At 44.0% G+C, this 144,179-nt stretch overlaps 3 protein-coding genes across 4 annotated transcripts; all 3 read right to left on the reverse strand.

Moving 5' to 3' along the window:
• Positions 1-491: 491 nt before the first annotated feature.
• On the reverse strand, positions 492-50,245 carry Stxbp3 (syntaxin binding protein 3). Its single transcript, XM_057794055.1, has 19 exons — positions 50,113-50,245; positions 37,479-37,528; positions 36,915-36,996; positions 35,810-35,886; positions 31,561-31,639; positions 30,874-30,974; positions 26,669-26,823; positions 23,208-23,298; positions 20,144-20,268; positions 16,052-16,147; positions 15,871-15,928; positions 11,745-11,810; positions 10,627-10,707; positions 9,111-9,249; positions 8,269-8,375; positions 6,715-6,807; positions 4,720-4,805; positions 1,975-2,126; positions 492-1,166 (listed from the first exon to the last, which is right to left on the reverse strand). Exons 1-19 carry the CDS (start codon positions 50,159-50,161, stop codon positions 1,072-1,074), a joined length of 1,782 nt encoding a protein of 593 aa, XP_057650038.1. The 5' UTR covers positions 50,162-50,245; the 3' UTR covers positions 492-1,071.
• Positions 50,246-61,609: 11,364 nt separating this feature from the next.
• Fndc7 (fibronectin type III domain containing 7) lies at positions 61,610-96,236 on the reverse strand. Of its 2 annotated transcripts, XM_057794126.1 has the most exons (12): positions 96,174-96,236; positions 95,670-95,688; positions 88,336-88,590; positions 86,571-86,831; positions 82,781-83,038; positions 77,836-78,090; positions 76,293-76,550; positions 74,507-74,761; positions 72,346-72,600; positions 67,503-67,763; positions 63,811-63,840; positions 61,610-61,653 (listed from the first exon to the last, which is right to left on the reverse strand). In XM_057794126.1, the coding sequence occupies exons 1-12, from the start codon at positions 96,234-96,236 to the stop codon at positions 61,610-61,612; spliced, it is 2,214 nt and encodes a 737-aa protein (XP_057650109.1). The 2 variants fall into 2 exon arrangements, with proteins under 2 accessions (XP_057650109.1, XP_057650110.1); XM_057794127.1 differs by lacking the exon at positions 82,781-83,038.
• Positions 96,237-112,603: 16,367 nt separating this feature from the next.
• Prpf38b (pre-mRNA processing factor 38B) lies at positions 112,604-122,077 on the reverse strand. The gene is made up of 6 exons (XM_057793505.1): positions 121,525-122,077; positions 118,382-118,450; positions 117,971-118,122; positions 117,828-117,888; positions 115,026-115,249; positions 112,604-114,571 (listed from the first exon to the last, which is right to left on the reverse strand). Exons 1-6 carry the CDS (start codon positions 121,798-121,800, stop codon positions 113,728-113,730), a joined length of 1,626 nt encoding a protein of 541 aa, XP_057649488.1. The 5' UTR covers positions 121,801-122,077; the 3' UTR covers positions 112,604-113,727.
• Between the last annotated feature and the right edge of the window lie 22,102 nt (positions 122,078-144,179).

Genomic DNA, 144,179 nt, shown 5'->3' on the forward strand with positions numbered 1-144,179 from the left:
CCGACTTTCTGTTAGATCAGCGGATAGAGGGGGTGGGGGATCATGATCCAGTCTGAGCTCTGTTACTCTAGAGAACCTCGACTAAAACAGTTATAAAGCGGTAGAGCACTTACCGTGTCTGATCCCCAGCCCTGATCCCTGGCCTAAGCACACATGCTGGGCTACAAAAACAGTAGCTATTTGCATTATGGAAATGTTTATGCAAGTTGGCAGACAGTGCAGCATTACTTATAAAAACAAAACTCTGAACAGGAGCAATTCAAAGTTAGAACGCTCCACAGTCAAGCAGAGATCTGAAAAAGATGCGCCCTTATGGAACACACACCTGCAAACCTATCTGCATCATCGAGCTTCACACAGACAATATATTGGTTTTGAAAATCATTAGGTATTGAGTTGATGGAAGTATCACAGGCTCTTCTTTTTCTTCTTTCTGGCTCCAATTCAGAGTCAAAAAAGAGAAAAAACTCAGAAAATTTTGATAACTATACATTTATTTTCTTAGAATGTTCATGATTATTTTTGGTTTCTAACTTGAGCATCATGATCTCAAACCTATAAAACTGTGTTCTTTAGGAGTATCTTGCAGGTAATATACACAGTAAAATCATATTAATAATTGGAATTATTTTATACATTAAAAATTATTTCAGTTTTAAGAAACTGCACTTAGAGGAAATAATTCTATCATACATATATTTACAGTTTTTAGTTTTATAATCTCTTCATTCAAAATTATCTTGCCCCAAAATACTGTATTTCAGCGTAAGTATCCAGTAAGTGATTAGTATGTATATGGGTGGCTGTAAAAGCCACCCATATCTCTAACAGATTCTGCTCCAGAGGTGAAAACTTCCCGGTTAGAAAGCACTTAAATGTTGTATCTTGTACAAAGCAGCAAGAGTATTTAAATTATGAGAAATGGTAAATTCAATAATACATAAAGTCCCTTAAGAATACACTTGAAAAGCACATTATTCCATAAAATATTTACATTGTTTAAATTATAACAGCAACATCTTCTGTTTTAGTTGAACATATTAACAAAACCCTTAAACAGTAATAAAAAAGCTACTCTTCCTTAAGAAAAGAAACTTTGTCCTTTGATTTATTCAGCATTTTTATATCATCCAGCAGTTTTCTGGGTGTTAAAATATGTGTAGAACCTGGTGGAAGAAATTGTAAATTTTCAGAATTAGAAAAACTTCTTTGGCTTAAAATCCTGTCCTCCCATACACCAAAGCCTGGTGCGTTTGAACAACACCTCCTCAGGGTTTTTACAGAAACCGCACCGACCTTGTCCCTGAGCATGCTCAGCGACTCTTCAGAAACGTCCCCTCCCATCTTAGTGTTTGTCTGATTTGTGCTACAGACTGGTGTCCAGAAAAGAGAAAACCGGGGATTCCCCGCCCTCGGCACAGAACTGTAGCAGCCGTTGTCTGCGGGCAGAGAAGCACGGCACACAGCCCTGCAGCGCTCTGGGCTAGGAGACTTTACCTATGAGTGGCTTCACTGGAAAAAATTCTAATTGACTTCACTATTAGTGTGTATGCACGCAGTCACATGTGTGCCGTGGCACAGCGTGGAGGCCAGAGGATGACTCTCAGGAGAGTGTTCTCTCCCAACACCATGGGCTCTGGGCCTGGAGGCTGCCGGACTCGCATGGCAAGCATTTTTTATCCATTGCTAGCCCAGGCTGGTTTTCAAACTCAGTTCCACACAGGCCTCATGTTAGATCCATATATGTGAAAACCAACACTTCTGAAGTAAAAATGCATTAATATGTCACAAAAGTACTTAATGACCACAGCAAATAATATCAGAAGACACAGTTTTAAAGGAGCAAGCTCAAGCCTCTAAAAACAGGATATTTAAAATAAAATTATCAAAATACCAACTAGGAAGAAAAAACTTCAGGAATTTTACAAAACATTGCCTTAAACATTTAAGAAACAGAAAAGACAGAAGTCTTACCAATAATAACCTCACAGGATTTATGTGCCTGAGAAACTTCATAAGCACAGCGCATCTCAGAGTATGTAATTCCTCCAATCACAAAAATAATCAGTCTGGACCCATTTTTCCGGTCCAGCTCTAAATAGTTGGTTCTGGGTTTCTGGCGAGCACTAGAAAGTAAAAAATAAAACAAACACATTATAACCATTCTCAAACTTACCTTTGGGACCAGCTGTCTTGATCTTAATGAAGTAAGGAATCAGGGTACAATTTCACCACAGTAGGCAAAGGCAACCTGCCTCACTCCGGATTTTAATTTGAATAAATCACTTACAGTTTTACTTGGGAGAATAAGACAGTAGGACAGAGAACTCAAGGCTGGCCTAGGAGATGGATGGATATATATAGATACATAACACCTTAATTCCAAAACCTAAAGTAAAACCCACTAAGTCTAGCTCAGCATTTTTACTTATAAGGCTAATGTTATTTTATTTTAATGTTTAAAATATTTTTAAATTTTCAATTTGTGTGCATGGCTGTTTTGCCTTCATGTAAGTCTGTGCACCACATGTGTGCAGAGAAGGGCACTGGATCCCCTGGAACTGGAGTTACAGACAGTTGTGAACTGTCATGCTGGGAATTGAACCTGGATCCTTTGGAAGAGAAGCCAGAGCTTCTAACCTCTGAGCCATCCTTCCAGCTTCCTCTTTTATTTAATATGAGAACCTATTATCCCTGAAAAATCTATGTGCTGAAATTTTTAGGAAATCAGGGGTGAAACCCTGCAGAGTGAGATGTGAAGACAAGAAGGGGGAGGACCTAGGGGTACAGGGACAGCCACTGCTGGGATTCCACAACAGGATGATGGCCAAACACTGTTTGGACGCAAGCAAGGACAGCTGCGATGTCCATCACATCAGTCAGAAGTGGAACAGGAGTGTCCCGAGGAAACAAAAATTGAAAAAATAATAGCAAAACAAAACCCAAGGACATGCTCTGCAGACTGTGCTAGCTAACTGCTCATCTGCTCACACGCAGGGAGACTCAAGACCATCTGGGAAAAGATGGGAAGGAAAAAAGCTGGCCTGAGAGCTGGCCATGGGAGAGCGTATTCTTCAGGCCTTGGTGTGACCGACGGGGGACGGAAGGCACATACCTGAAGTAATGACAATGTCTGCCCAGACAACTGCTGATCACTAAATTACACAGACAGAAACAACCGCTAAAATCAAGCTGAAAATAAACAAACTCAAAAGGCCTATGCGACCACACAGCAAGAGAGAACAAGTCTACAGTGTAAGTCTACACAATCATACCAAAAGGGGCTGGAGAGAGGCTCCAACGGTGGGTATTACTCTCACAGGATTTGAGTTCTGTTCACAGCTACCTGTGACTCCAGCCCCAGGAGATGGACCCAAAATATCTGGGCTGTGTGGACATTTGCACACACTTTCCCAAATATACTCATAATTAAAATAAATCTTCAAAAGGTCACCACAGAAAGCAACTCAGGAGTTGCTCTACATTCTCTGAAAGGTCCATTTTCAATAAAGGGTAGTGAACACGCAAAGACACAATGTGGTGTGGTCCGTACTCTGGCAGAAAGTGCGTTTAGTAAAAGCAGAGGTTGTACTGAGCAAAGTCTTCGAGGCAGAGTATATATACATCATATCTACGCCTGTCTGAATGTAAGACTGCAAAGATGTCGTTCACTAGTGCAGGCTCAGCAGAAATGACGCGAGAGCTGACTGGCAGTGACTTTGCCATGATGCGCTCGCCCAGCCTAGGTTTCACCTTCAGCACCACAGAACAAATGTCAGAAGCTGAAACTGCAGAGACCCAATGGCAAATGCAGACATGCCGCACAATGAAATGCAGTCAACAGACGTGCAGAGAGTAGCCCTGACCCTCAAAGGAACTAAAGCTGAACGGGGAGACAACCGCAGAACCAGGGGAAAGCAGAGCTCCAGCGGCTCCAGGACAACGCCCGTCTTCAGAGTGAGAGAGAGAGAGAGAGAGAGAAAGGGATCGCTCAAAAATACAGCACCGAAAACCCCCAAACTTGATAAAGACGAAAGAAACACAACAAACCCCCAGGTAGAATAAGTAAGAGAGAACTGCATGTCAACATAACACAGTTAAATTGAAAGCAGCCAAATATCAAGAGAAAAGCCTACACGGGCCATGAGACGGCTCCTTAGGTAAAGCGGCTTGCTTGCTGCCAGGCCTGATGGCTTGAGTTCAGTTTTCAGAACCCACGTGGTAGCGGGGAGAACTTTCTCCTAAGTTGTCTTTTGACTTCTGCACAAGTGCTGTGTCATTTCTGCATCCACATACAGTAGTAAAAATACCCAAACCCAAAGGCCTGCAAAGCAGAATTCAGTAAGTTACATAGGAAGAAATATAGTTAAAAAAGAATAGACATACAGGTAAGTGACTAAACTCAGAAGACAAGAAAAATAGGAGAATAAATCAGAGCACAAAACAGGAGGGAGTGAGAGAGGGAGGGAGGGAGGGAGGGAGGGAGGGAGGGAGGGAACTATGCTATAAAAGGAGGCAGATGTGTGGGGAGGTGCCAGTTTCATGAAAGTATTCTGTATTATAATTTATGCTTTCCCGAATTCATCTGATTAGGTTATAGTTGAAGAAAACTACCTTTTACATTACTACATGCTTCAGAGAGAACACTGTGCAGCATCTTCAATCACTGTCTGTAGCCTCCTAGCACAAACATTTTAGTGACTTTGTTTATAGGTTTACCTCACGGCTCCAGAGCCATTCCACACTGCTGGGCACCGGGAACAATATGGCCATTCTTTGGAATCCAATCTATTATCAATGGCATCCTAGGAAGAAAACCATTAACCATCAAGAAAAAGTAGTACCAGAAATTTGTTCTGTATACAGCTCTAATGAGCATTAAAGGTGCACAGCCCTTCTTTACACCCGTAAGTCTTGCAGTAAAAATCAATATACTGGGGCTGGAGAGACGGCTCAGTGGGAAAGTGCACTTACTGCTCTTCTGGGGACTGAAATTTAGCACCCACATCAGCTCATACTGCCTGTAACTCTAGCTCCAGGGATCCCATGCCTCTGGTTTCCATGGACACCTGCACTCGCACGCACATACCCAAACATATACATACACAATTAAATTAATAAAAGTAAACTTAAAAATGAATGTCTAGTTTACTCACATAATAAACCAACACACACTTCAGATCTGCCTTTCTTTACTGGGGGTCTGCAGTGGTCTGAGAACCTGTCAGCTCCAGGGATACTGGAGTTCCCAAGTGGCATGCAGGCCACTGTCCCTCATGGCAGTACCTCTGAAACAGAACGCACAGACCTAACCCCGAGACACTGAGGACAATCCAATGGCTGTGGAATGGGTTCCTGTTGACTGGGTTTTAAAAAAAAACTCCCCCTTTTCTCAGTGCTACATTTTATGATATGCTATGTCTATGTTTGGATTACATACACAGTATGAGTGCTTTATTAATACAGCAGTATATATTTGGTCAATTAACAAGTTCATGCTCATATTTTAGAATTTATTATTTGCTTTACAGATGATGGCAAAGAAAAGTGGACCCAGAAGGACAAAACAATTCAAGGGGATTTTAATAAGACTGCTAGAGAGCCGGGCGGTGGTGGCACATGCCTTTAATCCCAGTGCTTGGAAGGCAAAGGCAGGAGGATCTCTGTGAGTTCGAGGCCAGCCTGGGCTACAGAGTGAGTTCCAGGACAGGCTCCAAAGCTACACAGCAAAACCCTGTCTCACAACAAAAGCAACAAAACAAACAAACAAGACTGCCAAAGAGGAAGAAATCATGTTTTAAGTTAGGAGAAACCCTAGAAGCCGTAGACAGCCACAGAGCCAATGTGCAGTTCCTGGATTTAGCATGAAAACCTTGTTAAAGAGTTAGAGCATGGACAATTATACAGAAACTGTTCCTGGATAATCACTGTTGGGGTAGAAGGCAACTTACACCGCAGAAGACAAAGTCCAAGTTCCCTACACTTTTCGGATGTCTTCATGCATTTACAAGTGACGTGATATTAGTTTTGAAAAGCAGAATAATAGTAAGAGCATTAGCACTGAAAGGAAAGTAGAAATTAGAGCTATAATTAGTCAAAGGAAAGCTGGAAGAATGTTTTTTTATTGAGCTCCTAAGGCAATTTTAAAATTAGTTTATAATTCCTATAAATTAATATTTTCTAAGAGCAAACAGCACTAAAAAAGCAATCCACCTGATGACTCTAACAACAAACTACAGTTTAATCACATACTTTTCAGTTTTTTGCTTTTTGTTTCGAGATAAGGTTTCTCTGTTTAGTCCTGGCTGTCCTTGAACTCAGAGATCTGCCTGCCTCTGCCTCCTGAGTGCTGGGATTAAAGGCACATGCCACCACTGCCCAGCTTAACATTTACTAAGTAATATCGAAATGTCATTGTGTCCAACTGTCATTCAAATTAATTTATGCTACATAGTTATTTAAAAGAACAGCAATGTTTTTCAAGAAATGTGTGTGTTCATTTTTTTAAAAAATTTACAGATAGATGAATTTTCCTGAGGACCCTAAGACTTCAAAAGCTTCTCTGCCTATGAAATCCCAGTAGATAGACTTTCTTCTGTGACCCTCCAAGCACTCCAGACACCCCTGCATGTCAGCTATACTCACAATGACAGTAAACAAGAGTAAGGCATAGCCACAGGCGGTGCTCAGATTAGTGGGAAGCTGTGATCTTACCTCCATGATGTCCTTGATGAAGGGTGTCCACCGGGAGAGCTGGAAGGTCTCTTCTGCAGACCGGTCTTTTCTTACTGGCTTGGCTTGCTGGGACTAACAGAATTAAAGGGACAGATCATTTTAGAACGTCACTTACATTTTCTAAAGAAGGTTTAATTACCAGCAACTCTGCATTCCATTTAACAGGAAAACCGCCTACAAAAAGAAAAAAAAAAAAAGAGAAAGAAAGAAAGGAAGGAAGGAAGGAAGGAAGGAAGGAAGGAAGGAAGGAAGGAAGGAAGAAAGAAAAGAAATCACACCAACTTGGCGCATGTGAGGTCACTTAACAGTATCTGTACCTTCGCAGTAAATTTGAGTGTCATAAAGGGTTAATTTACATAAAAGTATCATAAAACTTGGTGGGAAAGAGTGAAATGGAGAGCTTTCAAATTTGACTCTGAGCCTTATTTTTGCTTATGTATCATTTATTTGTAGTACTGCAGACTGAACCAAAGGCCTCAGGTATACTAGCCGAGTGCCACACCACCGAGCTGCGTGCCCAGTCTAAGCCTAAACTGTTTCCGGAGGATGTGATTTCTCTCGGTGCTACTGGCACAGGTGAATCAACAGAGAGAAAGGTATTTAGAAAAGAACATCAGGGGTGGGTGCGCAGCTCAGGTGGCCAGAGCGCTCGCCTAGTAGTTCACAGCACCACATACGCCAGTGTGGTAGACACAACTGTAACCCAGCGCTAGAAAGGTAGAGACAGGCGTTTAAGGTTATCCTTAAACATAGCAAGTTTGAGACCAGCCTGGACTACATGAGACCTTGACACAGAAGATGAAAACAAAAACAAAAATCCCAACTGCTTACTTAATAATCAAATTCTATAAGATGAAGTCAAGAATGTCTATAAGATTCCCATCCAAAAAAACAGTTAATGTAGGACCTTATGGTGCAATGGCAGTGTGCCTAAGTCCAAAAGTAGTTCATGCATGCAGACACACACAGAGACACATGGGGAACCTCCTTCAGCCAATGGCCTTTGAATATTTATTTATTTATTTATTTATTAATTATACAATATTCTGTCTGTGTGTATGCCTGAAGGCCAGAAGAGGGCACCAGACCTCTTTACAGATGGTTGTGAGCCACCATGTGGTTGCTGGGAATTGAACTCAGGACCTTTGGAAGAGCAGGCAATGTTCTTAACCGCTGAGCCATCTCTCCAGCCCGCCAATGGCCTTTGAAAGGCTGGACCAGGTTGCTCTCTCTCTCTCTCTCTCTCTCTCTCTAAAGGCTGGACCAGGTTGCTCTCTCTCTCTCTCTCTCTCTCTCTCTCTCTCTCTCTCTCTCTCTCTCTCTCCTCTCACAACTGGATGCTGGATTCTGTTCCTGTTTCCCATTGTAATTGGTGCGTCCCCTCTTAAATAAAGAACCCCTTATTGTACCCTATCCGGAGCTAGTGTGGGATTACTTTAGTCACATTTCCCTTCATCTGGTGCGCTCCCCTTCAGACACACAGACACACGCGTGCGCAAGCGTGTGCACACACTTCCGCGCACACTCCCTTACCGGGGGAACGATGGGAACGCCAAGGTGACTCCAGTTCCGAATCATGTCACTGTCGTCTTCTATCTTCACATTGTGGATCAGTCTGTCCAAATTTTCTTCAGTCGTTCCTTAAGGAAGGGAAAGCAGAGTGCACAGTCAGATAACTGCTACCATAAAAAAAAAAAAAAACACAAAAAAACAAAAACAAACTCATGTCCCTTCTAGTCTTCCTAGTCTTCTCTCAGCTTCCTATCTTCTTTTCAGTCACCTTAACTAGCATTTACTTCCGGGTTTCCTAAGATTCCCGATTCCCTTACGACGGCGAGTAACAAACTATTGTAGCCGGGCGGTGGTGGCGCACGCCTTTAAGCCTTTAATTCCAGCACTCGGGAGGCAGAGGCAGGTGGATCTCTGTGAGTTCGAGACCAGCCTGGTCTACAAGAGCTAGTTCCAGGACAGGCTCCAAAACCACAGAGAAACCCTGTCTCGAAAAAACCAAAAAAAAAAAAAAAAAAAAATGTGTTAGGGGCTAAGGAGATGGCTCAGTGGGTAAAGGTGCTCGAGAGGCTTGCTGCTAAGACTGACAACCTGGGTTTGGTCCCTGGAACCCACGTGGTAGAGGAGAAAACAGGACTTCAAAATGTACCCAACCTGCAAGACCACAGAGTAGATACCACGTAAGTAATGGTCAGTACTGGTGGGTGCTAAAACCTGGATATAAAATAATCTCTAGTCATAGGCCATGACATTACGATCCCCACCACACACACAGAAATAATATACAGTAGGTAAATGTACAAAGAATCTAAGTGATTTCCGAGCGACTATGTTAACAGAGTCACAGAGGTGACAGGCGTCGTTACCGTTGATACCGAAGATGTAGAGCAGGACTGCGCGGATCTTGTCGCAGTTGTCGTGGTTTTTGTTGAGCAGCACTGGGAGGAGCACCAGCATGGAGTCCTTCACCCGCTGCCCCTCTGCATCTGTTCCCAGTGCCAGGTCCTGAAGGACAGTAAAATGAAGACAGTGCTCCACTATCCAAATTTACCTTCTGGTCAAAAGTATCTATCATTAGTTGTGGAACCCTGATGACGTAATACAGGAAATGTGAACGTTAGCTGCAAACTATTCATCACACAAAACACAGATGGCCATAAAGCAAATCAGAGGAGAAGACAGTCATGACAGCCCGAGCTGGGCACTGCGGCAGCCACCACAAATGAGGGTGAGAGCACTTCTGATGTGCTTGTCTAGTCATGATGTGCTCTGGGCGCCAACAATGGATTTCTGAACACGTGTGAAAGAACAGAAAATATCTCATTAACAGTTTTTATATTAATTACATGCTGTAACAATAAAACAAACATATTAGGTTAAGTAAAATTCATTACCAAATTTAACTCCTTTTTTCCTTTATAATGTGGCTACCAGAATAGTTAACAGTGCAAACAACGCGCATTCAACTTCTGTTAACGTGATGCTCTGCACAGCTTAGGAACTGTGTATGCATAGACTGCTGCAGGATAGAGTCTTGCACTGAACTCTGAGAGAGCCTTGAAAAGATGCTCCAGTAATTTAAAGCACTCCACAACGCACACTGCAAGACCACAGAGCAGGAGGACCGACTTGTCAATGTTGGGTCTACGGTTTGGACCTGGAAAGGCCCCAAAGGGCCATGTGGTAAGGATTTTGTCCTCTGGTGCTTCTGAGAGGTGGAGGGAATAAAGAGCAGGGAGCTAAAGGAGGTCATCAGGTCTCTGGGTTGTGCCTTTGAAGGGGACAGTAGAACTGCCTATCTATCTCTGTCCATCTCTTGGCTTCTTTGTACCACACATCTCTGCTATAATGTGCCACACACCCAAAACCAGTGAAGTGAATTGATCATAAAACTGTAAATCTTGCCGGGTGGTGGTTTCGCAAGCCTTTAATCCCAGCACTGGGTGGGGGGGGGGGGGGAGAGGCAGATCTCTGTGAGTTTGAGGTCAGCCTGGTCTACAAGAGCTAGTTCCAGGACAGGCCCCAAAGCTACAGAGAAACCCTGTCTCATAAAACAAAAAGCAAAACAAACAAACAAACAAAAGAACAAAACCCTGTAAATATCAAGTATTCTCAACCAAGTGTGCCCCAACATCTAAAACAAACACAACCAAGCAAAACCGTGAGCTAAAATAAGTTTATCATTTCAGGTATTTGTTAAAGTGACACAAAGCTGAGTAAGGAAGCAGGGAACCGGGCATCAATACTGCCTAGGGCAGTCTCTGTCTAAGACTCTGTGACTGTGTGGAGCTCAGCCGCGGCACAGAGTGGAGGCCACATGCTGGCTTACACAGCTGCTCTGGAACTCTACCACAGAAGCGGGTGTCCTGGCCCTGCACATACCTGCTCAGTTTTGCAGAGCTTCTCGATATTCAGCTTAAACTTATTCATGCAATCTTCAGCCAAGTTAAGATGGACAACTTGCTGAAAAACAGAGGAAAGTAATTATTTATAACATTTTAATTACTTTTTGTGTAACTGATATTCAACTTCATTTTAAAAATATGTCTATGGGTTTTTTGCCTGCAGACAGCAAAAACAACATAGTGCTGAATCTGCATGGAGTCTGTAGAGTAACAACAACTTGGATAAGGGGGAAAGTCAACTCCTGAAGAAGAACAACAAAAGGTTTCTTTTAAACTGGATAGTGGTGGTGCACGCCTTTAATCCCAGCACTCGGGAGACAGGCGGTGGATCTCTGTGACTTCGAGGACAACCTGGCCTACAGAGTCAGAGAAACCCTGACTCAAATAAAACAAAACAAAAGGTTTCTTTTACATTATTGGTTCTCAACTGGGCTCCAAGCTTATAAAAATGTGCAAAGATAGCTATCCTAGGAAAGGCTGGGCTAGCTGAGGCTGTGGCTTACACTTACAGTACCAGCAATCTCGAGGATGAGGCCAGAGGACTGCCTCATGTCTGACACAAGCCTGAGTTAGGGGAGTTCCAGTTCAGTGGGAACTAGATAGAATGAGTCTTAACCCAGCTCTGCCAAAGATGGATGGACCAGTGGATAAACGGACAGATAGATGGAAGGAGAGATGGAGGAGTGGAGGGAAAAGAATGGAAAGAAAGCAAGTAAGTTTGTCTGGATTTAAATGATTTTAAATCTAATTTGTTACTATTAATTTAAGGAAATGCATGGGTTGGTGCCCAACACAGGAAACAAACAAAACAGCCACTAGATAATCTCATACAGACTTTTTCTTTGAGGTCAAGAAATATTAAAATTATTCTGTTCAGCTGTTTAAGACAATTTTTTTTTTTTTAAAGATTTACAAAATACAGATGACGTAGCTAGAAAAGTCAGAGGCTAGTGTGGTTAATTGGGAATTTCTCAGCCCTACAGGAAAGACTGGGAGGACAACTACCAGCAACTAACTATTCCAGGGCACGGCTAAGCCCAACCACAGAAGCAGACAAGCAGTCAAAGGCAGAGCCTCACACAGGCCTTTGCTTACCTTCGTCATCTGTTTTCGGAAGTGGGGCATCTTTTTCATCAGCTGGGTAAGAGCACTAAGTGATGTCTAGGAAAAACAAACAAACAAACAAACACAACAAAAGACAAATAAACTTAAGCAAGCCCATGACTCAGTGACTCCACATTATAGCTTCCAATCCAGAGCTTTTAAGTCCTAATAAACCCAGCTAATTTAATAAATGAGCTAAGTTTTAAAATAACGTTGAGACCTCTGACTCTGTCACACTCTTCCCTGTGGACAGATGAAACAGTCCTTCTGGGCAGCGGACAACCAGCGAGATGGCGGAAGCAGAGCAGGTGATCATTGAGATCAGCCTCCTGTCCCCAGGCACAGTTACTGAGGGCTACCTAGGCCGGCTTCCGAAGCTAAGAGGTATAGAGAGGAAGGAACCAACGGAAATATAACCATGTGCGGTGGGTGTCCTTAGCCCCTATACTGCTCAAGGATCCAGCAGAGAAAACTAACATGGGTGGTTAAGCCCAGACAGAGATTTCAGAAGAGTCTCAGTGCTAAGGAAATGGTAGCATTCTCTGATACAGACAAAACAAAAAGATTTAAGTAAACACTGCAGACATCTAGACCACATCTCAAATAACCAAATCTAAAACCAAAAGAAAGAGGTAAAAAGCTATTTCAAATCCCTTGGGATTTAGCTAATGCTGAGAAGGAAATAACTCTAAATAGACCCAGTAGGAGAGAAGTTAAAAGTTAATACTCCAAATGTCCAACTCAAGGACCTAGAAAAAAGTTAAAACAAAATTGAAAGACATTAAAACTGTGTATAAATAAACTAAATCTAAAACTAGCTGATACAGAGCCAGCAACATGTCAGCAGGTAAACTGCTGGCTGTAAGGGCCTGACGATCTGGTTTGGTCCCAGAACCCACAGGACGATGGAAGGAGAAGAGACTTCACTAAGGTCGTCTGGCCTCCACCTGCGCACCACGGCACCCATGCACCAACACGGACATCAAACACACAGTAACAGACAAAATGAACCTATAGCAGAGAAAAATCAATAAAGTCAAAATACGTGTATTTGCACTACTAGGGCTTGAATACAGGCAATCATTTATGTTAGACAGGCATTCGCCCACTAAGCTATATCCATGGCTCTTTGAAATATTAAAGATATTAAATGTAGGAGCATTAAAAATCGTGAGAAAAACAAATCAGTAGGCCGGGCGGTAGCGCATGCCTTTAATCCCAGCACTTGGGAGGCAGAGGCAGACGGATCACTGTGAGTTCGAGGTCAGCCTGGTCTACAAGAGCTAGTTCCAGGACAGGAACCAAAAAGCTACGGAGAAACCCTGCCTCAAAAAAATCCAAAAGAAACAAACAAACAAACAAACAAAAAACAAATCAGTAATCAAGATTAATAACCGGAACATTAGCATGGCTTCTATTCATACTGAGAGGCTAAGAAAAGAGTTTAAAAGTTAAGGATAGTAGACAAATTCTTTGAAAAATAGTCTTTCTAAACTAACACAAGCAAAAATTTGGTAAAGGCACACATACAATGTTTGTGTTCTATATAATATATATGCACATATATATATATATTCTAACGAATTTACATTAATTATAACTAAAGACTTCTTTGTGAAGGACACTCTATCCTCAATGGTGAATTCAAATCACAACAGAGCAATTAAGTTACACAATTCCTTTCAGGGTAAAATGAGAGAGTCACAACCCATTTTATAAGATTAACATTAACATAATTTTTATATGAAAATTGCACAAGACTGTTACAAAAGAGTCATGTTACAGGAAATACTTCTCATAGACAGGAAACAAGCAAACCAAGTGCTCAGCAGACAGAATCCACCAGCACTCAGAACAGGGCATCATGACCAAGTGGAGTTCATTTTAGAAAGACAGCTCGTTTAACATCAGAAAAAGAGTGAATATAATTCATTATGTTAATAGAATAATGCAGAAAGAAGCCGGGTGTGGTAGTGGAGACTTTTAATCTCAGCAGTCAGGAAGCAGAGGCAGGTGGATCTCTGTGAGTTCAAGGCCAGCCTGGTCTACAAGAGCTAGTTCCAGGACAGACAGGGCTATTCGGGGAAACCGACTCAAAAAACAAAACAAACAAACAAAATCTAATCTTTAAACTAAGTATTAGGATTAAGGAAGTAAGTTGATTACAGGGTCACTGGACCCATAGTAAAAATTTACAAAATCACCTATATTTTATATGCTAACAAAATAGAATCTTAAAACTAATGCTATTTATAAAAATGCCAAAAAGAAAATGTGCAGTAACATTAGCGTGACAATAACATGGGAATGTGTACACATGAACAGCCAGCTAGCACACATTATCATCTGTGCACTCACTTGTGTACTATACTTCAATACCAAAAACCTGGCAGAGCGGCATAGGACTTTAATCTCAGCACTCGGGAGCATGGTGTGGGAAGTCCTTATGTCTATGTGTTGCTTTTATTGGTTAATGAATAAATCTATTTCAGCCAGTGGCTTAGCAGAGTAGAGCTAGGTGGGGAAAACTAAACTGAATGCTGGGAGAAAGAAGGCGAAGTCAGTGAGAAGCCATGTAGCCACACCTGGGACAGAACCCTCTACTGGAGCCCGCCGAAACTTTACCAGTAGGCCATGACCTTGTGGTGATACACAGATTAATGGTGATGGGTTGTTTAGGATGTAAGAGCAAGCTGGAAATATGCTTAAGCTTTTGGCCAAACAGTATTGCAAATAATATGGTTTTTATCTGATTATTTTGGAGCTGAGCAGCCGAAAACGAACTAGTGGCCTCTGCCTACAACAGGTGCAGACTGAGCTCTCTGAGTTCATGGGCAGCCTTGTCTACAAACCAGCAAGGGCAACATAGTGAGATTCTTACAAAACCAAACCCCTCATCTATGTGCTGATGAAAATGACTAACTGGCCTTTAAATACTAAATTTTAATGGCAGTAGCACAGATAAAACTGAGGTAACAGGCACACAAGTGTTTCTCTGTTTCTCTCTGTGTTAGAATAGCCCCAAATAGAAAGTTACAGTAATTCTCATCCTTTTCCTTTCAACTTTGTTTGTAATTTTCCTTTGCAGGCCGACAAGGCAGCTGAGCAGGTAAAAGCACTTGCTGTGCAAGCCTGACAGCCGGAGCTTGAGTCCTGGGACCATGTAAAGCTGGGAGAGAAATCAACTCCCAAAAGTTGTGACCACTACATCACACACATCACACATTACATACATCACACACACACCACATACACACATCACATGCACATATCACACACTACACACACCACACACCACACACATACATCACACACTACACACACCACATACACACATATCACACACTATAACACCCCCCCAGACATGCATCACACACACCAAACACGTATCACATACACACACCATACACATCACACACAGATACACAGACATACACACCACACACATATCACACTACATATACACACTACATAAACACACACCACACGAACACATCACACACACCACACAAAATACACATCACTCACACACCACATACATATACATTATACACTGCACATACACCACACACGCAACACCCCACACATGCATACACTCTACATAGGCACATATTACACACCACACACCCCCCCATGCATACACACCACACACACATATTATGCACCCCCCCACATCCACACCACACACAAACACATTGCACACACACACACACACACAGGCACAGACAGATACACATCACACACACAATTATTAAGTGACAGCTGGGCGGTGGTGGCGCACACCTTTAATCCCAGTATTCGGGAGGCAGAGGCAGGCGGATCTCTGTGAGTTCGAGACCAGCCTGGTCTACAGAGCTAGTTCCAGGACAGGTTCCAAAGCCACAGAGAAACCCTGTCTCGAAAAACCAAAAAAAAAAAAAAAAAAAAGAAAAAAAGAAAAAAACAATTATTAAGTGACCCGTGCAGTACACAGCTGCAATCTTAGCACCTGAGTGATGGAGCAGGACCTCCTGTTCAAGGTCATGCTCAGCTAAGCGGTAAGTTTACCATCAGTCTGAGGTTCAGCCTCATGAGACTTTGTCTTTAAAGTCAAAATGCACCTTTGCTATTATCTTACCTTCCCCTCTGTAGCTTTCTTTGTTGATGAAATTTCCTTCATAAGTTTTGGAATTTCCCTGTCAGATAAATGAGAAAAATTTCTAAGTTAGTTCTTTACAAAACTCTTTTAAAGTTATAAAATATACTTTAATAATTTAGTACCTAAAACTACAGAACAAAGTTAGAACAGGCTCACATACTCCAACACAAGAGCGATGTGCCGGTGCCGGACCCGGACCCACAGGTCATCGTCTTCTTCGAGAACTGCCTCCTTGTCCTTCCCGTCGGTTCTGTACCTAAACAGGCCGGGGAGAACATTTTCAGAATCTCTTCCTCAGAAAGTAGAAAAAACATTTTTCTAAGCAACAGTACTGAAAAGTAGACTCATTCTGTTACTTAAGGGGGTCAAAACCTAAAGCAGGTTAGAACCCTTCTATTAGAAATTTAGGAAAAACATCTTTTTCATCTCAAATATTAGGTTTATAGTCTTGGCAGAATACCATCTTACAAAGCGAAAATTCAGCATCCCACAGTGAGCTTTAAGAACAGAAGCAGCTAGGTGGACTGGCACTTGGAAGGCAGAGTTAGAAGGACCGGAGTCAAGGTCACCCCAGCAACAGTGTTCAGGGCCAGCCTGGGTCACAGGAAACCCGGTCTCAAATACAAAGACTACAAAGACCAATCAAGCAGCAAAGCTGAATACCAAGCAGCTGCGTCTTTGATCACTTAACATCACGATATGCTAGCGGTCCACAGCGCAGTCATCACGTCTGTCCCTCAAGAGCCATCGCGCTAGTTAGCCTGCTCAGAGTGTTTGTGTAAAATCACAAACACAGCATCTGCAGCTTCTCCTAACCAAGCCTAAAGTCAGATCTCCTTTAAAGAATAGGAAGAAGTGAGAAAACTAATATGGCTGTAAAAATATTGTGACAGCTTTACCAAGTTCTACTGGAGTAAGAGCAATTCAGGAGGTTCACGGGACCATGATATTGGCTTTAAAAAAACTGAGTTCCTCAACGTAATTTCCTTTTTTAATGCAGATACCCTTTTCCTTGTGGAGGTAGGAAAGACTCAGCTGTCCTTGGAAATGTCAATTTCCTCGGGCAGATGGGGACTACACAGTATTTTCTTAGTTCTGAACTATGGACAATGCATGATGATTTCTGTTATATAAATGCAGTAGTTTCTATAACCCCAAAATTATAGGCTTCATTTACAAAACAATGTGGTCTAAGATACCCAAAGATAAATGGCTGTGTTTAATTACAAGGCTAACCTAAGGATGAAAGTCCTTTGTTATGCAAAATACCAGTGTGTACTTATGTAATACCTTTGCCATTTAAGTGGCTTATAAGCAAACCAGTAGTGTGAGGGCAACACTCTAGACACAACAGCCCATTAGAGTACATTTACAGTCTCTAGATGGAAAGTACAGTCTGAATAAGCAGAAAAATTGCTGATTCCAGCAAAACCTGTGATGGAGGGCAGGCAGGGTGACACATGCCTTTAATGCCAGCACTTGGTAGACAGAGGCACTTGGACCTCTGAGAGTTCAAGGCGACCAGCCAGGAGTACGTAGTGAGACCTTGGGAGGATGTGATGGAGACTGGCAGGGAGGGGAGTCCCTCTACAGTGTGTTGAACATAGGGGTGAAGAGCAGGCAATCAAATCAAATAAAACGGGGGGACACAGGTGATGTGTGGCGTGGGGACTGCTGTACCTACTTTTCCTCTTTCTCTGAGGATAATGGGAAGCCATTTAAAGGTTCTGAGTGAAGTGAGGCGTGCTGACCTGACTCTTACTAATATTCTTTCCCCTGAGTTGGGAAAAGCTGACGGGGGCGGGGCCCGAAGACAGAAGCAGAGCATGAGAGGTCAGTGAGAAGTCTGAGGAAGACAGCGAGGGGGAGATCAGAGGGCTAACATCGTGAGCTTCAGGCTGAGTCTGGTGTCATAAGCAAGCTGGAAAATTGGGTCTTTAAAATGTAGTTATGAAGATTTACTATTGAATTGAGTGTTTGTGAACTTGATTGGCCATGACTGAAATTTGGGCCTGAGAAAGTAGCTATGAGATAGGAGCTGTATTTACTATGGGGAGCACTGCACTTTCCAGGGGGCTACCAGCAACTCAGGTGTGGACATACACACTGAAGATGCTCACCAGACACTACAAATGAAGATATTCACTAGGGAGTTGATGTGAATCTGAAGTTAAAGCAGAAGGCTCAGTTGAGCCAATCACAGACAAACCTTGAGATAGATTAATGTGCTTCCAAAAGTATATAAACAGAGTCCACAAACTGAGCACTAGAACATTCCAACCCTAGGAAGCAGGGATTAAGAAGGAACCAGTGAGACCAGACTTTTGGATTTAGCGACAGAGGGGTAGAGTTTCTGGGCTGGCTCAGTGGATGAACATACTCGCAGCAGAAACATGACAGGCTGAATTTTGGGTTCAACCACTGGGACCCATGAAGAAAGGATAGAACCCACTCTGCATAACTGTCCTCAGAACTCCACATGCATGCTGAGGCATGTGTGTACTTGTGCTTGTGTGCTCGCGCGTATGCGCATGTACGCGAGCACACACACACACACACACACACACACAGAGCAAATACTACAATACTATTTTCAATAAGAAGTCATGCCCCATGTAAAGACCGTCGGAGCACGGGAAGTTTATACTCTCACATCAGTCTTCTCTCAACTTCTGGGGCTTGGAGAAAGAGGGTACCGCTGTCTTTGTGAAAACTGCCTTCCTTCCCCCAAGCAATTAAACCTGCCTTCGTTTGCCAGCAAATCTGGAGAGAGCACATTTTAATACTAGGTCAGGACTCTCTAAACTTCTGGCAAGTCTAGAACAAAATTCTCTATTGCCTGATACCAGATTCTTTTCAAATCTACTGAACAATGCAGCTTGGTGACCTATAGGGTAACAGGAGTGTAGATAACGGCTCTGTTGATTTCCTGGCTGATATCGACACAAACAAGACAGAAAAAAAAAAAATCAGGATTTAAATGGAATGCAAATAAAAACACAATAGAAAATACACAATTTAAGAAATATTGCAAAGTATCATAATTATCAAAAGTTGCATTATTTTAATAAAACTACTACTAATTATTTTTGTGGTATATGAATTTAATGTACGGCCCCATACACACTAGGCAAGTGCTCTACAACTAAGTCCTCTTTTTATTCATTTATTTAAAGGAAGGAAAAAATTTTTTTGAGTTAAGGGCCTACTACACTGCCTAGGCTAGCCTTGAACTTGTGACTTTCCTGCATAAACCTCCGTAAGCCACCCAAGCAGCTGGAATTATAGGTCTGAACCACTGCATCCAGCTCTACTAAATTAATATAAACAAAATTTCATAAAACCAATACGTAGTTTTACTGTTGTGTTCAAGTAGTAAACCTGTCTGGCTTTAAACCTGGCATGTACCCCAGGTTGGCATCAAATTCATGATTTTTCTGCTAAATGTTTACAAATGCTGGAAACATCCAGCAAATCTTGTCTGAAAAATTACTACTTGGATTTAGAGATCATGGTATCATAAAGCACTGTGTTTGTATACGTGTAACCTGATGAGAAGTAAAATGGCTTCTTGAGAAAGGCTGTCTCATGTCACTCACTTGTCCTAGTATCCTTGCTTAGAGATTACATCAGTAACTATGGAAACAGCAAAACTGTGCCCATTCTCAGCAGCGTTATACTGGGTTTTGGGTATTCTTAAAATAAATTATATAGACAAAACACTTTTGGGTATATGATTTAGAATTAACACAGCCTAATCATTTTCAATATAACACACATGAAATATAATAACGGGAAGCTGGAGAGATGACTCAGCAGTTAGGAGCACTGGCTGCTCTCCCAGAGGGCCTGGGCTCAATTCCCAGCACCCACATGGCAGCTCACCATTGTCTGTAACTCCAGATACAGGGATCCAACACCCTCACACAGACATACATGTAGGCGAAACATCAAGTACACAAAATAAAAATAAATTAAAAAATATGATAATAATGGGCCTGACATTACTCTGAATGAGTGAAAACCCCTATCAACTTGTTGAATAGCACCTCTACTGCAGGACAGGTAAGGAGCAAATCCACTTAAAAGCTCTGAAGCAAGCTGCCCATTAGCTTATAAAGAGAACATCTTGTCAGGTTACAGTTTCAGGAGAGGGAGAGAGAGAGGTCTCTGTATGAACAGGTTGCAGGTCTTTCAGATTTCATTAGGTAGTCTGTCTACAGCCCTTTAAAGCCCTTCAAGTTATACTTGCTTGTATGTATCATTCTCAATTGGTAGTAGATCATATGCCATTGCCTGAAAGGTCAGTTCATGCAGGACAGTGGACACAGGATCAAAGCCACGGTCAATTATTAAGAGCTGGGAATGAGTTTTACCCTAGAATAACAAGATAAAAGTATCTTAAGAAATTTCAGTATCTTTATGTGAACACATTTTTAATATTTAAAACTTTTAATAATAACTTTGGTATTTAATAAAAGATTAATCCTGTTCCTCAACAAAAACACACAATAAAACAAAACAAATGAATGTCCTAAGATGTGAAATTATATTACAACAAACAAAAGCATGAGTGCACAGTAGGGAAAGACAAGGCTATGCAACTAACATTTTCATAATCAGATTGAGGCTATATACATGAATTTAATACTCCTTAATTTTCTTTGAAGAAGTAACATCTACCTTTCCCTAAATACTCCTTCTTCCTTTTCTCTCTCTCTCTAGGACGGGATCTCACCATCCTTCCTCAGTTTCCCCCGTGCTGCGCCTACAGACACACACTACTACAACACCTGGCCAAAGTTAGCTCTCGTGCATTCAGTTCTACAAATAATAAGACTGACATAAACTGTGAACAGCAGCTACTACTTGAGTTCTTTGTGTTAGATATTTGCTAGTCAAGAAAGGCATATTTTATTTCACAGAGATACCACCTCACAGTTCTTATGGCGCCCTTGAGACAGACATTATCATATCTACATGACAAAGAGGCCATTAAAGTTCAGCGTTAAATCAGCTATTTTAAGAGTAGAGATTACATTAGCCAGGCAGTGGTGGCACATGCCTTTAATTCCAGCTCTTGGAAGGCAGAGGCAGGTGGATCTCTGTGAGTTCCAGGCAAGCCTGGTCTAAAAGTGAGTTCCAGGGCAGCCAGGACTACACAGAGAAATCCTGTCTTGAAAAAAAAAAAGCAAAAACAAAACAAAAAAGTAGAGATTATATTAATGACAACCAAGACTATAAATCATAATAAAAAACTCTGTTAACATTAATTCAAAAACAATATCAACCACTAAACAGCAGATGAGGAGCAGTGTTGGAAATTCCACTGCTAACGCTTGAATCTTCTCCAGTTCTTTCTTTGGAGAGGGTGAGGGATGTGGTAGTGAGAACCAAACCCAGGCTTTCATGCTAGGCAGGTGCTCTACCACTAAGCTATTGTTCACTTTTGATGTTGAGCTCACTTTGTAGGCAGGCCCTGAACTTTGATCTTCCTCGGTCTCCAGAGTAACTAGGATTACAGCCCTGTGGTACCAATCCTGGTTCGTACTCCACTCTTAGAAGTAGCTAACTCTTTAGCTTATTAGTCAAAGACCTAAGAAGAGGTAACTAACTACAATTTAGACAACATTTCCTATGCATTTGCACAGAGCAGACAGGAAAATCATGTAGCTAGACTTGGAAATGCGTCTGAATGACCGCCCCTCCTGATAGAGGTGAAGCAGTGAGGTACAGCGAGAAAGAGAATACTGTGGAACCAGATACGGGGTTGAGTTCAGCTGCGATAGGTTTCTTGTTGTATGACCTCGGTTAAGTTTCTCAACCTTTCTTATGTTAGTATTCACTTGGTAAAAATTATATAAAATGGCAGGATCTCTCCCTTGGGAGATTGTTGTGAAGGTTAAATGTATTTACAATGAAATACAACATACATGAGCTGAGAGCCTGCAGAGACACAAACGGAAAGGCAATCCTGGGCGTTTATAGAAATATTTGAAAGACCATGGTATCACTTGGCTTGATGAATTAGGAAAGGTTTCAAAACAAGGTAAGCCTCATGGGTGCTTGAATAAAAGAAGGTGCCACCTGAAGGATGCGCAGTTTTCCAGGAGAGAGAATAAAAAGAGAGGGAGAGAGGGAGCGAGCATCTGCCTTTTTCCCACTGAACCTCTATGGGACTAAAGAGACAGCCACTATACTTCCTTGTCTTAACAAACACTTTAGCACTGCCTGCCATGGTTACTAAGCCCCTCCACCTCTGCAGACTCACAGCTCTCACTAGACCTCTATGCCCAGAGTCACTAACTCTTCAAGTACCCAGCAAAACTTCTAAATTGACATCTTCCATTCATGTTTAACACTGAATTTTATCCTTCTATGTCTGCACCCAAAGAATTCTGTTACTCTTGCAATAAGATATTACTACCTTTATTATGCTTTAGTCATTCTTGAAGCTCAGGGCGTCCTCCTGCAGGATACCTTCTAAGCCAGGTTTAGAGTAAGATAAGTCCCCGCCTGTGTTGCCACTGTATTCTGTGCATTCCTCTCAAGCCGCCCACTGTACAGCATGGGCAATCAGCGTCCTTGGCCTTCTCCTCTTCTGACTAGGGCAGTTCCTGCCTTTATGCTCTAGCTATTGTGTGGCTTCCCAGCCTCTGATACCACTTGTCCATCTCCTTCCTCAAGCTCTTCCTTCTCTAGCCACGCCTATATGCTGGCATTCCCCAGGTTCCAACTTTAGGCTTTGATTACATTACCTTATTTTTAGCAGACAATAACAAAGGTTGCTATGTATTCCTCTTACATGTACAAAATATTTAAATGTTACCTCATCTAATTTTCATAGCAACCAAGCAAGGCACACATTATCTCATTCACTTCAGAGTTGAGAAACAACTCGAGATTGCAGAGCTAGTAATAGCAGGAATCCCAGCCTTTATTATTAACTCAGTAGAAGGCATTTCTAAAGACTTCATACAATTAACTCATTTAATCCTTTCATTAGCTTAAAAATAGGCATTATTAGTTCCACTTTATAGAGACAAAAATTTAAAGATGGATGCCTTAATTAACATAATTATTCATTAAATGGCAGAGCCAAGATATGGACACACTGCTGACTTCAAAGCCTCCCTCAAGACAGAACTGTCAGACCACACGATCTACTAAAGTTTCCGCTAAGAACTCTCAAGTCAGAACTGAAGATCTATCTTAGTGATCCCCACATCAATACTAGAAAACTTATGAGCACAGGCTGCTCTGGTTAGGGAAGCAGCAGAGCTTCCGCAGAGCCACTGCCTGCTGTTCACAGTTACCTTTATCAGGCCTTTCTCGTCCATCTTGTAGTACTCTTCAAGTTTTTTTTCAACCATTTGTGCAAGCTTACTGGCATTATCTAGAGGTTTACTAGAAATGGAAAAAAAAAACGTTTTAACAATTATCTTTCAGGACATACTTTACAATATTATAAAGGTAAATTCTAAAAGAAGACTTTACAACTTTGTTTATAAAATGCAAACATTTACAGACATAGAAAACTATCAAACATGTCACATATGCCATAGCCTTAGCATATGCTTCAGAAATTTTAATATGAAGAAATAAAATATTAAATATAAAGTTGCCATTCCTGTATCCCTCCCTCTATCACTACACTGGATTCTATATACTCATTTCCCTAAAAGTGGAGGGACACTGAAATCATTCTCGATACACAGAAAGAAAACACTTAGCACATTTCTCCACGTTACACATTTCTCTAGGTGCACTGCATATGAAGGTAAGAATCTTGGGTCATAGGGTATATGCATTCTAAACGTTACCAAACTGCTTTCCAAAAGCCAGGTGGTGGTGGCACACGCCTTTAATCCCAGTACTTGGAAGGCAAAGGCAGACAGATCTCTGTGAGTTCGAGACCAGCCTGGTCTATAAAGCGAGTTCCAGAACAGGCCCCAAAAGCTACAGAGAAACCCTTTCTCAAAAAACAAACAACAACAACAACAAATCAAAAAACAAAACAAAAAAAAAACAAAAAAATAAATAAAAACCCAAACTGCTTTCCAAAAGAAGTGACAATTCTCTCCCAGCAGCACGTGCCGTTTCCTCACATATTCTTTTACTGTTTTCTAAGATAGCTACAGATTAAAACCTTGTATCCTCTGTGGGTAGAGATACGGCTGGGTGTTCTTGCAGGGAGCCTGGTTTTTGTTCCTAGAGCGCATATGAGGCTCTAACTGCAGTTCCTCTTCTGGCCTCTAGGGCAACTGTGCACATGTGGTGCACATAAATTCATGCAGGCACAAACACATTTATATAAACAAAAATAAATAAATATTTAATAATAAAAATGCAAGAATGGTAGCATCATACTTTAAATTGTAACTTCATGATTAGTGGTATTAGTATATTTTCTAAACCTATAAGAAAAATGTTGGAAAATGCTCTTCAGCTAGCACACTAACCTGCAAAATGGGGAAGGGCTCTCATATGATGCTTTTAAAGGTGTTTATGATGCTTTTAAAGGTGTTTAAGAATCTTTTGGTTTTAAAAGTAAAGGCACAAAGAGTGATTTTTATATTTTTGCTGAAAATGTTTTCTTAAAAAAGTCATTTTATGCCGGGCGATAGTGGCGCACGCCTTTAATCCCAGCACTTGGGAGGCAGAGGCAGGCGGATCTCTGTGAGTTCGAGACCAGCCTGGTCTACAGAGCTAGTTCCAGGACAGGCTCCAAAGCCATAGAGAAACCCTGTCTCGAAAAACCAAAAAAAAAAAAAAAAAAAAAAGTCATTTTATTTTAGAATTTACCTTAAAAGTTTCTATAGCATAAAGGAATATTCTGTTAAAGAACAGGTAGAATTTGTGTATTTATGATGTGTGTGTGTCTGTGGAGGCCAGAGGGGACAGGGTCTCTCACTGAACCTGGAACTCACCCTCTCAGCTAGACTGGCGTAGGAGACATGTGACCAGCCTCTGTGTGACTGCTGGGGTCTGAACTCAGGCCCCTGTGCTTGCACAACTAGTAGTTTGCCAGTGCAGCCGTCTCCCAGCCCCAGAAATTTTAGAGCTAATCAAAGCATATCTGTAACCAAACTATTACATTATAAATGGGTTATGCTTACTCACTTTTCTGAGTCTAACCAACCATCAACAGTAGAAGCTTAAAAGACACTAAACTCCAGCAAGAGGCAAACCACTTAGCTCAGTTCCACTAAGTCCAGATTATCATTAGCATAGTACTTACAGTTTTCCTTACTCCCAAGGTAAAAAGCTTGTTTGGTGATGTCTGAGTTAAAGAGATTTATTATACTGCTCTACTAATTAACAGGAGATTTTACTGTTTTCTACATTCATTTATTTGTGGAGTCTAGCATGGAGCAGCGCAGGTATAGAGGTCAGAGGACAGCTCGTGATAATCGATTCCCTTCTTCCTCCAGAGAGGCCCTGTGGCTCAAACTCAGTATCAGACCCTTGGTAGCAAGCCCTTTACCTGCTGAGTCATCTTGTCAGCTACCAACAGCAGATTTTAAAATGCCTACATTAAGAGTGATGAAGCATGCAGCAATGCATAAATGTGCAATTAAACAGTTTACCAGTCAACTGGACAGATGCCACTGTTGAGACACAGAACCTGCTCAGGAAGGTTCACAGAACACTCACTGCTATGAGCAGTGGACTGGAGGCACCGCCTTTCTTAGGAATTTACAGATGAACGCCTTTTATTCTAGCAACTCCATGAGAAGGCCATTGCCATCACTCCCATTTTATAATTATACATTCTAAGACCAGACTAAACACAGCCAGCAGCAGAGGCAGGATTATAACCCAAGTGACCAACAGCACACATAGCGGTGTCTCTTAGAAAGTAACATTGAACAAAACACTATGAAACAGACAAAATCCCTATGACCTCATCTATAGCAGTTCAAAATCAGGCAAAGCTAAGCCGCACCTCAAAAGTGAGCAGCAGCCGGGCGATGGTGGCGCACGCCTTTAATCCCAGCACTCGGGAGGCAGAGGCAGGCGGATCTCTGTGAGTTCGAGACCAGCCTGGTCTACAGAGCTAGTTCCAGGACAGGCTCCAAAGCCACAGAGAAACCCTGTCTCGAAAAACCAAAAAAAAAAAAAAAAAAAAAAAAAAAAAAAAAAAGTGAGCAGCAGTTTGCTCTGGGGAGGGAGAGGGAAGGTGGCCAGGAGGAACTGGGGGACTATGGGATACTGCGGAGCTGTTCTTCACATGAAGGTCGAGTGGCTACTGTCCATACTGGAATGAACTCACAAACCTGATACAGAAAATGAATGCACTTTACACTAAACTTTGTTTTTATAAAGAAAAAAGTAAATAAAGGTATGTAGTATAAAAGTTGAACTTTGCCTCTTTTAAAAAATTCTAAAATGTATTTAAAATGCCCACTGGGATCAAACACTAAAAGTGCTTAGGTACTGTAACAAGTGTTCGGATAACATAGCCATTTAAATCTGGTGTAAATGTAATAATAGAATATTAAATGCCAAGATTACAGTCAACAAGACAACACTTGAAGCAGTCCTTAAACTGATCAAACAAAGCTTTCTATAAGTAAACGAAAGCAAACTTCAGTTCTGAGGTTCCGCTACAGAGGCTGTTACTCTGTGAGCTGAAGCCTAAACTCTCGATTTTCTTTATGCAGAGCCTGGAGACCATACAAGGGAGTTCTACTCTGCAAAGAGATAAAAAACACAGAGCTACGGTGCTTTAGGCCTCATCACAAGCGAACAACATGCACACTCCGCACCTTACCTCTTATACCTCACTCCAGGGTTCTCATCCAGAGTGGCACACACTGTCACTATCTGCTCAGCCATCGCCTCCATGACCGCTTCCTTCCTGCTGGCGTTACTAGGGTCTGGACTATAACAGTAATAGAACGCGTCTGGTACGTCAAGAGTATAAACCTAAGGGAGGTCAGAAAAATTAGACTGTCAATCTAGAGCCTTGACTCTGCTGATCCCAAAGAAACCAGAGCTGTGGCTGGGATGCGGCAGGACGAGCGCTCGCAGGCCGACTCCTGACGGCTCTCACTACCTCAGCTCTACCCTTCACCTCGTCCGTCCGTCCGCCCCCGTTTACTGCCTCACGCCTTCAATTCGTTTCAAACACAGATTGTACTGACTGCGTTTACAACCTGTGCAACACAAAAAGGAGCCTGAAGGAGGAAGTACCAAACTGAAAATATCTAATGCCTGGCAGAAAGAAAATTAAGAAATCTTAACCTAGTTCAGAATAATCCAGAAATTTCTTTAATTGTTTAGCTTAGAATCACATCCTTAAAAGATTTTCTTCCCCAAATCATAAGTCACTGTGAAAGATAAGACCTAACACAAATACAATGAAATCTCAGATGCACTGATTCACTCAGCTATCAAAGAACCGGGCTTGCAGCCATTAGAGCGTTATTTGAGGGACAGGCAGAGAGGAGTTGAGAGTTCAGTAACCTAAGTTTGGGGTTTTCAAAAATAGTGACAGTAATCCCTCTCACTTAGATAAGGCATTGGGTATAGGAACGGATAGGAAGCAAATATAGGTTATATAACAAGTTATGAATAAACTTCCTTGCTTTTCCTTTCAAAGTCATTTACTCTCTGAACATAACCAACTACCAATAGCAGCAGCCTGACCATAGGCCTGTGCCTATGCCAACCCAGCAGCCTGACCAGAGCCTGACCTGTGCCAACCCAGGGTCTCTGCTCTCAAAGGCTCAGCTGCTGTGTTAATTACCAACCAACAAGCACTCCGCACATGAACTGTCACCGCAGAGCACACCGTCCCACTGGGGCAGGTAGTGGTTCTTGTTAGAAATGTTACTACCCCGTATCTGTGCCTAAAAGACTGCTCCCCATGGCAGCTGCTCCCAACCTTTGGGGGGGGGGCGTTGAAGACCCTTTCACAAGGGTTGCCTATGACCACTGGAAAACACAGGTATCTAGATTACTTCTCATAACAGTAGCAAAATTACACTTACGTGGCAAAAATAATGCTGTGGTTACCACAACGAGAACTGTATTAAAGGGTTGCAGCATTAGGGAGATTGAGAACACTGCCCTATAGGAACGTATTTCCCACCCACTGATGTCTTAACTACGGAATGTTAGTAGAACAGACACGTATCATGCACAATGCTCTAAGAACCACTTGTGTGTGTGTGTGTGTGCGCGCACACACACAAGTGTCATGGGGTAGGGAGGCTTAAATGCTTGTCTGGAATGTTCAAGGCCCTGAACTTGATCCCCAACACCTACCAAAACCAAACAAATCCCCAACAACAAAAATGGCCATCAAGAGTAACAAAAGCAATTGTTTGGCTCCAACATTTTTTTGTTGTTGTTGTTATTGTTGTTTTCGAGACAGGGTTTCTCTGTAGCTTTGGAGCCTGTCCTGGAACTAGCTCTTATAGTCCAGGCTGGCCTCGAACTCACAGAGATTTGCTTGCCTCTGCCTCCCGAGTGCTGGGATTAAAAGTGTGCGCTACCACCACCCAGCGGCTCCAACATTTTTTTCTTTTCCTGGCTTTATCTCCATTGTTTTCTTCAGCTTAGGTCTCAGGATACAAAAGATGTTAAATAAAACCCCAGCCAATCACAATGACTTCACATTGATGTCCAAGACCCCACTTTTCCTTAAAGACTTGAGGATTGGGCCAAAGCTTCCTCATCCATACTATCCTGAGGATGCTGTAGCCTCCTGCAGTCTACACTCGTGGCCAGCTTACGGAAAGACCTATCTACTATACCTACACTCCCTGTGACCCAGATTCCTGCTTGTCCCCACCTATTTCTGCTTCTGCATTTTTGCATTTAGGTCATTCTTACCCCCTAGAATGTGCCTCTTAATTGCTACCATGAAAAACTGTATTCATTTTTCAAATGTTTCCCTAGTCTCCTTGTAAACACTCCTGTTGTGGCTGACTGTGACATGTGTCCTTCCTTACTTTACAGTGACGACTGCAGTCACTGGGAAGCACAGTTAGACAAGCCCATCCAAGACATTTTCAGCTTCCCATGTGCTTAAAGCATAGTCATGGGACTAAATTTTAGCAAATACAGTATAAATGAAGGTTCTTATTTTATTCTGTCTCTCTACTTATTATATACCCTCTGTTATCCTGCTTTCCCAAATAAGAATATAATAATTTTATAGTCATCTGGCTCATGAAGGGAATACCTAAGAGAATAGGCTCCTGACAGTTCTGTAGACTGTGTAAATGTTATAATGCCCATTTCCTGACTTTTTATACAGAAAGAAGTACATTTTCACACTGTTTTGGCCACTGAAAGCTTGTATTTTCCTACTTTACTCAGTTGAACCTAATCCTAATTGATACAACTTTTTTTTTTTTTTTGGTTTTTCGAGACAGGGTTTCTCTGTGGTTTTGGAGCCTGTCCTGGAACTAGCTCTTGTAGACCAGGCTGGTCTCGAACTCACAGAGATCCACCTGCCTCTGCCTCCCAAGTGCTGGGATTAAAGGCGTGCGCCGCCCGGCTTGATACAACTTTTGAAAACTCTATCTCTGTCATTGTTCTCGAATGAGACTAAACTAGCTATTACACTCATCACTTCACAGAACTGCCTTGAATCTAGCCATCTCTAGTTGGGATAGTCTCACTTGTGGACCAGGCTGGCCTTGGGATCCTATTGCCATTGCCTCCCTAGTTCTGGTATCTGAGGCATGCGCTATGACACCTGCCCTGAAATAACATTATGATTACATCTCAGATGAGCCTCTGCTCCTAGCTTAGAGCATTTAGCAGTACGTCACACATGTATTTCCAATATGTTTTTAGTCTCATCACAATTTTTCCATAGCAATTAAACTTATTAGGTAAAGCCAGGCACGGTACTGGGCATTTCTAATCCTACTACTTATTAGGTACAATCAGACACTACCTCAAAATAATTTTTGTAAGTAAATTCTCATAAGGTGTATAACAAGGAAGTAAATTAGGAGAGGACCTTAACGATCATATTTCACAGACTGGTAGTAAACTCCCTCAGGGGACTTCTTTCTATACACAGATATTTTCTGCCATAAGCCATCAACTTAAGTCACGTTGCTATAAAATTCCTTCCTGCAAACACAGCAACTATAGGATTTGAAAGAATTCTGGGGCTAAAACTATTTATTATCTTCCTCTAGATAATCTAAAATCTAAACAGAAAACTGAGTAGAACAACTATCTATTGTAACTTGGGGTAAGTTTTTAACCTCTTAAATTTCAAGCCTTTAAAATGGGTACAGAAAGCCAGGCATGGCAGCGCACGCCTTTAATCCCAGCACTCAGGAGGCAGAGGTGGGTCACTCTCTGAGTTCCTGGCCATCCTGGTCAAGACAGCTTTGGCTACATAGTGAGGCCTTGTCTTAAAACAAACAAACAAACAAACAAACAAACAAAAAAACAAAAAAAATGAGACAAAACATGGGAATAGAAGTATCTACAGAACTGGTGAAAAGCTGAAATTACTAAATTTATGTAAAGCAACCAAGAAAATGATCTGACGGAGCAAATAAATGCTCTATTGGTGACTACTATTCCATCACTACCGTCATTAACAAGCTTGTTAACTGTGTCAAATACAAAACAAATAAACAGTCTTTATTTCACAGTTATATGTATCAAATATTTATTTAAAACTTTTGTTTAAATATCATAAAGGATTACAAAAGCTAAAGAAAAATCTCTGAATTTCATAATCTAATGACTGGTGATGAAACTTAACAGACATGGCATGTGAGACCAGATAAGAAATTTAAGCCCCTCTTTTCATTATTAATGTTGTATTCCAATTTTTGTTCATATTTCTTCATTTATTTGTAGATTAGCCACAACATTTACCAACACCAAATAAATACATCAAACACTCTCAGATCACGATTTAGCAACAAGCTTATAAAACTAATTCTGAAAGTCTATTATGAGCAAAAATTAAAAAATAAAAATTACCAGTACCTGAGACTCATGTGGAATAAAGGAAATGTTTATTTCTTTACATCTTCTTATTGACTTGGAGCAAGATGCCTTAATCTTGTTAAAGAGGCTGTCAGGGCAAACTGGGGGGGAAGCACAAGTCCATAAACGTTTTGAATAAACCATCCTAACATGCAATCATATTCTTACGCATAGCAGCTGGATTTTACAGAGCAGACTACCCCACAGACAGACAGTCAACACAAGGGACGACACAGACGGGGAGTAACAGGCTTCTTTTGTTGTTGTTTTCAAGACAGGGTTTCTCTGTGTAGCCCTGGCTGTCCTGGAACTCGCTCTGTAGATCTCGAACTCAGAGATCCTCCTGCCCCTGCCTCCCAAGTGTTGAGATTAAAGGCATGCGCCAGCACCGCCCAGTTTCCGACTTCTTGTTTACATACAGTTACATAACAGAACATATAAAACATAAATGTCTCGGGATTTCTGTCCTCTCTTCCACTTTCCAGGTATATATATATAAAATGGGAAAAATATGGTAGATTTTTTTCTCCCATAAAATATGCCAAACAAATATTTTCTTTGGTACCTTCCAACAGGCTGCTTTCTGCTAATTGGAATAGATTAAGATTCCTAACGCTCATACACCGTAAGTAAAAAGCAGAGACTCTAAGGCCAACAGGACGTTGAACGATGAGGTAAGGCACTTACAGTCAGTGAAGTACAGATACGCGGCTTTATATTTGTTCTCAGACTTACTTCCAAAATCTCGCAAGAAACAATCTACAGACTTAAAAAGAAGTGAGATGTTAACACATATTTTATTAAATACTGATTTCAATATGCTAGCTTTGAAGTAAGCAAGTTTATTATATCTCAATAAAATAACCCCTTACTGGCTAAAAGTCTAACCTACGAATGGATTTTTAAAGCTAACCACTTCTCCAGTCAGTGTCAGCTAAGACCACAGAATAAGGTCACACGCGAGAAGGTAACGTGAATACATGGATGGTGTTATGGGCAAAGAGGCTGTCTAGGACACACACAACAGATGGTAAGATTATTGGATGACAACAGATCAAGGAGCTGAGAAGCCAAGGTACTGGCAGTACCATCTGACAGTGAGATCACCAAGACTGGTCACTGAGGAAGTGTTGAAAAACTCAAACTGCTGAGACCGCGAGTGCGGTGGGCACCTCAGGGAAGAAGGAACGGGATGCCGTATGTGACAGACTGAGAAAGAGAGAGAGATAAGCGGGGCTGGAGAGACTGCTTTTGTAGAGCACCTGAGTAGAGCTCCCAGCTGTCCTCACCCCCAGTGCCAGGGTATTTGATGCCTTTTTCTGGATCTGCAGGCACCCATGAACACATGTGGTATGTAGACATACATGCAGGCAAAAGATACATGCATGTAAAATAAAAGTAAATTTAAAAGATGTATTTATTTTATATCCTGAAGGCAGTTTCTTTTTTTTTCTTTTTTTCTTTTTTTTGGTTTTTCGAGACAGGGTTTCTCTGTAGCTTTGGAGTCTGTCCTGGAACTAGCTCTTGTAGACCAGGCTGGTCTCGAACTCACAGAGATCCGCCTGCCTCTGCCTCCCGAGTGCTGGGATTAAAGGCGTTCGCCACCACCGCCCAGCCATGAAGGCAGTTTCTCATCCCTCCCCGCCACCTCCCTTCTGCCCCATCCCCAATCCACTTCTCCTTCCTTTCTGTTCAGAAAAGGTCAGGCCTCGCATGGATATCAACAAAACATGGCATATCAAGTTGTAGTAAGACTAAGCACCTCCCCTCGTGTTAAGGCTGGGGAAGGTGACCCAGTATTAGTAGGGTCCCAAAATCCAGCAAAGGAGTCAGAACGGCCCCTGCTCCCACTGTTAGCTTTGTTTATCTGCTCCTTGAAAATTATAGACCAACAGGAGCTTTGTAAACCACACATTTTGCAAAGAAACTACCATTTTTATTATTAAATTCTTTTAAAAAATGTTAATGATTTGAATGGGAAAATGAAAACAACAGTTAATGCTCTTCTCTCCCTTCCACCTGACGCCTCTTCTCTTGTAACACTACACAGATCTAAGTCTCTAATGATTACCTTTTCCTTTGCCTTACAGGTATCCATTTTGATCTTAGAGACCACTAATTCAAATTTCTGGAGAGAACCCTTCCCTTCCATCAGCTGTCTCTCCACGCTGAACAAACTCTTCAAGCACTGATGTCCCTAGCTGGATGTTCTCTTCATCTCACTGGACCTCCTCAGGTATGTGGCTGGATGCTTTCCTTATCAGTCACACAGGAATTAGGCTCAACTCTGGGACAATCCTAAATACAGCCACTCCCATAGGAGCAGGAAGGCAAAGAAATTTCCTTCCCAAGGGCAAACCACCAAAGCCAAGTACACAAACTACTAAGGCCCTCCTGGCACCAGCTGACCTCCCCTAGCCTCTTCTCCAGCCAACCTCCTGGAACCTGTCTATGATTCTCATCTGGGAACCCTGACCCTGGTCTCCGGCTCTCCCAGCCCCAGGAAGCAAACTTCACAATTTTCACAGTGCTCCCAAAGACTCCAAAGCCTCACTCACCTGCCCATAGGGCTCAGGCCACCCATTCAAGGTGAGAAGAGATGCTGAGTTGGTTGTGGGTAGTACTAGAGCCATGTCAGGTCCTGCCTTCTCTAAACTGCTACTTTACTGAATATGTAATTGTTCATTCTTTTGTCAGTGAACATTAAAAATGAATTTCCAAGTCATTAAATCTATATAAATCTTATTTTTAATGACCACATGGTCTTTTATACTACAATTTATCAATTATCAGAATTTAATCAATTTATTTCTATCATCTTAATTAAATGATTACATTTATTTCTTACTGAATATTTAAAAAATATTTTTTAAAAACTTCTTGAAAATGGCGAACCCAGTTTCTTATACAGATAGTCTTACTTTCAGTATAAGAGTCTATGTTAAGGCCAGGCAGTGGTGGCGCACGCTTTTAATCCCAGCACTTGGGAGGCAGAGGCAGGCGGATCTCTGTGAGTTCGAGACCAGCCTGGTCTACAAGAGCTAGTTCCAGGACAGGCTCCAAAACCACAGAGAAACCCTGTCTCGAAAAACCAAAAAAAAAAAAAAAAAAAAAAAAAAAAAAAGTCTATGTTAAGAGCCGGGCGGTGGTGGTGCACACCTTTAATCCCAGCACTCAGGAGGCAGAGGCAGGCGGATCTCTGTGAGTTCGAATCCAGCCTGGCCTACAAGAGCTAGTTCCAGGACAGGCTCCAAAGCTACAGAGGAAACCTTGTCTCGAAAAACCGAAAGAGTATATGCTGTTTTGCTTCATTTACCGTAGATAGCTAGAATAACTAAGAGTGAGAGAGTGCAGGAGCACACACACAATCCTTGTGATGATTTGCTAGGTTAAAAGCAGTATGCGCTTCTTCTTCTTTTCTAAGGCAGGGTCTTACTGTGAAGCCCTGCTTGGCCTAGCACTTGCTATATAGACCAGGTAGGCCTCAAATTCAGAGATCCATCTCCTCCTGCATTCCACTTCTGGAATTAAAGGCATGAGCCACACACTCTGCTAAACATGGTGTTTTTAGGTTGCATTTTTTTTCCAGTCATAATTTTTTTTCTTGTTGTACTATATTACTTCATGGGTAAACTATAAATTATCATTTTAAAAACCCACTGTGTTCCTAGCAGCCAATATGCAGATTATTTTTGTGCATTGTTTTTCTGTTCGCTGACTTCTCTAAGAAGTTAGAAGTGGGGTGAAAAAAAGTGCTGGAAAAATGCCTTCTCAGACATTACAAAGAGCTGGGCACGGTGGCTTATGCCTGTAATCCTAGCATTTAGGAGGTTGAACCAGGAGTCTATGAGTTTGAGACCAGCCTGAAGTCACTTTAAATAGTGACTTCCAGGCTGGTCTAAAACACATAGTGAGAACTTGTCTCAAAAAAAATTAAAATAAATAAATAAATAAATAACCAAGACAATATTGCATGGAAAAGAAACATGAATCCAATTCTATACTTCAAGTTTGGCTCAAGAGGCAAGTCAAGTCATATTCGTCAAAAGAAAAACTGAAGAAATTTCTTTGACATAAAACACACATATACAAAAAAAAACACACATATACACACATAGATCTCTATATAAACATGTACACTACAGGAAAATCAGTAAGATAAAGACGTTGCTCAAGGATGGGGAGGTGGCTCAAGACGCTAAGAGTGCTTACAGTTCTTCATGAGGACCCAGCACCACAGGGGAGGGGAGGGGCTTAGAATGGCCTGTAACTCCAGTTCCAGGGATCTGGTGCACTTTTCTGGCTTTCATGGGCACCAAGCACATGCATGATGCACATATGCACATGTAGGCAAAACACTCATACACATAAAATATAGATACGCCTTTTTAAAATTATCTTTTAAAAGACTTATTTGTCTACATTTCCATCTCTTCCAAAATTAAGGGTCAATAAAGAGCTATGTGAATCTCAAACGCTGTAAAGAAACTACCATTTTATAGCATTAACTCTGTTTTTATATATGATAGGAGAAAGGAAATCTTTCCTTACATTTCTACTAGGAGGAATACAAATAAAACATAGTACAGAAAACTTTCATAAATAAAGCAGTTAATAGAAATAATCTTCTAATAGGCATATTTACTACTCAGAGAAGAAACTGATCATTGTTTGAGTGCCACTATTAAGGGCTGGGGGCTGGAGAGGGGCTCAGCAGTGACGCTCGCCTGAAGTCCCCGTTACAGGGAATCTAAGACTCCCTTCCCGCCTCCGTGGGTACCTGCACACGTGTGCACACGTAAGAAAGCAGAAACACTACCATGCATACAAAATAAAAATCAATTAACAAAGTCTTAAGTTCAAGGTTTATAGCATCTTGCATGTGTGAAAGCACACCCCAGCCCCAAACCTCACTCTCAGGACTGAAAATACTCACCTTTGATGTCGGAGAGATAAAATAAAGAGCTTTCATTTGTCTGACAGGTTCACGATTCTTATAAATATTCTCTACAACTGATAACAAAAAAAGTCATTTGATAGAACCAAAGTTTAAAATATTTTAAAATAAACTTCATTGTATTTTACATTTATAATAATAATAAACACATTTTTATATATTGGACCTTTTTTCATGAATAAATCCTTTAAAAAAAAATAAAAGGTATCTTCTTTTCTTTGAGACTGTCCGTGGCATTGTGTCAGCACCGAGGGACAGAGTAGACCTTTTACAGGTGGGCACCAGAGTACTGAACAAGCATCAATGTGCCAGAAGAAACAAGAAATGCATCAAAAAGTAAAATAAATTCTTGTCTCAGTGTGGTGGCTCAGAAGTAAAGGAACCTACTGCTAAGGCTGATGTCCTAAGTTGGTTCCCAGGAGACAGGAAGAACTGACACCAGCAGATGGTCCTGCTCTCTCCTACTAACATTGGATGGACAATAAGAAACAACGGTCTATAAAAGAATCAAAGCCCCCACAGTGCAGTTAGCTCTGCAGTTCCATAGTACTCTATGTATTTATCAAATGGGTCTCACTCTCGTTTCTACCAGAGCAGCCTCTAGGAATTTAAACAAGTTACATGGCTTCATTAATTCTCAGGGCCAGTGAGATGACTCAGCAAGTAAAGGCACCTACTGCCAAGTCTGACTGATGTCCTAAGTTCAGTCCCCAGAACTCCACGGTCGACAGAAAGAACTGACTCTTGAAGGTTGTCCTGTGACCGCCACATGTACAACACACACTTGACAAAATGTGATGAAATTTAAAAGTAAAAATTTTTATTTCTTTTAAAAGAACATGCTAGTGTAATAGCAAATGCAAATTGAATATGCAATAGGTAACCAATCACTTTATTCATAAATATCAAAACATAAATACTATATATTCAGGATTTCTGAGGAATACTGGACCGACCTCCACATCTCACAACTGAGGGCTGACATGTCTGCTACGGCTAGAGCTCTAAGAACGGAAACATACCATCCTCGGAAGGAGTATCACTGGCCCAAAGCCAAAGTCTTCAGGAGCAGGGCAACACTTACCAGTTACCCCTTCTTCTAGAAGGTCTGTCATTTTGCAACACGACGACAGAAGCTTGGTGGTAAACTCGTCTAAGAGCATTATCTTAAAACAAAGCAAGAGAGAGCATAAGCAGCTGCTGTCAAGAATAACAATTAACAAACAGGATTTTAGTAATTCCTCTTCAGCTGCATAATTTGGTGGTTTACTTTCTCAATACACATACATGTAAATATTACATACAAGTAAGGAAATAGAAATATTTCTATTTCGAAGCAGCACTTGTTCATTTTAAATATATCTAATATTTACATCAAATTTTCCAAAACTGTAATTGTCATTTACAGAATTATTGCCAAGAAGTACTGCTCAGACATTTAGTATCTGCGACTACAGTACGATGTGTCACCATCCCCAGCCTCTGGACAAGGACACAAGGAAATGTTAGGCAATTTGTCCAAGGTGCCACAGCTTGGAGGCAATGAAGTCTGAAAGTGACATTGTAGGCCTATGACCTTATGGGAACACCCTAAGTACAATATTACGAAGCCCGCCCTCCACAGAAGAGCAAATCACACAGCTCCTACCTTCCATTCGCCTTCTTTCCGGCAGTCATCCAACACTGCTGTTTTTATCTCTGTTAAGAAAAAAAAAAGGTTTGAAATCTACAGCAACAATTAGAATGTAGGACTGTGTTAAAGGTTCAAAACGGCTGAGAACAGCTGCAACCTGGAATGTGTGGAGGAGCTACATAAACACTGCAGAGTAAGCTCTAGGTAAAAATACCACACATTCAACACCTAACCTGCAGATTTAAACTGTGATAGATTCTCAAACATGTGCATGAACATGTCCAGAAAATAGTTCTGAAACTATTATCTGACTTAGGTTTTCCTTCTTTCTTAAATCTTAAGAAAAAAAAAATAACCCATAGGAAGATTCTTCACTGGCTCAAGACAAATCTGCATACGTGTTTTTCATCCTCATTTACTTTCCTGTTAAAGAATACATGCAGGCTGGGGCTGGGAAGATAGCTCAGTGGTTAAGAACACCTGGATGCAGAGGACCTGGGTTGGGTTGCAGCACCCATATCAGAAAGCTCATCATCACCTGTAACTTCAGTTTCAGGGCATCTGACATCTTTCAAGGACAATCTTGGAACCAATTCCCCTCCAGTCTCTACCTCCCAAATGTTTGGATTATAGGCACACACCACCATGCATCTTTTTTCTTTTTTTAATTGTTTTTTTTTTTTGTTTTGTTTTTGTTTTTTGTTTTTCGAGACAGGGTTTCTCTGTGGTTTTGGGGCCTGTCCTGGAACTAGCTCTTGTAGACCAGGCTGGTCTCGAACTCACAGAGATCCGCCTGCCTCTGCCTCCCGAGTGCTGGGATTAAAGGCGTGAGCCACCACTGCCCGGCTTGTTTTTTTTTTTTAAATTGATATTTATTGAGCTCTACATTTTTCTCTGCTCCCCTCCCTGCCTCTCCCCTCCCCCTTTCAACCCTCCACCAAGGTCCCCATGCTCCCAATTTACTCAGGAGATCTTGTCTTTTTATACTTTCTACTTCCCATGTAGATTACATCTATGTAAGTCTCTCTTAGTGTCCACATTGTTGTTTAGGTTCTCTGGGATTGTGGTTTGTAGGCTGGCTTTCTTTGCTTTATGTTTAAAAACCACCTATGAGTGAGTACATGTGTGTAGTACTCCATTGTGTAAATGTACCACATTTTTCTTATCTATTCTTCTATCAAGGGACATTTAGGTTGTTTCCAGGTTCTGGCTATGACAAACAAAGCTGCTATGAACATTGTTGAGCACATGTCCTTGTGGCATGATTGAGCATCCTTTGGATATATACCCAAAAGTGGTATTATTGGGTCTTGAGAAAGGTTGCTTCCTAATTTTCTGAGATTGCCACACTGACATCCAAAGGGGCTGTACCAGCTTGCATTCCCACCAGCAATGCAGAAGTGTTCCTTTTTCCCCACAACCTCTCCAGTATAAGTTGTCATCAGTGTTTTTGATCTTGGCCATTCTTACAGGTGTAAGATGGAATCTCAGGGTTGTTTTGATTTGCATTTCTCTGATGACTAAGGATGTTGAACATTTTCTTGTGTCTTTCAGCCATTTTAGATTCATCTGTTGAGAGTTCTCTGTTTAGGTCTGTACTCTATTTTTTGATTGGATTATGGTGATCTTTTAGTGTCCAATTTCTTGAGTTCTTTGTATATTTTGGAGATCAGACCTCTGTCTGATGTGGGGTTTGTGAAGATCTTTTCCCATTCTGTAGGCTGTCATTTTGTCTTGTTGACCATGTCTTTTGCTTTACAGAAGCTTTTCAGTTTCAGGAGATCCCATTTATTAATTGTTTATCTCAGTGTCTGTGCTGCTGGGGTTATATTTAGGAAGTGGTTCCCTGTGCCAATGCGTTCAAGTGTACTTCCCACTTTCTCTTCTATAAGGTTCAGTGTAGCTGGCTTTATGTTGAGGTTTTTGATCCATTTGGACTTGAGTTTTGTGCATGGTGATAGATATGGGTATATTTTCACTTTTCTACATGTTGATATCCAGTTATGCCAGCACCACTTGTTAGATATGCTTTCTTTTTTCCATTTGATATTTTTTGCTTCTTTATCAAATATCAGGTGTTTAAAGATGTACCACCATACATCTTAATTTGTTTAAACTTTCCTATTCTTTTAAAGATTTATTTGTACATCGGCGTTTGTTTTGCCTTCATCTACATCTGTGTGACACTGTTGAATCTCCTGGAAGGGAATTACAGACAGCTGTGAGCTGCTGTGTGGGTGCTGGGAATCAAACCCAGGTCCTTTGGAAGAGCAGTCAGTGCTCTTCACCACTGAGCTATCTCTCCGGGCCCCTAAACTTTCCTATTTTTAAATTAATATGTCTTCAGTAAATACTTTTTGGAAGTTTACCACCGAGTTTTTGATACCATGTTTTTCTAAAGAAAGACAATTCTAACACTCTAATGAATATGCGTTACTGTGACATAATAAAAAAATATCTGGGGGGGGGCTGGGGAGATGAGTGGTTAAGAGCAAGTATTGCTCCTGTGGAGGACTAGAGTTTAGTTCCCAGCACCACACTGGGTGGCTCATATCCACCTGTAACTTGAGCCCTCCTCTACCCTCCACAGACTATGCTTCTGTATACATACCCATATAAACATAAACATAATTAAAAGTAAAAATACATCTTTCAAAAAAATATGTTCTTTCTAGTTCCTGTTATAAATCTAAAAATCCTTGAAACTTCTTATGTGACAGATAATCTATGGCAGGCTGGAGACCTGACTCTTTTAGTTTCAGCAAGCAGCAGTCTTCACCAGAAGACCAAACTATGACTTCTAAGGAGACAACAGGGGCTAGAGATTGCGTTCAATGACCAGTAAGGCCTACACAATGAAACTCCCATAACCCACCCACTTTCTGAGTCACTGAACGCAGTCATGTGTAGCAATGGAGACACGCCCGGCTCACAGGGAAGGAAGCCCCTTCTGGACCTCCACCTACAGACTTCAGCTGGCTGTGGATTTGTATGCTTTAGAAAAACAATAAAGAACAACCGAACAACAAAAACCCTGGTAACAGGAAGTAGTTTACAGGAGTTAGAAGGCCCGAGTTACTGAACCTGAGAGGGAAGGCAGAGTCTAGGAAGCCCCAACTGAACACCCATGCCAGGCAGTGTGGGAAGCTGCTTGCTATTGTCATTTGAACTGGGGCAGTCTTATGGGTCTGAATCCTTAACCGTGCCAAAGCTGGCCCTAAGTCGAGTCAGAATTGAACTGAATGGCAGGATACCCCATCAGCGTGTGAAGAGCTGGAGAACTAGTTAGTGAGAAGGAAAATAACATATTTGCTGTTAGAAGTGTTCTGAGAAAAAGCAGTATTCAAAAGTTGTGCTCTAGGGCTGGAGAGATGGCTTAGTGGGTAAAAATGCTTGTCCAGCAAGTCGGACCATCTGAGCTTGATCCCAGACTCCATGACAGAATGAGAGAACCAACTCCTTTAAGTTATCATCCGACCTCCACTGGCACACTGCGGCCTGCGCGAGCCCGCACTACCTTACACACACCCCACATGGATTTTACAACCTTTGATCTGATTTTGTAATCAGGAAGATTTTTGAAGGATTACGAAACATCAGCCAAAAGTTGAGTGTGGAGGAGGCATGGTGCCCAAACCCCCAGTAACAGGAGGACAAAGGCAGAAGAATTCAAGATTATCATCAGTTACATATAGGTGGAGGCCAGTTGGGCTCCACAAAATCCATCTCAAACCAAACCCAAACAAAGCAAAACCAGTGGAGGCCAAGGAGTGCGGGCTGTGCAAGGATTCACATGGGAAATCAGCTGTGCGCAAGTGTCTGCACCCAAGCTGGGAATGGGGTGGGGAGCGGACGAAGGAGCTCCCAGAGCTCACTAGCCAGCCAAGGTGAACGATGAGCTCCAGGTTCAGGGAGAGACTAAGGTGGAGAGCCACAGAGGAGCACACCTGCTGCCAACCTCTGGGCTCTATCCATCACCAGGTATATATACTAACCCCCGCCCCCCTCAAAATAAAAAGATCTAGGTAGATTATGTTATAGAGAAATAACAATAAAAAACTCTGAAGTATTTAACTGTAATTAAACCAGAAAGCAAGAGTTTCTATGGCACACGCCAGGCAAACATGAAGGCTATTTTAAGGCAAAGCTCAGACACTGAGACTCCTTCACTGCATATACCGCAAGCTGAGCACGAAAGACAATGCAGGTCCCAACAGTTATACTACTCTTTAAGAAACAAATGCTGCTGGAGCAGGGGGCATGTCACTAGTTTCCGAACCTTATACCTGTACTGCCCTCCCTAGACGACAGGAGCTAGGACATGTGACCAGGAGCCCTGGAAACAGAGCTACCAGTAGCCAGGCACAGTGGTTCGTACTTGGAAAATTCTGGCACATGGGAGGATGAGCAGGGCTGCTGTGAGCTCCAAGTCTTCCTGTGCTACAGAAAAAATCAGGAGATACAAAATAACATGAAAGAGAGGGCTGGGACGTGGCTCAGTGGCAGAAGACAAGCATCTGTGAAGCTTGGGTTCCATCCCTGGCGCCTCCAAAACAAGAGAAACAGAGAAAGACTTTAAAGCTTAACGGAGGGGAATACAAAATATCCTATGAATTCCTTTTCTCTACCTTATTAATTCTTATATTAAATACTTTTGATTATGTCAGGTCAAGTAAATTACAATTAATTTCATCTATTTCTATTATTTTTTAATGTGGCTACCACAAAATTTTAAGCTACATCACCTAGCTCACATTATAGTTTCACTGTATAGAAAGCACAGCCCGAGATGCTATAGACAGCTCCACGGTCAGTGTCGTGAGCTGTGGACGGAGAGAATGGGAGCACGGATAAGAAGTGGCAGGTCCCAGGTAACAGACGCTGAGAGCAGAGGCTAAGGAACCCTCAGCAGCTAGTACTAGAGAACTTAAGTACTGCCTTCATACGCCAAAACAGTGAAAAGCATCCCATCTTTCCTTCAGCAACTAACCATGGCCCCGAGACTGAATCCTCGTGCTCTGCCTGGTCCACACTCACCCTCAGAGATTATGCTCCCTGCTGAAGTTTCAGTCATCAGTCAGCCCATCGGTTCTCAACAATCGCACGGACCGCTTTCCTGGACTTCATTCAATCACACACAATAGGTTTAAGCACTTACACACCTAAGGAGACAGTCTTCCACGAGAACTGCTCTAGACTTCAGGCTGTTGTTTTATTGACATTTTCTTAGTCACAGCCTTTGGTTATTTTCTCCTCCCCCACATTCAATCAGCAGGAATTATGGCTTGTCCTCTGGCAACTGGCCACTGCCATCAGCACCACCCTGACTTCGAACACCTTCACTGAGCTGGGGCAATAGTCTCCTAGCTGGCTTGGCTGTTTTCTCCCTCCAATCCCTTTGTCTTCCTTTTTCACACTCCTGCTAGTCACCTTCCTGAAACATAACCCACGGTTATAACAATATCTACCCCAAAAAGTCCTGAAACGCTCACCTGCCCACTGAGGAAAATCTAAATCTGACATTCAAGACACTCCACTGCCTGGCTTCTATCTACCCTCTAGGCTCAGCCTCCATTAGCCCAGCCACTATCCTAACAGTGACCCACGAAAACCAAGTCCCACCTGCTCTCTCTTGGGTCCTCTAGGTACAAAGGAATCTGTGACAGCTGCAGAGAGCAAGGGCGGCAACAGTGAAGGCAGAGCGCAAGGACACGGGCCGCGCGTGCACAGGACCTTAAGGCACAAAGGGGTTTCTGAGAACATGACGACAATGTATCAGAAACAGGAAATAACCTACGGATAGCTAGAATTTTAAAAGAATGACATTTAAAACCTAAGCAATGCGGAAATCATAAACAAGGGAATAAAAGTGAAAAAACCTGCCCCTTCTAAAAGATCTCTATTTCAGCTGGGAAGAGGTAACTAGTTTCTAATTGCTCTGCCTCATCTTAACCCACGGCTTCAGGACCACTCGGGCTGTGACCTGAGCCCTGATCTTTAGTCCAGCTCCTTTATCTAAGATCTGCAGACCTTTACATTTGCAAAGCATACCAGAGGCCTAACCCAGCACAGAAAATCACTGTTCTGTAACTCAGAACTGTTTTCCCCCACAGACTCACCCCTCCCTTCTCTTCATCAGTAAACAGCGTCACTACCTAGTCTCCTGGCCCGGAATGTCAGTTAGATGGCTCTAGCTCCTAGCTCACTACTGTTCTCATCCATCTTCCTCAGCACCTTCTCACAATTCCAACAACATGACCTAACCACAGCCCTACTGGGTGCTACTCTGATTAACTTCTCATGCATTATTCCTCTCCTTTTATAACTTTGTCCTGGTTTGAAAAATCAAATTATCACAAAAAAGATTCGGCATATACATATTATTCTGTTATTATCCTCTGTGATAAAGATGCATCATGGTTAGTTGTCATATAAATAACGAACAAAGATAACTTATTCTTTTTCTAACATCAGTAACTTTTTAAGTGACTAAAAAGAATACTGACATATCTCACTTATTCTCTTATGCACCAGGGTGCTATATTTTCCCAATTTTTTTGGTACTATACTATTGCCTTAGGATCTTTAAATGGGGCTAGTGAGACGCCTTAGCGGTTAAGAATGCATACTGCTCTTCTGAGGACCCATGTTCAGTAGTTCCTAGCACCTACGTGGAGGTTTATAACCATCTGTAACTCCAGTTCCAGGAAACCCAGCACCTTCTTCTCACCTCCGCAGGCACCGGGCAAACACGCAGTGAACTTATATGTATGCAGGCAAAACACACACATACTTAAAAATAAATGTTAAAAAAAGAACTGTAAGTATGGGTGGGTCAGATGCTCAGCGAGTAAGGACACCTGTGACCTGAGTGCAATCCCTGGGACCCACACGTCCGGCAGGGACCTCCACACATGTGCCACAGTGTATACACAGGCGTACATGCATGTACAGAAAACATTTTAAAATCTAATTTAAAAATCCTTTGAGAAAAGAAATTTTAAGTTTGCGTGTATATTATCACTTTTACTATGAAAAGGTTCATGGTGGGATTGCTGAAATCACACAGTACTGTCTTCTGTCTCATTAAACTGTCACTAGCCGCTTTCTCAACAGGCTGTAATTAATCATGCCCCCACCAGCAAGCTTTCCAATTGCTATATGGCATCAATCACCTGATTCTGCCAATGTGATGGGTTAAAGGGGGTATCTGGTCTTAATTTGGATTTCTCCAAGTCAAAAGCAGACTATGTCATCTGTAGGTTGCTTCTTTTTATTTCCTCTGCTCATTTTTCTATTGGACCATTATTTTATTCATCAATACAGTAAGTCTAGTTGATAATTTCTTCAATCTTATATATTTAATTCAAAGAGTATATGAAACTAGAACCTATGAAAACAAAGACTACTACAAGAACTAAATACAAAGGCAGGGCCCGGATGTAACCCAGTGGCAGAGTCCTTGCTTGCCACACACACACACTCTAGTGCAGTTTGAAGGATTCTCTCTCTCTCTCTTTTTTTTTTTTTTTTTTTTTTTGGTTTTTCGAGACAGGGTTTCTTTCTGGTTTTGGAGCCTGTCCTGGAACTAGCTTTTGTAGACCAGGCTGGTCTTGAACTCACAGAGATCCGCCTGCCTCTGTAAACATGAGTGTCAAGAGGGAAACAGACTATATTATAAATTACTGGATGATAACAAAAGTCAGATGGTGTTCACTGGGGGGTAGGGGAGGGGCTACCTTCTCCTGAATGCTTAGAGACATTCTACAGATTGACTTAGGTGGGAGTTACATGAGCAAAAACTTACCTAATTGTACACTTAACATTAGTATAGCTTATTACACTTAGTTAAAATTTAAAGGCCATTTCCCCTCAGAAATAGGAACAAGAAATGGCTTCCTTTTGGCAATAACAGACGGCAAAATGCCACTGTCGGCTGTTTGCGAAGAAGGGGAAGTCATCTTCAATGATTCTCCATTACCCAGAGCATACCTAACCATTCAACAACTGGCTCCAACCTACCTTTTGTTCCACATGCCCCCAACCTTTGTAACAAATGCCTTGCACTTTGTGTGGTGTCTGGAAGAACTCATGTGGGTGTGTGCACACGTGCAAGGAGGCTGGAGGTCAGCAGAGCCTTCCTCCGTCACTCTCAGCCTGATCCTCTGACTCAGGGTCTCTCACTGAACATGGTCATCAATACAACTAGACTAGCTGACGACACTGCCGTGCCCAATTTTTACGTGAGTGCTGGGTGTTCAAACTCAGGTCCTCGTGCTTGTGAGGTAGGCGCCTATCAACTGAACCATCACCTCACGCCCTCATCTTTTTAAAGAGTTTTAAGGTAGTTCCTAATGGCTGATTCTGTCTCGTGTTTTAGGTCCGAGAAATGTCACCTCGTCAGATCAACTTTTCCTGATGCACCTATTTCGTGCAGCCTCTCTCCCTGTGCGTCACAAACTGAGATAATCATGTTCACCCCGAGTTTTCCTCTTCATGTCCTGTTAATCCCCACTTTAACAAAAGCTTTAAGAGCACTGGGAACTTTCTCACAGGAATTCAATGCTGCATTAATGGGGGTCTTTGAGTTAGGGAACAAGGGAAAATTTAAGAAAGTGTGTCATTTATTTAAAACAAAAATACACACTACCCACCACATTCTGCTGGGGATGTTAAAAGCTTACAGGGGGCTGGTGAGCGGGTCAGAGGACTGTTAAAAGCTTACAGCCTAGGCACTTGGTAAAGGGCCTACCCAAAGCATGAGGACCTGAGTGTAGATCCACTGAGCACACACAAAAGTCAGGCATGGTGAGCACATCTGTAAGCTCGTTCTGGAGAGGCAGAAACAGGATCCTCAGAGATTACCAGTCAGCCTAGCCGAGGAAGCTCCAGGTCCAGTGAGACTTTGTCTCCTAAGGTAGAGAGCATTAGATGGAGACATCTGACATAGACCTCTGGCCTCTGCAAGCATGCACATGGGCACTGGAATTTGCATAGGCACACGTGCACATGCGCACGCACACACACAAACTTAAAGGGCTGTAAGACAAAAAAAAAAAGTGAATCTACCCTGTGAAAGCTTTTCAAGAGACTCCTAACTGCAAATGGTTGCTCATGCCTGCAACCTCAGCATTCACTAGGCAGGAGGGCTACTGCAAATTCCAGGCCAGCCTGGGCTACAGAGAGAGACCTGCCTGGAAATAAAACAAAAGGAAAAGACAAAAAGCAAAGCAAAGTAAAACAGAAGGGGCTCCCCTTAGGCAGTTGTGGGAAGGGTAAACTAAAGCAAAGGAAGGTGGGGAAAAATAAAAGCCACTAATGGAAGTAGAAGCCCATCTGAAGTAAGACTCGGAGGCTAAAATGTGAATATAAAGAATAAGGGAAAGGGAACAAAAGGGCCACCAAGATAAGACAGGAAGATAAAATAATGCAATGAGAAGAAACAGTATGGCCACGGGGGAAATCAATATTGTTAACACAAGGGGGACTGGAGCTAGGGAAGAGTCTATAGTGGAACGAGCTAGGGAAGAGTCTATAGGGGACTGAGCTAGGGAAGAGTCTATAGTGACTGAGCTAGGGAAGAGTCTATAGTGACTGAGCTAGGGAAGAGTCTATAGTGACTGAGCTAGGGAAGAGTCTATAGTGACTGAGCTAGTAAAGAGTCTATAGTGATAGTGACTGAGCTAGGGAAGAGTCTATAGTGACTGAGCTAGTAAAGAGTCTATAGTGACTGAGCTAGGGAAGAGGCTATAGTGGAATGAGCTAGGGAAGAGTCTATAGTGGACTGAACTAGGGAAGAGGCTATAGTGACTGAGCTAGGGAAGAGTCTACAGTGGACTGAGCTAGGGAAGAGGCTATAGTGGGTTGGGATGAACATTAGGCAACTGGGAGCCTCTACGGGTCTTCAAGTCAGCATTAGTAAAAGAAACTACTTTGGCAAGTATTTGCTGGATGGACGGGAAAGAAAGAAAATCAAGAACTCTGAAGCTTGGTTAAGAGGCTAAAGCAATAGACTGTGTATAAAATAAGATCCTAAACTAAAGTTTAAATATGATAGAAGCCACAGCTGTGTCAAACATTAACCCTGACTATAGTCAAAAGACCTAGGCATAAATCTCAGGTGTAGATTTTACCTATTATTTGAGACAAGGTCTCAAAGTTCAGACTGGCTTCAAACTCGCTCTACGGGTGAACTGATACATACCTCTACCTCTAAGTGTTAGGATTTCAGGCATGTGCCACTATGCCTGACTCCTGGGTCTAGATTTAACAGCTCTTGTCAGACTCATTGTAATAGCGTTAGCAAGATATAAACTGCAAACTACAGAATTGACTCACTCAAAAGTGTACACCCTACCGGTTTTTAGCATGCTCATAGTCATGCATCCATTACTGCATGACCAACAAGTGTTGTGAGAACATTTATACTACTCTAAAAGGAAACCTCATTCCTTGGAGTTGGAATATGTGTAGTTCAGCCAGCAGACTGCTCACCTAGTAAAAGGCCTTGAGTTCAATCTCCAGTATTGTATAAAACCAGTTAGGGTGGGATTTACCCATAATGCTAGCACTCCGTAGGAGAAGGCAGGAAAATCAGAAGTTTAAGGTCATCCATAGCTACAAAGTTGAGATTGAGGCCAGCCTAGGGGACATGAGAACATGTTTCAAAAACAAAACGAAACCCTGTGCGGTGGCACACACCTTTAACTTCAGAGCTCAGGATACAGAGGCAAGTGGAGCTCTATGAGTTCAAGGCCAGCCCAGACTACACAGTGAGCTCCAGGACAGCCAGGGACACACAGTGAAAACCTGTTTCAAACAACTAAAACCAAAGCAAAAGAATAATTGTAACAAAAGCCAACACAGAACCCCATCCCTATAATCTCATCTCTCCAGACTGGAACACATTAGTCTCCTTCCTGTCTCGTTAGAGTTGCTTGTCCTGGACATTTTTCACATGAATGGTGTCATGCCACGTGTTCCTTCGTGACTGGCTCTTTACTTAGCATGTTTCCAAGATGCAATAGCATAAAATATATCAGCACTTTACTTATATTTATTGGAAAAAGATATGCATCTGTTTATGCATCCATGCATCAGCCTGTAGAAATGTGAGTTATTTTCATTTTTTAGCTATTTCTCCAGCCCCTCAATATATATACATGCTTTGTGCAGTAAACACTGGGTTATTATTATCTTGTCTTTTGGTTTTATTTCTAGTTACACAAGTTTAAGAGAATATTTTACAGCCTCACATCTTTTTCTTCCCATACAGCCTGTCTGTACTGTTACCCCAAGTTAACATTAAGAGGGAAACTCTGTCATCTTCTAGTCCCCTCTCACACTACTGACATTGGTATTACTAGTACTATGGTATTTTTTTTCTCATAAGCCCTGATGTAACAGACCATTATAACTCAGAAATAATTTATACAACCCAATTTTCGAAAATGCCACCCATTTTTGTTTGAGAGTCAATACAGACAAGCTGCCTTAGTTCTCTCCTTACACTACATGGGTCCCAGGGTATCCAATTCAGGTTCTCTGGCTTGGCAGCAAACACCTCTCTTTACCCACTAAGCCACCTCACTGGTTCCCAAACTAAATGTTTAAAGGATAATGTTGTCTTTCACAAAATCTCTTTATATACTTACTTAGCAGTTCTAGAAGGTAAACACTATAAAACAGTATATGCCTGTACTTACTATGTTGGATTTTAATTTTTATACCGACTTCTATAAGACAGAATTCTGTTAACTAATTTCTATTCTGTTTCTTGCTCACCAAGGTGGAGTAAGAAACACTAATAAGACGTTACTCCTTTTCCACTACTAAACTATAATTACTTCGAACCCAGAGATGCCAAACAAGGAAGGTCCTTCCGGTTTGAGGCTTTCATTTCTCCTCTAACCTGGCAGGCCTAGGTTTGGTGTAATTTTAATAAAAGCTGTGGTTGATGCGGCAGAAAACCAGGAACCAACAAGTAGACCATTTAAAACCGTGAAAGAGCAGACTATGCAGCGAGCTGACGCTAGACAGACTTGAGCAGTCCAATGGTCCTGTCTCAAGAACTTTTGTTGTAGCTGTTGTTTAGCAAGCCGTGTTCTCTAGGAACAGTAGCAGAAGGCTCTCTTGAACAGCAACGTCTACACTTTTTAAAGGACAAGACACTGAAAAGCGTGGCAGTACAACCCTTGATGCTAACAGGAATGTGGACACTAAGGGGCCTCTGAAAACACAAGGACGAGGGCAGGATAGAGAAGCACAGAGGTCAGATTGTGTCGGGAGGAGAGACGTCCCAGCCTGGTGGGGCGAGGGGGGAGTGGAGTGGAAACACTGTCCCCGGACAGCGCAGGGACCGGGAGGGAAAGGCGGCCCGAGTCGCCGAGGGTGGGGCTTCGCCGGTGAGCCTCACCCGGGTAAGCCGAAGCCAAGGCCGGGGAGAAGGCCGAGTGTGGTCAACCCGCCCATCCCTGGTGCTGGCACGAAATCCGACTCGCTGGGCAAGCCGGAAGGCGTCCTTCCAGGGACCTGGTCCCAAAGCAACAAGTTGCCCGTGCGGCTCCCGGAGAGGCTGCAGCGGGAACGCAAGACCCGGTGCGGCGGACCCGCGGCCTTCCAGTCTCAGCCCTGACCCCTCCGCACTCACTTCGCCACACGACGCTCTTCAGCCCCCGCTCCGTCACTGGTGGCGCCATCTTCCTCAAGTGGAGCCGCAGTCAACGCCTGCCACTCGCAACCTACTTCGGCCCTGGAACCTGCGCTCGGGGGCGGGCCCTTCCCCTCGCGGCGGGAAGGCTCCGCCCCCTCCGCGGACCGCGCCCTCTGGCGACGTCACCTGCGTCAACACGGGCGTGCCCAGGCTGCGCCGGCACTGAGGCTGCGCAGTGTGGGCGGACGTCTGTGAGCAGGCTGGCGCCCCCTGGCGGAAATCAAAATTCAGTATCCAACCAACTAGGCATCAGAAAACAAAAGGGTGTGAACTTACACGATTTATGCAATTATGAGTTTATGTATATGTTTTTTTTGTATTTTAAAATTATATTATCTGTATGTATGTGTGCACACGTGTACATGCCCAGGCTCGCTCGTGAAGGTTAGTCAGAAGAGCTCATCTTCCACAGTGTGGGTCTTGGGACTCTGTTGTCCTGGGGAAACAGGTATTTCTTTGCACATACCTAGGCGCAAGCCACGCATCAGTCTGAAACGCTCTGAAGTTTTGCTCAGTGTCTAGGTAGCCAGACATGAGAGGAAGTGAGTCCCGAGATCTTATGTAACAAGGGCATGGTATGTTGCAAGGCAGTTAGCCTGTTTGGGACCATTGTCTTTGGCAAGCAGATTGTTCCATCAGGCAAGATCCACCATCCACTGCGACTCTCCTGAGCCCCCAACGATCTAGTCAGAACGTGACTAGATGTCTTCTGGATCGTACTCAGGAACATCTTTATCGAAGCAGAATGGGGACTGAGGAACAGCAGATAATTCCAGGGTGCCCTGGACTTTGGGTTCCCCCAGAGCAGCCTTTTTGGTGACTTGATCTGCATAGTTGTTACCTTGAATTTGGGGCACTTTGGTCTTTTTGATATCCTTGCCAGTTCAGTTGGCAGACAGATGCAACTGGACAATTTCATGCTTATTTTTAATAGTCTTTCCCTCTGTTTATCTGTCCATGAGCATAAGCTGTGGCAAATCTGCTGTCTGTGTAGATGTTCACCTTTTTTTCCAAACCATCTTCTTTTTTTAATTTGTATTTATGTATTATGGATGTAGTATTATGTCTCCAGGCCAGAAGAGAGCACCAGATCTCATCATAGATAGATGTGAGCCATCGTGTGGTTGCTGGATATTGAACTCAGGACCTCTGGAACAGCAGCCAGTGCTCTTAACCTCTGAATCATCTCTCCATCCCGCTTCAGCCCACCTCAAAGCCTGTGTCCGAGAAATTATTTCTGTTCTCTGGGCAGATGTGCCCCTGCACAAGGTTTGTACCCAAATGACCTCCTTCTGACCTGTCACCACCGCCATTCCCAAATACCTGTTTCCTTCTTGAATGAAGCTGCTGCTATCCATGTAGAGATTACATCTCTGGTGATAAGAAGAACATCTGTCAGGTTGGGATGCAAACCTTGGATGAGTCTAGCATCTCTAGTGAGTCACAGATGGCCTCCTCAGAGTCGTCTGTGGTCCAGCAGCAGGGTGGCAAGATTGATGGACAAGGATTAATCAAAAATCAATCTGTCCTTATCTAAAAGAAGGGTTTGGTACGGAGTCAGACAGGCATTAGAAACCCACAGATTGGTGGCATCTCCCGCAGGACTTCCATGGCATGTGGGGCTGTTATATTTAGAAACAAGTGAACTTGTCAGCTTCTCTTACAAGAATCACAGTGGCTGCCATGGCTCTTAAACAAGGGAGGCATCCAGAGGCTGCAGGATCCGGTCTCTTTGAGATGTAAGCTATTATCCTTTTAGACCCAGGATCTAATCAGTACCCTTTCTTTCATGGGTGTAAAGATGAAAGGGCTTGGAGACATCAGGAAGAGTTAAATCAGGAGCCTGTACAAGTTTATTAAAGGCCTGTTCATGTTTCTCAGTCCACCCCCAAAGGGGTGTTATCCCTGGCAAAGTACAGGGGTTTGGCAATTTTAGCAAACCCAGGTATCCAAAGACAGCAATATCCAACAGCTCCCAGAAACTCCCTAATGTTTTTTGGTGGTTGGAGCTGGGATTTGCATTATGGCCTCTATACGGCCCGGGGAAATGGAGTCTTTTCCTTTCTCTCAGTTCATATCCCAAGTAGGTAACCTGGAATGAGCAACTTTGGACTTACTTTTTAGAAACTCTACAGCCTAATTGGGCTAGAGTTTCCAAAAGGCCTTGGGTGGCTCTCAAATAGTCCTTCTCATCTCTAACAGTCAATAGTAAATCAGTCCCATATTGAAACAAAGTTACCTCAGGGTACTTAATACAAAAGAGACTTAATTCCTGGTTGAATGCTTCATCAAAGGAGGTGAGAGAGGTTTTGGATCCTTGAGGCAGTCTGGTCCAGATTATCTGCCCCAATATCTTGAGTTTAGGGACGACCAGTTCAAATGTGAAGATGGGCTGACTTAATTTTGACAGGGGGATGAAGAAGAATGCATCTTTTAAGTCCGATACAGTGTAAATGTTATCCTCTGGTTGTAATAGATTGGGCAAACTATGGGGATTTGTAATAGTCAGGCAAATGATTTCTACCCATTTTTTCACTTCCCTTAAGTCTTATACTCATGTAGTCTTTAGTTCCAAGCTTTTGGACATGAAAGTAGGGGTATTCTAGACTGAATGGCAAGGAGTAAGTATGCCTATCTCAAGAAGGCACCCGGTGCAAACCTTAATCCCCTTCACTGGCTTCTGAACTGATGGGGTATCGCCTGACTCAAAAGGGAATAGCTTCAGGTGTTAGTTGCACTATAAGAAGCAGCACATGTTTGACCAAGCCAGGAGGACTGTCCTCTGCCCAAACTGTAGGAATTTCCTGAACCAACAACATTTTCCATTCCCCTTCCAGAGAATGGATTGGATTTTGAAGGAGTAGATATTTCTTTGGTGGATCAAAGAAAATTCCAAATATAAATGGCACCCAATGTGGGGCCCAAATTTCTGCTTAGGGCCAGGGCAAGATGTATTCAATATAATTTGGGTGGCTGGGTTTACTAAGGGAAACATTCACTACCTCCTAGGCTATCTGAGAATCAAAGTGCCATCAAGGGGCCAGTTAACTTTGAATGTGGGTCATTCAGTTTCACAGGATGTTGGGAGGTAGTTCATAGTGATGGGATAATCATAATCTCCCTTGACTCTGGGGGGGGATAAAGTTTGCTATAATTCTTTAGAACACAGGCTAGGGGGATTTTGGACTTGCTAGTTATTACCCAGACTGTCCATCTGTTCAGTTACTCCAAGTCTAAGATAAATCAATTAACACAGGATAGAGAAAGAACATAAGACTGAGACAGAAAAAAAAAAAAAAAGACTGAGACAGTAAAATGAGGCCGAAGATAAGTCGTACAAACACAAGACAAACAAGACACAAAACCAGACCAAGAACCTCAGGTGGTCAGCGTGATGTCCTGCTTTTTGTTCTGGATGGAAGAGTACTGGGCCTTGCCATACCCTCCTCATTCTAGATCTGGATCTTAGCAGAGCCAAATGTCACAGAAAATTACTATGTCTTATCAAGGGAGACCTCCGTTGATGCTTGCTGCTTTACTCAGCATGGTAGTTCACTCTGGTAGTCCTAGAAACCAAAAGCATGCCTTGGAGCCTTGGAACTTCTCAAGGTGTACACCTCCTGAGGTGGCCCCTCAACTCTGGGGTCCTGGAGTGAAAGTCTGACTTTAGAATTTGGGTGGGAGCTGGGCCGTGGTGGCGCACGCTTTTAATCCCAGCACTAGGGAGGCAGAGGCAGGTGGATCTTCATGAGTTCAAGGCCAGCCTGGTCTACAGAGCTAGTTCCAGGACATCCAGAGCTATTACACAGAGAAACCCTGTCTCAAAAACAAAAACAAAAACAAAAACAAAAAAAAACCAAAAAAAAAAAAGAAAGAAAGAAAGAAAAAAATAATTTGGGTGGGTGGCCTTATCTCACTGGGGCTTCCAGAAAACGGTCATTCTCTGGGTGAGAATAGGCCCACTAGCATAATTTTTGAGCCATATTGGAAGTAAACTTTGTTTTATTTGGGTGTACCAGAAAGTTGGCCGGCAATTGTTTCCTAAGCCGGGTTAGAGAGAGAAGTGTGGAGTGTACGTTTCTCAGGGCCCTTTTAAGGAGTAAAATCACAAGTAGTTGCACAGCAGGTTTGTAGGCAATAGGGCAGTTAGGATGTACAGAAAATCTCAAACACAAGAAACAGCCATCACCATGTGGTCACTAGTTACAACGGTTAGGGTGTTCTCAAAAACAAGGCAAGGTCTTGGGTCAGGTTCCAGGAAACAGAAATTCAGCTCTTAGAGTAAATGGAAACTTGTTTAACAATACGACAAAATGGCTCCTGTTTTCAAAATGGAGTGAGGCAGCTCCTCAGCCTCCTGTAGTCATCAAAAGAGGTTTGGAACATTGAATGCTTTAAAACCAGATATGGTGACCCAAATCTGCAATCTTAGTACCTGGAAGATGGAAGCTGGGAGATGAGGAGGCCAAGGTCAACCTTGGCTACATACCCAGCTCAGGCTAACCACGAGAGCTAACGTTCTAATTGCTGTGCCTAAGAGATCCATGAAATAAAAATGTCTCTGACCCATATGCCCCTTTCCCAAGGACAGATACTTCCTGAAATGCTGGAGGCTTTTGTTTATGGGGCAATAACAAGCCCCACGTGTTTTCATTTCCCTAAAAGAGTTTGGTCCAACTACAATGGATGTGCTTGGTCATGTGTAGGCGGGAGATACATAGGCAGGATGTAAGCTTTCTCCTGATTGGACCCGATGAGAAATGTGGTGAATTGTGGGGTTTGCCTTTTTAAGCCCTGCAAACCATGACTAGGAGCCATTTTCTGGAAACCCAGAGATGGACCTAGCCAGAGAGTCCATCAACCTGGCCAGTATTTAATTAAAGCTTGCCTCAAATTTGGCTTTAAATTGTGGTAGTGATCTTATTCTCAACCAGTGGGATTAACACAACCAAGAGCAGAGATCATCGTCCCGACACTGCCCTAAAAAAGTGAATGCCTTAGGAACAGAAAGAAAATCACCAAGAAAACAATCGTCTGTTACTTAACAAGTTTGTGCAAAAAAATGCATGGAGATTATCGATGTTTTTAAGACCTAAAATTATTGTCAAAAACTGATGAACAGGAACTGACTTGAGCTCATACCAAGATAACTTAGGCAGCAGCCTACTTGAGGACCAGTCTCGGGATCGGAAAGCAAAGCACTTAATCAGCTCAGTTACTGAGCGCCCTGGCAACCATTTTTACACTGGCAGACATAAGCATTCCTACAGGAGTTTGCAAAGAGCCCATAGTTTCAAAGATTCACACTGGTCACACAGTGAAATGTTTAGTAAGTGCTATTCCTAATAATGTCTAAATTGGACTGAGTACTTAGTGTGCACCACATATCAGACAGAGTGGATTGTCTCCTTTATCCTCAAGCGTCCACAGAAAGGAGAAGGCTGACTTGATGCTGCGCGTGACCAAGGTTTCACGGCAAGTGCTGCACGGGGGAAAGGATCAGCCTGCGCTACCCAGAACACAGAGTGGACGGGCCATTTGAGGTTTTTGTGGCAATGGAAGCTGGAGCCTTAAGCCTCCTCTTATTGGATTTGGTCGCTCACAGTTTTTAATATATGCACCATCTTTCCCACTCCCTTCTCAAATTTAAATCAAGTGCTGCTTAGCAGGTATAGTAGGGTGGAGCCCAACCCTAAGAAACACCCTCATTGAGCAGGTCTCTCTGGGGCTGCTTACCCTGGGTAGGGGTCAAGCAGAGGAAGTGGGGCAGTGAGATATCTCCATGTGGGACCCTTCAAAAGCCTAGGTGTCAGGAAGTGACACAAAATGCCCTTCAGAGCTGGAAATACTGTCACAGGAGCTGTGGTTATGACATGTGTCCCTCAAGGCCCAGGGACAGTGCAGAGTCCCTGGTGCACACATACACAAATTCACAATGTGCAAATTCTAGCTCTGATTCTTTTTTCTTTCCATGATATTTACTGAGCTCTACATTTTTCTCTGCTCCCCTCCCTGCCTCTCCCCTCCCCCCTTCAACCCTCCCCCAAGGTCCCCATGCTCCCAATTTACTCAGGAGATCTTGTCTTTTTATACTTTCTACTTCCCATGTAGATTATTATCTATGTAAGTCTTTCTTAGTGTCCTCATTGTTGTCTAAGTTCTCTGGGACTGCGGTTTCTAGGCTGCTAGCTCTGATTCTTACTAGCAGTGCGGACTCAAACCAGTTGCATTGTACCTGTGTGTGATACATTATCTTTGTGTGTGGGGGAGCATATGTGTGCAGAAGCCAGAGAACAATGTCAGGTGCCTTCCTCAGTTACTTCTCTGCCTTTGATTTTTGAGGTAGGATCTCGCTAAACCTTGAATGGAAAGTATTGGCTCAGGATCCCCAAGACCAAGTTCTCAGCATGAAGGTTTATTTGCCCCAGAGAGACAGAGGACAGGGATAAGGAATGAAGACAGAAGAAGACAGAAGAAGAGGGAGAAGGGGAAGGGAACACAGGAAAGGGAGCAGGGGTATTTGTCCCGAGGGACAAAGGACTGCCTCTGGATAGAGTGGAGACAGACTTGGCAGGAACACCGCAGTTTATGAAGGTACAAGGGCAAACTCTGTGTTAGAATGAGGTATTCAGTTTGAATTGGGCGTGTTAATTAGGTCAGCCAAGGGGAGCTTTTGATTGCTGCGTCTCAATAATTTGATAGCTGGACCTTGGTAGTCAACTTCAGAAGGAGGCATTGGCCCAAAACAGGAATAGATTTGGGGGCCTAGCTTCAGGGATGTAATCTAATGGTTTTTTAGCAAGGTAAAGAGAATTGGGGGAGAAGGGCAAGGCCTGCCAGAGCCACACGCTCGAGTGGGCTGAGTCCCTTCAAGCCTGTAGCTCACCTATTTGGAACAGCCAGGCTGGTGAGCAAGTCTCAGTGATCCTCCTGTTTCTGCCTCTCAGGACTGGGATTACAGGCACATACCACCATAGCCGACTTTTGCCCAGCTTTTGATCCAAACTCAGGTCCTATGTTCACTCACAAATACTTTACCAACTGAGCTATCTCCTCAGCTCATGAATACACATCTAAAACCTTACAAACCCCAGCAAAATTAAAATCTTTACTACTGGTTTACAAGTGAGAGAAGTGAGGCTGAAGAAGGGTAAGCACATCATGTAAGATCTCTGGATGAAAAAAATAAAAATAAAATAATTAAAAAATTAAAAAAAAAAAGATCTCTGGATGAAGCCGAGCAGTGGTGGCGCACACCATTAATCCTGGTACTCGGGAGGGAGAGGCAGGCCTGCAGATTCCCGGTCAGTCTGGTCTACAAGAGTTAGTTCCAGGACAGGCTCCCAGCTACACAGAGAAACACTGTCTCGAAAAATAAAATAAAACAAAACAAAACATCTCCGGATGAGCTAGGACTGTCTAGCTTCAAGATCATAACCGCCTCTTCTCTTGCATCCTATCGGCTGTCCTCCCACGTTCCCTGGTTTTGCATAATCTCCCTGAGCCGTTTCTCCAGGTCTCCTCTAGTTGGCTCTCTTACACAGATCAAAAAGTGTGTTTGTATTTCTCAAATATGACACAGCCGAATGAAGGCAAAACTCACCGACACTGGCCAGAGATGAAAAGCTCATAGGCCATAAAGCCGTTGAACGGATAAAATAGCTTGAGTTTCAGGCAGTGGAGTTAGAGCAGGTTTGAGCCCATTTCCCTTTATCCGGTGCTGGTCTTTCTCTCCAGCAAATGATGAAGTTATCATAATAATCGGGTGAAAGACTTTGCACAAATAAAATATTGATGTGCAGATGTAAGCACCTGCACTCCTGATGTGACCCCTGGAGGTGTCTGCACCAGTGAACTGTGTGAACACGGATGAGTGTCTTGTCTTTTCTGGGCCTCTTTTCTCTATCTGTGGAAAGAGGACGAGGTTCTTATTTAGCTTGTGGGGTCCTTGTGGAAGCGAAATGAATATGCAGAAAGCTCTTAGCGGTGTGTGGTCTGTGCATCATACAGACTAAGTAAATTAGGTAAACACTCAGTTGGCCCCCGTCCAGTGTGGACCACATTGCCTTTTGTGGAATTCTGGCCAGTGCATCTTAGCCTCAGACACATAACTCAGTGGATGTGGCCGTTTTCTTGCGCTGATCTTGGAAGACAGAGATCCTGCCCTTCCATCAGGTTTATCAGTTTCTCTTCCAGTCAGCCACAGACCTGATGCGGAGGTGCCATTCTGAAGGGTACATTGTTGTCAACTGAGTGTACCACATAGTCTCACATGGGTGCTAGCCCCACAGTCCAGAATAGGCTTACCCACCAGGACACGGACCTCCTCTGAACACTGCGGGTCTCACGCGTGTTTCCTCACAGGCACGGGTCTCCATGGGTTGTGTCCAATCACTGAAATCTGACTTCAAGAAACTCACCTAGGCAAGAACAGAAAGTCTCCCAAACTCTGACACGACAGAAGTGCTTGGTGAGCATGAGACAGACAAACCCAACAACTATTTTGGGGCCTGATCCCATACCTAATTAATTCAAGTCTCTAGAGTGACAGCTGGGACTCTATGATTGCTGCTGCAGCACTGGTATTCAAAAAGGAGAAAGGAGACATGTGGAATGGAACAAGGGAGGACAATGGGGGCTGAACGTGAGCTAAGTCTAATATACATGTAACGTTTTCATAATGATGCTTATGTTGTTCCTTAACAAAAACTAATTAATTAAAATACGTGAATAAATTTTTGTTTTTGTTTTGTCATAGGTGTTGCTACACAGTTCTGGCTGTCCTGGAACTCACTATGTAGTCAAGGCTGTCCTGGAAGTCTCTTTGTAACCCTGACTGTCCTGGTTCTAACAGAAATCCACCTGTCTCTGCCTCCTAAGAGCCAGGATAAAAAGTGTACACCACCATGCCCAGTTAAAAATGATTTTTGATTTTTGAGACAGGGTCTAACTATCTAGCTCTTGCTGGCCTGGAACCCCCTATGTAGACCAGGCTAGCCTTGACCTCACAGAGATCCACTTACCTCTGCTTCCTGAGTGCTAGCCTTACAGGTGTGCACTATCTTGGCTGGCAAAAGCATTTTTTTTTTAAGTGAACAAAACTCAGCTCTTCCATCTGTGCACTTGAAACCTTAAACTCCACCTTTAGGACTGGCTTCTCTTTATCTAGGGGCTCCTGGGGCCCCACCTTCACCTCTGGAGCGTTGGCTATCAGTAGATCCTACGAGAGGAGGGTACTGTTTTTAGTTGTGTATCGTCTGCTGAGCCCACCACACCCAGACAAATAACACCCAACCCAGAGTCATGCAGGCGGCACTGGCAAATCTTGGTGGGTCACTAAACAAAACAGACAGACATGAACACGATAAAGATTTTGTGGAGAAGTGGGGAGAGTGGACAGGGATGGTTGGGAAAAGTATACGTGTGTGAAATTATAAAATAATAATAATAATAATAATAATAATGGGCTAGAGAGACAGCTCTTGGTGAACAGCACTTGTTGTTCTTGTAGAGGACCTGGGTTCAGTTCCCAGTACTCGTATGGCAGCTCACGACCACCACTCCAGTTCCAAGGGATCTGATGCCATCTTCTGGCCTCCACAGGCATACACGTGATACACATACATCCAGGCAAAACATTCATACACATAAAATAAAAATAAATCTTTTAAAGATTGGATATCTATTATAAAGATCTCTTTATCAGCGACACGTCTTGCATCTGATTTATCGACATATTTCTGTATGTGTGCCAAGCTGACCTTGAACTCATGATCCTCCTGCCTCAGATTGCTAAGTGTTGAGATTACCAGCATGTGCACTCATATTTGGCTTTCTGGTCGGTCTTACAAATATCATCCTCTCTGTTGGACTTTGATTGGTTTCCTTGTAAAGGAGATATAGGAAGGGAACTTGCTCCTTCCTCCTTGCCCACCTGGTGCCTAACTCCATGCTCCAGTTTTTTGGGTAGACTTTTAGAGTTGCTTCCAAGCATATACATTCTTGACTCCAGAGTCATGCTTTTAAATTTTTTTTTAATTTATTTTATAAGTGTGGGTATTTTTCCTGCATGTGTGTCTGAGCCTCACTTACGAGCCCAGCACTCTCAGAGACCAGTGGAGGGTATGGACCACGACCACCGCTGACCAACAGTGAGAGACAGCTGTGAGCTACCAGGAGTGAGGACTGGGAGTGGAACCCAGGTCCTCTACAAGGGCAGCCTGTTCTCTTAACCACTGAGCCATTTCTTTGGACCCTCCAGCCACTCCTCTGAGGAGTAAGCGCCACAGCCGCGTGCGCTCACGTGACACAAATCTTATTCACACTACTCTAAAATTAGCGTTCTGGCGTTAGACAGACACACACTGTTCCAGATGCAACAGATTTATGTTACCTAGCGCTGTTTTTCCTGCCCAGACCCGGAAAGAAGCCATTACAAGGTGAGGGGAGTGCAGAGAACAGGCGACAAGATCGCTGAGCCCCGGAGAAGCTGTGTGTGCCAGTCTACCATGGTCTGAGACTCTGCCCTTGGCCACCGCTCCACCTGACGTCTTCGCTCCCTCCTGATGGCGATCTTTTCAGTCACGGGCCTACAGTTCTGCTTTCCCGAGGCTCTGGCAGATGGCTGCTCACGTGCCGCTCTGACTCGATGAAATCAGCAGGCAGCTCAGCTTCCCCAGGAACTTGTGCCTTGCCTAGGGCGTTTGTTACCCCGCGTTGCTCTAGCAACTGCTGCTGTGCGACTCCAGCTAAAAAGTCCCAACTGAGGCCTGTCTCAGGGTGGACGCTGTCCTCCTGAGGGGGTCCTGACTGCTGTGGGGGTCCACGTCCATGCTCCCTAGGGAGAAGTTGCTGTATGGCAAACTGCTGAGACACTCGTGAACAGGGCTTGTTAAAGTCTGTAATGGAGCGCTGGGCAAAACAGTACAGGTCTGTATGTAGTTCTAGAACTCTGGGAGGCTGCTGCAAAAGGACTGAGGATCCGATGCCAGCCTGAGCTGGTTGGAACCGGCAACATTCTGTGGTGTGTCTGGATGTGAAGTCTCTCAACAAATTCCTGCTAAGCAGAGCTTTTACGCTTTTACACTTGCAGGTTCTGATTCCAAGCTGACTCACTCTGGCAGCCTTCCAGGGGACTTTCTGGATCATTCCTCTGTAGAGCCCTCACCGCTCCTCACACAGTTCATCTGGAACTTCTCTGCAGCTGATGACACACTTGACCTTGCCCTGTCGATACACAGTATGAATTACTCCCTTGAAGGCCGATGGAGGTTTTCCTATCCTACGGGCGTTCTGTGTTCTAAGAGCTTGTTTCCGTCGCTGCTCCTTAACTCTGCAAGAGGAATGAGGAGAATCTTTAAAACGGAGGAAAAAAATCTTGCTGTGGACTCCTCCAGAGTTACCTCTCACTACTCACCTCCTGGAGTGTCTGCTTCTACCGGGGGCTCACGGTGTCGTTCCTCTTCCCTCTGTAAATCACTGAAGGGGCAAGGGAGAGAACACACTTAAGATCCATTACCCGTGCAAACATCGGCTTCAATGCTGAGAGTTTCTCAGTGCTGATGGTCAGATGGCTATCTCTGTGACACACCACAGCCAGCGAGGAGGAAAGTGAGCTGCCAAACTGTTCCAAGTGAACCAGGGGTTTCTGACTGACTAGCGTGACTAAATGCCTGCCTCACAAAATGAATCCTCCAAGTGTCTCTGAGCTCTCACTACTGACTGGATGAGGAGCGTTCCTTTCACCCCGAGGCCAACTGGCTATGTCCCCCAGCAAGCGCCACCACTTGTCAGTCATTCAGGCATTTACAGAAGGGGAACATAAACCTTCAACTGCTAAGGACGTCCTGGGGAGGAAAGTCCCCAAAGCTCCCCAGGCTGGGCAGGTGACAGAGAGTGCACAGACATCCACCTGTCGCTCTCTCCTCCAACCAGGCATCAAGTTTCCAACCACAAGGCTCTCCTGAGTTACAGCCCTGGTCTTCAGACCGAGACTGCTTCTTCATCCTCGTGGGCTTGTTGAAACAAAGTTGCTGGGCTCAGCCTCAGAATTTCCCAGTTACTAGGCCATGGGCCAATCCCAGAGGCAGCTTCTTTCTTTTGTTTTGATGTTGTTGTTGTTGTTTTATTCACAACAGAGTTGATCTGTGTAACCTTGGCTGTCCCGGAACTCCCTCTGTACACCAGAACTCACAGAGATCTGCCTACCTCTGCCTCCCGAGTCCTGGAATTAAAGGTGTGTGCCACCATTTCTAAAAGCTTACTAGGAAACACTGGTGCTGTTAGATTCACACTTTGAAAGCCAGCGTGTTAAAGTGTCATGAGCTCTAAGGTTAAAAATGGAATTACGTTACAAGTGGCACATCCAAATGTTACTATCTAGATCATAGAGAGTTATGAGATGAAATTGATCCCTGAACTGATAACTACCAGTTACTATTACTACAGGTCTTTCACTGTGTCCAATTAATCACATTTCATTTAACACTTACTATGTTTTATGAAGTGACTATTACTTCAGTTTTCAGATGAGGAAAACTAGGCGTAGGGACTATAACTAATTCAACTAAGTGCAAATAAAAGCATCAGGTTTTGAACCCAAAGCTGCTTCTTAGAAAGTCAGTTCAGCCCAGCATTGTGCTGTAAACCTCTAAGCCCAGCACTTGGGAGGCAGAGGCAGGCAGAGCTCTGTGAATTTAAGGCCAGCCTGGTCTACATAGTGAGTTTCAGCCTAGATGAGGCTACATAGTGAGGCCCCACTCCCCCAAAAAATAAGTTAATTCATGGGACTGATAAGATTTAGGATAATCCAAGGATCACAAAAGACCAAAAGTCTTAAGCAAACAGAATCCCAGGACTCATTTTAGCAGGTCAGAGGGTCCTTGCCAGCCAGGATCCTGGGGTAACCAGTCCTGTCTTCACGGAAGAGAGAGAGGAAGTCTGGAAGGTCTTCATAGGCATGATTCCCACCATCCTGGAGAGGCCAGCAAATGACTTAAGAGAGGGGGAGGGACTGAGTCTCTCACCACTGCTCTGTCCAAAGCGTGCCCAGTGCTCACCCCATTATAACAGTGTGAGGCCTCTGTCCCTGCCAAGTCGCAAGGTGCCTTTGAGGGGCCACTGGGAGCTGTACACACAGCATGGAGAAGCTGTGCTTACGGCAGCAGTTCTCGGCCCTCCACTCCTCTAAACTCATCAGAGGGGCTTTCACAGATCCTGCCGCCCAGCCTTCACCTTAGGACAATGATGGCAGACCTTCTGGGCCAGAGCCCCAGCATCAGTAAAACGTAAGGGTGCCAAGGAATCTGAATGTGCAGCAAGGCTGGAATCCTCTTCTAAAGCATGTATGAGGGGAGGGGAATAATCAGCTGCCCTCTGAAAAATATTTGCATTTTTCCCTGGGACTTGGGACTAAAAAGACTTCAACATCTAAAGGAATCCATCTTGGTTTGTACAATGTGAAGGGAAGCACCCTTTTAAGGGAAAGACTATGGGGAAGCAGGACACTGCCTCAAAGAGACACTTGGCATTCCTAGTAATTATAGCATTAGCTGTGATCGTGATTTCACTAAGTAGCTCCAAAACATAGCATCACAAATTCTCTCCAACTCTATCCAGAGGAGAAAAATCACTTACCCATCCCAAGTGTACTTCCAGAACAAGTAACTGTAAAAAACAAAACATAAGCATTGAAAACATACTCGTTGATATATATATAATGTTTGTGTGCATGGAGGTCCAAGGCTGATCCGGGTGTCTTTCTCTGATGCTCTCCACTGTTAGCTTTTGAGACGGTGTCTCTCTCCCTGAACCAGAAGCTCACTGATTCGGCTAGGCTGGCTGATAAACTTCAGGGATCTGTTTAGAGCCCCACCACCGCCAAGCGCTGGGGCTACAGCTGTGCGCTACCATGCCTGGCCTTTTACTTAACCTCTGGGGATCCAAACTCAGGTCCTTACCATCGTGTGGCAGGTGCTTTACCCGCGGAGCCATCTTCCCAGCCCTGTTGATGTATTTCAGACGGAAAAGTCACACATTTGTAAAAAAGGAAAAAGGACTGGGCATGGTGGTACATGCCTGTAATTCAAGCTACTTAGGCAGCTGAGGTCAGTATGGGCAATTTAGCGAGCCATTGTTTCAAAATAAAGTTTTAGGAGAAGGCCCAGGGATGGGGAGGGGGATGTTGAGGGAATGCTACTTCAGCAGTGTGGTGTTTGCCTAGCGTGGACAATGCCCTGAGTCTAATTTCCAGAGCTGATTAAAAAACAAAACAGTAAATGGAAAGTAGACCAAAGATAAAGAAGAGAAGACTCAAATAAGAGAAGGAGATGCCGAGGTAGGCAAGCAAAGTGAATGGTTTGGCCGCTTGGGACTCTTCTTGGTTCAGACTGTCCACAGTCCCTCTTCTGAAGATGCTCTTGGCAGCCTAGCTTCTTTGCCTGCACAGGCTGCACACACCACACATCCCTCTCCAAACAACACACCTAGCAACCGCAGGCCCACATTTGCACCGAGCTCCATATGCACCCCTCTCTGACTGTGGGATAGGTTTCTCCTCTCTTAAGAACAACCGAACTGCCGGGCGGTGGTGGCGCACGCCTTTAATCCCAGCACTTGGGAGGCAGAGGCAGGCGGATCTCTGTGAGTTCGAGACCAGCCTGGTCTACAGAGCTAGTTCCAGGACAGGCTCCAAAGCCACAGAGAAACCCTGTCTCGAAAAACCAAAAAAAAAAAAAAAAAAAGAACAACCGAACTTGGAGATTTTCCACTAAAAATATTCTAAATGTATCAGGGCGGGAAGAATGGAAAGGATGATCTATCTGGCCTGAACTGGTTTGGGGCTCATGAGGAGTAAGGCAAATTATGTCCCCCATGTATGCTTTCAGGAAGGATCCTCCGCTTGCTATCCCATGTCCACATATACAATTTAGTGACTTGCAGAGAATTGTAGATACAGACTTGGGAGCCATTGAGTCTCACTTATAAACCAGAAACAGTAAGGTCTGCTGAATCTACTTCTTATGGTTATTTTGAGCATTCAACCAGACATAAATGTGAGTGTGTGTGTGTGCGTGTGTGTGCGTGTGTGTGTGTGTGCGTGTGTGTATATACCAGAGGAGCTAAAGTTACAGGTGGTTGAGCCATCTGATGTGGGGACTAGAAATTGAACTCAGGACTGCTGGAAAGGGAGTGTGTGCTCCTAACCACGCGTGAGGACACTTAGGTTTGTGAAGTATCCAACAAACATGACATGTTGTTATTGAGTGGTGAGCTTGTCTTCCAAAGAGCTCAGCTGCACACCACGAATCCACTCCAGTCTTTTCTCAGAAGGACATGCTATGGACAAGATTTGGGGGAAAGTGGCAAGATTAAAACATAAATAAAAATCAAAGCATGACATCTAAGGAGAGCTCTTCCCTTTAGGAAGAGCTGGCCATGTTCTGCCACCGAGAGCCATCGTGAACCTCTCGTCACCTGCATTTAATTAGAAAATGCGGACTGCTTATCAGGAAAGGCTCCTGAGTCATCTTTTCATCTTCCTGGGCTCACCTGCAAAATTCTAGGGCCTCATTATTGCTTTTCTCTTCCTTCTCTTAGAAGTACATGAAAAATATATAACTGTGCCCTGGGCAAGGTAGCAGAGGGTGCTGGAACACAGAACAAGAGAATTGCTAATGTCTCCTGCCAGCCCTGGTGAGACAGCCTGGCTGTCAGCCCTGGTTTGTGATCACAGCCTGTCTACCCACTCAGATTTCTAGCCCTAATTTAGGATTTATAAATTCCCTTTTCTTTGATCCACAAACTTTCCCTTTGTCCTCATTCTCAATCTGTGCAAATAAAAGTTCAAAACTGCTTTGTTGCTGCTGCTGCTGCTGCTGCTGTTGTTTTTGAGACTAGGTCTCTCTGTGTAACAGCCCTGGCTGTTCTGGAACTTGCTTTGTAGACCAGGCTGGCCTCAGTCTTACAGAGATCTGCCTGCCTCTCGAGTGCTGGGATAAAAAGTGTGCGTCACCATGGTCCAGCGAAGGACAAGTCTTTTAAGGTCCAACATAACAAGGTGTCAAATGACATCTCTAGACTATGTTTAAAAATCTGTTCCCAAATCTCCAATCACTTTAATCCTCTTTACTATGAAAATAGTAAGGATCTGGCCCTTTTTCTGAAGGGGGAGAGGCACACGGGTCCCCACCACAATTCCAAAGAAGTCTGAATTCCTGCATCTTGTAGAGAATTCACACTTAAGAGGGATTGCCCTGCCTCTTAATTCACAGGTAATTCTGACCTGAAGGTAAGTTTTAATATTTTGGGGGTTTATTTGTGTGTGAGAGAGTGTGGGTTCACGGATATAAACCACGCAACTGGTAGGAGCCAGTTCTCTCCCTCTATCATGTGCTGGCTAGTTTCATGTCAAGCTGACACAAGCTGAAGTCATCTGAGAAAGGGGAACCTCAGCTGAAAAGTGCCTCCCTAAGACTGGGCTGTAGGCAAGTCTGCAGGGCATTTGATGTGGGAGGGTCCAGGTCATTGTGGGAGGTGCCACCCCTCAGCTGGGTTCTGTAAGAGAGCTGACTGAGCAAGTCATGGGAGAGCGAACCAGGAAATGGTGTCTCTCTATGGTCTCAGCTTCAGCTCCTGCCCTAGCTTCCCTCTGTGACAGAAATGCAAGTGCATAAACCCTTTTCCTCTACAGGTTGCTTTGGTCGTGGTGTTAAATCACAGCAATAGAAACCCTGGCTAAGACACACAACATGGGCTCGAGGGATTGCACTCAGCCAGGCAAACACCTTAACCTACTATAATGCTTAGTTTTTATTGTCAGCCTGACTTAGTTTAAGTCACCTGGGAAGCAGAAGCCTCAGTTGAGGAATTTTCTCCATCAGATTGACCTGTGGACATGGCTGTGGGAAACTGTCATCTTTGATGATTGATGTAGAAGGGCCCAGTCCATGGTAGGCAGTACAATCCCTAGGCAGGCAGGCCTGGGCTCTCTGAGAAAGGTAACTGAGCCTGAGAACACGTCAGTAGGTAGCTTTCCTCCATGTTTCCTGCCTCTGCTCCGGCTTGAGTTCCTGCCCTGACTTCCCTTGAGGATGGGCTGTGACCTACAAGCCAAACAAACCCCTTTCCTCCTCTCAGTTGCTTTGGATCCTGGTGTTTCTCTCGGTAGGAGAAAGCATCAAGAATACCCCTGAGCCATCTTGCCAGCCCAAGGGTTAGTTTTAATCTTCCTTTTCGAGTTTTCTTTTGGGTGCTGGGGCCTTGTGCATGCTATGTCAAGGGCTGTACCACTGGGCTGGTTGTAAATTAAAGGTCATAACTTGATTTACCTGAGTATATTTTCTTTGGACAGAATGTGAGCTTCAGTCCTGTTTCAGCAACTGGCGAGACCATCACAGTGTATACGTCCCCACAGGGGATGTCGGTAACATCACAGAAACTTAAGCCAGCACTTGGGACACACGTGAAGATGCCTTTGGACCCATGGAGGTCGGTGCTATAATTGGCAGAGCCCCTGGAGGCTTGCCAGTAGATCCGGATGCCATTAGGGCCCAGCCTATATAATTTGACCCCCAGTGGGCAGCAGGCACCTACAGGATAAAAACAAGTCCCAAATTATTATTTCATCATCACACGAGCATGGCTTTGTTTACAATCACTACAGAGGGAAAAGGCAGAACTGGAGACCTCTGCAGAGAACGATTACTCTCCAGTTAGATCAGAGCAAGGTCTGAAGGGCTGTGTGTGCTCTTCCCGTAGGGAGCTGCATGATCAGAAGTCCATGTGTGGGGGGGAGGGGGAGGGGCTTTTAACATAGAACCCTGGAAGTCAAAGGTCTACAGTTGGCAGAAAGATGCAAATGCTGAGTCAAATGCACACTGTCCTATCAAGGTATAGCACAAGAGTCAAATGCACACCGTCCTATCGAGGTATAGCACAAGAATCAAATGCACACCGTCCTATCGAGGTATAGCACGAAAGTCAAATGCACACCGTCCTATCGAGGTATAGCTAGATGCCCCGATCTCATTTGACTTTAGGGGGACTAAACTACCTCATTGTGTTCACCCCAGCAGCTATGAGCAGGAGCACACCTTAGAGGCAACCACCTCTATGACCAGCTAGTGAGCAAGTTGGTTGCCCCGCGGTTCATCTGTGCTAACCTATTGGGTACTCTTGGGGTCCTGTTTCCCAAATATTTTGAGTGAGTCAAACATTAGGTATGAATCAGGGCACCAGATGGTGGAATGCTCACGAATAACTCATGTATAACTTTTTTAATTTGTGAAGAAGAATCAGGCTCATTTGATTTGTGCATGTTCTCTCTCTCTCTCTCTCTCTCTCTCTCTCTCTCTCTCTCTCTCTCTCTCTCTCTGTCCCTGTGTGTTTGTGTGTGTGTTCATTCGCTTGAGACAGGGTATTGCTATGTAGTCCAGGCTAGCCCCTAAATTCATCTTTCAGCCTCAGTCTCTCAAGCGCTGGATTCTGTGTGCACCACTATGCCCAGCATGACTGACTGCTTGACTGGCTGATTATTTGGAAGGCAGTTGGAGACAGAGTCTCATTCGCTATGTAGTCCAGGCTGGCTTTGAAATCATGGCTGTCTGGTGAGCCTCTTTGTCTCACCTCCTGAGTGCTGGGATGCTGGTCAGGAGGCCGATGTGATGGCTAACACTGTCAGCTTGACAGGCTCCAGAATCACCCAGGAGAAGAGACAAGAGGCTCTTCTGCGAGAGATTAGAGGAAGTTAGTTTTCAGGCACGTCTGAGAGGGCTGTCTAGAGGAAGTTAGCTTCTGGAAATGCCTGGGAGGGATATGTAGATTATGTTAACTGAGGTGGGGTGATCCACCCTAAATGTGGGCTGTACCATTCCCTCAGATGGGAGCCTGGACAGCATTAAGTACGGGGAAGCCAGCTGAACACAGGCATTTACCTACCCAAATTCTGACTTCAGACAAGATGACCAGCTTCTTCCTGCTGCCATGATCTCCTCACCATGAACTGCAAACGAAATCAACCCTTCCTGACATATTTTCTCAGCGATGTCATTGCTTATTTATTTTTAATTGTGGGTATGTGTGGGGTGTACACGTGTGGGGTGTACATGTGAACGCAGTACCTGAGGCTGAGAGAGGGCGGACTGGAGTTACGTTCAGCGTGGGTACTGGGAACCGAACTCGGGTCCCCTGGAAGAGCAGTGGCTATCTTAGCTGCTGGACTATCACTCTGGCCCCTTGAGTTGTTTGGCTTTTTTGTCAGGTTTTGTTTTGCTTTTCTAGACAGTGTTTATCTGTGTAGCCCTGGCAGTCCTGAAACTCGCTTTGTAGACCAGGCTGGCCTCTACCTCAGAGAGGTGTGCACCACACCGCCTGGCTTGTCAGATATTTTTGTCAAAGCAACAAAAAGGGGAGCTAATATATCTGGCTTAATTTATTCTTTTTACTTAGTTGAAAACAACTGTTCCATTTTGTTCATGATATTAGCATAGGCAGCTCTATAGCACAGGATGACCTTAACTTCCTGACTCTCCTTCCCTGTCCTTCCCAAGTAAAGAGATTACAGTCATGAGCCACCTTTTCTGGACTGGTTTATTTATTTATTTATTTATTTATTTATTTATTTTTAAGAAATTGTTTTAAGGCTGGCAAAGTTGTTCAGCTGGTAAAGGTGCTTGCCACAAAGCCTGACCAACTAATTTCAGCTCTGAGCCCCACATGGCGGAAGGAGAGCACCAGCCCCTGTATGCTGATCTGTGACTTCCACAAGCATACCCTGACGTGCTCGTGGGAGCACACACACAAATCAATTAATTGATTAAAGTTTAAAATGTTAGGTGGAGGAAATAAGCAATGAATCATCTTCTCAGAACTGGCAATGCAGATGAGGATGAGGCGACCAACTGAACAGAATGTCACGGACCAAAAGAAGGCATAAACCCGCTACACTGTACAGAACATTCTGAATGCTTTCACCCGAAGGTCAGGGAGATGCTGCTACCTTTGTTTTCTTCTTACCTAAAAGAAACTAGAATCTTGGAAAAGAAAGGCAACCCAAGTTGTAAGCAGCCATTTCTAATTTCAACTCCCAGTTAAGACATTTTCTACTGTCTCCAAGAAGCCAAAATTATATTTCAACCCCACTGTCCCGAGCCCAGCAAAGCGAGAACTAATTACCACCGTGCAGTTTCTCCTCTAGCCTGGAGGCGGTCTCTGGAGTTTGTTCCAAAACAGCCCTCCAGGCAGCCGCCTCAGCAGGTTAGGATGATGTATGAGAGGGAACTTTGCTAGCCTTGCTCTGCTTACTGTTTCTTTCCATTATTCCTGAATGCGGGAAGAAGCCTCTGCTCCGGTTTGGCCTGTTAAAATGATAAACTACAGAAGGCTGGAGTGGTTCAGAGGAGAGAGAGAAACGCAGCGTGATGACAGTGCAAACCAGGTAGGATGTGTGCTCAAACGCTGCCGGGAACCTCTGCCAGGCTGTTAGTGTTCATGACAGATCTCTCTGTCATGTAAAAAAAAAGAATCATCATCCCTTCAGGAAACAGCCTGGCCTTTTTACCAGGGGAAGCAAAGCACCAAGGACTGAGAGAAACCGCTGAGCTTTGAAGTTCCAAGTCCAAGGGAACTGTAAACATATTGGAAAGTGTTCTGCATGATTAGGGCTGAGGAGAGGGCTTAGGATGGTGAAGCCTCTGCCACACAAGCGTGAGGAGAGGGCTAAGTCGGTGAAGCCTCTGCCACACACGTATGAGGTGAGGGCTAAGTCGGTGAGTTTGAGCTCCAGCACGCATGTATAACTGAGCATAGCAGCTCTATGATGCCATGTGCCTTTAGTCTCAGCACTGGGGAGGCAGAGACAGGACCACCCCTGGTGCTCGCTATTCAGCTAATCTAGCCAGACTGGTGAGTCTCTGATGTGGGATGTCTGCTGTATACGTGCTGTTTTCATCAGTTAATGAATACAGCTGTTTTGGCCAATGGCTTAGCAGGGTAAAGTCGGTCGGGAAATCTGAACAGAGAGAATAGGCAGAGTCGAAGAAGATGCTACACAGCTGCTGAAGGAGAAAAATGACAGAATGTTACTGGTAAGCCACAGTCCCATGGCGATACGTAGATAAAAAGAAATGGGTTAATTTAAGATGTAAGAGCTAGTTAGGAATATGTCTGAGCCATTGGCCGAACAGTAATTAATATAGTTTCTCTGAGATTATTTGTGTCTGGGCATCTGAGAAACAAAAGTGCAGTCTTCATTTACAAGTTTCAGATTTGGTAAGAGAACTTCTCTCAAAAAATAAGGTGATGAGTGATTGAAGATGATTGGCAACACGACACTAAGAAAGTAATCTGATTTTGAAAGCTGGGTAGAGGTGCACCATCTCTTTTTAATATGATTTTATTTTGTGTGCATTGATGTTTCGCCTGCATTTATGTCAGTATGAGGATGTCAAATTGCTTTGAGCTGGATTACAGATATCTGTGAGCGCCATGTGGGTGCTGGGAATTGAACCTGGGTCCTCTTAAGCCACTGCTCCTAACTCCAGCCCCACACCATCTTTTTAAGCGGGAAGGATGGACTGAGCCTAGACCGGAGATCATGGAATCCTTAGCAACTGTGATGGTTTCAATGAGAATGGCCCCTATAGGTCTATTTGAATGCTGTACTCAGTTGATAGAACTGTTTGGGAAGGATTAGGAGGTGTGACCGTTTTAGGGGGGGTGTGTCACTGGGGGTGGGCTTTCAGGATTCAAACACTCATGCCAGGCCCAGTCTCTCTGCTTGCTGCCTTTGGATCAGCTACTGCTCCGGCGCAAGGCTGTCTGCTTCTCACCATGGTGATCATGGACTGTGGACTAACTCTTCGAAAACCGTAAGTGAGCCCCCAATTAAATGCTTCCTTTTGGGTTGTCCTGGGCTGGGTGGCGGTGGCACACACCCATAACACCATCACTAGGGACACAGAGGCAGGCAGATCTGAGTTCCAGGGCAACTTGGTCTACAGAGCAAGCTCCAGGTCAGCCAGGGCTACACAGATCCACCATGTCTTGAAAAACAAAAACAAAAAAACAAAAACAAACAGAAAAAATGCTGCCTTGGTCATAGTGTCTCTTCACAGCAACAGAACAGCAATTAAGACATCAGTACTCAAGGGCTAGAGCTTAGAATTCACTTACTGGAAGAATAACTTTGGTAGGCACAGTCTGCAGTCAGTCCAGTGGGGCTAATGGCTTTCAGTGCCACCGTGTAGTTGATGCCACATGCGATGCATCCCAGGAGGCAGTGGTTCTGATGGGTGTGACACTTGGACTGTCCCATCTGTGACTCGAGCACTGCCACGTAGGTCTGAGCCACTGTCCCGATAGTCCAGCTCACGTTGATTATAGACTGGGTGACCTGCGCCGCCGTCAGACCAACTGGACAGCATGGCACTAAAACGGAAAACAGAAAAGAATTTAATTTTCTTCCAGATTCCTTATAGACGATAACCACCTTGGGTACCTTGGGTAAAGCACTCAGTGGGCAAGCCAACAATGAGTTCAATCCCTGGGCACTCAGTGGAAGCAGAGAATGTACTCTAAAGCCCTCTGACCTCCACACACATGTGATATGTTCACACTCTCCTCACCACACATGTACACTCACACACAATAACAAGTAATAAAAGGAATGGAACTTTGCTCATGCTTCACTTAAAATCCTAAGTTTCTCATGCTTTCTCTTTTTAATGAAATTTTCACCGGGCAGTAGTGGCACATGCCTGCTTGGGAGGTAGAAACAGGTGGATCTCTGTGAGTCTGAGGCCAACCTAGTCTACAGAGCTAATTCCAGGACAGCTAGGACTGTACAAGGAAACCCTGTCTTTTAAAAAAAAGTAGAAAAGAAAAGAAAAATTTCCTTTGTCCATACCCTCTGATGCACCTTGTAATATCAACCATATATTGTGAGCATTTTCTCCAAGAATGCAGTGTTCTAGAATAGGCTTTGGATCATATGTTGTTTCTCCTCTTTCTTTCTTTCTTTCTTTCTTTCTTTCTTTCTTTCTTTCTTTCTTTCTTTTCTGAGACAGAGTCTCATGTGGGTTAGTCTTAAAGTCTACATGTATCTTTGGATGACCTTAAACTTCTAATCTACCTTCCTCCAACTCCTGAATGCTGGGATTATAGGTGTATCCCACCACACCAGGTTTGTGTGGTGCTTGGAATCCAACCCAGGGCTTATCACGTGCTAGGCAAGCCCTCCACCAATGCTCATAATAGCCATATTAATGTAAGAATTTTGTTAGATGTCTTTTGGGAGAGCATTGAGACACAGTCTCATTGTGCAGCCCTAGGCTGGCCTTGAACTCATAGAAATTCACCTGCTTTGGTGTGGCTAAGCCTGTCTGATAAATGTTTTTCAAATACAGCGCTCTCAGTCAATAACAGCTTCCTGTCATGGCGATCTCATTGTTTAGAAGGTGTCATGTTGAGAGCTTTGCAGCATAGTTAGCTTAGTGCTCATGACAACCCTGTAAGAATGCTGTTACCTGCCTTGTGGGCAGTGGTGGCACACGCCTTTAATTCCAGCTCTCAAAGCAGAGGCAGATGAATTTCTGAGTTCAAAGCCAGCCAGGTCTACAGAGTGAGTTACAGAATGGCCAGGGCTACACAGAGAAACCCTGTCTCAGGAAAAGCAAAAAAAAAAAAAAAAAGATTATTACTTGCCTCTTACTGATTAGGAAACTAAACTCGGAACATGTTTTCCTAATGTTTATTTTATTTTTAATTCTATGTACATATGTGTGCGTGTGTGTATGCATACGAGTACAGAGTACAGTTGCCCATGGAAACCAGAAAAGGGCGTTGGGTCCCTGAAGCTAGAGCTACTTGTGGTTGTTAGCCAACCTGATATGGGTGCTGGGAACTAAACTCAGGTCCTCTGCAAGGCCAGAAAATGCCCTTGAATCTCTGATACATCTCTCCAGCCCTAGAAACTAAACTCAGAAAAGTGCTTTTTAGAGGAACAATCAAAAGGGTTCAACCAAAGACATAAATAATAAATATGATTTCTTGTTGGCTATTTTGACCATGGCTTGGGATGATATAAATTCTAAGGAGGTTTTCTGCAGGGTCAGCGTATCCTTGGATGGGAATGTTGGGCAAGACAAGAAAACTTTGAAGCTACGTTTATGTAACATGTAAAATGTCTAAAGTTTTATTTTCCTCTAAGACTGAGACTCTTTGAAAGCCACTGAGTACTGTAGTACTGTATTTCCATCACACTTAGGGCAAATTAAATAAAATGCGTGTCCTAAAGCAAGTCCTAAGGATTCACGGAGTCAGTGTCGCTACATACCTGTTTCCAGGGGCACACTGTAGCTGGGCAGGCTCTTTCCTGCCTGAGTTTCGGCCACAGCACTGACAGAGAACACGGAACCGCAGGGCAGGCCCCCGATCATGCAGGTCTCCCCTGTGCTGCTGCACTGGAACAGCCCCTTCTTCCCCTGGGCAGTCACGGTGTAAATGGCGCCTTCGTTAGTTGATCGCCAGTGCACATTAATCGTGGAGAATGCATCCTTTGAAATATGTTTTATTTCAGGACTGCAAGGAGCTAACAAGTGTTCGATTATTAATTAAAACACCAGAGTCAAAAATACCATACATGCCATTTGGTTTAAAACGGGTTCCTCTCCTTACCTCCCCTTCCTAGACCCCCCCCCGCTCCCTCCGCCCCCCCACCCCGCACCTCCAGCAACAAACCCCAGAGCTTGGGATATGGTTTAAGTGGTGGAGGGCTTGCCCAGCACATACCAAGTCCTGGGTTTTATCCCCTGCACTGTATCATCTAGGCTGGTAAGCACACCTAGAATCCCAGCATTTGGGAGGCAGAGGTAGGAGGATCAGGAGTTCAGGATCGTCCTGAGCTGCACAGTAAGTCTGGCCAACCTGGGCTACATGAGACCCACTTCAAAAAAGAAAAGCACAGCCGGGCGGTGGTGGCGCACGCCTTTAATCCCAGCACTCGGGAGGCAGAGGCAGACGGTTCTCTGTGAGTTCGAGGCCAGCCTGGTCTACAAGAGCTAGTTCCAGGACAGGAACCAAAAAGCTACGGAGAAACCCTGTCTCGAAAAAACCAAAAAAAAAAAAAAAAAAAAAAAAAAAAAAGAAAAAGAAAGAAAGAAAGAAAAGCACGTTGAAGTGGAGCCAGGTGTGATGGCTTATGCCTAGAATCCCAGTACTTGCAAGAGGAAGCAGGAGGATTGCTGCGAGTTTAAGGCCACCCTAAGTTAAAGAGACCCTATCTAGTAAATAAATAAGTTTTTTGTTTTTTTTTTTAAAGAAAGATCTCCTGGTAGGGAGAGGAATAAACAAGGAAATGATGTAGTGCTAAAATGCATTGTGTGTATGAAATTGTGCAAGAATATTCTTTTGAGAAATCAAAACTATGGTTTTCAGTCATATATGCATATAGGTCAAATTCACAGAACTTTTTTTGCAGAAAAATGTTGACATTGGCATAGAGTATTAGGTTCCTGCTGTTTTGGGCCAACTGGAAAATAAAACATTTTGAACTTCAAAATCCAAAATTACCAGGACAAACATCTGCATTCCTCATGAGCAGGCAGTCCCGGTGGGAACAGGAACCCGATGGCTGAGGTCAGTAATCCCTGCCCCAAACTCCCCTCAATGTGATCTCTTCCTGTCCCCCCCCCCCCACTTTCCCTTCTTAACTTTCTTCCCTGCCTCTCTCAACCCAATAATGGAAGCTAAATCTGGGGTGGATGGGAGTTTTTCTCCCGAATCCAGGTTTGGGTTCCAATTCGTAGAGCTGTAATTCCAATCCCAGCCCTGGGCTGGTGGATAAAAAGCCTGTCTGAATTTGGGTTTGGATACATGCTTGCAGTGCCTACAGAAGCCAGAAGAGGGCACCAGATCACTGGATCTGGAGCTACTCGAGCTCGTGAGCCTCCTGATGTGGGAGCTGGCAACTGACCTATCCTCTGTAGGAGTAGGAAGACTCTCAACAACCGAGCCACTTCTCCAGCCGCCTCTTGTGTAGGTCTTACTGAATAGCCCTCCTGAGACACACAGCAAGGGTGACGGTTTAGACACCAGTGAATGACAGCCGAGTGGTACCGTACCCGTGGTGATGTAGTGTGACGAGCAGGACAGATTGCTGCCCCGGATCTCACTGAAGGAGTACACGGTGATGTTGTACTTAGTGTCACAATCCAAAGCCGAGAGCGTGCAAGCAGGAGCGGTGTCGTTGCACTCCACCACGCTGTACCCAGCTATGGCCTTGGTTTCGTAGAGCTCAGCACCGCGCACAGGAGACCAGGCGATTTCCACTCTGTCGCTGGACACCAGCACTGCGCTAATGTCGCTAGGACAGCAAGGCGCTGCAAGCAGGAGCCCAGAGGGGAATATTGAGTCTTGACCGCCCTATGGCCAGCCCTCCTCCACTGCCTGATCAGCTCTAACCTCCACCTCATTCCCACTGCACCTGGGCAGATCCTCACTGTGACACCCAAGGACACTTCAGACCTCCCAGGTCTACACCCGACCTTAGCTCTCACTTCTCTATAGACTTTTGGTCTCTCTGCTAGAAAACCTCATCTCTTCTGCCCAATAAAGTTGTACTGAGCCTGAGTCCTCAGCCCCTGTCAGTCTGTTAGACCCTAAACCAGATAAAGATGGGGTTTGAATGTACTGAGATGAGGATTGTACGAGCAGCTCTTAAAGGAGGCCTAAAGGACCCCACTGGCGAATATCTAGTCCACCTAGAGATTTTCCTCACCTTTCCATCCATTCTTGAACTCCGGCTCAAGGCCACTCCTGTGCTCCTTGAGACCTTGTTGACTGCCTCTTCTAAGTTCCCAAAGCACCAATTATTCAGATCCCTCACCCTGGTAGAATTTATCATAATCCGCCCTTAGAATATTTTACAGTTATAACACTCTATAAATAATTCATTTCAAGGCGCCCACTCAACTGTTCTCTAAAGATCTAGTATCTTTCTATGCTACTAGCACTGGAATTAGCACTGATGCCCCCCACCCCGACAGATCCAGGCCAAGGGGAGGAGGATGGTAGTGATGGTCACCAAGCTAACAGATGCTAACAGTGACATAATGATGCTAATAAAAATAGCGGCATTCTGCTTTATCACATATAAAGACCTGTCCCCCACCAGTGTTGTTAATGTCTGTCCCGTTGTGCTGTGGGGGAAGGATGCTGAGGGAAGTTAGGCACAAGTCCAAGTGAGGTAGAGTCAAGCTTGGACTTTATCTTAGGTGTCCTACGACAGAGCCCCCCACACCACGAAGCATCTGTCATGTCCAGGGAAGGACTGTGATCCTGAAACGGAAGAACTGTGCTCCTCAGGGCCTCAAACAGGCCTGAGGTCTGAGTGAGAACTTTGTGGAAGGCTCAGGTTTTCAGGGGAGGGTTGAACGAATGCCTTTCTCCTCCATTCCCACTTCTCATCCTTGCATTCTGGTTAGACTGGGTCTCCAAAACCAGCTCAACCCTACTCTGGAAAGAACGAGAGACGAGGGCTTTACCGGCTACTCTTGGCCCTCAAACAGCTCCCAGATGGTGAAGTGGTACACACAAGAGGAGTTCATCCTGTTGCTGAGTTTCCCGAACGCAGAATCCCCGTTACCAGCATCAACCGCGACTTACCTGTGGTGTAGTTAAACACGTTGCCCAGGGGGCTCTGCCCCGCGGTGTTATAGGCAAATACGCTAATGAAGTACGTGAAGCCGCACTCAGACAGGAAGTGGCACCGAGTGAGGGAGGTATTGCAGTGTACTTCCAGGCCGTCGTCGCTCTTCACGAACGCCACGTAGTAATCACCCAGCTCTACATTAGACCAAGCCACAGACAAGTGACCAGGAGGGGCTTCTTGGATTGTCACTCTTCCAGGTGCACAAGCCACTAGTAAACAATGGAAAGAAGCAGTCATGTGACCATTGCAGGAGCCTTTTCTTTGCATCTTGGCAGTTATCTGAGATGTCAAGACAACCCAGAATCAGCAGCTCTGAGTTCTCTAACAGATTGAGTTTGATGAAAAACACGCAGAACCATGTACCAGAAACATTAGGAGATATTTTTGTAGAAACAAAGACTATGCTAAACACCAATGATCTCTCTTAATTCTTTCATTATAATGAATGTTATTTGAAATACTAGGCCATTGGAAGTGTTTGAAGTGGGTCTTCTGTACCTCAGGCTTCAGTGAGACTTACTAGACATCCCAAGGATGACCTTGAACTTCTGATCACCCTGCCTGCGTCTCCTAGGTGTTTGGATTACAGATGTGAACAACAACACCAGCTTTTTATGTACTTCTGGGGGTCAAATCCAGGGCTGTGTGCATGTTAGACAAGCACTTTACCAACCAACCTATGACCCTAGCATGGGCCATGGGAGTTTGGGAGTCAACTTAAGATGTGTCGATTTTGTCAGGTGTGTGTGTGTGTGTGTGTGTGTGCGTGTGTGTGCTTTTAATCCCAGTATTTGGGAGGCAGAAGCAGAAGGATCTCTGTGAGTTTGAGGCCAGCCTGTTCTACAGAGTGAGTTCCAGGACAGCTAGGACTATAGAGAGAGAGACCGTGTCTAAGGAAGAAACTGTGGATTTTCATTTTTAGAATATTTATGGAGAGATTTTGACTCTATTCAATGATGAAGACTTTTTGATGGGAGCCAAACAGTAAATAAATACCTGTAAGTTACCTTTTTTGAGGTAAAAATAGACCATTATGTCTTCTGCTAACATCTTCAATTGCTTTCGCAATAATTGCCATTTTACATGTGAGTAAAAGGAAGCCCACAGAGGGTGAGTGAGTTGCCCCAGGTAATAGAGCTAGAAAGGTAAGGTATGGTTTGAATAAGCACAGCCCCTATATGCTCATACATTTGAATGCTTAGACTTCAGGGAGTGGCGCATTTGAGAAGGATTAGGGGGTGTGGCCTTGCTGGAAGAAGTGTGTCATTGCGGGTGGGATTTGAGGTTTCAAAAGCACACACCAGGCCAAGTTCTCTCTCTTACTGTGGCCCACAAATCAGGATGTAGCTCTCAGGTACTGCTATAGGGCCACATGTGCCACCACGTTCCCTGCTATGACAATAACGAACTAAGCCTCTGAAACCGTCAGCCAGCCTCCAGTGAAATGCTTTCCTTTGTGAGAGTTGTCATGGTGACGGTGTCTCCTCCCAAGAGTAGAGCAGTGACTAAGACACAGGGGTAACGGGGTCTTTCTGGGGGTTTCGTGCAAAGCCACGATAGAGTGGAGAGTTCTGACCGAAGCCTTCTATGCACTCAGTGGCAGGACATCCCAGAGCCCATTCTGTCTCCAGAGAACATCCCGTGCAGATAGTTAAAATGCTAGATGCTCAGACAAGTTCCAAAGCAAACGCTAAGCACAACTTGGTGCAAACCAAGGAGATGTGCTCAGATGCACTCAATTTTTATTTCACGTGATGCTACACTCTATCTTCCAGACACGGATCTCCTTGACTAATGTTGTTTGGGTTTTTCTGTCAAGGCAATAGTTCTTTTATCTAAGACCAGCATGGACCGAAGTCTTGTGAAGGAATGATTTCAAGTGAAGGCCATCCATCCAATCCACAAGCTTTCAAAAGTTTTGTCCTATAGGACTAATTAAGTCCTATAGACTTAATTAGGTAGAGTTCACATTTCGGGGCCCTAGGAAACTATAATCCTTTCTAACATAGTTCTTCTATTGATAACTCAAGGTTTTCTCAAGATCAGTACCGATTATGTCATACCCACAATACAGTGGTAACTCCTGGACCAGTAAGGGCAGGACCTGAGAGTTGGAAGGACTCTTTCGGCAGCACTTAACACCACCAACATGTTGAAAATCAATTGGAGAGCTTTTAAAAACTATTCTATTGAGACTCTATTCCCAGAAATCCCAATTTAACTGGTCCTGGTGGAACCTGGGTATTTAGATTTTATGAGCATCCCCGAGATGCTTTTGCTGTGCATCTGAATTTAAAAGCCCAGGATGGTTCTTCCCTGTATTACACTTCTCACTCAGAATGTCTGTGTCACTGAAGTGTTCATCTCTCCCGTCACCCTCGGCCACTGTCTTCAGGGTCACTTTTTCCGTACCCGCTACACGAACTTGTAATTGTCAAAAGAGAAGTCTAATCACCTAGCTTGTGTTGGTGCCCTTAGTTTAACGTAACTCTAAGAAGTTGTGAATCTGAGGGTTTGACTATGTTTCTCCCCTTGAAGAAGAGAGGACATCAGTTTGGTGAGAGCTCCAGTCCTGTGTCCAGGGTCCTTTTCTCCTTACAGAGACACAGTTCTGACCGTTGAATAGAGTGGACATTGTTACAATGTCTTCAGCCCAGAGGATGGTGGTCAGGCAAGCATGAGCACAGATCTCGGCTGCACTGGAGGAAAACAACCTTCAGTGTCTCTGAGCTTCAGCTTCCTGTCTAAAAGGAAGAGTCAGGCCAGACCTGGGTGTGTGTGCCTGTGATCGCAGCACTTGGGACACGGAAGCTGGAAGGTCAGGGGTGTAAGGCCAGACTCAGCTGCAGAAAAGACTCTGAAGCTAGCCTGAGCTTCGCTAGACCCTGATTCCAACAAGCAAGCAAAACATAGCAAAAAGAGGAAATGACTCACAAAATTATCCCGAGACTTAAGTAGTGGAGTTATGGTGCCTGAGGTGTAGTAGATCCCACTAAATGTTAGCTACACCTCCCCAGACCTCCATGTTTGTGTCTTTACATCTCCACTAAGAGTAAAACTCGGGAAATACCGAAGCACATTTAGAGCTAGAAATATCCCATCTTTAGTTTTATGAAGAGCTCCTACCAAATCTTAATTATGAAATATGCCAAGAAGAGACAGGGACTGGGGAGATGGTTCTCTCTTCAGCCATGAGGACCCAAGTTTGAATCCCTAGAATCACACAAAATCTGAGCATGGCTGCATATGTGTGTGAGCCCAGCATCTGTACATGGAGACAGGAAATCTTCCAGACTCACTGGAATTCAGTGAGAGATGGCTGAGTCCTTGCCAAGGCCAGAAGGTAAGATTGATGGGGAGAATACTGGACGTCTTGCTCTGGCCTCTGTGAGCACACATGTGGCTGCCAGCATCCTCACACGTACATCCGTGCACACACATACCACACATGCACTTACACACATGAAGGAGCAGTTAGTTTCTGTAAATAAAAACTGGATCTTAGAATTTTCAAAACTTTCAAAAATTAAAACAACAAGCAGTTACAACGATGACCACCTTAGCCCCAGCTGTCATAGGAGGCTCTCTGGAGCCCTGGAATTCCAGATCAGCCTGGATAGCAAGGCCAGACCTTGTCTCAAAAAGTAAAAATAAAATAGCATCTAATGAAATCAGAGAAAGATGAAAAAGAAAAAGAATGAGGGGCTGGAGAGATGACTCAGTGGTTAAGAGCACTGGCTGCTCTTCCAGAGGACCTGGGTTCAATTCTCAGCACCCACATGGCAGTTTACAACTGTCTATAACTCCAGTTATGGGGGCTCCAATGCCCTCACACAGACATACATGTAGGGAAGACACCAATGCACATAAAATAAATACATTTTTTAAAAAGGAAAAAGAGCCGGGTGGTGGTGGCATACCTTTAATCCTAGCACTCAGGAGGCAGAGGCAGGCGGATCTCTATGAGTTCGAGGTCAGCCTGGTCTACAAGAGCTAGTTCCAGGACTGGAGAGATGGCTCAGAGGTTAAGAGCATTGCCTGCTCTTCCAAAGGTCCTGAGTTCAATTCCCAGCAACCACATGGTGGCTCACAACCATCTGTAATGGGGTCTGGTGCCCTCTTCTGGTCTACAGGCATACACACAGATAGAATATTGTATACATAATAAATAAATAAATATTTAGAAAAAAAAAAGAGCTAGTTCCAGGACAGGCTCCAAAGCTACAGAGAAACCCTGTCTCAAAAAAAAAGAAAGAAAAAAAAAAAAGGAAAAAGAACAAAAGGCAGGAATAGAGGCCAAGCCTGTGAATAGTCAGAGAAGTACTGTTTGGCAATCTATAATACATGCTTCTCTGTCGGTATTATTCAGTCACCGAAATCCTCAGCTCAATACTTTCATTTAGGCCAGGGTTAGCTTTCCTTTTTCTTTTTTAAAAAGGTTATATTATTATTATTATTATTATTATTATTATTATTATTATTATATTGTGTGTGTAATGTGGTGGGGGAGGGTGCCTCAGCATGAATGTGGAAGGCAGACACAACTTTGTGGAGCTGGCCTCCTTATACCTCTGTGTGGGTTCCTGGATTGAACTCAGGTTTGTGCAGAAAGCATCTTTACTCACTGAGCCATCCTAACAGCCTCTCTTTTCTTTTCTTTCAGACAATGTCTTGCTAGGCAGCCCTGGCTGGTTTAGTACTCAATACATAGCCCAGACTGACCTCAAACTCGCGGCAGTCCTCCTGCTTCAGCCTCCCAAATGTTGGGATTACAAATATGACTAGACTTAGTTTGTCTCTGCCTCCAGAAGATCTTAGAAGTTGGCTGGGGATTTCTGTTCCCTGCATGCAGCCACTCTGAACGCCAGCCACGCAGGGCTTTCGATTTTTCGAACGTACCAGTCTTCAGGGTCGCGGCAGAGGAGGACCGGCTGGAGCCAGCGTCATTGCTGGCTGAGACAGAAATCAGGTACTCGGTTCCGCACTGCAGGGAACTGAGGCTACAAGAACTGAGAGCCGTGCTGCAGCTCCGCTGGGAAGACTCGCTGGACGCCAGCACAGTGTAGTTGAACGCTCCTTCGGTTGGTGTCCAGGAAACAGATGCCTTCAAGGCCCCACTATCAAAGAGGACTTGAATGTTGGCAGGGGCGCGAGGACCTGTGTTTTTGAGAAACAAGTACCTGTGTAAGATTTAACTTAGTAATATTGTGGTCTTCAGGAGATACGAGACCCTAGTAGCTAGATAACGTTAAGTTGTTCAAAGCATAAAATTGGGACTTAGTGTATCTGGGAATTGGTAACATAACGGCCGTTACTGTGCAAAATCATTCTTACCTATGCAACTTTGATCATATTACTTATCTTTTTCTTTTCATTTGTAAAAATTGACTTAAGAGCACATTTAAGATATAACTGACATTTAGAAGCATACGTTGAATGCATGAGTATACTACAGGTGGTGAAGAATAACATTGGAGAAGCCTGGGATGGTGGCAGAACTCCAGCCCTTGGGATGCGGAAGGAGGAACATTGGAAGCTCACGCCTACCTGTGCTACATGGCAAGACTCTGTGTCAAAAAGACCAAGCAACCAACCGAACAAGAACAAAATGAGCTTATATATGTGAGTATCTTATCACATGGGAGATCAAATGTTTTCTCTGTTATCGACCCATAAAGCTAAGCATATCATTTCTTAGACTGGGGAAGCAATTCCATAGTAAAGTGTTTGCCAAGCATGAGGTGGCGGGGAGCGAGGTTCAATCCCCATTTCCACCCACCCTGCCTCCCCCACTTATAGTTTTGACCTCTGGCTACTCTTAGTATTAACAGTTTTTAGTTCACAATCGTTTCTGGATAAGCAAACGTTCCATTCTAAACCAAAGCATAGGAAAGCCTCAAGCAGACATTCACACATGAATGTATTCCTCTAGTGGCTACCAAACCCTTTCCCCTCATTCTTAAAAACATGCCTGGAAGTCGTCATGGCCAAACCAGTTACAAACCTGGAGGACTGAGGCAGCCAGACGACTCAGCTGGTGAAGGTGCTGGGGGCCAAGCCTGTCGACCTGAGTTCACATGGTGTAAGGAGAGAACTGACACACGCAAGCTTGTCCCCTCACCTTCATATGTGTGTCATGGCATGAAACACACACGCACAAGCACATACAAACACACACGCGCGCGCGCACACACACAGAAAGTATAGAAAACTACTTTTTAAAAAACCGGAGGACGTGTGCTCATGAGGAAAAGTAGACCTCAGTTCTCCTGGGGAAATCTGTGTCGCGATGACATCTTAGTGGACCTTAGACTACTGCATGGAAGCTGATGGCTTCCGTAGGAAGGTGGGGCCCCTGGTAGGTCGACTAAACTCCAACCACCTTACACCCGAGAGTGTTGAGGCATCACAAATTGGACTTGCTGGATTATATGTTTTAACTGGTTTATTTATTTTTATTTTATATGCGTGGGTGTTTTGACAGCATGTATGTTTGTATGAGAGCATTGGGTTCCCTTGCACTAGAGTTACAGACAGTTATGAGCTGCCATGTGTGTGGTGGAAATTGAGCCTGGGTCTTTAAAAAGAACAGTCAGTGCTCTTAACCACCGAGCCATCCCTCCAGGCCCTGCTGGATTATTTTACTTTAAAGGGGGGTGGCTAGAGAGATAAGAACACTTGCAGCTCTCCCAGAAGATTTTGTGTGTGTGTGTGTGTGTGTGCGCGCACGCGTGTGCGTATGTAGATTCCCAGCATCTACATGATGGCTCACAGGTATAACTTCAGGGGATCTGACACTCTATTCTGACCTCAGGCAGCCTGGATTTTGAAATTCTCAGAAATCTAATGGAGCAGTGGCAGCATATGACTTTAATCCCAGCACTCAGGGGGCAGAGGAAGGCAGGTTGAGGCCAGCCTGGTCTACAGAGTGAGTTCTGGGACACAGAAAAACCCTGTCTCAAAAAAAAAAAAAAAAAAAAAAAAAAAAAACAAAGCAAAGCAAAGATTCTCAAAACCTAATAAAAATATTATTACCAAAGAAACCAGGTGTCTCTCTTGTCCCTGCCCTGATGTAGATGCTCCTTCCTATGCACGCTGGACCCACATACGTCCTAGCAACGTTCTCTGTGACATATGACTGTAATGGCCGAGCTATGCATCTTTGGACAGGGTCAGTTCTTTGGGTGCAGAAGTCGCTTTGTTTCCTTTTAGACTCCGCAGCTAAATATTTGTAGGAAGATGAGGTGAGGAAAGAGAAAGGAAGGAGGAGGGGAGAAGAGAGGAGAGGAAAGGGCAGAGAAGGGGCCGGGGCAAGGAAGCCACTAAAAGGTTCAGCAAGGCTCATTTGGCACAAATACCTCAAGGCGTCAAGCCAACTGTGAATCACCTTGGGGCTACTCGCCATCCTTTCCCCTATATGAGTGCTGTATAAGGCAACCATCTCTTCTCCCTGAATCTCTGCCTGGCTCATAAGCAATGAGACTCCCACTCCAAACTCAGAGAACGTTGAAGAGACTATTTCTGGTTTCTTTCTGCCTTTCCTGGGTCCTCCTCTAAGAGATAAAACAGCAGCTCTGGTTAAGTTGGAGAAGGTCTGGCATTTATTTTACACACACACACACACACACACACACACACCCTTATTCTCCAGTCTGGCATTTATTTTACACACACACATACACACACACACACAGCCTTATTCTCCAGTCTGGCATTTATTTTACACACACACATACACACACACACACACCCTTATTCTCCAGTCTGGCATTTAGTTTACACACACACATACACACACACACACACCCTTATTCTCCAGTCTGGCATTTAGTTTACACACACACACACACACACACATGCTCCCTTATTCTCCAGTTTGGCATTTATTTTACACACACACATACACACACACACACACACACACACACGCTCCCTTATTCTCCAGTATGGCATTTAGTTTACACACACACACAAACACACACACACGCTCCCTTATTCTCCAGTTTGGCATTTATTTTACACACACACACACACACACACACACACACACACACACACACACGCTCCCTTGCTCCCTGATTCTCCAGTCTCGCACTAGCATTCGAATTTGGACTTCCGGTGCTTAGGAGCACTTCCCCCCTTCTTCTGTGTTCCCAGGATGGAAGGTGCTGACATGTTGAGGAACTATGTCTGAAACACACTCTCATGTCAAGCATGGGCACAGCAGAACTCTTTCTGTGACTGTGCCCGGAACAGCGCGGGCTTCAGGTTGGCGCACACTCACTAAATGTCTGGAATGAATGAATTCCTGTTCTTTCTTGTTTAGACTATTGGCTTAAATGCAGGAGAGAAAGCAGGGAATGTTTTAGTTGACCCAACAAGACCAGGAGTGCACAAGGAAGGATTGGTCAACCTAACAAGAGCCCGCCCCTTCTGCGATCTGGAATTTGCATGCGGCGGCGGACTTGACTAGTAGAGGGGGAGGTGCCGCGCTCCCCGTCATTCGGCGAGCGTTTGAACTGCTGCCTCGGAATAGTCAAGGCACTATAAATAACTTCATAATAAATTTAAACAGCTGTAGCCAGCTGCTCCGTACTCATCACTTTGCATTGCTCTCCACGACTGCGATACGCAGCCCCCTCATTAATCAAAAACGAGATTGTTCAGAGCTGAGCCGAGGCGTCCTTACTGGTTCTCTGGTTGCAGGTGGAGTCGTCTCCAGGGACTCCATTGGCATTCCAGGCGTAGGCCTTTATAGTATAGAGAGTCCCAGCATCCAGGCTGCTGAAGGTCAAGGAGGTGTTTGTAGTATTCTCCTTCCAAATTCTCCCCAAGCCATTGGCTCGCATGACAGACACAGAGAAGCCGATTGCCATATAGACGGCATCCCACCTCACAAGGATGGAGTCTGGACTTGGAGAGCCAACTTCCAGAATGGGTGCCGCCAACACTGTTAGTAAAAACAAAATGAAACGACAAACGCGTTTTATAGAACTCTGTAGAGAATAATTCAGATTATCGAGGAATAAATAAATGCAGGCGGATTCTCTCTATTATTCATATTATAACGGCAGAGTTCCATTTAATAATTGCTCATTGGATCTGAGGATGTAGCCTGGTGGCAGAGTGCTTGTCTGACCCGATGGAGGCCCTGGGTCCACTCCACAGTGCGACTTTTAGGAAAGCTATTTAAGTCTATACTAGTAAGAAATGACTTGGCAGGAAATGTGGACTCTCAAGCCAGCAGTGGCGGTGCGCACTTATAATCCCAGCAATCAGGAAGCTAAAGCAGGAGAATTGCTTTGAGTTTAAGGCCAGGCTAGGCAACCCTGTCTCAAAAAATCTGAGGTACAAAGACACTAGGAGACACCAGGCAATACTTTCAACTTGCAGTTGAGCAGAGGTTAGATAAAGTATCCATATAAATGAATATGGAAAATGATTATTTATTTTTGTAGGTGTTTTACTCTTTTAGCTTTTTGAGGGGCCCACAACCCAGCTCCCAAATAAATCACACACAGAGGCTTTTTCTTAATTATAAATGCCTGGCCTTAGCTTGGTTTATTGCTACCCAGCTTTTCTTAACTTGAATTATCCCAACTACATTTTGCCTCTGGGCGTTTCCTTTTTCTTCTTTACACCTTACTGTCCTTACTCCACAGCTGGCTGGGTGATTGGCCTCTGACATCCTCCTCCCCTTGTTCTCTTCTCCTCTTCTTCAGTTCTCCTCCTATTCATACTCTGTCTGCCAGCCCCACCGATCCTTACTCCTGCCTCGCTATTGGCCGTTCAGCTCTTTATTAGACCATCAGATGTTTTAGACAGGCAAAGAATCACAGCTTCACAGAGTCAGACAAATACAGCATAAACAGAAGTCACACACCTGAAAATAACAGTCCTCGGCAGTTTATACTGCTTTAGTATGCAAATTACTTTTATCTTTTAATGCTGAGTGTGAACTCAGAGCCCGTGTGTGTCAGGCCAGCGCTCTAGCATGGAACTACACACCAAGCCCTGCACAGAGCTGTTCACAAATACACCCAGGTGTAACTTTGGGAAGTGAACTGAATGCTGACAGCAAATCCCCAAACCTTTATTTAATGCATCTGCCACATGCTCAGCGTGCCACAAAATCTGTTCTGTGTGTTCCCCGTTTGGTGTGGGTAAAAACAGAAAATGCTTTTTCAGGGGTTTAAGAACATTCTACTTTTAAAGTTGTCCAGAAATGGGTTTTAAATCCCGAAGCAAAGTACTAGACATCTAAGTGTCACCTTCTCCACAGATGGCTGAGTTGCAATAACAAAAACAAACGAACAAACAAAAGTTGGTGGCTTTGGCCTCTGGGCCGTGCATTGTGGAACTCACGTGTGCACAAACCACACATTTGCGGTGCTGTTGAAACTGATCTGGGTCACAAGCAAACACGCAGACAGCATGAGCATCCGGTTATCTACCTGTCTTCGCCTGCTTTGGAGATGACGCCTGGCTTTGTCCAGAGGCACTGATGGATCTGATGGTGATTCGGTACAAGGTCGCAGCCTTCAGGCCTGTCACAGTGCCTGGGGAACTGGTCACTGTGGTCTCAATGACTGTGTCCCCATCTTCAGCTGTGAGCAGGTAACTTGTGGCCCCTGGCACAGCAGTCCACTCTACAGTGATGCTATTGCTGAGTTTTGAATATGCCTGATCAATAGTTGGTATTTCAGGCGCTGAAAGAAGTTATGGAGTTGTACGTTAGCCAGGATATCCTACAAGGATGACACTTTTCGCCTCTTCCTCCCTCAACTACATTATTCTGGTGTCTTCCCATGAACGTAAGCTTTGGCTTCATTTTCCAGAGAAAGAAGGAAGCTGGGTGTGGTGATGCACACCTGTGGTCCAGCTACATAAGAGGTGGAGGCAGGACGGTGAAATTAAGGCTAGTCTGGATAACTTAACAAGACTCTGTCTCAAAATTTAAAATAATGATGATTTTGATTATAATAGGTATTAGGATGTAGTTCAGTGGTGGAACACTTGCCTACCATACATTAAGTCCCTGGACCTAATGTCCAATATCACAAAGAAGAAAGAAAAGAAGAGAGGGGCTGATGCCAGGGCCCAGAAGGCTTGCTAACAAACCTGACTACCGAGTTTGATCCCTGGGATCCATGTGTCAGAGCTGAGAACTGACATCTAAAGTCTGCTAACCTCTACATGGGCATTGTAACACACAGGTGCACACACTACACAGAGCATGCATGCATACTACATACACGCATATCACACACACAGAGAGCATACATACACCACACACACGCAAACACCACACGCACACAGAGGCATGCATACACCACACACACATGCACACACACACACATACCACACAGACATGCACACCACACACACACAGAGGCATGCACACACACCACACATAGGCACAACACACACAGACACACCACATATACACACACAGGCACACATGCACAAATAAGTAAATGTAATTTTTAAAATACAAAAAAAAAGAGAGAGAGAGAGAGTAGAAAGAGACAAAGAAAGAGGGAGAATCTAGGGGGAACAACTGTTTGCAAAAGCCAGCCAGAGCACAGCCGTCACTGGCCAGCTGCCTGGGGGCCACTTGTACTTTCTATGCTTTTAAGTAAGTTGAGTGTGAGTGGAAAGAGGTTGTGGGAAAGAGCTTTGAGAAGGGGCAGAAGATAATGGAGAGGCTTTATTCCAGAGGGTTCCACTCTGGTTTGGTATTTCTGTGAGTTTCCAAGGCTGCTTTGTCATGGCTGTCCTTCCCTGCCCCCACACAGGCAGCACTGCTGCCAGCTGGGCCCCTCCATGGCCACCCCTCTGCCTGTGGTCGCTTTCTAATGAGTCTGCACATTTCCCAAGTGGGCTCTAACCTAACAGAGAAAGGAGGAGAACCAAGTGCTTTGTTACCCTCAGGGCAGAACAATTTCCAGGTTCTTCTATATACAAGAAAATTAACTTTATTCTTCCTTTGCCTATCAAAATATAGGCCTCAGTGTTAAGTCTTAGATACCGAAGCCCTTCCACCATGGGAATGGGAATGTTTATGTCATGAGCATGCATGCAGGAGAGCCCTCTGCTTCCGATACAGGGTGGAACATGCAGTGTGCGACTCAGATCTATTGCTTCAGAACACCTGCAGACACACACACATACACACACACACATACACAAAGTACATGCACACAGACACGCACACACACACAGCACATGCACACAGACACACACACAATGTCCTGTGTCTTGTAAGAGATCCAAGCAGAAGAGCTCAACAAATGTATGTTGGGTTTTTAACTCTGAAACTGGCTCTCTGCCTGTCAATGTGAATGTACTCTATTTATTGAACACAGTCACCCTATGCCAAATTCACAGCTAAAGGGCAAGCCAGACATGGTGGTGCATGCTTGTAACCCAGCACTTGGGAGGTTGAGGCAGGAGGATCTCAAGACTGAGGCCCAACTGGGCTATATAGAACCTATCTCAAACAAACAAACCACAACAAACCAGAGCCTGGCATAGCATGCAAGCCTGCAATTCCAGCATGGGAGGGGGGGATTGGAGGGTCCTTCTCAACTACATAAAGGGTTGGAGGAGGTCAGTCTATTTACAACCCTATCTCAAAAACAACCACCGAAGAAATCCAAAACCATTCAATCAGCCAACCAACCTCCCCAAACCAACTACATAAAGAGATTAGGCGAAAACCTACAAGGCAAGAAGACAGAATAAAAGCCCAGTGGTTTGCCAGTATCAACTCTTCTTGGCTTCCCTTCAGCCGAACCCCTAGGTACACAATACAGACAACCTTCTCTTTCTGTCTCTGTAGTCAAGAGAGCTCATGTTGGCAGCCTCTCAGAAATACCCAGCCTGCAAAAATGAACAAAGTCTCCAGTGTTCTTTGGCCAGATACTTCTGGAACACCATCCAGGAGTATCTCTGTCACAGAAAGAAAATTGTGCTGCTCATATATGCTGGGCAAGGGTGGGGGCCTGGTGGCCTTTTGCCAGTGAAGCTGATTCTGCAGGAAGAGTGGATGTCCCTTCTGGCCCCTCAGAACAAAAAGACCCAGTAGGGCCCCCTCCCAGCCCACCTCCACCAGTCATTTCCCTGTGATCTGTGCCTCCTTTCTTCTCATTTTCTGGTGTCTCTCAACGCCTTCTGCTTCCTCTGTCCTCCCGTTTATCTTAGTGCCTGTGATAGATAGGCCTGCTCGTTGGAACAGACAAACTTCCTGGGAAAGTGACCAGCTGCAGACATAGAAGGCCCGAGGCTGCACTCTGGAGAAGAGCTCAAAGGCCAGCATGCACAGGCGAGCGTCCCACAGGCGGCCATACTGCCTGAGGACTCCACATTGTCCCCCAGCGAACTGAGCAACGAAGGAGTCCCCACAGGAAGTGCTATCAGCAGAGTGAGAACCAGGGTTGGAAAAACAGCAAAGAATTTGGACGCAGGAGTTCTAGGTTTAAGGCCTGGCTCTGCTTTGCACTTCTGTGTCTGAGTAACCGTGAGACATTTAAGCTCTTTTAGTGAAGTTTCCTCCTTTGAGAAAAGTGGGCGACTCACAGTATCTATACTTTAGAAATTACTTGGAAATGTGTAAAATGTCTATAATTTATGATTATTGTAAAGATTAAATAAAAGTCTATGTAAAGGTACTTTGAAAGTGTCTTATTCCTCACAGTGTGTGTGTGTATGTGTGTGTGTGTGTGAGTGTGAGTGTCTGCCAAGGTAAGCAAGTGTGGATGTGTTTGGAAAAGCCAGATCATACAGTATAGCCAGGAGAGAGACAGAGACAGACAAAGACACAGAGAGAGCCAGAAACAGACGGCAAGACAAAGACAGACAGAGTATGCCTGATTCATGGTTGGCTCTCAGCAGACTGACTAGTGCCAGCCACAAAAGCAAATCAACTGAACCCTCTAGAACAGCGGTTCTCTGCCTTCCTAGTGCCGTGACCTTTAACACAGTTCCTCAGGTTGTGGTGGCCTCAACCATAACATTATTTTCATTGCTACTTCATAACCGTAATTATGCCACTGTTATGAACCACGATGTAAACGTCTGTGTTTTCTAATAGTCTTAGGCAACCCCTGTGAAAGAGTCATTCGACCCCCATCCCAAGGGTCACAGCCTGCAGGTTGAGAGCCTCTGCTCTGGGGGATCTAGCAGAATCCCCGTGTTCACAGGGGAATGGCATCGCGGATGCTCTGCATTTGTGTCTAGCAAAGCCTGGTGAGCCTGATGTCAGGAGCAAGTGTGATCATCTGCTGTAGTGCACATGAGCCTGGGTGCTCAGTTCTAGTAAGGTAGAATGAGGCCGAGGGAGGGGGGCAGGTTTGGGGGACATTTTTCTCACAAGAGGGATGGAGTGGTAGGTAGAGCTTGTGCTATGACAGGTTTCAGCAGACCTTCGAAGAACAGAAGAAGCAAAGCAGCTGTTGAGAGCTCTTTGGTAGAGAGCTCACCTAGCTGCTGGGATGTGGCTCAGATGGTAGAGAGCTCGCCTAGCACACACAGAGCTTTGGTTTCATCCCCAGCACTCATAAACACAGTGTGTGCCTATAATCCAAGCACTTAGGAGGCAGAAGTAGGAGATTGCAAGTTCAAGGTCATCTTTGACTCTACAGTGCATTTTAGGCTAGTCTGAGGGACATAAGACCTTGCCATAAAATAAAGTAAAGGCAGGACTTTGGGAAGATAGAGCCTGAAAAGGGACAGTTGAGAGGGACGAAGCTGATTCCAAGGGAGCAGACACATCTGTTGACACTGTTTCTCTTTTGAGAACAGAGAGCATCTATTTCTTTACAGTAAGAGGCCTGGAGATGGAATGAAAGCTTTCACAGGGCTAAGCAAGCTTCTGTAACTGAGCTTACCACCCCAAGCTAAATGATGATTAGATTCTATTATCATTTAATAATAACGTGGGGTTTTGGTTTTGTTTGTTTTCCCTCTCCTTCTTCCCCCCACCTCATTTCTCTCTCTCTCTCTCTCTCTCTCTCTCTCTCTCTCTCTCTCTCTCTTTCTCTCTCCCTCTGTCTCCCTCTCTCTCCCTCTCTCTCCCTCTCTCGTTTTTTGAGACAGGGTTTCTCTGTGTAACAGCTTTGGCTGTCCTGGAACTCAGTTTGAAGACCAGGCTGCTCTCAAACTCACAGAGATCCACCTGCCTCTGCCTCCCGGGCACTGGGACGAAAATTGAGTTCACCACAGCCGGCTGTTTGTTTTCAAGACAGGGTTTCTCTGTGTAGCCCTGGCTGCCCCTGTTTTGGAACTCACTCTGTGGACCAGGCTAGCCTCCACTCAGAGATCCACCTGCCTGTGCCTGTAACGGCTTAAATGAAGGCAGACAGAAATTGTAATAATATATACAGCTTTAATTGGGAAATAGACTTACAGAACCAGAGGTTCCAGCGGAGAACAGGAAAGCAGAAGGGAAGCTGGGGAGCCCACCTGCAATCTTTATAAGTAAAAAATGTCCTCGGAGGACCCCGCCCTACAAGCAAGGTGATTGGCTGGGTCTCCCCTACATCTCCCCTTTTTGTCTAAATAAGATAGAGCCAAACCAAATACAACTATACACAATAGGAACAAATAATAAATACATGCTGGGTGTGAGTTCCCACCACCCAGCCCAGCTTTAATAATGTTATATTTATCAGTATTAAAATCTGGGGAAGAATGAGAGAAATAATGAGCCCTATGCTCCCCACTCTCTCAATCCAAGAGAGAGAGAGGGAGAGCTGAGAAGTAAGCGCTTCTCATGTTGATGAAAGGGAAGTCTTAATTTCCAGGTCTGCATACAGCCACACTGATGCATCCAAAATGAAACCTTTAATTCTCAGCATCTGTGAGTTTGACCAACTCAGGGAATCTAAATCAGCTCAAAGTCCTCAGAGCCCAGGCACTGATCAACAGCAATGCCAAAGCCCAAATAGAATCAAATACACACACCCAAGATGAAGCCTTCTATGCAGTATAAATCAGACACAGTTCGACTATTGAAAAACCAAGATGAACCCGTTAACAGCATCACTGGCATTGAAATCTGGCCATCCTGATTTCTCTCCAATGGGATGGGTCATGTTGGGACTGAAAGGAGTCTGTCCTAAGGTCTCTCAGTGGTTCCTGGGACTTTGTAAGGCACAGTGAAGTTTGCTATACAAGGGGAAGATATTTATTTTTTGATCACTTATAAACCAAGCAGAGTAGTGTGTGCATGCAGTGCCGGCTCCTCAGGTGACTGAGGCAGGATTGCTAAAGCCTTGGAAATCAAAGCCAGGCTAATCAACAGAGGGATGCATCTCAAATGAAGTAAATAGTAAAAATATTTACAAAATCATTAGGAATATGATTATACACTCTTTCTCATAGCTTCCTGTACAATCATAAAGTTCTCTCGAGTAATATAATAATGATGGGCTGGAGAGATGGCTCAGCAGTTAAGAGCCCTGACTGCTTTGTCACAGGACTCAGGTTCAATCCCCAGTACTCACACGGTGGTTCACAACCATCTGTAACTCCAGTCCCAGGGGACCCAACATCCTCTTCTGGCTTTGTCGGGCACCATGTATGCATGTAATACATGGACATATACATGCAGACAACACACCCATACACATAAACAAATTTAAATTTTTTTTAAAGAGTAACATAATGAGTAAAAATAAAGGAAATGACTTTTAAAAGTCAACTGTATAGCTGGATGTGGTGGTCCACACCTTTAATCCCAGCACTAGGGAGGCAGAGACAGGCAGATCTCTGAGTGTGAGGGCAGCCTGGTCTACAGAGTGAGTTCCCACATAGCCAAGACTACACAGAGAAATCCTGTTTGAAGAAAACAAAAGAACAAAAACAAAACAAAACCCACAACTGTATGTGAATGGATTTTATGAGCTATTAAAATGCAGCCTTCTATTCAATGTAAAAATTCCCCCATGTGTATTGAATCACCTTGAGAGCTTATCTCTAAGAGAGCTGATTACATATGGTGTTTGCAGATAATTTAAAGCCTATTCAAGATAAATCCCTATCCTGTAAACTTAGATTTCTAGATGTATAAGGCATGAAAATTTTCTAGAAAAATAACAGTGGCCTCCGGTCATTTATTCAAGAAAAAATAGTGATTGAAATATTTTTTAAGTAAGGAAACCTTTTTACAGTTCTGAATCATATTACTGCGTTGATCTCAGGATAAGGCTAGATGTGTGAAGTTTCCTCTCTGTCTCTGACTCTCTCTGGTTTGCTTTTAGTTTTTTGCTTTTTTGAGACAGAATCTCCTGAACCTCAGGCTTGCCCCCATATTTTTATGTAGCCAAAGATAACCTTGAACATCTCTGACCTTCCTGCCTCCACCTTCTAAGTCCTGGGATTACAAGTGTGCACCACCGCACCTGAGCCAGCATTTCTGTTTTTTCCTTCTAATGTCCCAAAGAGAAGTGGGAACGTTATATAAGGAGATTGTCTGTGGTGCAATTTTAATTTTTGACTGGATAGTGATCCCTGCAATAGTTTGTCCACAGCTAACTGGATGGGAAATTCAGAGCTGTGGTACATTTCTCACTAGCAATACCTTCGAAGGACTTAGTTTGTAAATATGGCCCAGTTGATTTGTTTTTTACTTATTATGATCTCTCGTTAGCACCAGGTATGCATGCTCAGAAAATGTCGATACTCGCCCTCTAGGATGGTCTTTATGCATTGAGGCTAGACCAATCGACAGTGGAAATTAAAATCAAATATAAGAAGAAAAAACTTGCATGTCAGAAATTGTTACCTGTTTTGGATGAAGTAACCTGAAAAGGAAAATTTAGAAAGTTAGAAGAATAAGGGAAAACAGCATTTGGGGAAACGAAATGAACACATTGACCGGAACACAGCAATCACAATGTTTCTGTACACAGTGAGTAACTCTCCCGTTCACCTGAGAGCTTTTCTGTTGAACTCATTTCCCAGCAATCGATCTACCAGAAGGCACTGCTGAAAATGACGCAGAGGCTGGATATCGTGTCATTATTTCATTTTCCCCTTGCATCTGCCTAAATCAGAAACTGCTGACAGATTTTTTTTTTCAGGAGTCTTTGTTCTTCGAACACAATGATAATCTTGTCTCCTTTCTTTAGTACATCACACTAGTTCTCAAACACAAAAATGCACCGTCTTCGTATAATTTAAAGGTGTATCTAGTTATATCTTCCTACTCCTCAGCCCTTCATAAAGAGAGACAGATGGTATCTCCTCCCGCAAACTTAATTGTAGGTAGCCAAGGTGGCAGACTCACCATTTTTAGACAGAGGAGAGCGAATCCCATCAAAGAGGAACACTTCTCAAGTCTCCCGGCCATCCTGTTAGACACAGCGCTCACATAGCATAAACTGTGATCTGGCTCCTCTTTGGCTCCCAGAAGCACAGCACTGAAGGTCGCAGGGCTGTGGGGCGGGCAAGACTGGGAACAGACTCTGGAAGTCTCTCTGTGTGTAGGGCTCACCTGTAATGAGAGACACTGGGGACTGGCAGGAACAGGTACTGACTGCAAAGATCGAAAAAAAAGAGTCTGAGGAAGCAATGCCAGGAGGACCAAAGAAGCTCCTGTAACCTTGGTTTCAAGGAACTATGTACAATGCTCTCCTTTTAATAAATTTTACTCTGGTCATAGTAGTGCAAGCCTTTACTCCCAGCACTTGGCAGGCAGAGGCGTGTGAATCTCTGTGAGTTCAAAGCCAGCCTGGTCTACATCGTGAGTTCGAGAATAGCCAGAACCCTGTCTCCAAAAAAAAAAAAAAAAAAAAAAAAAAAAAACAAAAACAAAAACAAAAACAAATTTACAGAGCTGTAGAGAAACTGCTGATATGGTAGACTGATTTTAAGCTCAGGATTCCTGTCTCATTTTTCTGCTTTAGTTGATGCTAGTGTGTTAGATTGTGGATATATTAGTCATCTTTTTGCCATTATGGCCAAAAGACCTGACATAAACAGTTTAAGAGCAAGAAGGATGGTTCTGGCTCATGGTCTCAGAGAGATCAGTTTAGCTTCATCTGCTAGGGAAGGACATTCCGAAGTCCTCAGTGACATGGTTTGAGGCCGCCCTGAACTACATGAGACACTGTCTTAAAACAAACACACAAACACAAACAAGACTTTGGTCTGCAGAGATGGGTTAGCTGCTGTTGGGGATTGTGGAACTCCAGACCCTGAATTTCTTGTAAACAACTTGTTTTCCTCTGCTCCAAGCAGCCTGCAGCTGCTCTGAGCACGAGACCCCGACGGCAGGCTGGTGGGTCTGCAGCTGAAAGATCCCGAGAGCTGGAACATGGCCAGAGCCTCTATAAGCTGCCCCTGAGCACAAAAAAGTGGGCATTCTTGGCACTCTTGTCTCAAGGATGTCCCCGTGGTCCTGTCTGTCTGTCTGTCTGTCTGTCTCTGTTTATGTGTTTTTAAATCTTCTGCCTAGTTCCCATAGCACAGAACATGTAGACTGTAGAATGGAACCGGTGTAGTTTTACAAGCAGTTAAAAGCACTGGCTGCTCTTGCAAAGGACCCAGGTTCAATTCCCAGCACCCACATGGCAGCTGACAAAACACCCAAGTTTCAGGGCATTGTGTGTCGTCTTCTGGCTGTGGGTACCAGGCACATGCAGGGAACACACATGCGGGCAAAATATCCATGCACATAATTTGAATTACAAATAAAAGTTTTAAAGACTAAAAACACATAACTAAATGGACTCAATCCAGATGTGAGGGCATTCATTTTTAGTCTCAGCTACTCAGAAGGCAGAAGAATCTATTGAGACCAAAGTTTGAGACCAGCCTGGGAAACAGAGCAGGATGGAGTTCCCCCAAAATTATTACTCTATTAATCAAAGAAGACTCAAAACCTAAAAAATATATCAGAAATGACAAAATATGTAGAAGGAAGGAAATATTTATGATCTTGAGTTAGGCAAAGATTTTCTTTTTTAAAAATTGTATGTGTGTGTGTGAGCACAGGTGTGTATTACTCTCAACACCCGATAAAGAGAACAACTGAGGGCTGGTGAGCTGGTTCAGCAGTTAGAGCCGCTTGCCAGGAAGCCTGATTGCCAGAGCTGGCTCTCCAGAACCCGTGTAAAGGTGAAAGAAGAAAAACAGCTCCACAAAGCTGTTGTCTGGTTACCACACAGAGGCCATGGCAAGCACGGGGTACAGGGTGCTTTCTATTGCTGTAATAAACACCATGATCAAAGGGAACTTGGGGAGGTGAGGGTTTATCTGGCTTACAGTTCCACACGACTGTGTCTCATCAAGGGAAGCCAAGACAGGAACTGAAGCAGGGACCACGGGGAAGCAATTCTTTATTTATTTATTATGTATACAATATTCTGTCTGTGTGTATGCCTGAAGGCCAGAAGAGGGCGCCAGATCTCTTTACAGATGGTTGTGAGCCACCATGTGGTTGCTGGGAATTGAACTCAGGACCTTTGGAAGAGCAGGCAATGCTCTTAACCACTGAGCCATCTCTCCAGCCCCGGGGAAGCAATTCTTATTGGCTCATTCCACATGGCTTGCTCAATCTGCTTTCGTTTTATTTGTTTAATTTTTTCCTTTTTGGGACAAGGTTTCTCTGTGTAGCCTTGGGTGTCCTGGAACTCACAGAGATCAGCCTGCTTCTGCTTCCTGAGTGATGGGATTAAAGGTGTGCACCACCGCCTGCTCATCCTATTTCTTGTTTTGTTGTTGTTGTTGTCATTGTTGGTTTTCCAAGACAGCGTTTCTCTGTAGCTTTGGAGCCTGTCCTGGAAGCATCCTATTTCTTATACCAACCACGAACACCTGCCCATTGGTGACACTGCCCACAGGGGACCGGGCCCTCCCACATCAATAATTAATCAAGAAAATACCCCATAGCTTGGTTCTGACTGCCCCTGGAGAGGTGAGTGTCTGTGTTCCCTGCTGGAGGGCCCTGCTCTTTAGACCCTAGTCCCAAGAGTTTACATCCCATGCCTCACCCCCATCCAGCGAAGCCCTAGAGACCTGGGAGCAACCCTCCACACTTGCAATCATCCCCAGCTGCATCTCTGACCTCTGGAGCCTTGACCCTAATTCCCCTGGAGAGGTGAGTGACTGGATTTACAGCTGGAGGGCCCTGCATTCTAGGCCCTAGTCCATGGAGGAACATTCTGTGCCCCACCCCCCTAACCACCAAATTCCAGAGACCCCAGAGCAGCCGCCTCACACACTTGCACCCGTCCCCGACTGGACCTACTACCACCCTTACGTTGGCCCTGACCGCACCTGGAGAGGAGCCCCCAGAGCCACACCAGGGACTACCAGAAGCTTGGCCTGGCCTGCATGAGGAGGAAGAGTGACCACCTAAGCCACAGGCCCCACCTGCACCAATTGGAGGAAGAGATGGGTAGGTACCGATGCAAGAATACATTCATCACCCTAAAGAACAATATGGCAACACCTGAACCTGGTGGTCCTATAACAGGAAGACCTGAACATCCTAATCCAGAAGAAACAGAAGAAAATGACCTTAAATATATTTACACAATGGAGTACTACTCAGCATTAAAAAAAAAAAAAGACATCTTGAAATTTGCATGCAAACAGATGGAAGTAGAAAAACCATCCTGAGTGAGATAAGCCAGAACCAGAAAGGCAAACACAACATGTACTCACTCATAAGTGGATATTAGATGTAAAGCAAAGGATAACCAGCCTATAATCCACAACCCCAGACAAGGAGAACCCTTAGAGACATGGATCCCTCTGGGAAGGGGAAATAGACAAGATCTCCTGAGAAACTTGGAAGTTGGTGGGGGTGGGGGTGGGGGGGTGGAAGGAAAAGGGAAGGGGAAAGGGGGAGGGAGGAGGAGAACATGAGGGAACGGGATGGTTGAAATGGGGGAAGGACAGAGATGAGAGCAAGGAAAGAGATATCTTGATTGAGGGAGCCATTGTGGGGCTAGTAAGAAACCTGGTACTAGGGAAATTCCCAGGAATCCACAGGATGACCCCAGCTAAGACCCTAAGCAATAGTGGAGAGGATCCCTGAACTGACCTTCCCCTGTAATCAGATTGATGATTACCTTAATTATTATCATAGAACCTTCATCTAACAACTGATGGAAGCAGATGCAGAAATCCACAGCTAAGCACTGAGCCAAGCCTCCGGAGACCAGCTGAAGAGAGGGAGGAGCAAAGCAGTGAAGACCATGATGGGGATACCCAGAGAAACAGCTGACCTGTGCTGGGGGAGCTCACTGACCGGACTGATAGTGAGGGAAGCAGCACAGGACCAAACTACGCCCTTTGAATGTGGGTGACACTTGTATGGCTGGGGCAGTCTGTGGGGCCATGGACAATGGGACCAGTATTTATTTCCTAGTTCTTGAACTGGCTTTTGGAGACCATCCATTTTGGAGGGATACCTTGTTCAGTCTAAATATAGTGAGGAGGGCCTTGGTCCTGCCTCAAAGTGATGTGTCAGACTTTGTTGACTCCCCATGAGAAACCTTACCCTCTCTGAGGAGTGGATGGGTGGGGGAGCAGAAAGAGGGGAGGGAGTAGGAACTGGGATAAGTATGTAAAATGACAAAAGATCATTTTTTAAAAATAAATAATAAATTAAAATTGAAAGGAAGTGAAAAGGAAGGAAGGAGGAAGGAAGGAAGGAAGGAAGGAAGGAAGGAAGGAAGGAAGGAAGGAAGGAAGGAAGAAGGAAAGAAGGAAGGAAGGAAGAAAAACCCTTAGACTCGCTTTTAGGCCAATCTCAAGGTTTCCTAGTTGACCAAAAAAAACAAACAAACAAAAAAACACAACCAGCACACATGCCCACACATTACATAATATACACATATATTTTAAGTAAATAATGTAAATAAAAAGTAGTGATGTATATGCTGGAATACACCTGTAATTCCAGACAGGAGGATCATGAAATCGAAACCAGCTTGGGTCACACAGCAACACTATGTCTCAAATAAATCCAGAGCTGCACATACCTGCCATGCTAGTACTGAGGAGGGAGAGGCAGGGAGATGCACATTTAAGGCCATTGCAGCTCATCCTGGGCTCCGTAATGAAACCCTAAAAACAGAAACAGGACTGCGGTATAGCTCGGTGTTAGAGCATTTGCCTAGCTTGGTGTGAGCCCCAGGCAACCAAAGAGATTCTGAGCATCACTAATGATCCGGAGAATGCCCATCGGGACAATGAAACACCACTACATACTTATTAGATGTCTGCAATTAGAACGATTAAACCGTGGCAGTCGCTCAATAAAAGAGCATGTGTCTGGAGGCCCTGGATCTGATCTCCAGTCTAACAAGTACTCGCAAAGCAAAATTAATAATCAGACTACTTCTAGTATTGGTTCAGGTGGAGAGCAACCAGCCATCTCATTGTTGTGGAATTCTGTCTCCCGGGTAAGACATGGCTGCCTCCATGTTGGCATCGGAGCAGCTGTGAACACTTGCACGGAGACCCTCAGAAGACTGAGCCCACCAATGTTCCCTTGTGGGGAAGGGCACGGTTCCCAAGGCTCAGAAGGTGGCACACGAGACGCTGCCCCTCTCTGAGGATACATAAGGAGTTCACAATTGCTTGGTGGAGACTCTTTGCTGTGTGGCTGCCATAAATTGCCCATGTTCCTTTAAGTCACCCTTAACCCACACTTTTGTTAAGTTGCCCCCAGGTAAAGCTATGGCTTCATCAAGCTGGACCAGGGAGAAATTGTCTTTTATTCCACCTGGGGCGAATTGTGTTCACGGTGTTCGTTCATCTCCCAGGGAAAGACTATTGCACCACTTGTATTGGTAGGCGTGTGAAATGGTTTGGCCACCTTGGAAAACAATTTGGCCATTTCTTAAAAAGTTGAACAATATCAGTTGGATGTGGTGGTTCCTGCCTGTAATCTCAATGCTCAGAAAGCTGAGGCAGAAGGATTGTGGACTTAAAGCCAACCTGAACCACCTGTAGTACTTCACGACTAGATGTTTACCCAAGAAAAAGGAAAGCAGATCTTCACACAAAAATACATACTTAGAATAGTATTGTTTTTATTTATCTTTAAAGTGTATGTTTACCTTTATTTTTATTTTGTGTGAGGGTGTTTTGGTTTCATGCATGTATATATGTGTGTGCAGTGATGGTAGGGGCCCAAAGAGGTCCACAGATCCCCTGGGTCTGGAGTTACCGACAGTTTTGAGCTGCCATGTTGGGAATCAAACCCAGGCCCTTTTAGGTGAGCAATCTCTCCAGTCCCAACAGTATTGTTTTCAGTAATCCTTAAGCTATAAACAAATCAAATGTTTACCAACTAAGACGAATTATGAACGACTTACCAACTGAGACGAATTATCTCAGTAAGAGAAGAATGAGGGGCTGGAGAGAGGCCAGCGCTTACATGGCAGCTCAAAAGCATCTGCAACCCCAGCTCCAGGGGATCCTCTGCTCTCTTCTGGCCTCCAAAGGTGACAGAGGTACACACGGTACACAGACACACATGCAAGCAAACACCTGTACACATAAAATAAAATACAGTCTGAGACCAGTTGCTGTGGTGCACATCTATAACCCCAGTACTCAGGTGGTACAGACAGGAGGCAGGCAGGATTGTATAGTGAGTAAAGGCTGTGTAAACCTAGCGACCTGAGATGTCTTTTTACACACACACTAATAATGATGATGATAATAAATACATAAATAAAGTAAAAGAAGTGCAGGCAAGATTATGTATGAGTATAAGGCTACATGGTTAGCTGGAGGCCAGCCTGGGCTACATAAGTCTTATTATATAGAAGAAAGTACTATATAAACAACTGAATGAAAGAAGTCAAGAAAAAGGAATGGAGAGAGAGAAAAAGGGGGGAGAATGTAGCTGGCTGGCTTTACACACTTACATAAATTTCTTTTTAAAAAAAGCAAGCTGTTTAAAAGCAGAAAGCAAATTAATGATCACCTAGAAACAGGAAGGGTGGGAAGAAGGAAGGATAAATTTGAGGGGGCAGCTCGGGGATGGAGGGTTTGCTCCCTATCCGAAAGGTGCTGAGGGTTCGTGGGTTGTGCACGCATGTCAGCCACTGTTTATGTTTCAGGGGTAACTTTCAAACAGAAACTCACTGCACTGCCTTTCTGTGAGGCAGTGAGTAAACACACACACCAACCAGATGGACTAAACAACTTGCAGGAGAAAGTGCTTACATTGGCTCACACTTCAAAGGTACAGTCCATTAGGTGGGGACATCCTGGGAGCCTTGTCACATGTCCACAGTCAGGAAGCAGAGAGTAATGAAGGCTGATGCTCGGCTCGCATTCTCTCTTTTATTCAGTCCAAGACTCCAACCCCTGGAATGATATCGTTCCCAGTTAGGGTGGGCCTTCCTGTCTCAATGAAGCTAATCTGGAAAACCCCTCAGGTATCAGTAAGTTTGTGTTTCCAGGTGATTCTAGATCCAGTCAAGCTGACAATTATTATTAACTAGCACAGTCAGTTATACTAAATAAAATCAGTTTGGGGCTAGCGAGATGCCTCGGTGGATACCTTCCAGCCTGAGTTAAGTCTCAGAATCTACACAGTAGAACTAATGCCTCCAAGTCACCCTCTGACCTCCACATGCATGCCGTGGCCTTTACACACATACACACATACACACACACACACTTAAAAAAAAAGTCTAAAAAGATAAGTCTAGGTAGGCATGGTAGTACACCCTATATTCCCAGTACTGGAGAAATGGAGGTAGGAAGATCAACTACTCAAGATGAGCTTCAACACCTGTCTCAAAGCTAAGCCAGTCTAACTGCAGCATCCCAGGCTCCTGCTGCTGACCCTTCCATGACTACGATGAAGCTAGGGAGTTTCGACTGTGTATTCAATAAGAACATGTGGAGGAACTACTTCACACCAGAACTGTTCTGGATATCAGGCTACAGATCTAAGGGAACGGCAGCTCCGCTCTCATTGAGCACAGACTTTAGTAGAGGAAGACCGAAAGAAACAGCTACTGTGATAAAATATGCCCAGTGTTGCGAAACATTGAAAGGAAAAATAGATCAGAGTGATGGGGTAGTACTGAAGGGTACGGTGCTAGTTTATACAAATTCAGGAAGAACTCTGGGAGGCCAAAAGCTTGGTCAGGACACTGTGGCCACTCACTGCCCATTGACAGGGAGTATCAGCACCTATGAGCTCTGACAGTCTTTCTCTGACCTGCTGTTGACTGATGGAGACTTCCTTATTCAAAGCCACACACCCCCAAACTCATCCAGTGACTGATGAATGAAGGATTAGCAGGACCCCTTTCCTGAATCCAGGACAGTTCTGGTGAGCGGTTCTGGGTAACACACCATGGCATGTAGTGTGGAGCAGCAGGCCGCTTCCCTGCCGCCCCAGCTCCCAGCCGCCTGGCTAGCTTATGCCCCGAAATAATTACACAGAAACTGTATTCTTTTAAACACTGCTTGGCCCATTAGTTCTAGCCTCTTATTGGCTAGCTCTTACATATTGATCTAACCCATTTCTAATATTCTGTGTAGCACCACGAGCTGGCTTACCAGGAAAGATCTTAACCTGCGTCTGTCTGGAGTGGGAGAATCATGGCGACTGCCTGACTTGGTTTCTTTCTCCCAGCATTCTGTTCTGTTTACTCCACCTATCTAATTTTCTGTCCTATCAAAGGCCAAGCAGTTTCTTTATTAACCAATGAAAGCAACAGATAGAAAGATGACCCTCCTCCATCAATGGCATCCGCTGGGGATGGGGTATTGCAAGAGAGCAACCTAAGTGCATGCATGTCCAGAGTTCCAGAGGTGGAAAGCTCACCCCCTGGGAGTGATGGTCAAAAAGGCCACTTCTGCATCCATTCTTGGTTCAAGGCCCATTTCATTTGCTTTTCTTGTTTGGGAAACAGTGGAATTGTCCTCACTGTCTTAGGGTATACACTCTATCTGGAAGGATTAAGCCCTATTCTCCTATTGGATTCTCTGCCCAGATGTACTTTTCCTGCCTCTTTGACCGGTCACGACTGATTTGGTATTTAATGAAATAGACACCAGTCAGTATTATTGTCTTTTCTTCAGTCTTTTGTGTACAGACTCAGAGCAGGCTGAGAGCTGTATTTAATTTGTATCTCGGTGTCATTAAGTACCTAGGGAAAGACACGCTAGAAAAGACGTCACCTAGGAGTCAAAGACGTTTACCAGGAAGTGGTTTATGCTGTGGGACAGTTGAGACTAAAGTAGGTAAACAAGGAAGTGAGGCTTGCACTAATTCACTACAGTGAAGGCTGAGGTGGGGCTACCGGACAGTGAAAAGCTGGCAGGGCGACAGACTGGAAGATCCAGGGAATCAAATCATCATTAGATGGGATATTAGAGAAAATAAGTAGGAAATACAGACGTTGGTGGTCTGCCAAAGTCAACATATCAGAAAACCTCACACACCAGTGCTCACTGCAGCTGGTTTCACAGTCGCTAAGCTGTGGATCTAACCTGGGTGTCCAAAAACTGAGGCATGGAAGAAAGCACAGTCTATGTAGACAAGGGGGTGTTTTTCAGCCATAAAAATGAAGTTACGGGTTTTACAGGCTATGAAGTAATTGAGCGTAACCACAATGAGTGAATTAAGCCAATCTCAGAAAGACAGGTATCACATTTTTCTCTCGCTCTGTGTAGAAAATTCAAGCCTGTGTATGTGTTTGATGTGGAAGAAAAAAGTAAAACTGTCTAGGGGGACAAAGGAGACCTGCAGGAGATGGGAGGGGCGGGAGGGGCAGGAGAAGCAAGGGCCCTGGAGCGCGGGAGGAAGAAGATCCATGCGCAATGTGTATTTGTTTGAAACTTCCAAAAAGAAGTTGGTGGTTAGGGAAGTGGATGTCCAAATGGGAGTGATGGACAGCTTCAGCTGCTGATGACAGACAGTTCCACCGTGGTCCTGCAGCGCAACCGAGATTAGGTGGAGGGGAAGATGGTATTGGAGACTAAGGGGAAGTTGAGCGGCCTCAGTATTGGAAAGATTGTTTGATAGATATTGAAATCATTATCAGTTATAGCAGCAGGTTGGGGGTATAATTCAGTGGCAGAGTGTTTGCACCCCAAATATAACAGATAAATAAATTGACACATGAAAGACTTATGTGGGGGTATGGTAGTGTATGCCTGAAATCCTAACATTTAGAAGGTAGAGAACTACCTCCAAGTTTAGGGGCTAGCCTGGTCTACATAGTGAGTTCTAGGACAATTAGGGCTACACTGCAAGATCCTATAACAAACAAACAAACACATAAACAAAACAAAAAGCTAAAGACAGATGTGGTTCAGACCTCTACCCCAGCATTTAGAAAGCAGACACAAGATCTTGAGATTTGGATAGCCTGGGCTAGACATTGTTTATCCCCCCAAAAAAGACCTATGGAAGGAATAGGGAGGAAGAGGTATGGAGCCACACGCCAGGCAGCTACCTACTAGTGTGATAAAATTTCTGAAAAGATAAATTTTAAAAGTGGAAAGATTTATTTTGACTCGAGCTTTCAGAGGGTTGAGTTCATGGTCTCTTTGTCCCATTGCCTTTGGGTGGACCTCTAGAGACAGAAATTTTGGTAGACAGGTCATGTGGAGTGAAGCTATTCACCTCGGGGCAGACGAGGAGCAAAGAGATAGGCAGGAGAGATGGAAGTCCTGATGAGTCCTTCATGGGCAGGCACACCCTTGACGACTTAACAGTCATCCATAAGTTTCATCACTTCCCTGTAGACCACAAGCTGGGCACAAAACCTCAGGGTTCTCTGGGAGGTTACTCAACATCTAAATAACATGCTGGGTGTGGTGCACTCAACTGTAATTCCAGCACTTGAGGAGTGGATGGAGGACTAGGAGTTCATAGGCAGCCTCAGATACACAGCAAATGTTAGGTCGGCCTGGGCTGTATGAGACACTGTCTCAGAAATCAAAATTTGTCTTCAAAATTTGGGTCTAAGAATATGTTACTTTGGGCCGGGTGGTGGTGGCGCACGCCTTTAATCCCAGCACTTGGGAGGCAGAGGCAGGCGGATCTCTGTGAGTTCGAGACCAGCCTGGTCTACAAGAGCTAGTTCCAGGACAGGCTCCAAAACCACAGAGAAACCCTGTCTCGAAACCCCCCCCCCCCCACAAAAAAAAGAATATGTTACTTTGGAAAAGAGATTCTTCTTTTCCACAGAGGATGAGAAGTTGTGGATGCTTCCAGACTAATATGGTTTGGTGGACAAAAAGCCCCTGAAAAGTTGCTGTGAACACCCCCCAAATATTACTTCACTCAATAAACAGCAGGAAGCAGTTTGGAGAAAACTATGTCCGTATTCCCAATATTGTTTATAAATGTTTGTTTAGGGGGCTGGAGAGATGGCTCAGCAGTTAAGAGCCTTACTTGCTCTTCCAAAGGTCCTGAGTTCAATTCCCAGCAACCACATGGTGGCTCACAACCATGGATAGTGAAGTCTGGCACCCTCTTCTGGTCTGCAGGCATACACACAGACAGAACATTGTATACATAATAAATAAATATTTTTAAAAAATAAATGTTTGTTTATATTTAAAGGGTTGATATGCTATAGAGATAGATACTTTGCATTGAAACGGATCTTGGTTTATTGATACAAATTTAAGGTCAATTTTGTTATACTGTGTATGTATACTTGTGCTCTTGATTAAGGTATTGTTTGTGCAGCTCATTTAAAAATGTAATGTGCTGGGTGGTAGTGGCCCACGTCTTTAATCCCAGCACTCGGGAGGCAGAGGCAAGCGGATCTCTGTGAGTTCGAGACCAGCCTGGTCTACAAGAGCTAGTTCCAGGACAGGCTCCAAAGCTACAGAGAAACCCTGTCTCAAAAAACCCAAAAAATAATAAAAAGAAAAAATGTAATGTATAATTAAGACATATAGGTTAATAGTCATGTTAGTTAGGTTTTCTAGATATATAAAGATATATTTCAGTTAGATGGGTATTTTTCAAATCTTTCAGAGACCTTCAGAATATAGCATTTAGAATGTTTAAGAACTTAGGACTTTTCATGACAGTGAAACACATATGCTCCTGGCAGCTCCAATATACTTCAAGAGGATGATGGGCATCAAAGATTCTCCTTATGGAGTTTGTTAGCTATTTGGGCAAGAAACTACTCTTGCCTGGACTGTTTGATAAACTGGACATGCAGGACCCGCAGATAAATGACTGCTGAATTTGCCTAAAGGTGAGATGATCCTTTGGGGGTCCTGCTTCATGAAAGAGTCTGCTAGATATTCTACAGGGCACAGAAAAAAGTGACTGACAAACTGCCAATATAGGCAAAACTGTCTTTGAAATTTCCTGCTTCATGTAAGTCTGCTGGATACAATGGGGCCTGTAGGCTAAAGATTGGATGCCCCAACAATACAGAAGAACTTTGGGTAACTGTCCAGGCAGTGAGATGTCTCTGTCATTTCTAGAGTTTTGGAAGTTGCTTACAATGCACATCCTGTTAACATAGGTAATATTACATCCTTCTGGAGTCTTTGATGGAGTTGATGATAGTAATTTTTATCATTTTCCTTAGTTACGATAAAATAGGTATAACTGTAATTCTTGATAACTGTTTTATGTAATTTTAACTATGTTAGAGTTAAAACCTTCCTTTTTATTTAAACAGAAAAGGGGAGGTGACGTGGGATTCCCCTTTGTGTGCTGTAAATACGATTGGTTAATTAATAAAGAAAACTGGCTTGACCTGATAGGGCAAAAGAATAGAGCTAGGCAGGGAAAACTAAACTGAATGCTGGGAGAAAGAAGGGCAGAGTCGAGGAGAAGCCTTGGAGCTGTCACCAGAGACAGATATGTTGAAACCTTGCCAGTAGGCCACAAGCCTTGTAGTAAAATATAAAATAAGGGAGATGGGTTAATTCTAGATTTAAGAGCTAGCTAGCAATATGCTTAAGTAATTGGCCAAGGAGTGATTTATTTTTTTTAAAGATTTATTATTTATTATGAATACAATACTCTGCCTGCATATGTACCTGCACCCCTGAAGAGGGCACCAGATCTCATTATAGATGGTTATGAGCCACCATGTGGTGGCTGGGAATTGAACTCGAGACCTCTGGAAGAAGAGTCAGTGCACTTAACCGCTGAGCCATCTCTCCAGCCCCCCAAGAAGTGATTTAAATAATATAGTTTCTGTGTGATTATTTTGGGTCTGGACTGCTGGGTGGCCAGGAAATGAACAAGAGCCCTCATACAACACAGAAAACACAACTTCAGCAGGCAAAGTTTGAGACAAAGAATGATTAACCAATAAAGAATTAGTTACTAAGAATAAAGAGATCTACTAAATAGAGAAATGCTGTATATAGGGAAATAATGCTACCTTTACGGATGAAGCAAAGATGCCAAGGGAAAAAAAAAAACTGGTACCCATGCAAGATTGTGAAGTGCCCTTGGAGAGGATATATCTGTGGCTCTGTTTGCTGAGATGCTGAAGGCTGGAGAACTGGGTGTCAAGGGAGCTAGGCCACAGGGTCCTAGTGCCGAGAAGGGGATGTGGACACAAGCTCCTATCCCTAACAAAAAAGCCATCTCCAGTCAACAACCCTTTTCTGCCATGGAGTCTCACTGGGTATATAAACCACACTTATGGGCAGCCCCCATGCCCAGCAGTAGATGACCAACACAAAACAAACTCAGTGGGGTTTTTATTGTCTCACATTGCTTTGTTTGTGCATTTTTAATGCATTTACTGATCTTTTGCTTATATATTATGGCTTCCAATTCTGTATTTTTATGTTTTTCCCCCGTGTGTGTGTTTGTGGGTTTTTATTTTTTTCTTGCCTGTTTAAGAGAGAAAGAAGGCATGGAGTTGGATGGGTTGGGAGAATTTGGGAGATGAGGGGAAAACATGATCAGAATATATTTTTCAATTTAAAAAACATGCATATTATAAAACACATGACTTTAGATGACTTAGAAACAAAGAAATTGAATTATGATGTAGTAAAACACCATATTGGATTGCCTCTCCCCCCCCCCCAGTAAGGCTCCACTGAGTACTGCTGATACTCACAAGGAACTTGTGTTGCAGCAAGGCTTGCTGGCATTCCTGTGGAACTGCTGGAAACTCGGCTCACTTCCTTGAGATGCCACTGCAATTTGATGGCGGAGTGCCGCCAGTGTCCTAAAGCTAAGCTCCTCCACAGCACAAACAGGAGCCAGGCCCTCACTGCTGCAGCATCCCTTCTGCATTCTGATGGCAGCTGGAGGGGACCGATGTGGGATGGCCAGCTCCAGATCCCAAGACAGGCCGGGAAGGGCAGATTTGGAGCCAGCACAGAAAACGGGTATACAATGAGCAGTGCTTTCCATATGCATCTTGATAAAACTTGGCCCCGAAGGGGATGGGGGGCGGTCAGATAAGAATGTTCGGGGAAAATGTTCAGAATAGTTTAGTAAGACTGCTGACTTAGTGGTATATGGGTATCTAGGACACTGGCTTCTAAGCGGCGATCAGAGGACAGGACTTCTCATTTGCTTAACTTCATGTATTGTTTAGGATTTTAGGGGAAGCATGAAGAGGCTAGAGATGGGATCAGTGGCTGAGCACAGCATGGTTGGTTCTAGAGTCTGCTTCCTACCAGGTCTAACTCCAGCTCTGGGGGTGGGGGGACATGACGACACCAGAACTCTCATCTCCAAGTGCGCCTTGAACATTCTCACACACACATAATTAAGAATGAATGGTTAAAAAGTGGTGGGCTATACTTGCAGATCAATAAAACTACCAATTTCCTTAGGCATTTTAACAAAGGCAAGACTGGGGGTTGCTGCACCTGAACAAGCCTCACTGGCAACAGCACTCACTCAGCACCCATTTGTGCCCCACACTAGAGACTATGTCCCAGCAGACAGTCCCCGAGTTAACGACAGACCGGCTCTGAAGTGAGCTGTAACACAAACGCGGGTGTCTCCATGCTGTTCCTTATTGTAACACGTTAAGACAGCAGTCCTTAAGCAAAAAGTTACTTCAGAGGTATGTGGAAATCCTCTAGGACCTATAAGGAATGACAAGATGCTTTCAAAGGGAGCATCTTGTTTCCCCTTGAATAGCTGTAGTTCAGCCACAGAATCTTTGCTTAGTGTGCAAGGCATTGGGTTTGAGCGCCAGCATGAGGGTGGGAATGGGACAAAAAGCCTCAATCATGAACACGATTGAGCAGAACACTGTTATTCTGAAACTTAGGATCGAGGCTGTACTATATTAAGTAATCTACAGGACCTAACACAGACATAAAGCAGATGCCAAGGGAACACAAAGGGATTTGTAAAGCCGGGCAGTGGTGGCGCACGCCTTTAATCCCAGCACTTGGGAGGCAGAGGCAGATGGATCTCTGTGAGTTCGAGGCCAGCCTGGTCTACAAGAGCTAGTTCCAGGACAGGAACCAAAAAGCTACGGAGAAACCCTGTCTCGAAAATCCAAAAAAAAAAAAAAAAAAAAGGGATTTGTAAGTTCACAAAAAATGAAAGGTGATTAAGCTATATTTTTCTTACCTTTTTTGAGATACAGTACTGTGTACCCTTGGCTGGCCTGCCTTGCCTCCCAGTGCTAGAATTAAAGATATGCACCCCTACCTAATGCCCAGATCTGCATTAGCCCCCATTAAAGCACTCTTCCAACTTCCCCAGGTTCCAAGAAATGATCAATGCCTCTTTTGGCACCAACTTGTCTTTTCATCATAGGAAGCCACTCTCCAAGTAAAACAGGCATTCTATGTTCTCAGACCTACTGAGGGCACCCTTTGCAAACATTTCATGAGACTCGGTTTTTTCTGCTTTCCTCATTATGCCTACAACACAGCACTACACACTTCAAATATAGCAGTACCGGCATGCTCAAAGGCTCAGCGAGAACACTTGCCTATCATGTACCCCAGGGTTACATTCCCCATCACTGTAATATAAAAAAACTGAATTTAATGTAAAGCTGACTTATTAATAGTTTTTTTGTGTGGGCAGACACCTCGCGGGTTCTAAGTTCACTCAGGTTGGCGGGCTCGGCAGCATCCATGGAACCATCCTGCTGACCTTTAATTTCTAGTCATAAAAGACTAGCTGCTCAGTGTGAAACATGACTAGATTTTTTTTGAAGTAGAACATTTCCTTCATATCTCTTCTCCTTAAATGTAGTTGGTACAACTGTCTCCTGCTCCACAGAACACTTTTGTAAAGTAAACTGAGCATTCTTCAATTGGCCAAAACAGCCAGTGGGTTAAGACAATTCCAACATTCTTTTGATTCAGTTTGTTCTACAAAACAGATCTTAATATTTTTCAAAACAGAACTTTAAAAAAAAATGGTGTTCATACAAACAATCCAAGTATAACGTCAACAACTACTTCTGACGTAGACAAAGCAAACACTCCCGTCATTAAGAAGTCTAGTAAGATTGGGCACAGCACATGCAATCCTCATCTACAAGGAATAAAGTGTACAGGGCACATGTGCACAGGATGGGGTTGAATCCAGAGGTCTCTCCTTCCATGCCAGTATGAACTCAGGTCTGGCTGGCTGGCTTGGTTGCAAGCACCTTTACAACCTGAGCAACACGTTTGTTTTAAAAGACACTTTTGCTCAAGATATTCCCTACACAAAACTGCAGACATTTTACCAGTTTCCACAATGCTTTTCCTTACATGTTAACAAATGCGGGGAAGCCAACACCCAGGATAAAGGATTTAATCCAGTATTTATTCCATACTCATGATGGTTTTCTGAAATCAGAATACAAGTCATAAGAACAATCTATCAAATAATCTGCTGATAGTCTTAAATAACGCAGCACTGCATTACTGTTATACTGTTCCTAGATTAAGTTTAAAAACTCAAACAGCAGTCTTCATCAATAAAAAAAGTTTTCAATTTTAAAAAAAGGATACTATATCAAGCTGTTTCATAATTTAAGTATTCTCCATTTATAAAAAATGCTTTGGAAGCTTGAGGCTTGAATGCTTCTCTGCCCGCGTGCCCCACCCTCTCCCCACCACTTGTTAGTATAGGGCTGCTGCAATGCCAGGCTTTACACGGCTTTTTAATATAGTACTTTTAAAATCTGAGAAAGAATTCAAGGAGGGGAAAAGCACATGTCAATGTATTTTTTAAAAAAGAAACTAGGTGAATAAATTTTAGGCATACTAACAATGTCCCTTTGAGGTAGAATGCTAAAAGGACTTTTGATCAAATCACAGCCTAATTTAAACCTCTCATAAATTTTCTCTAACATTAGCTGTGGAGAATATTAAGTATAACATATTAACAAGAGCTTCCAAGGTAATATACAGTGGACAAGAATGTTAACCCTACAACTGTTGCCTTCATGTATATTGAAAGCATGTAATTCTCCTAAAACAAACATCCAAGATCCATTCCCAAAGTCTTTAGCATTCTATTATGAAAAGCACAGCCATGCTAACTTCAGTACACAACCATAATCCCACACCTACAAAATAAAATAGAATTAGTGGCAGTTTATTGCCTTATACAAATTTAACCAACATGGCAACCACGCCAAAGGAATTAAAACATTTTCAGGACATATGTACAGACTGTACATTTTAAAAACAAACAAAATGCAAGAACAATCTGTGCATCATGTGTCAACTCAAGTGGGTGAAAACAATGCAATATATGGGATTACAAAGGCACTTCCCTACACGAAAAGAAATGAAAACACAGCCTACAGGGAGCTCAAAGAGTGCATAACTACTGCACAATCTTAACTTGGGGGGGAAAAGAAAAAGCAGAATTTAATCAACATTTATAGGATTCAATGTGATCCAATTTTACAAAATCTTCACACAGTCTCATCTTTGTTTTTATGTTCTCTTTCTTGGCTCTCTGGCTCTACACTCTGGCTCCTCTGATGATCCTGTCTGTCTGACTGGTCCTTGCCATCCCCATGATCTCTCTTGTGGGAGCGGTCTTGGCTTCGGCTGCGCTTTCTAGACTTTTCTTTGCTAGGGCTGTGTTCTCGTTTTCTCAATTTTTCAACACTGCCAGTTCTTCCTTGACTGCCACTTCTGCTTCTTTTATTTGACTTTTCTTTGCTTTCGTTTTTATGTTTGCTTGACTTGTCTTTGCTCCTGCTCCTGCTCCGTTTCCCTGCATTTCTGCTTCTGCTTCTACTTCTGTGTTTCCTTTCTCTGCTTCTACTTCTGCTGTGTTTTTTCTTGGACTCTTTTTTGTCGTCTCTGTGTCGCCTATCCTCCTTGTCTTCTTTGTGCTTCTTCTCCTCTCCCTCACCCCTACTCCTCTGTTCCTTGGAGCGCTCTCTCGATCTCTCCCGGTCCCTTTCTCCTCTCTCTTTATCATAATCTCGATCTCGTCTTCGACCTCTCTCATTTTCTTTCTCTCTTTCCCGATCCCTGTCTCTTCTATCCCCTTTCCTATCACGACTTCGACTGCGACTTCTATGCCTTTCCCTACTCCGGCTGCGCCTGCGCTCTAACCCCCGATCAATACTTCGGGATCTTCGCCTTTCCTTCTCTCTCTCTTTGGCTTCCCGCTCTAGTCGCTGCCGTTCTTTCTCTCTTTCTAATTCTCTGTCAAAACTAGAAGATCCATGGCCCTCCCGGTGATGACTTCTACTTCTGGATCTTCTTGGAGATCTCCGTGGACTCAGTGATCTCCTTGGAGACCTAAGAAGAGGGAAGGAAGAAACCAGAGTAAATAAAACGCTGCAAGGGACAGGGTACTTGCAGTTCAGTAGACACTCGCCTGGCACGCTGTCGAGCCATTGTAACTGACATTCAGTAACAAACATTCTCCAGTACTCAGCACACAAGAACCAAACAAATACACTCTAAAAATTTCATCACCTCACATACACACCAAATATTTGGACAGGTATAATTTGGGGTAGAGTGCTTGCTTAGCAACTATTTCTATGTCAATGCTAAGCAGCAAAGGGGTACAAGAAAATAAATGAACTGTTCTCAGTATAGACACACAATTTTACTGAAAATGCGATGGAAGAAAAACCACCATTTTTGGAAGGATAATAACAAAACAAACATATTCTAAGAACTTATCACTCCCCAGGATTCACCAACTTTGCACAGGCCCATCTTAAAAAATGGTAATCCACATCACCTGGACCGCCGGCGCTCAACATGTCTGTCTATCTCCTCAACCCCTTCCTTGCCATCTTTTTTCATCTTCCTAGGCCGGGTCTTAATCTGTTGATCAATATTCTTCTGAACTGGAACTGGGATTCTTGGAAACAACGTAGAGAACCACTCCAGTTTTGTGAGAAAGGAGCGAAGCATCTCTCCAATGGTCATCACGCAGCCTCCGCCAGCTTTCACATCTAGGTCCTATGAAACATAAAAGACACCCTACTGGTTAAAAAAAAAATCCGTTTTCTCAACATATACGTGAACACTAAAAAAGAAAAAAAAATCTTTTTACCATCTTTGGAATCAAGTATAAAAAACTAATAGAAAAATTTTAATTTCTGTATCCTAATCTGGCAATGAATGAAGAGTATTTGGGCTAATTGTATACATGCAGGTGAGAACAAACCCTGCAGCCTCTTGGGCATAAAGGGAACTGACTCATTAATGAAAAATATGAAAAAGCCCCCTACATTGCTAAACTATGTGGAACAAGTGATTTAAATTTATATTCCACACACCTACACTTGAGGACACATCTGCACACATCATACCTAGCACTGAAACCTAGCTATGTAGACTACTTTCAGATAATCCCTGTCTAAAGGTTATCTTCTAACAGCTGCAATACAAAATGAAGCCCTGCTAAAACTGGAAGCAATAGCAAACCAACTGCCATGAAGCAGTGAGGTTTCTAAAGTTATGTACAAAATAAATAAATGAACAAATAATTGGAAACGCATAATCCATGATGACCATTGTCTCTGAAAAGGGTCATTACCGCATGAAGGCCTTCTTGCTATGCCCTCTCACAGCTCAGGACATGTTAGTCAGCTATTGTCAGTCCCAAACCTATAGTGCAAGCACACAAGGAAAGTGAGATTTGTTATCTAAACAGGAAAACAAGAGCTAAAGGTAAAACTGCTTGCACTCACACACATTTAAGTGTTCAGATATACAGTATTTCCAAATATAATCGCTGCAGATATCTAAAGAAGAAAACATACGTTAGCTCAAACAGAGGACCTCAGGCTTGTAAATACAATATAGAACAGATAAATCAGAAACATTCAGAAATCTAATACAGCTTAAAAAAATGACATGCCTTTTTGAAGTGCTTTATTCTTAACAAAAGCAAAAGAACCAATCAAAAACAAAACAAAACAAAACCTAATGTAAACCAGGTGGTGGTGCACACCTTTTATCCCAGCACTCCAAAGGCAGAGGCAGGCGGATCTCTGTGAGTTCGAGGCCAGCCTGGCCTACAGAGTGAGTTCCAGGACAGCCAGGGCTGTTGCACATAGGAACCCAGTCCTCTCAAAACCTGCCCCCCCCACCCCAAAACAACAACAACAAAAAAAACAACCATCTATCAAAACAAAAACAACCAACCAAAAATCACATGTAAATAGAAGAAAAGTTTAACAATTATGATCTTCACCTCACTGGAGTCTTTGAAACAAACAGCCAAAACCAGGAAAGGAAACTAACCAGCACTGCCGGGCTCGACAGGCATGCCTGTAACCTCGCATCAGGGAGTAGGACAGATCAGAAGGAGTAGAGCCTTCCCTTCTCAGGTAGTCCGAGGCCAACCCAAGTTACGTAAGACCTTGTCTCAAAAAAAGTTCCTTTTGCCTACATTAGTGACATTTTTTTAGGGTGGGCATCTAAACAAAATGAAATTTTTATGAGAAGCACAAATTCACCAAACGAAACAAAATTCTTTTAAGACGAGGTCTCCCTATATAATCCTGGGTGGTCTGGGATTTACTATGTAGACCAGGCTGATCTACACTCAGCAATCCACCTGCCTCTGTATCCCAAGAGCTGGGACTGATAGTGTGCTCCACTAAGCATCAAACAAATTTGACTTCACAGAAGCAGCTGTTAACTATACCATATAAACTCTGCAACACAAATAGTGATAAAAAATAAATATACTGATAATATAGCTCACAACTGAGTATATGCTGACACTATAGTCTTCAATTCGTGAGTAAATTAATACAGGTATGATTTTAATCTTCTCTCGTCTCAGGGCTTAAGATGGTGACCAGATTTAGACTAAAAAACCCTAAAATGCTAACCTAAGGAAAAGAAATGTGGTGGGCTTTTTTTGGGGGGGGCGGTGTTGGGGTTCAAGCCTAGAACCATGTACATTGAGTATGAATGATTAAGTTTTTAAAAATTTTAAGCCGGGTCTCTAAAAAAGTACACCCTGCGTGGTATACTGGATTAGAGGTCTGAGGTTGCCCTGAGTAACACTGAGTAATCTGGCTCAAAAAGAAAACAGAAAAGAATTATAATTATTTCCTCACCTTGGAAAAGCATAATTGTCATGCCATTTAAGCCAATCCCAACTCTTTGTAGCTCTGAACTTATAAGCAAATATGAATATTGCCATTTTAAAAGGGCCACAGTAAACCCCCAACTTCCAGTGGATTTAAATGCCCACAGCCACAGCAGTACATGCCTTCTCCACTGTATCCACCTCCTTAGACAGTCGCTACCAGCTGTCCAAGTTAGGATCAACACAGCACAGTGTGATTTGGAAGAGAAAAGGTTATTATTCAAGTTATTAAAACACAGAACTCTTAAAACATTAAAATAACTTAAAAATTTAACCTAACATGGAAAGTCATCAAATCTCAGCAAAAGGATAATACCAAAAGTAGGACTGAAGAAATAAATCTACAAAAATTCTGAAGACATTAAATCCAACAAATCAAAGATAAAGAGCAGAGTGACCGAAGAAAGCCGATTCCGCCTTCTGACATACCTCCTCATCATCAAGGAAGGGCTCAAACCAGTCCCACAGGTCTGTAGGGGGTTGTGTATACCTAAGATCATGAAAAAAATCCATTACTTTATGGGATTTAAAATAAAATGCTCATTTGAAAATGTAGATAAATGCATGTTCACCTTATATACATAAATCCAAGGGCTCTGATATACGGAGAGTCTGTATGTGTTATGAGACCCATCACTTGCTTTCGAGTTAACTTCAGGGTGAATAATTTGTATAACAGACAAAAAGCGGTAGAAACAATGCCTCCTGTTCCAACACCTCGAACCTTTACAGGAAAACAGAGTTAATAAAATTAATAAACAGATACTTAATACCCATTTATTTGTGCTTGTTTTAGATATCAATACCATGATCTAGATTTAAAAATAGAGTATAAAAACTAATACTTCTCCAAACCTAAACAACAGAGACTTGAATTTTACATTTTTGAAAATTTCTAAGATCTGCCAATAAATTGTCATTTAGCTTTCCCATAAACTTAGCAGACAGAAAAACTGGAAAAAAATGCACGTACTTCTACTTACCCCTCCGCACATCCCCGTCTGGCCAGCTGTCTTCCTGCTTCCTTTCTCCCACGGCTCAACATGTGTGACCTGAAAATAAAAAAGAAGAAGACAACAAACGTTCCTACTCTGAATCTTCCGAGTAAAGCAAGCTCGGCTTATTAAGAGCAACTCTCCCCAAGAGTGGCGCCACTGTAGTAACCGCCCTGTACTCACACTATGTTATAAACCATCTTTGGGGAAACCGCTCAGACAGAATACTAACAAAACTGGCATGTCTTCAAAGCAGACAGCTCGTTAAACTAGCTGTATAGACAGGTCATACTCACAAGAAGGTCAGGAAAGTTCTACAATTTCCTACATTCGCAAAAATTAGTATTTGGCAGTATTTTATCTTTTATGTAATTTTAAAAAGTTCTCTAAGAAAAAAAGCTTTAAGATTCCTCCTAAATGGTGTAGTTTTATGGGGAATTTAAATCCACATCACAAAATTAAATGTTTTCTAGGGCTGCTGCTGCTCAGTAGCAGGTAAGGTACTTGTTTAAGGCCTGTGGTGGGGGTCGGGGTGTGTGCGTGTGAGATAGCGTCTCGCTCTGTAGCCTGGATCTCACTACTTAGACCAGGCTGGCTTACAACTTTACCAAGATCCTCCTGCCTCTGCCTCTCAAGTGTTTGCATTACTACCACATTTAGCTTGGGACTTCTTATTTCTAGTTTTCATCTGGATCATGTTCTTTTTTTTTTTTTTTTGATTTTCGAGACAGGATTTCTCCATAGCTTTTTGGTTCCTGTCTCATGTTCATTCTTAAAGATTAAAATCACAAAGCCACAAGATCATACAGCCTAACTGCAAACCCAGAGTATAAAATAAAGCTAAGTATGAAGTCATTAACACATAGCAAATGTAACCAATGACAAAGTACCATCTCTGCTAAAGAAACACCCTACAAAAACAGCTTTACCTAAAATATAGCAAAAAGCTACCACTGAAACAGACAAGCCAAAAAATACTAGATCTGTTTTTCTTAAAACAAATAAACCCTGTTCTTTATTTTTGCCCATACACTGTAACACTTCATTTCAGTGGCTTTTGACAAAAACAAAACCCCTATATTTAAAATGAAGCACAAAAAACCCCTACATTAAGTTGAAGCTGTTTTGCTCAGCTCCTGCAGTTCTTTCCTCTTCCCAACAACTGAACTGTGAAAGCCCCAGAAATGGGAGCTGAACCGAGGGCCTTGTCCATATTGGGCAAATGCAGTACCAGTTTGGATTGAGCCACAACCCCTTTCTATCCCTTAAAGGGTACCCAAAGGAGTGCATACAATGCAAAACTGAAAGCCTATAAATGTCAAAGATTATTTGATCCAAAGAAACTCATGATAAGTTTAGGTCATGTTTTATGGTTTTATTTGTAATTATGTGCATGTGTGGGTCTGTGGAGCCCAGAAGGGTCTGATCCTCTGGAATTGGGGAACAGGAGGTTGTGACCTACTAAATGTGGATGGTGTGAACTGAACTTAGGTCCTATGCAAAGGGAATATATGCTCTTAATCCATGGGGCATTGCTCCTTCCCCTGAGATTTCAGTTTTAAAAATGAATTTAAATATACTTTAATGGAAAAAGTGGTCTCCAAATACAACATTTGAAATTAACTTGAAAGATTAGTCTATATTTTAAAACAACCTGTCAAAAAGCACAGGGACCCAATTCTTCAAGGTTAACTGCATAAACTAACAACTATTCATCATCCTATATCCACACTGAAAGGGCCTTACCTTCCAAAAGTTAGTTTTACAAACACCTACTCTGACTATCGGTTACACCCACATTAACAAGCTTTTTTAAGAGAACACCAAGAGAGCTGGTGTAATCTCTATCTTCAAAATTAAGATTTTCCCATAAAAAGCAATTAGTATCTCAAAAAATTTCTAACCTAAACATGTAACTGGGAGAAAAGTAAGTAAAATAAAATATAGAATTTCTTTTTGGTAACATCTCCACAAGTATATTTAGATGACACAAAATATATTTGGTCTGTCTCAAGTTTCTAAGTGCCAAGACAAGAAAAATTCGTTGTATGTATTTTATTTTACATGCTCTAGCAAAAAATGCTTAAAAGACATCAAGACTATTAATACTCATTAAAATATAAATTAACTTCGGAGGCCTGGAAGGTATTTTTTTTAACTACCTAATTTGCAAGGAAGTGGAGAATCTAGTCAGTGAGACCAAAATCAATGGCCCAAAACCAAACCAAAAAAAAAACTTAATTAGCCATTCATTTAACCAGGGAAATGCATTTATGGCGATTGAGCATGATTAATAGTGCATACCTCTACCTGCGACCCTGGGCTGCTCCGAGCCTCGCTGCAAGACTGAGTCAATCCTGCTAACGAAACAAGAACTGAGACACGAGTGCAGTGAGGAGGCGCCAGGTGAGCTCCCCAGCACAGCCAAGCCAGCACCGACCCTGCCGCAGAAGCCCAGGGCCCAGAGGATTCTAATTATGCCCAACGCACAGGTGGCTGAGACCTCCGACTCCTGACTTCCTGCTGGGAACATTTCCAGGCCTTCTGTACACCTCTCTGCACCGGCACACCGCGCCACCCTCAGCCCTCCCGCCCCGCCCCGGCACACGCACACTAACCAAGTCTGGTCGGGGTTGGAGAGTTAACGAAGAACGCGAGGCCGACACGCAAGTAATTACTCCAGCAATGCCGCTGGCCCGAGGGGCAGCGGAAGCACCACCAAGTTAGTGCTTGGTCGACACGGGTAAAAGGGAGTCATTTTTAAAATGGTGAACTTGGACGGGCTTCTGGTAATACTTTTCTCCTCTCCCTTAGCCCTTTTGCCCAACAGCTCCCTGGGGGACTGGCAGGAGGCTGGGGCAGGTTAAAGATCGATTGTGGCGGGCTCGCCCGGCTCTTGAAAAAAAGAAAAAGAAAAAAAACCCAACAACCCACGGAACCTGAAAAGGAGAAAGAGGGCGGCCCTAGCCCGACCCGTCCCAAACCAGCCAGGAGCCGCACTTCTCCCTCCGCCAACTTTCACCCTCCCCCCCAAAATCCTCGGGTCTCGGGGGGGGGGGCGCTTCCACCGGTGTCGGACAACCCGCTCTGGCGGACTCACCCCCAAACCGAGGGGCCTAGGGGCTGCGTACCTTAAAGTAGATCTCGTCCACCACCTCGTGGTAGGTCTTGAGCTCGTAAAGCTGCACTTTGAAGTAAGGCGACGACAGGATGTTGGTGAGGATCATGGGGTTGAGGTTCATGGTCTTCTCGTTGCCCCACAGCGGCAGCACGTTGCCCTGCTTGCCCGACACCGCCGGCTTGGTGGCGCCGCCGCCGCCGCATGGCTGCTGCTGCTGGGCCACGGCCGCGGCCGCCTGGTGCTGCGGTTGCGAGTTGCCTGTCAGCGCGGGGCTGTTGTTAGCCATATTGCAGCGGCAGGAAGGAGGGAGGGAGGAGGGGGAGGCCCAAGCTCGATCGCGCTCTTCGGGACAACGGTCCCGGACCTACTCCATGGAAGGCCGTCGGGCCGGGGAGCCCGCCGCGTTGTGCCCCAGCCGAGCGTGGGACTGCAACTGGGACGCCGACACACGGACCCCGGGCCCGGGGCGGACAGCAAACGCAAGCCGCGAGGACGCCGGGCGCAAGGGACAGCGGCGAGCCAGGGAGCACGATCTCTTCCGCCAACTGCCCCTGGGAACAAGATGGCGGGCCCAGCGGAAGTGACGATGCACGCCCGGGCGTTCGAGCTAAGCCCGTGGCCAATCAGAGCCGCCCGTGTGGGCAGGCGGTTCCTTTTCCTGGTTGCGCGAGGTCGCTGCTGGTTGGATCCGCTGCGGCGGTCCCTGTGCCACCCTGGTGGGTTTCTCCTGGGAGTTTGGCCCCAGGGGAAAGGGAATTAGACCCGATCGCTGTGCGTTAGAGTTTGAATCGGTGGTTAAGGTTTTAGAGGCAGGAAGGGGGTCTCGTCACCCTTACGCACTGCACTTGGCTAATGCGTGACTCTTTACCCATACGGAGCTTCCGAGGTCTCAAGAGTTAATTCTGTTAAGATTCCCCAGAAAGAACTAGGGTCAGGGAATCCCACTTCTGCCTACGACTCAGATAAAGGGTCCTTGAGCTTTTCTCAGAGAAGTGTCCAGCCGGAAGTCGTAGACGGCCTCAATTTACATAGGATTAGGATAGCTCCCCCCCCCCCCAAAAAAAATAAACAGGGTTTCTCTCTGTGTAGCTTTGGGGCCTGTCCTGGAACTCGCTTTGTAGACCAGCTGGCCTCGAACTCACAGAGATCCGCCTGCCCCTGCCACCTGAGTGCTGAGTTTAAAGGCGTGCACCACTGGCTAGATTGGGATAACACTTTAACTGGATTGTGAATGTTAAAGTACTCTCAGCTGGGCATGGTGGTGGGGCCCCCTTTAATCCCACTGCTGGGGAAGAAGGGGCAGGCCAGTCTCTTGAGTCCGAAACCACCTGATCTACATAGTGAATTCCAGATCAGCCAAGGCTCCACAGAGAGACCAATCTCAAAAGAACAAAAAGCAGAAAAAGCTGCTACCCTGCCTGGAGTGCTTCGAATCTATCTTTTGTAATTTTTAGATAGGGACACTAGTATGTAGCCCAAGCTGGCCTCAAACTCAGGACAATCTTTCTGCCACAGTCTTTGGAATACTGGGGTTTCAGCTGTGAGCCACCACGTGTAGTGAGATAGTTACATGGCACAGCTGCACGGGGCTGGGCACCAGGGGTGGGGGTGGTGAAATAGTATAAAGGAATCATCAAGGGTCAGTTCTCAAAGGCTACCGACAATTTAAGGTGAATGGAGCTTGACAGTTAAGGCAATAGCGCTCTAATGTATCTTTGGATGGAATGGGCTGGGCATTTCACTGGCAGAGAATAGCCTAAGCATAGAAGCCAAAATCAGGCTTACTAGGTGGTAAATAACACAGTTGGCAAGAGATTAGGAGATAGGCTTCTGGGGGAGTAGTGGTGATAAAATGCCTATGTCACCATGAAACATTAGTAATTTAATAATACTTAAACGATATGTTACCCCATATCTTTATAGCATGTCTGTCTATTTACTTAAATCAGGCTAGGTTTGGTTTTGGTAGCCACATCTGTAATGCCAGCATTCACGAGGCTGAGGCAGATTAATCAAGAGTCCAAGGCCATCTGGGCTATATAACAACAACTTGACTTTTAAAAAAATCAAGCTGTTGGTGTTTTGTTCAATGATAAAACACATGTTTAGAACATGCAAAGTCAGTTTAATCTTAAATTTGCATGCTTCTGTGCACATTCATATACACACACGTTAGGGGCTATGGATGTACCTCAGAGGTAGAGGCTTTGTTTAGCAAGCAGGACTTTTAGCCCCACCACTGGAAAAAGAAAATAGTTCACACGTATAATTGTACCACCGACCTTAATGTCTACTTTGTATTACTAATGCTAATATTTCTGGCTTCAGTCCATTTTTGCAGAGATTGCCAGAATTCCAGGGCACCTCTGCTCCTGGCTGCCTCCTTAGCCACAAACTCAACTGAGTACCATCCAATGACATTTTTCATTCTATTTAATTTCTGCTTGTATTGCATCTGACTGTTTATTCTTTCCTGGAAGCTTTTGGGTTAGGAAGTTTCAAGGCAGAAAATCTTAGTTTCAGCAGTACAAAGGGGGTAGAGATAGAACAAAGGATGTTGGGAGATGGGCAATGAGTTGAAGCCAACTGCTCCCCAAACTGAATCCTATTGATCACCCCTCAGAGGGAAATCCATAAGCAGTCTTGGTTTGCAAGTCAACATTTTGTCAGTGACTAAATGACATAAGTCGCTTTGGGTTCTTTGAGGGGGTTGGTGATAAGAGAGGAATTGATAAACATCAATTCCTCCACTCTGCTCCAAGGAGGAGGTCCAGCAGGGTCTGGGTTGTGAAGGTGAACTTTCTGGGTGGAGGTCTATACTGTGGAATGAATGAAGAAAGTGTGTTACTAGAGGAGAGATTTATTTGGGTCATAAGTTCAGAGGCTTAAGTCTGTCATCACTTGGCAGTGTTAGTTCTGAGCCTGTGTGTGCCGGTGTTACTGGAGCATCTCGGGGCTTCCCTGCCGAAGTATCCACGTTCTTGTGTCCTACAGCAAGGGATTTGATCAGGATATGTGGTTAGGATAGATGTAGAAAATTAGAAAGGGGGCTGGAGAGATGGCTCAGAGGTTGAGCACACTGGCTGTTCTTCCAGAGTTCAATTCCCAGCAACCACATGATGGCTCATAACCATCTGTAATGAGGTCTGGTGCCCTCTTCTGGCATAGAGGTGTACAGGAGGAACATTGTGTTGTGGGAGCTGCGGGCTGCGTTCTTGCCATCCAGCTCCTGGCTGCCTGGCTAGCTTATGCCCCAAAATAACAACACACAAACTGTATTCTTTTAAACACTGCCTGGCCCATTATTATTAATGTGTGTAGCATCTTGAGGTGTGTTTACCAGGAAGATTCTAGCCTACGTCCATCCTGGGTCGGAGCTTCACCCGTCTGCCCTGGGGAGCAGCTGCATTGGCATCTAAGTTCACTTCCTCTTCCTCCCAGCATTCTGTTCTGCTTACTCCACCCACCTATGTTCTAACCTATGAGGGCCAAGCAGTTTCTTTATTAATTAACCAATGACCTTCCTCCATCAACATTGTATCCATAATAAATAAATCTTAAAAAAAAAAAATTAGAAAGGGAAAGCACTCCCAGTGGGAGTGGACTAGTGAACTGAGAGAAAGGCTCCAGAACTGCTGGGCTGAGAGCCATGTGACGCTTTTAGTGCATTTACATACCTGTCCCTTTCTGGTGTGTATATGGTAGGTTTCTGTTGAACATGCTCCCTTTACTAGTGAAGCCTGGGTGTGGAAGGGAAGGGTTTCCTTTCCAGTCTTTTTTTTTTCCAAGCAATTTGCTGTTTCTCTCTCTCTCTCTCTCTCTCTCTCTCTCTCTCTCTCTCTCTCTCTTTTGAGACAGAGTTTCTCTGTGTAGCTCTGGCTGTCCTGGAACTCACTCTGTAGTCCAGGCTTGCCTCAAACTCATGAGATCTGCCTCTCTTTGCCTCCCGAGTGCTTAGATTAAAGGCATGTGCCACCATCACTCAGCACCAACTGGCTTCTTTTATATGTTGATTTTTATTATTATTATTATTATTATTATTATCATCATCATCATCATCATCATCATCATCATCATCATCATTATATATTTTGAGACAAGGTCTTTCTCTCTCTCTCTTCCTTCCTTCCTTCCTTCCTTCCTTCCTTCCTTCCTTCCTTCCTTCCTTCCTTTCTTTCTTTCTTTCTTTTTGATTTTCGAGACAGGGTTTCTCTGTAGTTTTTGGTGCCTGTCCTGGAACTAGCTCTTGTAGACCAGGCTGACCTCGAACTCACAGAGATCCGCCTGCCTCTGCCTCCTGAGTGCTGGGACTAAAGGTGTGTGCCACCACCGCCCAGCCTGAGACAAGGTCTTTCTATGTAGTCTAGTTGTCCTGGAACTTGATATGTAGACCAGGCTGATCTTGAACTCACAAGAGATCCATCTGCCTCTGCTGGGGTTAAAGGTGTGTGCTACCACGGGCCAGCATTAATCCTCTTTTTATAAGATGTTGTTCTTAGCTGGGTGGTGGGGGGCACAGGCTTTAAATCCCAGCATTTGGGAGGTAGAGGCAAGTGAATCTCTAGGTTCAAGTCCAGTCTGATCTACAGTGAGTTCCAGAACAGTCAGAGTTATACAAGAATCCCTGTTTGGAAAACAAAACAAACAAAAAAGAGTTGTTCTTATTTTTATCTTCTTAAATTTATATGTATGTGTGTTGAGCATATGCCACGTGTGTGGGTGCCCTCGAAGGCCAGAAGGGGATTCAGTTCTCCTGAAGCAGGAGTATATGGGTGTGGGAACTGAAGTGGAGTCCTCTGGAAGAGCAGCAAGTGCTCTTAACTGCTGAGCAGTTTCACCAGCTCCCTCACAAGCTCAGTTCATCTTGTCACGTTTTCTAGTCTTTTTTCCCCTGCACCCCGAGGCAGAACATGATCAGGGAGCCTGTCTCAGAGGAGGTTACTCACCTTAAGTCATGCAGGAAGCAGAGAGAGACAGGAAAGGGTAAAGACAAGAGAAAGCTCTCAAGAACATGCCTTTAAGACCTCCCTCCTCCAACCAGCCCACCTCTGAAAATTTCTACTATCTTCCAGTAGTTCATTTAAATTATGAATCCATCAGTGGGTTAGGGTATGTCCACATTGCAGCCCGCAGGCTACCTGTGATCTAGCACTAATTCATCAACTAATTTCATTTATAATTTGATTAGGAGAATACTTCTCAATTCTCAAAAGAGTTGTTTGCATGGATCTGCAGCATGAACTTTGTGTCGGGAGTGAGGGGAAAGAGCAGCTGCGCTCTCCTGTGCCCTGCACCTCGAACATTTCCCTGAAGCAGTACTGACCTTGACTAATAGGCCAAACATCATGACCCAGATGCTGGAAAGACTTTCAGGGCTAGCTGGCATTGGGAGTTTTATTAAAGATATTTAATGTCAGCTTAAGCATGAGAGTTAAAAGAAAGAGGCACTCCAGAGGAAGTAATACACAACAGAGTACATGTGTGGGCCTCTCCAAGAGTCACAGAAAGCAAGACACCTCTAAGTGTGGCATGGACTTCTCAGGGAGTGAGCACTTCAAAGCTGGGCAGTGGTGGCACACACCTTTAAATCCCCGCCCTCAGGAGGCAGAGGTAGGTGGATCTTTGTGAGTTTGAGGCCAGCCTGACCTACAGAGAAAGTTCCAGGACAGGCTCCAAAGCTACACAGAGAAACCCTGTCTAAAAAAAGAGTGAATACTTCATACTAGTCATAGAAGCCATTTTGGTGGCTTTCAAACCCAAAGGTTAAGAAACCTTTTTTAGGGGCTGGAGAGATGGCTCAGGTTAAGAGCACTGGTTGTTCTTCCAGAGATGCTGAGTTCAGTTCCCAGTAACCGCATGGTGGCTCACAACCATCTGTCTGGCATAAAGGCAGACGTGAAGACAGAGCACTCTTACATAAAATAAATAAATCTTTAAAAAGAGAAACCTTTTTTACCACCCCCCCCCCACTTTTGATAAGAGGCATACATGAAGTGGCTCTGGGCGTGCTTTGGATGAAATTACAATCTGATATGGTAAAACCAGAAACTACTAGGATTGCACAAGGGTTTAAGGCGTATCCCTTCCCTGCAACCAGGGTTCTTGGTGACAGTCCCAGAAAACTGCAGGTTTGTGAATGGGAAAGCAGGTGGCCATAGGCAGCTGATAATTGTACAGGAATTCTTGTTCAGCTGCTGGTGAGAGGTGTCAATCAGATGCTTGAGTTTGGGGGCTTTTTTTCCCCCTTTTCATCCTCTCCCTGTTTTGTCTGCCTTTCTCTCCTGCCTTATTTGTAGATTTCAATGTTGTGGTCCAGTCAAAGGCTGGCTGTGCCTGGATCCACTAATAAGGCCAGAGTTCTCCTGGTGATTGAACACACCAAAAGAACAAGCCTTCGAATGCATCAACCTCGTCTTCTTTTTTCTTCATGTAATTAAAGTTTATTTGAACACAAACCCCTTTCTCTGTCTATAAGATGGCTGTCAGCAGTATCAGCATGTCCTGCTAAGGGGACAGATTCCTGAAGGTGTCTAAAGCCAAGCTCTTTGGCTCCCACCTGCTTCTCTTACTCCGGCAGATACATACACACACGGTTGCTAGAGTCTCTCCAAGGAAGTCTCTTGTTCTCTTGATTTCTTCAGAGAGGAAAGGGGGACCTAGGTAGAGACGTGGGCTACTTTTGAGTGGATGAAGCCATTACACTGTGCCTTGAGGTGTCTGTGGAGCTCTGCTGTAGGTGCCCACTGAGGCTCTTCTGTTTGCCGTTTTCTGTGGAGGATGGGGGCGCTTTGATTCTCACAGAAAACGCTGGCCTGTGTCACCAAATGTCTGTGTTGACCCCCACTGAAGCAGCTTCCCATCGCAGTTTTGGTGACTGTGCATTAATTGTACAGCCAGCTCATGCTTTCTCTTGAGCAGGGACTGCACCCCCGGTTTGTGATTACACCACGTTTTCTGAGTTCTCTTTGGACAGGGTCTCAGTCGCTGCCTCGGCCTGAGTCTCAGAGAGCATGTAGGAGTCATGGAAATCTTGAAGCACTTCCAGGGCAATGTTGGATATACAGACAATGGGGATGTACGTAGCTCAGTTGGTAGAATGCAATATTAACATTATATAAGCACAGAATTTGGCATGTGGACACTGGAGGATCAGAAGTTCACAATTATTCTCTAGCACAATACAATCCAAAGATATACTAATTTGATATTTACGTGTTGTAGTTTGAATGTAATTGGTTCCTGTAAGCTCATGGGGGGTGGCACTGTTAAGGACGTGTGGTTTTGTTGGAATAGGTATGGTCTCCTTAAAGGAAGTATGTCACTGTGGGGGTGGGCTTTGAGGTCTCACACGTGCTCAAGCCTGCCCAGAGCCTCAGATCACTTCCTGTTGCCTGTGGGTCAAAATGTACCTCCTCAGCTCCCAGCTTCGTCTCCAGCACCATGTCTGCCTGCTCGCTGCCTTGCTTCCCGCTGCGAGGATGATGGACTAAACCTCTGAAGTGAGCGAGCCACCCAATTAAATGCTTTCTTTTCTAGAAGTTGTTGTGGTACAGAGAAATGACTGCTGAACTTGTCTAAAGGTGAAACAGTCCTTCAGGGTTCCTGCTTCATGAAAGAGTCTGCAAGACACTCTGCAGGACACAGAAGAAAGTGACTGACAAACTGTCAATATAGGCAGAACTGTCTTTGAAATTTCCTGCTTCATGGAAAAGTCTTCTGGATACTATGGGCCTGTTGGCTGAAGATTGGATGTCCCAACAATATAGAAGTACTTTGGGTGACTGTCCAGGAAGTGAGATGTCTCTGTTAATTCTAGAGTTTTGGAAGTTATTTGCAATACACTTCCTGTTTACTTAGGTAATATTATATCCTTCTGGAGTCTTTGATGGGGTTGAAGAATTGATAGTTATAATTTTCCTTAGTTATAATAAAAGATAAAGTAGTTATAAAAAAAGTTGTTGTGGTAATGGTGTCTCTTCACAGCAATAGAAACCCAAACTAAGACACATGATAAGGAATGGTGACAGAAAATAATTAAGCCTTTGTTTTCTGCTTTTTGTAATTAAACCACTTTGTTTTTCTCTGCCTCTCTCTTTTTTGGTTTGGGATGGGGTAGGTTGCTCTCAAAATTACTATGCAACCATGAATGTCCTTGAACTCCTGATCGTCCTGCCCCTACCTCCTGAGTGCATGGCTAGTTTACTTTTTCCTTTCTCCTTCTCACCTTCATTCCCTCCCTTTCTCTCCTTTTTTTTCGTTGTGTATGTGTGTGAGAGAGAAATTTGAGGACCATTTTATTAGAGTTGGAGAGAGAAACAATGGGGAAGGCAAACTGCAAATCCCAGCAGCTGCTGGGAGTGGGGAGACAGAGGAGAAAAATCCTGCCTTTAGTGCTAGACACAGGTCAGCAAGCAACTAGACAAAAGGAGTGTCGCGGGAGGCGGAGGGTAATGGGATAAGGAGAGTCTTCAGAGAAACAGCGAAAAGTACACAGAATGACGAAAAGCATGCTTAGGCCTTGGCTGGTACCTGGAAAAAGATGTAAAAAGCTGTGTTGCTTTTAAAGTTTGAACTCAGAGGAAGCAGGCTAAGAAGATTTGCAGGCAGTGTCCTCTGATACTTTTTTTCTAAATGACATCTAACATTTTATTATTCTAAATAAAGCCTTTTTATTTTTATTTTTTGTGGTCTTATTTTGTGGTGGGCAGGGCTCCAAACTTGCCCTGTAGACCAGGTTGCTCTTGAACTCAGAGACAGACCCTCTTGCCTCTGCCTCCTGAATGTTGGGATCAAAGGCATCTGCCATCGTGCCCATCATATATATATAGTTTTTACTCTTAATTTTTTTATTTTTTATTTATTTATTTATTTTTGATATCAGGTTTCTCTGTGTACCCCTTGCTGGCCTGGAACTCACAGAAATCCACCTGCCCCTGCCTTCAGAGGCATGTGCCATCAATATTTGTTTGTTTCCAGACAGACTTTACCTATGCTAGTCACCCACACTGACCTCAAACTCCCTGTCTGAAGAGATCTGAATGCTAGGGTTACAAATGAAAGCTTCCATGCCCAGTGGGGAATTTAAATTCCGAATCAACACAGTGTTTGGCCAGAAACATTTTTGCAAGGCTTCCGATCAGGTAGCCGGGCCAAATCTACAGATGGAGTGATCTGCTCAGCAGATGGGTCATGAATTTGTGGATAACAGATTTATTTATTTATTTATTTTTTTTTTGGGGTTTTTTGAGACAGGGTTTCTCTGTGGTTTTGGAGTCTGTCCTGGAACTAGCTCTTGTAGACCAGGCTGGTCTCGAACTCACAGAGATCCGCCTGTCTCTGCCTCCCGAGTGCTGGGATTAAAGGCGTGCGCCACCACCGCCCGGCCAGATTTATTTTAAGATGAAAGAAAGAAAGAAAGAAAGAAAGAAGGAAAGAAAGAAAGAAAGAAAGAAAGAAAGAAAGAAAGAAAGAAAGAAAGAAAATATTGTGGGGTCGGAGCTCAACTATTTGGAGAATCACATGGGGAAGTAACTGCCACAGTATTTTACAGCAGGTCTGTGGGCGCTTACAGACACAGGTCGCACAGGTGACTATCATACTGGGGGCCAAGGAACTTACCTGATGGGCTCCACATCCCTCTTGCCCTCTAGCTAACAGTTGTTTCAGCTATAAGTCAAGGCCAGGTATTGAGCAGTCCTGAGGAGGAGCGCCTTCTCAGGTTGGCCTCTGTGTAGTCATGAACCCTTTTAAGTGCAAGTCTCTAAGAGTGTTGTTGGCAGAGGATCCCTATATGGCCATAATGTATTCTGAATGATCAGTCCCTTGCTGATCCACATGCTAGTGACCTCCCTGCAAATGGATAATATTTCCATATCCTCCTGGAAATTCGGGTGGGAACAACAGAGAGAGAATCAAGATGTTAGCACTAGGCGCTGATGCCAAAGGAGTGTCATGAAGGAGAGGAACCATGTGGATTCAGCAGATTCATGTCCAGGATCTGAGGAAGCAGTAACTTAAATGGGATCAGTGATTCAGAAGAAACATCTCAAGGTGGTGTACTATAAAAATACAGGGTACACAATACTATCCTTGAGATAATTTTTCTTTAGCTGGGCAGTGGTGGTGCATGCCTGTAATTCCAGCACTCGGGAGGCAGAGGCAGATGGGTCTCTGTGAGTTCGAGGCCAACCTGGTTTACAAAAGCTACAGAGAAACCCTGTCTTGAAAAACAAAAAAACAAAACAACAAAAAAAATCTCCTTTTTGAGATCATAATATCATTGCATCACTTCCTTCTGCCCTTTCCTCCCTCCAACCCCACCACGTTCCCCTCCTTGCTCTCTTTCAAATTCATGCCCTCTTTTTTCATTAATTCTCTCTCTTTCTCTCTCTCTCTCTCTCTCTCTCTCTCTCTCTCTCTCTCTCTCTCACACACACACACACACTAACACATATATATTCCTAAATACCTAATGCAACCTGCTCAGATTATACAGTGTTACTTGAATGTGCCAGGCATTGAGTGCACACACCTTTAAAAACCAGAGGCAGATAGATCTCTGTGAGTTCATTGTCAGCGCAGTAGATATAGTGAGTTCCAGGCTATCTAACTCTACATAGTGACAAACCTGAGGACAGCACTACTGTTCTTTCACAGTCCCTCGAGCTGGACGTGATGGCATTGTAGTCCCAAGTGGGTCACTTGACTCCATAGTTAAAATTCACCCTGGGCAATGTACACGATCCCATCTCAAAAATAAAAGGGAAAACTGGGGAATGACACATCCCTGAGCCCAGCACTCAGGCGGAGCAGGCAGATGTCTGTGAACTCTAGACCAGACTGGTCTACATAGTAAGACCTTGTCTAAATAAATAAATTAGTTTTATGAATACAATCCATATAAGTTTGTGAGGTTCATCTGGACATTTGAACTTTCTTTTTTCTTTTTCTTCTTTCTTCCTTCCTTCCTTCCTTCCTTCCTTCCTTCCTTCCTTCCTTCCTTCCTTCCTTCCTTCTTTCCTTCCTTCCTTTCTTTCCTTCTTTCTTTTGACAGTATTTCTCCATGTATTTTTTGCTGTCCTTGAACTCACTCTGTAGACCAAACTGGTCTCGAATGAACTCAAAGAGATCTATTGCCTCTGCCTCCCAGTTGCTGGGATTAAAGGCTTGCGCCACCACACCCAGCTAACACTTGGACTTTCAGCTTGTTTTAAAAGAATCACGCTCCACTTTCTAGATATTGGTAAATCTTCATCTAAAACAACTTTGCCAGGCCACGGGGGTGATATGTGGCTTTTGCTTAGCATGTTAGAGATCTAGGTTTGATCCCTAATACCAGAAGAATCCACAAAACAAAAAATAATCAGGGCATGGTGGTATACCCATGGAAGGTTGGAGGATCAAGAACTCAAGGTCATCCTCAGCTATACAGGCAGTTCAAGGTTATCCAACCTGGGCTACAGGACTCTATCTCAAACACACAAACATTCAAACCAAACCAAAGAGAAATAATAAGTAAATACTCCCAAGCCCCTCAAAACAAAAGCCCCTCAGAGCTTTGTAGTGTAGATGAATAGGACTTGGTCATACATGGCTGTGATTTCACTACTCAGGGGACCACAGGCTCATAAAGGAGGTTCCAGGCTAACTAGGGCTAAATTAGGAGACCCTGACTCAATTTTATAAAATAAAATAAAATGAATGAGACCAGGTATAATACCATGTGTCTGTAATCTTAGCACTCTAGAGGCTGAGTCAGGAAGAATACAGATTTGGGTCTAGCGTAGCCTGCTTAGGTTGATGGTTTTTTTTAAAAAAAAAAAAAAAAATGTCGGTTTGGGGGTCAGGAGATGACAAAGCCTGAAAATGTCACCCAGTGACAGAATGTTTGCCTTTTATTTCATTCTCAACACACTAGAAGAAAAAAAACCTAGTTAGTCGCCTGATTATAGTTGAGTGAATATTGAATATTGTAGTAGTTTCCATTGAACATCTTTAAAGGAACTAATTTATTAATTAATTTATTTTGGTTTTCTGAGACAGTCCTGCCTGTCCTGGAATTTGCTTTGTAGACCAGACTGGCCTTGAACTCACAGATATCCACCTGCCTCAGCCTCCTGAGTGCTGGGATTAAAGGTATGTGCCACTACCACCCAGCTAGCACTTTTTTGATAGAAAGCTGCTGAGAAGTTGAAAGAAAATCCTGTCAGAAAGTTGACAGGAAAACTAAAAGGTTAGCAATTTCTTTGCAATGCTCTACAAGGAGCATGGAGGGGGAGAAGAAGGGGAGAGAGGAGAAGGGGAGCGGGATGAAGAAGGGGAGAGAATATGATGGGATGAGATGGCCGAGATGAGGGACAGACAGAGAGGGAGAGCAAGGAAAGAGATATCTTGATTAAGGGAGCCATTATGAAGCTAGCAAGAAACCTGGTACTAGGGAAATTCCTAGGAACCCACAAGGATGACCCCAGCTAAGACCCTAATCAATAGTGAAAAGGGTGCCTGAACTGACCTTCCCCTGTAATTAGATTGATGACTATTAATTATTATCATAGAACCTTCATCCAACAACTGATGGGAGCAGATGCAGAGATCCACAGCTAAGCACTGAGCCAAGCCTCCGGAGACCAGCTGAAGAGAGGGAGGAGCAAAGCAGTGAAGACCATGATGGGGATACCCACAGAAACAGCTGATCTGAGCTAGTGGGAGCTCACTGACTCTGGGGTACCTGCGTAGGACCAAACTAGGCCCTTTGAATGTGGGTGACAGTTGCATGGCAGTAGAACCAGGACTTATCCCTAGTGCTTGAACTGGCTTTTTTAGCCCATTATCTTTGGAGGAATATCCTGCTCAGCCTAAATATAGGGAGGAGGGCCTTGGTCCTGCCTCAAAATGATGTGTCAGAGTTTGTTGACTCCCCATGGGAAGCCTTAGCCTTTCTGAGGAGTGAATGGGGGGGATGTGAGTGGGGGGGAGGTGGGGAGAGAGGGAGGAGGGGAGGGAATTGGAACTAGAATTGGTATGTAAAATGAGAAAAAAAATTTTTTTTAAATTAAAAGAAAAGAAAAAATTTACATTGCTCTCAACATCCCTGTCTTCCCGGCGCCTACTAGTATGGCCCACAAAGCTCCACTTAATGCAATATCTCAATCTTGGCACTAATCTCTGTCTTGGTCACTGCTCTATCACTGTGAAGAGACAACATGACCAAACAACTCTTTAAAAGAAAGGATTTAATTAGGCCTTGTTTACAGTTTCAGAGTTAGTCCATTGTCATCACGGCAGGGAGAATGGTGGGGAGCATGGGGCTGGAACAGTAGTGAGGAACTACATACTTATCCTTGGGGCCTAGAATGGACTTTTGAAACCTCAAAGTCCACCTCCAGGGAGACAGTTCCTCCAACAAGTCCATACCTCCTAACCCTTCTAGTCCTGTAAAGAGTTCCACTCTCTGGTGACTTAGTATTGGAGCCCACAAGACTATACTAAACGTACAGCTGACAGACCCACAACTTATGGGGCCAACATTTTGCAGAGCTGTGGGAACACTCGTCTTTTGGAAAAGTTACTGCCATATCTGTAAAAACCTTGTGAAGCCATGAGTCTTCCTTTGAAATGGGATTCATTCCCAAAACACCTCAGCAGTGTGACTTCTGCACGGGCAACAGAATGACCTTTCCATTCCCCCATACCATGAGGCCTTAGAGCAATAATATTCACTCTTTGTTCTAACAGTCAAATTTACACAGAGTCAATCCCACAAAATTACCTGCTAACAGACCACATAGAAATTTCTATAGAAGACAGGCACTGAGCAGGAAGATAGCATGCCCTTCGTTGCTAGCAAATATATCTGGGTGTCCCCAAAGCTGGTTATCACTGAAGAGATTAGATGAGGAGAATGGGTGAATCCAGGATTCTGGGATGTTTAGTAACTTTATCTAATGGTTTGGAAAGTCAGGCACTTCTCCTTGGATGCTGGCTCTTTTCTGGGTCGGGTCACGTGTTCTGGAGTACCGCTTTGTCAGGTTTACCTGCCCTTTAGTGATTTTGATATGCATCTTATCATTGTCTATGATATGTCTGTATTGTCTATGATATTACAACTATGTCTGTTAAAACTAGAAAGCTCTTGGAGCTCACCCCTTATTCTTTTTCTCGCTACTTCTTCAACTTCTTCCCCTACTCTCCTTTCTTCTCCTTACTCTTCCCCTTATTCTTCTCCGCTCCCCCTTCACTTACTTTTCCCCCTCACATGGAAAATAAAGAACATGCAGAGGTAACGTGCTTGAGTTAATTATTTTACCCTCAGATCCTCACCTGCCATAGACGTCCTATTCTGAGCCCTGAGGGGGTACTGAGGCTGGTACTCAAGGCGCTTGAATAGAGGGAATCAGAAAAGCTGATTTTCAAGACTACCTGGGAAAGGGGTAGCTCTTGTCAGAAACTATTCTAGCAGAGATAGCTTTTCCTGGGAGAACACATTTTGGGGTCTCCCTAATCGATGGTCTATGGCAGGATCTCACCAAGGTTGCTGCAGAACCCAAGGTGCTGGCATCTTGTTGACGGTGAGTAAGGAAGGACTTTCCTACCCCTCCTTCAATGTTCTCTTATGGAACTTTCTCTCTTACTAAAAGTCAAACAACATCTACAGTGCAACAGGCAATTGTTCAGGTTAACAGTTCAAGAGCTGATACTAATAAATCAGGCATAAAAAAGCCTTTATATTGGAGGATAAAACTTGTAAGTCAAACTCTCAGACAAATATCGTGCTGCTGTTTTACTCGGGGTCTAACAGAGAGACGGTGAACTGCTACACTCCTAATTGGTGTTGCTTGTTACTTATAATTAACCAATTAACAAGACTGTCTGAGAACACAGGCAGGGGCCTGTAAAGTTTTTGCCACATTCTTCCCCAGCTTTAAGGGCTGGCTGTTCAGATTCCTGCCTATTCCAAACGGCTGTCTTTACTACGACTCCTGAAGGCTAAATGGTTCGATTTCACTCGAAAATTCTAGAACTGTCTTGCAGCCATCTATATTTAAATAACACAGCGGGTTTCACTGACAGGATTATAGCACGAGGCTGCATGGATAGACTTACTTCAGCTGCTTTAAAAATCTCAAATGATGATTTCTCAATATTTCATAAAGTACCCCTAGAGCTTTTCTTCCTATCGCTACACTAAAGATCTGCCTTTCTCTCTTTACCGATGAGGCTAGTCCCACTGCTGACTTGTTCGCGAAAAAAACAATGGCTGCATACAGGAGTTTCCAGTTAGCTCATCCGAAAACAGATTCTGGAGAGGACAGTTTCTCAGCAATTTGTAAAACTCCACAGGATTTTTTTTTTCAGTTCAATTAAAGACGTTCAAGAAACTGAATAATAAATCTCCCTTTATAAGGCTCATTAACTCTCTGTGTCTCTTTCTCTAACTGTTGCTCTGAGCTGTCTATCTCAGATTCAGCAGTCAACCTTTCTCAGGCCCATCGAGGAAAAGCGTGCTGTTGCTTCCTTTTAAATTTAAATCTTGCCGGGCGGTGGTGGCGCACGCCTTTAATCCCAGCACTCGGGAGGCAGAGACAGGCGGATCTCTGTGAGTTCGAGACCAGCCTGGTCTACAAGAGCTAGTTCCAGGACAGGCTCCAAAACCACAGAGAAACCCTGTCTTGAAAAAAAAAAAGCAAAAATAAATAAATAAATAAATTTAAATCTTACAGTCTTCATTTTTAACGCTAAAAAGCTCTCACCCTAACACTAGGGACATTTCTTCAACTGTACATTACTGTATAGTCTTGTGGGCTCCAACATCTAAGCATTCAAATAGATGTGCTATGGGGACCATGCTCGTTCAAACCACCACATACCTGCTGGGTACAGACCTTCTGCCTCAAGGACATCCCTGCTCCTGTCCGTAACCTTCATCCGTGGCTCTGTAAGGAAGCCCAGAGTGAATTTTGCTCTGTAAACTCCCCAGAGTAAATTATATCTTCGGTGAAATTATATCTTGATTTGTCATTGGGTTGATGGGGGGGGCATAGGCATCATTTATGTCTCCATCAGGGAAGAAATTTTAGCTACACTTGGTGTCATTGGCAGGATGTGACAAAGCCAAGGATAAGTTTGGGGGGAACACTGGTGTCTTGATCTGGGGAATGAGACAGGCAATGGAACCCTAATGGTGGAGTATGTGTGGAGGAAATTTTGACATGGCTCTCTGTCCCCATGTAGCATGTGTCAGTGTGCTTTTGTCACTGTTGGCAGAGGCATGGGAAATGCAGAAGGTAGGGAGGTATGTCACTAAGGTGAGGAGATGTCTGTTGGGGATGATGGTCCTCTGTGTGGTATTGGGTGGCATGCCTGCTTGGTGGGTGGGGTTAACCAAGGGAGTATAGAGATGTTTTGAGAAAGCTGAAGGTCTAGAGCAGACATTACAGACACCGGGAGTGGTGACGGGGGTGAGGGGTGGGAAGGGTGGGGGTGGGTCACGGTATCAGCAGGCAGCAGCTGGGGCAGGCTGGCTGCTGCAATGGATGATAAGAGAGATATCTCAAGTCCAGCGGCAGGGATAAGAGAGCAATTGCAACAAGAAAGAGTCTGGGGGTCTAGAGAGATGGCTCAGTGGTTAAGAGCACTGGCTGCTCTTCCAGAGGTTCTGAGTTCAATTCCCTAGTGGGGTCTGATGCCCTCTTCTGCCATAAAGGCATATATGCAGATAGAGTACTCATGTACATAAAAATAAATAAATCTTTGCCAGGCTGTGGTGGCACACACCTTTAGTCCCAGCACTTGGAAGGCAGAGGCAGGAGGATCTCAATGAGTTTGAGGCCAGCCTGGTCTACAGAGAGAGTTCCAGGACAGCCAGGACTATTACACAGAGAAAACCTGTCTCAACCCTCACCCCCCAAAAGAGTCATGCAGACTTCCTTTGTTGGCCTCCTATCTACTAGGTAGATAAAAGAAGGGGCAATGGTGGTGTCTGCCTGCCGCTTCTCACAGCTGGGAGACTGAAGGGTAAAGAAAACCCAAATCATATCTATATCAAAGAGTCCTTCCCGGAACCGCAAACTCTGGACTCTATGAGGAAGGTCAGGTAAGAAAACAGAAAAAAGTGAAGTAGCGGTCACAGGAGCTGCCCCTGGAGTCTGGCCTTTGAAACAGAAAGGGAAAGCACGTACTCAAGTATGTAGCTGTGGATGCTGTATGCTTATGGTGGAAACTGCTGGCCAGATGTGCCAACTCGTGTTGCAGTAGTGGGGTGAGTGGTTATTGATGGAACCAACCTTTTGAGTGGACTTCAGGCCTGCTTTACTAGAGGGAAATTCACAAATGCTACTCCGGACTTAGACAAAATCTGTGACCAGGGAGGTCATGGGTTCCAGTGGAGAAGCAAACACTATTGCTTTGTTAAGTGATGTACTGGGTAAGGTGCCTCCCCATTTTTGCGCTTCTAATCACAGGTTATTACTGCAGCCACTGGCAACCTGAGTATTTTCTCTGCTTCCCATTTTGTCCTTTCCTGACTGTGTTTTGCAGTAGGAGGAATTCCCCCAGACTCACCTGTAACACAGCGACTTGACTCTTAGCTACCCAAACTTGGATATGAACACGTCCTCGGGAATGGAGGAGTGGCTTCTTTGGCGGCACTAAATTAACTGGGCATAACCTGGGTTAAGAGGTGAGGAGTCATTTCACTATATTCTGCCTGACAACAACAGAAGGAATATATACACACTGCCTGGCCCCAAATGAAGACCACAGACTCATGGGAGACAGGTCTTTTGTGCCATTTTAGCTCCCAAATGACCTGGCCTTGTATCTTCTTTGCAGAGAACTTCTTCTGATATAAATCCTCACCTCGAATGTTCTCCTCTTCCTTACATTTTCAAGGATCTACTTGTGGGCTGAGACTAGACTCAGTGGTCGAGCCTCTGCTGAGCGCTGGTGAGGCCCTAGGTTCAATTCCCAGTACCACAAACAAAATACAAAACCCAAACTCCTTGTGCAGAAGAGGGCTGACATGATAGACCTAAACTGTCCTCCTGGCTTGCCAAATTGTCCCTTAGCAAGTATTGGGATTGCAGAGTAGGAGAGAGTTTTTTTGTTTGCTTGTTTTTTTGTTGGTTGGTTTTTTGAGACAGGGTTTCTCTGTTGCTTTGGAGCCTGTCCTGGAATGAGCTCTTGTAGACCAGGCTGACCTCGAACTCACAAAGAGCCACCTGCCTCTGTCTCCTGAGTGCTGGGATTAAAGGCATGTGCCACCACCGCCTGTCTTAGGAGAGAGTTTTTGAGGCAGGATAGAAAGCTGTGAAACTGGGGACATGGGAAGAAAAGCAAGAGAAAGAAAAGGGGCCCTTCCTCTCTGGCTCTGGCTTGCCTTTCCTCCTAGAAATGGGAGGAATCTATTGCTAAAACCTAAATTGCCTACTGGGACAATGTATGTTTTCCTCAAGCCCTCCCCCCCACCAGTCAAAGATGGTGAAGACAATAGATCAACTGTACTTACAATATGGAACTTGGAGCCTTGCACTCACCCTCATAATAAATTCACAGCATTCTTTAGAAGACCAGATGTTTTAACCTTTTGACCCTGTTGTCAACCACAGACTTTAAGCCATGAGTAATAAAGGCTTGGGGCAGCGAACACGCTTGTTTCTTAGCAACCTTTAGAACTGTGAGTTGAGAGTCATCAAAATCCTTTATGGTCCCATCGAAAAGATATCTAAGCATAACTCTCCCTTAAAAAATCCATCACCACATTTGGGTATGTCCCTATGAGAGTCTCTTTCTATTAACCCCTGTGCTGAAGAGCAATATTAAAAATGTCTTTTAATAAATCTCCAATTGTGCTTCATACTGGCTTGCCCTGCAATTCTTTTCTGCCTGAAGCCATGAATCCCACTAGTGCTTGAATGGAGATTCCTATTGAGGGCAGTGTGGTGAGGGGGGGGGTGGGCACAGAATGCAGCAGTGTCTCTACCCTGGTCACTACCATCATTCCTATTACCCCTAAGTATGAATGGCATCTGAAGTGCAGTTTTGATGCTAGCAACCTTATTTTAGCTCAGACTCGATGGTACTAGGGTAAAATCCTTCATGAGTTGAGAATAGCTACAATATCTGGAGTTCTCAGGTTATAGAACTACCTTGGGGATGGGAGCGTAGCTCAGGGGTAGAGTGCTTGCTGAAATCAAGATTTCCTCCAGATCAAATGACAATTTGCTTTTATGAGCAAGTGGTTATAAACTTGGCATTCCCAGAATTCCCTGATGCATATCAATTTGCTGTAATGATTCACGGCACAATAATTACAGATGGCCACACTGTGCAAATTGGGACCAACCAAAAGGAGAAAGGACAAAGCCTAGGAGTGTTTTAAATCTAAAACTTCCATATGATCAGTATGACACACCCTCCCTTCCAGGACATTGATGTAATGATCTTCCAGGAAAGCTCACCTGAACTCCTGGCAGCAGATTCTCTTTCTCTTCCTTCCTTCCTTCTTCCCTCCCTCTCTCCCTTCCCCCTCCCTCCCTCCTTTTTTCCTCTGTTTCTTTCTTTTTTTTTTTTTAAATTTTTAAAATTGTGTTTGTTTGAAATGAGACCTTGCTGGACTTCTCTGGCTGGCCTGACCTTGTTGTATAGACCTAACTGGCCTCGAACTTGTAGCAAGTTTCTTGTCTCTGCTTCTAGAGTGCTGGGATTGCAGGCAAGAAGTTACTCCATATTGCATAAAGCAGTTGGTTTTCAGTCTGTGCCCCCTTGAATGACTACATTTTGTAAGCAACATTTGACTCTGCTTTAAGGGTGGAAGATAACTCTGAGCCTGACATATGGATAGCACCACTCACATGGCATAGATAATAATTTACTCTTTGGCGTAGTAAGGGCTCTACTCTACAAATTCATTGGGGATAAATTGAGATTGTAAGGGAACATGGACATATTAAAATTATATCAGGAATACCAAGACCAAGAATATACTGGGTGTTGAGTTTCAAACCTGAGACAAATAACTGAGGTGCCTATTTTTATTTGTTTGTTTGTTTGTTTATTTTGGTGTTTTTCAAGACAGGGTTTCTCTGTAGCTTTGGAGTCTGTCCTGGAACTAGCTCTTGTAGACCAGGCTAGCCTTGAACTCACAGAGATCTGCCTGCCTGTGCCTCTGGCTGCCCTTCCTTATATAACTCAGCCATTTTGGTTTCCCACTCTTTTTGTAGCTTTGGGCCTCCTGGCTGCTGCACCTGGTTCCCCTCTCTCCCCTCTCCTCCCTCCTCACTGAGCAGAGCTCAGGCCTACTCTGGACTCTCAGATGTCTGCGTCTGGCTGTGTTCTCCCACAAGTCTATAGGACACTTTCTTCCCCGCCATACCTAGTCATTTTCCTTTTCTTTCCTTTTTATTTCTTTTTTCCACTCATTGGGCCTCCTAGCCTGGAGAACGGGTGTAACTTCTTCCCCCGGACATCCCCCACCCCCCAAAGGTAGGCACCTAGCACGTCTATGGTTATGATGCCCCAACCAGTCTGTCATCTGACTCTCCATTCGGTTTATGCATCGAAGGAATGACAGGCAGAGACTCCCGACTGCCCTCAGGGCTTCTGCTTAGGCTGGTTCCTGCAGCTGATGCTGTCTACCCAAATTGCTGTCTGCTTGTCCTTCTGTCTGCCGCCCATCTGTACCTGCTGTCATCTGTCTACCCTGGTCCCGCCCTTTCACCTCTGGAGCGCACCTAACTCTGCAGTTCAGCTCTGACTTTGCAGCCTGCCTTACAGCCAAGCCACAGCGGCTTCTCCAGGAAGACTTTCAACTTAGCTGGGCCCGTCTCTTGTCAATAAAAAGTCTTATCTCTCTATTAGGTTTTGATTTTTGGCCTCTCAGACTTTGAAACTTCTTGTCTTTTCAACTCACAGGAGCTATTCTCTAATGTGTGTGTGCGCGCACACGTGTATGAATATGGATATACAGATCTATTTACTGTGTGATATGTAATTTACAAGCTTGAGGTTAATATTAGTGAGGTTGACCTTGTTGATCTTGACCAGCATTATCACAGAAAGTAAGTTTACTTTTTAATATTTATTCATTCCTACTTTATGTGTATGATGTGCGTTATGTGTGTGCCCAGTGTCTAGGGAAGCCAGGAGATGGTGCTGAATTCTCTAGAGCTGTAGTTATAGTCAGTTGTGGGTCCTGGGAACCAAACGCAGGTCCTCCCCAAGAATAGCAAATGCCTTAATCCCTGAACTGTGTCTCCAGCCCAAGGAAAGCGCGAAAACAGCAAACTGCCGCCTTTGAAAGCATCAAACCTCGTACATTTTCTACCTAATACTTTCTGACACTGTGGGAAGTCACGAGCATGTTTGTCTGTTTCTGGTGTCGCTCACTCTTGACACTGTCTTCTAAGACGGCTGGTATCTCAAGGTCCAAAACTTCTGCCCTGTAATCAGAGTCTTTCTGACACGGCCTGCCCCCAGCACGAGTCATCTCATTACCTTCAGTTATCTGAGGAGCAACTCATGAATCACCTCGTTAGTATAAACTACTGGGCCCACCGTGACTAACAAAGATACTCCCACACTCAGGAAGTTCCAAAGATTTAGAAGCTAGTTCCCAGGAACTTGGGACAAAGACAGATAAATTCTTTGTCAAATAACTTTTTTTGATCTATATAAACTAATTATATAGATCACATATTTTATGATAAATATAAGCTTTCCTTATAGTAATTGAGGATTTGGGTACATGCCAATAATAGGTGTTTATGTGATGAGACCTCAATTTAAACACCTGGGCCCCGAGTTTCTAATGAGCTTCCCTAGTTGGCAGCGTTTCCCAGGGGCTGTCATGGCTGACTGCTGGAGGGCCTGATCACATCCTGTGTGACTCCATGAGCAAGAATGCTAATGAATGTCAGGGCAAAACTTCAGAGGAAGTAAGAGGGAGTTTATCAGAGCCAAACAAAAGTGACCGTGGTCTGGAGACACAGATTCAGGTAGCCTTGGGTGACGCATTCCACGATGAAAGTGGTCATACGTGATGATGTTTTTATTTGTCACAAAACAAGAGAAAATCAGAAATTAATGCACTTACCAAGTACGGTGGCTGGGATATCTAGCAGATAAGATAGGTCACAACGCAGGGAACTGTCTGCTTTTACGTCACGTTTAGGTTTTAGATCTTACCTGCTTTGGGGTCCGTAGAGACCAGCTGTGTCTAGCTTAGCAATACATTCTGAGAATTTTATCTAAAAGTCAGAAGGATATAGGATGTTAGGCCAGATACATTGCTGGGTAAAAATGGCTATCACAGGGAATTAAAGGCATCCTAACTTGTTTTGATTAATCATCCATAATATTCTAATCCCCTGCTATTGCCTCATCTAACCAATCTGTCAGGTTACAGAAGCTTTAAAAAGAGTGTGTGAAGTTCTGGGGGACTTCAATTCACAGAAGCTTGTGTCGGCTTACTACAAACATTGTGCCCTGTAGCTTTTCCATGGGTTGATTTTGGTGTCTCTTCACAATAACAAATTGTTGCCACAAGTGCAGAACTGAGGTATATATCAGGGCTCACTGGGAACCTCTGGGGTTCTTGTACCCCAGAACAAGGAATGGACACAGACGTGTAGATAGGAGCAAGCAAGGCGAGAGAATTAAAAAAAACAC

Source organism: Chionomys nivalis, chromosome 18 (genome assembly GCF_950005125.1).
Source record: "Chionomys nivalis chromosome 18, mChiNiv1.1, whole genome shotgun sequence".
NCBI classification, from domain to species: domain Eukaryota; kingdom Metazoa; phylum Chordata; class Mammalia; order Rodentia; family Cricetidae; genus Chionomys; species Chionomys nivalis.

Bases quoted from the DNA above. Each gene is read 5' to 3' on its own strand.
- Stxbp3 (XM_057794055.1), bottom strand. From the start codon at position 50,161: ATGGCGCCACCAGTGACGGAGCGGGGGCTGAAGAGCGTCGTGTGGCGA. The intron at 30,975-31,560 runs GTAAGTGCCTTA...CTTCCCCCCCAG, and splicing joins GTATCTGTACTTCACTGACT to TTTGCCCTGACAGCCTCTTT. The intron at 16,148-20,143 runs GCAAGTATAACT...CGGCCTGTTTAG, and splicing joins ATTGAGAATGATACATACAA to GTACAGAACCGACGGGAAGG.
- Fndc7 (XM_057794126.1), bottom strand. From the start codon at position 96,236: ATGGCCGGGAGACTTGAGAAGTGTTCCTCTTTGATGGGATTCGCTCTC. The intron at 72,601-74,506 runs GTATGTAGCGAC...TTTCCGTTTTAG, and splicing joins CAGTGTGCCCCTGGAAACAG to TGCCATGCTGTCCAGTTGGT. The intron at 63,841-67,502 runs GTAAATCAAGTT...TGTTTTTTACAG, and splicing joins TCCAAAGAAAATATACTCAG to TTACTTGTTCTGGAAGTACA.
- Prpf38b (XM_057793505.1), bottom strand. From the start codon at position 121,800: ATGGCTAACAACAGCCCCGCGCTGACAGGCAACTCGCAACCGCAGCAC. The intron at 115,250-117,827 runs GTATGTCAGAAG...TATGTTTCATAG, and splicing joins CCTTCCTTGATGATGAGGAG to GACCTAGATGTGAAAGCTGG. The intron at 114,572-115,025 runs GTGATGTGGATT...CCCTCTTCTTAG, and splicing joins GTTGAGCGCCGGCGGTCCAG to GTCTCCAAGGAGATCACTGA.